Source organism: Sceloporus occidentalis, unplaced genomic scaffold (genome assembly GCF_023333645.1).
Source record: "Sceloporus occidentalis isolate IW3139 unplaced genomic scaffold, rSceOcc1.0.p SCAF_328, whole genome shotgun sequence".
NCBI lineage: Eukaryota > Metazoa > Chordata > Lepidosauria > Squamata > Phrynosomatidae > Sceloporus > Sceloporus occidentalis.
The window spans coordinates 184-124497 of NW_028317308.1; the positions used below are offsets into that span (position 1 = coordinate 184).

Below are 124314 nucleotides of genomic sequence, written 5' to 3' on the forward strand. Positions count from 1 at the left end.
CGGGCGTTCGATGCTCCACGGACACTTTGATGTTGTCTTATTTCCTATTTACCATTAGAAGACAGACGAAACCCCCCCCCCCCCCCCCATTGCTGAACAACTAAGCAACGAGGTCACGTGCTTTCCAAATGGAAACATTGGTAAATTGGTGTTTCTGTATTTAAAAAGCTACTAGATGCCACCTAGCGTCCATTGGAGAAATCGTGTTTTCCATTTGAAGAGAACGGAATTAAACGTCGAAGGAATTAGCGGACACATTGGGTTTATTAACAAAATAAAAGCAAGAAAGTCAGAGCAGTTGCGTCTCTGCCGCTTGACTTGATGTTTCAGGAAAAGCTTTGCTGGCTCCGTATAACGTAGAGGTAAATCGGTGAGATTTGAGTTATAGCGGGACCATTCACACGCCGTCCATAACAGTGGATTAAGGGCAACTCTTACTCTAGACCCCAATAAATCCTCAATATACTGAAATTATACCTTAAAACATTTCACTTGGGTAAAGAAACCTAAGCTGTATGGCTTCATTGGGTCCTTTAACAGAAGGCACTAAATGAAATTTAAAAAATAAAGGTATGCAGGAGAGCACCTTTAATATCTCACCTGAACATATTTGTGGAGTCCCGATACAAATCCTTATGATCCTAGAGGGGTGTGTGTGTGTGTGTGTGTGTGTGTGTGTGTGTGTGTATATATATCCATCCATTGCCAGGTCTTCGCCAATCCTTATTGTGTCTCTCTTAAACTACAAAGTGTTAGTGTATCGGTTTTATGAAGGCTTAGCCTAGAACAAAAAGGAGCCACCAGTTCTAGAGCTCAAGCCGATATTCCCTTCTGGAAGGATTTTATGTAACTGTTACAGGCGATATATAAAATCCTTCCAGAAGGGAATAACTATTACAAGGTGCCTAAACACCCCGACGATGGAAAGTGGACCAATCACCCCAAAAGCAAGTGTAACTTTATGACCGGTTTACAAAGGTTTACCATGGGTTTTACTTATTCAGGTTTGCAGCTCGGATCGCAGGCAAAGGAATTGTAACCGGCAGATATACGGGGGAAAGTTGTGCGCTGTAGTGACAATCGTCAGTGATAAGTATCGTAAATAGCAAGGGATGGGAAGGAACATTTGGAGAAGACGCAAACTAAACACTTTGCACCGGCAATCAAACATTTTAGGAAAAAGTATGTTGGTGAAAGGAGATGATTTCAAAACCGGATGATAAAAAGCCTGAATGATTCCCAAACTCTACGTGAAAATCACGAGGTGAACGTGGACTCTGTGACTGTATTGTCCAATTATTATCCGCTGCTCGCTACCACAACAGCGCGGTAGTTTTGTAAATTAAAAAACAATTATGGGTTTTAAATGGATTATAAGATTTTGAAGCCCGATACTTCCTAAATCCGGTATTTAACAGAAAACAGACAAACCATTTCAGAGCTAAAAGCAGCCAATTCACAGGGATTAGACACCAATCTACCCGATTAACTTCCACAGAAATAAGTGTCAGTGCGGATTAACAGAGAGCGCGGCCGGTGCGCAAACAACAAACAGCCTTCAGCAACAAGCATTACGTCTTTATTATTTATTTATTTTTAAATTACAAACTTTTAATGCCTTCTAATAAAACAAAATGAACAAAAAGTGTCAGCAAATCAAAAAACCAACAAACTACAGCACACAATAAAAGCACATTTGCCAATGAGAAAATATAACTGCAGAAGACAATGTTTACGGTGGTAAATATGGAAAAAAAAAAACCCACAAAGTGTATACATGAATATTCTTCATCATTGCAAGACAGAAATTTGACCAAATAAAGCCTTATATTCCTAAGAGGATTTTTATTAGTTTGTTAACCCCTTAAGCACAACAGGTTGTCCTTAAACCCATTAACAAAGCATTGTGAGCCCGTACATGCACTTGTGTTGTGAAAGTGTTAAATACACGTCTTTTCCAATGATAAAGTTTACCATTTCTGGCAGTTAATGTTTACACTCGTACGCACTCAAAACCGTGAACGGCAAACAGCAACCGGTACGATGGACAGAGGAACATCCAACAGGAGGTCTTCTTATCCCCAACTCCAAGCTTATTACCCTCTTTAAAAAATGGAACCACCGAGAACTACCATTTACCCGTCTGTTCTTCTCCATTTTATCCAAAAGGACACAAATATTCGGTATACAGTTACATTTCAGGTGTTTTGGAGCACATAGGGGGAAAAAAATGAAACATGGTAAGTTGATACTAAATATAATTTTATTACTGGTTTCTGAACGTTTTGATGCGCTAGGCAAGGTCTCGAGAGGAAATACGATATGAGATTAACGTTAACGGCTCAGGATTTTAAGTCGAGGAAGTAGAGCTCTGGAGGAACAGGAGACTTCTAGGACCTGCAACTACCATCTTACAGTTCACAAAAAAAACACAAAACAATCCAACCAATATTAGGGTTTATATTATGAGTATAGGAAGAAAAGCAGAAAATGCAGAACAAAAGCCCTTCCCCCACACGTGGGCTCAGCACAGAATACTCGAATGACATCAATCTGATCATCGAAGACTGGAATCGCTACAAAACGTGTAAATCTTACAGAAAAGTTCTATGGAAAGTGTAGACTAAATAAAGTTAAATATACAGTATGGTCATGCACAAATCTACATTTCAACAAATGCTGTGGAATGAAAGGTTATTTTTTCCAGACGGGTGAAAGTTTAATATCTGGAAGGGTCCATTTGTTTAGCGGATCTGCGGAGAAGCTTAGCAGGATAGCTCCATCGTCTGGGGAGCCTCGTTTATCGTAGCCGCGCCGGCGGTGGTTTCCAGCTGGGTGTTGCTGGTGTGAGACCGGCTGCGCGGGACGTCGGAGGAGCCACAGCTCGAAGACGAGTGGGTGCGAGAACGGACCAGTCTTGTCATACCGGCGCTGGGCACTACAATAACATTAAGACAAACGGCTTAAAAAAAGTCATTAAAATAAATTAAAGGGGGGGGGGGGTGGAACGTAAGCTTGAGGGCAACAACTCATTGTATACCTAGTTACAAAATAGAAAAGCATGCTCATAAGTGCTTTTATACATGCAAAGACTAGGCAAACTATGTCCTTCTGAAAAGATGCATGCAAATTTTTTTTTAATAAAAAAGGGATATCCGGTAAAATGACTTATGATTTAATTTACTATTAACTTTGAAATAGGCTTCCAGGTATCCGTGCATGGGTCTTACATTTACTAAATTCGTCGGTTATTCCCTGACGCTGCATCTTCAGGATTATAACAGCAGGACTCATTTTAGATTCCGATACCTTATCGGGTCTCTCGCCATCTCCCCGCTTTAACAGCGTAGCGCGACAGAGAGCTTCTCTCCGAAGCGTTTAGTATATTCCTGTCCTTTGTTTTATCCCCAACACCCACACCTCGTAACCAATTCCCCGTGTCGGTCTCTGAATAGCGGAGCTCGGTAGGTAGTGCTTTCAATGTTAGGTAAAGCCAGATAATGCCTTTTACTATCCCAAAAGAGCAGCACACATGCGATAGACTGAATGCAGAATAATAATAATGAACAATAACACATTCTAGAACCAGATGAGATACACGCCATAACAGAAATGTAACAGCTTTCCAATCTGCGAGGAACGTTTGATGATGAAGCAGGGAAAGATGTTAAAATAGGTGACATTGTACCCAAAGGAAGCATGGCGACAGTCACAGCATAATGTGCATGATAGACATGCAAACACAAACCGGATTCTAATGCTCGAGCGATTTCAAGCGTGCCGGGACAATTCTTTTGTGTTGTAGCTTTTAAATGTTTGTAATACCTTGGAAAAACGTATCATAGTATACAATGCTAATAAGCGGGGGGAGATTCCATGGATTTGTACATAGAATAATTTCAGGCGTAGGCCAAACGGTCTGCTCCGAGCACGAAGACTAAAGCAAGCACTCTATGGCCGTTAAGGAAATTAAATTTCTTAATACCTCCAGTGCCAACATTCTAGATCAATTCATTAAAAGCTTAGCGGTCTTCCATTTTGTACAACTCGTGACACCTATTCATTAGAGATCGCTATAAAAATACAAAAAAACAGACCCACAAACACTCGTGGTAAGAGCATGCATGGATTCCATGCCCAATGATGAATAAGGAGACATGAAGAAGAAAAGCCACAAGACGTTTCGCACACAAACAGGACGACGACACCAGCCATGGAAGTAGATGAACATACAGGGATATTTACACGACATATAATCACTGGACGACAGGTACCTGATTCAGCACTAAGGTGGCTGAGCTGAACATACGGGACTGAGAGCACAGAGGAACAAAGGGAGAGGACATACGTAAAAAACACAAGTTAGTGAGTATAGAGCGAAAGGTCTCCACGACGCGCTGCTGCGTTACCCATTTATATATTCAGTCATTTAAGGAAAACGTACTATACAGGTTTATATGATAGAAGAAAAGCAGGGGTAGCCAGAGATAACCTGCTTAATGATACAAAAAAATGGAATAAAATGTTTCACGTCACTCAAAGAGTAGGTTTTTTTTGAGAGGGCCGCAACCGGACAGTTTACTTACTGTATCCCATCCCTTGGACAAAATACTTGAGGGCTTCTGCCAGCTTTCCAGGCTACAGAAAACAGGGAACGTAATATGCATTTTATTAAAACGGTGCATTTATCAGCTTCATCTCAAAGGATCATTGAATTGATTTAATGCATAAATTTAGCAATGTAATAATTAACCTCGATTAACCTGATTTTCCAATAATTTAATGTATTACTTTATTAGCTAGTTAAATGGATTAATGTTTTCACTAATGTATTTATAACTTCTTTACTAAATGCATCATTTACGGATATTTGGCAAATATTTAATGTATTGATCAATACGTTAAATATTAAAAAAAATATTACACAACTTTTGTCGCATACAATTTGTTAGAAGATTCTTATTGCGTTTTGTAGCACCATATTCTGCAGTGCTGGTCAATAGGAGAAATATAAAAACAAAATATAGCATAACGCTATACATACCTGAACGGCTTGTGGTAATCCACCGCAATCTGCCATCTGGGGGGGGGAAATAAAACGGGCAAGATTTTATAGAAAGGATTTAAAAGATGTTTATATCTTCTTCTGATAAAATATGTAAGATGTTGGGTTATGGTAACTGGAAATTACCTTTAACAAAGTCGTTCTTGTGGGGTCTAGTCTGGAATTGCACTCAACCTGGAGATTAGAAGGAAAATGCACATTATATACACACAGTTTTGATCAGGTTTCGGAATAGTAAAGTTTCAGTTGGGTGATAATAAATAATCCTCCAAATGCCTTTTCCCCCTTTCCCCATCCTCCTGCTAAATGCTGCGCTCAGCTGAACACCTTGCCGTGTTCAGCTGAACACCGTCCAGAACGCGTTATACTTCCCTCAAGCGACGGCTCGGCGTACGCCGCATGCAGGGGTCTATTCAGACCGCAACGCGTACATAAAATCAATGGCAGCGCTTTCCTGCCAACAAATGACTGCTTAAAGCAGCCAACGCAGCGGCAAGCATAGTTACACCACGGAGGAGGACGGCAGCAGAATTCACATTAAACATACCTGCATAGTACTTTAATAAGCATTTTCTATAGTGGGGTGTCAGGGACATTATATCCCTTTAAAACAAGAGCGTTCTCTCAGTGAAGTGGCATTCAGCGGCAAAAGTAGTATTTTCCCCCCGGGGTATGGCAGGCTTGGCATTCTGTAGGCTGCTGCTGAACAATCACCGGTGAGCGACAGCAAAACTGCCTGCATAGGTCGCTCTTTATCAGCACAATAGTAGTTCTGATAATAGCGCTTACACAAAATAGAGTCTTACAAATTACACATAACAGTCTTCTTCTAAATGCACCCAGGGACGTATTTATCAAGGCAAACTAATCTACATTAGACACAGAAAAGTGTGCATTTTACAGACAAAAGCTCCTGTCCATTGTAAGTATTGTAACATACCACAGCATCGACGGCAGGGGAATTGTCACCGACTACCAATAAGGCCGGACATCTGGAACAAAAAAAAAAAAAAACAAAAAAAAAAAAAAAAAGATTTCAGATGAAAGTTAAAAAGCAGTAGAATTAGTATCACCTTATCCCCTAACTATTGCTGTAATATACCATCACATGCTGCTTTAACGATGCTTCTAAACATGACAAAAAAAAAACGTGGGCTGAAAAACCCAAAAGCTATGATTTTGGCCTCCCATCGAGGGAAGGTTAAGACTCACAAATCCATAGGTGTTTCAGCCATCATAAACCACAGCATAGTCTTTAAAAAGACTAATCAGGCATCGCACACCTCCCCATCATGCCTGTGACTTTGTATATGCAATGTTATGTATACTAGTATCGTTTACACCTCGGCGTACTGAAAACGAGCATACTTAAGAGTACTTCCTGTGTCACCGGAACCGAAGACTGGTCTCTCGATCTCCAGATCTTTGCGGCTGAGGAGGGAGAAGCATTTTCGGTTTTAGGCTCATGAATATAGAGTGCCTGGTGAACATTGCTATCACGGCTGAAAAGCCAAAAGGCCGATTGCAACAGATTCCCCAAAGTCCCAGCAAGCCCTTTAATGACAGCATCATCTTTGTGAACGTAACAATATACTTAGCATTTAAAAACATACATAGCCAAATAAGCCTTTAGAATGAACCCCAAAAAGCAACTTAACCTCAAGCAGCTAGGAAAGAGTTTGAAAAGGCAAGAAGGGATCTGCCTCCTAAAACCATTCTCCTTTCCAATAGCTCGTTATAGCGCTGATGCCAGTCTCCTTACCAACACAGGTTAATGGGACCAGAAAACAACACACATCACATGTGTAGTTAGGGCTGTGAGCATTCTCAAGCAGTACACAACACCGCTCTTTGCATCAGAACACTGGTGATCCCTTCAAGGTTTTAGTGAATAGTTGGATCTTTGTCAGGTTACAGGAAGAAAAGGAAAAAAAAAAAAAACCCCCAAAAAACACATACCTGTTGTACGAGTTCACAAACAGTTGTAGGTTTTCTTGGTTAATGTCTTGCGCAATATGCAGTCTGTATGTTTGGATCAAATCCAGATTGGACTGTAGTTCATCCTAAATAAACACACATTTCAATAGTACTTAGCCGAAGGTCTTTATTACAAGAATCAACACTTCACGCAACTCTTAAATTTAAGGCAGTTGTGAGATTAAAAGATAGATACCATTGTTTCTAGAATGCTTAAAAAAAAAACTCATTAGTCATTCAAAGCACCTTAAAATAAAGGAGAAAAAAAAATATCCGCCATCATCGGCCTGCGGGGTACTGCCGGCCCGTCACGATGCGAGGTGTGGAAGGCATGACCTAAAGATGTATTTTCAATCTGGCTTTGCTATACCCACATTTATTTATGCCTCGGTGGACACGAGAACATTTATAGAAAGTTAAGAACACCGAAAGCGAGCGGGAAAAGACCCCATAACACCACAAACTCAATTACTCACGTAGCCAAAGAGGTGCGTAAGCACAGTGTCCACTACATTGGTTGTCCAACCAGAGAGCTAGAAAAAGATACATACAGCAAGTTACTACTAGAACAGATCGGAACTTTTATTTGGTGATGGGTGCTTCAAAGTCTCTATATTATATATATATATATATATATATATATATATATATATATATATATATATATATATATATATATATAAATAATATATCTACATACATACTAAGTGAATGTATACTAATGGAGGGAAGTATTTGAGTAATGCATTGCACATGGTGCCAATGGTCTTAGTCGCTTTATCATCTATACATCTGCTGACAAACCATTTTAGCACAAAATATTCTTTAAATTGAGGCTATAACATTAATTGATTAAAATGTACCACGTTAAGGGTTATAAAAAGGTTTGTTTTTTTCTTCAGCAATTAGAAAATAAACCCAGCCCTAATTTTTGACTGCCCCCCCCCATTTGATAATTTTATGTGCATGATGTCATGCTTTGAAGATTGCATTACATCGTTCAATACGTCTTTAAATGTTATGGCTCTGTACAAATCCTCTGGATATGAAATGGTACCGTCTTCTACGACATGGTGTGCGAGGAAAAATATATTGAAGTAGTGTGTGAACAGAAATGTGGCGTCCCCGTAATTTATTTTCCAGCATCGTTACTCTCTGGTCATTATTTGTACCTGGAACACAAATCAAAAATCACACACTTTTTTTTTTTTACAATTAGTCATTTTCTGTTATTGTACCTTAGTGGCTGCCCAGTCGATCCATCCTTTGGAGCACGGATCAACATTGATTAGTACCAGACCCTCGACCAAGTCTGGATAATTCAGCTGGAAAAGGGGGAGGAAAAATAAGTCATTTTTTGGTAGCACTGTTCGCCGAAGGTCATGAAATGTCCTTGAGACGCTTTCGACAAGTATTGCGGGGATCTTTTCGTCGATGTCATTTGGAGACATTTGGGTTTATTTAGTTAATAGACTATTTTATATTCAGGAAGAGAACTCACTGCAAACTTGGACAGCACGTAGGCACCGGCTCCAACACCAATTCCAATGATGCTTTTTATGCTGAAACAGAGCAGAGCGTTTCATTGTAAATAAGCACAATTAGTCACGTTATTTGTGTGGATGCATGACATCGTTCCAACGTCTACATACTTAGGAGCAAGATATTTCTTTCCTTATTTTAATAGACGGTGAGCTTGTGTTTTGCGTATTCACAAGACGTAGAAGGTAACTGCGACTTCATCATTAAACATGGCAAGCGTATTATACAATTATACCCAAAGGCGCTACCGTGGGTTACGTTTATGAAGAACAATGGGTTGCAAACTAGGATGTGGTCTTCATAAAAGCCCCCCCCCCCAGACATCACAAAAAGTGCCCATTGAGACAAAAATCTGTTTCAGTTTAACTTACTGCAATTATACAACCAACTTCGTTTATGAATATTAAAAATAAGTCATGAATATGAACGCAAAACTAAATGAATGGATTCTACCTCCTGCACTTCTGTTACTGTCAAAGAACGTCAGTTTGAGCTGTTATTTCTGACATAACATAAGTTAGGGAGTAAAACCAGAAGGGCGAGTAAAATATACTATATTATGATTATGCTTTGCTGAGAGGGCAACAACCTCGGACAGCAGACATGATAGAGGTTAATACAGTGAGGGGATTTAAACCTAAACCTATCCTAAATTTGAAGATGAAAGCAAAGTCTTTACATCAGGAAAATGGGCAGACTAGATGGACTGAACGGTTCTTTTAAATACCGTAATTATTTAATTGAAGAAAAATAAATCTATACACTTATGCATGGCACTGGAGTTTACAAGCCATTAAAACCTTGACAGGTACGTACCTTAAATGTGTTAAAACGGCAGACATCATTTCTGCCAGTTCGTCCATCGTAGGATATTGATACCTGTATGATAAAAGGGAAAAAAAATGAACCGATGTATACACTTCCCTCTCCTATCACTCAAGAGCATCAAAGACGTTCTAACTTACCCAGATGGAAATGACGGGGCTCCCTCCTGCTGCCCGGGGGCATCGACATGGCACACCGCAAAATGCTGCGTGATTTCATGCATATCTTCAAAGTTAAAGAACGTATTGAAGCAAGATTTGTCTGGGTAGGGAAAGGGAGAGAACAAATATCTTATATCTGTGTATGGAATAGTCTGTACCTGTATCCCACAAATGCTACGATTACATCAATATAGGCTTGCCAAGAAATTTCCCAGCATAGGCTACCCAACAAGCTCTCCGTTACGGTGGCATAGCTTTGTGACGGCACAGAGCTTGGAGAGACTGGAAGAAGAAACAGCCAGCCACCGTTCCCCTGCCAGAGAAAGAGGCTTTCATCCAAAGGCTGAATTGTCAAACCCAGAGAGTTCCCAGCTATCAATGCAAGTAGAGATTTTATATAGAATTCAACACAAGATTATTCAAAAGTATAGACTTTTACAGGTTGCAGGGTTGTGGCAGACAGTTGGGTTGCCATTCAACTATAACCAGATATCGTGGGTCATATATTTTTTGCATTAGTCGACCGCTTTTAATATGTATTTCCCAGCATTCTCTATCATCACAAGATCGCGTATCAGACAGCTTTACCAGAAAGGGAACTACTTACGGTTCAGACCAATGTCGTGGTAAGTGAGAATCACCGGTCTGTTCCCCTTTGGGTTTCCACGCATAGTGATGTGCAGGACGCCATGTGCAGTTTCAATATTGTGTTCCTGTAGTAAGTTATAAAGTAAATGAAAAGATTTAAAAAAATATTACAGACACGCTAATCATTCACTAACAGGTGGGGCTCACGAACAAAACACTACACAAATACCTATACTACAAAACACAGGTGTGGACCTGTAAAATCTCTAGACTGAAATTCAATCCAAATAAATTATCCGTTTTTGCCCATTTACTTAAGGGCTAAAGAATAGCGCAGGCTGCCTTCTACATCTACAACAAGGCGCATCATCTACTCCATGAATAACCCCATGCAGACGTAGTAATGGGAATGGAACACCACGCAGTTACTTTACTATCCATAAGGAGCTCAGATATGCTATAGTTGAAGGCATTACATGTAGACCATAATACAACGGAAAACCCAACTGGCAGGGTACAAAGTATCTTAAATAAAATACCAAAAGAGGTGTATGGTGTATATACACCAATAGATTGCTGTATGTGAAACGCTGACCCCAACAGCACTCTCCACTGCGTGTCAACGTTTCAAACCGATATACAGTCGGTGACGCAGAATCACTGAAATATTTCAGTATTTGTGCACCACTGATTATATTTGTTAACAAAAACGGTCACCCAGTTCCGAATAAGATCTCCAGAATAATGATCTAAAGATTTATAAACCCCCCCCCCCAAAAAAAGACAACATCTTGCAGTCGGAACACACGCACAACAATCAAAAACAGAAAAACAAAAAACAAACAAAAACAAATTCTAAATATAAACGCGTTGTAAGATATTGTCTTCTAATAGGATGCTGTTAAGTTGGCAGGAATTCTGCAGATTACATTTATATATCGCCAGCAGATTCCACACGGAAAGAAACCTCGGTAATTGTCAGACAATAGATTAGAATTCTAAACTACAAAGAGAATGAAAAAAACACAATTTACCCAGGATATTAGAGAAAAAGTTATGCGATCGACAAACAAGGAATCCATTAAGAATAATCAACACCACAAAGAAAACCGACCATTGACTGCTAACAAAAACAAGGTAGTAAACAAGGTAGTAAACAAGCTAATCCGGATCAGTCTCACTAATGGGATTAGAAAGGGCGAGCGGTCAGAAGAAATAACAGATACATCAACTGTATGGAGCCTTAGAAACAGGCAAAAAAGGGTAAACAGGTCAACAGCATTTTAATAAAGGTGTCGCAATCACGGCTAATAGTCTCAAAGTAATATTTAAATATTACGTCAAAGGGCTTGTGGTTTTTTTAGCCATTATTTCCACTATTAATTTGATGAGTTACAGTTCCTAAAGCAGGTGGAAGAAGAGGCTCTGCGTAGGAAGCTATAACGTCCACGGATTAATAAATAAAGCGATAGATTATCTTTTCCAATTAGCAGGACTGCTTTCGCGAGAAATAAAAACATAAAAAACATTTAAGGATTATTTTCCCTTGTCATTGTCTGCCAGGGAGTCACATGCAATAAAGTAAACGATCATTACCTGCCCATCAAAGTCTTCAAAGCTTTGACCAGTACTCTAAAGAGAAATAAAAAAATAGAAAAAAAAGCATTTTATTTACGTTTAAAAACATGAAACGTTAAAAAAAATGGCAGATTACATAAAGATACAGAAGAATACTGCAGCTACAGCCATGTTAATAGTTAAAAAAAAAAAGGTTGGATCCGGCATCTGCTTCTGGTGTTATTTTTACGCTTCTTTTAATTTAATGGGTTGAAGAGACACCTTCTTGGCTCGTGTTCTTATGGCGCAGACGTCTTTGCACCGAACAATCAACTCGTTCTAAGTGATAATATATGCATTTAGCTATTTAAATTGCTTTTCAAAACCTGCCCCAGTTTCCATTATCGCTGCAGAAGTATCCGTGCTCAATGGGAAATTTAGAGAAGACCTTATGGTCGGGTTTTAAATCTTCAGTATAATCTTGTGCTAAAAAAAAGGCTCAGTCACCTCTGCAGCATGAATACAGAACATCCAGAACTACATATTAAAAGGCGAGTCACCTTTAGGAGAAGCTGCAGCCCTACAGCTGCAGTGCACAGCCTTCTCCACGGCCACATTTTGTTCACGTTACTTTGGCAGCAAAGCACTCGCACTCAAACCATTTCCGGCATAGTCACCACACTGAGCTAATGCTTTATGGCAATGCTAATGAAGTCCCTTCCTACGTAGACTTTCACTATCCTGGGTGTCTGACTGAGTGATTAATAAATTGTTGTATTGCTCCCCTGGGCAGAATGATAAGGAGTCAGGGGGCTTGTGTACTGGATTGGGCTATGATAAAAGAGCAAGAACACACATAAAAGGCCATTGTGTAGCTGCCTGAAAACAAAACAAAAAAAACAAAAAACCACTAAATAAATGGTGGGAATTCCCACCGAGAAATGTGAAAAACAGCAAGCAGCGCAGAGCTTTCATCAGCAGGTTCAGCCAGACACCATCTCTGCTGGGAGTCTGCCTTGGACACGAGGTACTGCCTGTACCGTTCTGTTCTGTTCTGTTCCCACCACATGCTGGCTCACTAAATAATCACCTCCGGAAAGGAATAAAGATCACAAACCAATACTAAACCCAGCCTTCAAAGTATTTTTACTCCGTTCCCAAAATATGTTTTTTTGTTTTTTTTTAGGGTCAAGAAAAGTATGGGATCAAAATTGAAAATAGACTATAAAATTGTATAGCTCGCAAACTAGGAGCGTTTAAGACATCTTCATATGAGATGATCTATTCTCACTTAAAATGCACGGTCCTATACGGCGGTATTACAGACGCCTGAATTATATTGCGTAGGCTCAAGCTGGCTTCAGTAGAGAACTTGCTGGCACCGAAGACTTGGACAAGGGTCAGCAAAGCCGAGGATCTCAGCAGCTCTGCATAGCAATCAGGCCGGGGGCTGCTCATCAAGTTACATCCTCGGCAACGAGCCTTACCTTATTGTTGAGAAGAGGCTTTATTTCCGTAAGTTGGACATCTTGCAGCTCGTCCATTTTTTAAAAGGCGGCGAATAACGCAGGGCTGGAATACTGTTACAGAGAAGAGAAGGAAAAGAAAAGTATAGAAAAGGCACTGTAAGTCACGAGATTCATTACAAGAGCCAGGACGCGTTAAAGATGCTGTTCCACCAGCACTGCTGAACTTAACACATCGGTAACTAAATGCTGTATTGGAAACACCGTCCTAGCGGCGTTCCCACAAAGAATTACATCAGGTACCAACGACAGACATCAGAGGAAAGCATATAATATCTGATTAAAGGGGGAAGTTCCACGGAAAAGGAGAATTGAACATAAAACACAGTAATTTCATTTTGTTCCCAATAAACTTTGTCAGGAGTTCCGCCATCTTTGCCCAATCTCTTTGTATCTTGTCATACATCACAGCCACTTGAAATGGAATTCCATGGGATGGCATACGGAGTGTGTGTGCGTGTGTGTGTGTGTGTGTGTGTGTGTGTGTGTGTGTGTGTGTGTCGGTCAAAGGGTATGGTATCCTCGTTAGTGCGTGTGTCTGTGCCTGTTAGCAGCAAAGGGCACAGGGTATGGTATCCTTACTCATTAGTACGAGCGTTTGATCCATAGTGCATATCACGAAGGTGTTAGACTATGCCCGATCCATGCGCAACATCCTAAACACAAAATAAGGATCACCAATTGGTTATTATCATACTAGAACCGTGCGCTGTACAGAACAGAGCGTATAGATTCACTTTGTAGCTTAATACTTAACTGTAAAAACCTATAGGGCACCAAATCCCCAAGGATGGGGGAGGAACGGACATTCATGAATAATTAGTATCACCTTCACCAGAAAGCCAAGGACAGTCATAGCAAAACGCAAAGTAACTCAATAAAAAACCCTCAAGAGACTAAAGAATGCATATTAACTACACATAAAACACGCTATACCCCCTATACGTTACTATACAGGATTATCAGCACTACGGGTGAAAGCCGGACAAGAAAACCGCAATAATTAAAGAATGAAAAATGAGATTTCCGCTTAATATAATACAGCCGTGGCGTTTACAAGCGGCGCGCTACCATATCTCCCGAGAAAGCGGCGACAGCACGAGCACCCTAAATTTGGTATCAAATAACGACAACACCTGGGGGAGAAGACTCTGGCATTTAAAGGGGTAAACGAGCATGGCTTTTTTTTTTTTTTTATGCAATATACATTTCATATACAAGACGCCCCACACGCCAAAAAAATGCACAGAACGAGCCGGCGAGTTCAACGATAGCCGAAGCCCCTTTTCGGTGAAATCAGAAGAGCCTTTTGTTGGGAAGATCGCTTGTTCAGGTATCCGGCGGCTGCCAGGTGTGTTTAACAGACTAGCATTGTAATGGCATCGCCAGGCTGCAAGCGGGCAAGCAGCCGCTAATGCGAAATGCCACAAAGCATATGATGCCAACGCCTGCGCGCTCGCAAAAAACAGGGAGCAGCACACTGATTAAGAAAAAAACCCGTGACTGCTCCTTTAAGGCTCACTACCTCTAGCAAATGATTAAGCAGCTTCTCATCGAATGAGTCAGGAGACTATAAGGTTAATGTTTTAACTCGCAGGTCTAGAGGTGCTGTATCTCACAGAGAGGTCATATAAAGTCAGCCGCCATCTTTATGTTCCACTTCTGCCATAAGGACTTCTACAATGTACAAACGGGGGGGGAGGGGCAAACGAAGATTCAGTGGGTGCATTCGTCAGCACAGGGGGCATATACCATGGATAAGGCATAAGGGGAACAATCCTAACACCTCTCCTATCACTCAAAAATATGAAAACAAATGATTAGATGTAAGCGTGTGCGGCGTCAACAGGAATAAAGGGGCAGAAAGCCAGAAGGGGGGAAAAAAAGAGCGAAAAACAAACAAACAAACAAAACCATAAGGTCAACAATAGATAAAAAAAACTTGCATGGGGGGGGGGTTTATATTTTTCTCTCTCCATTGTATTATATACTGAAATATTAATCCACATAAACATTAAGAGCAACCAGTCAATTGCCAGAAAACGGGAGGCGACCCACGCCGTATCATAACCGGTCGCTGTGAAGTCAGCGGCGATTACGTTCTGGCAGAACACCGAAATCACGGGACATCATTCAACAAAACGAAGCAACTCCATTCCTTCTGATAAGAGAAACATTTTAAGAGTGCCCTGTGCTCCATCTACGACACCCATGTAGCGAGATGTCAGACCAGAAGATCAACACAATCCTGACAATAAATAAGCACAGACAATAAGCCTCGGCTGTATTTTTCCCCTCTTATTTTTTTTATGGGAGTCCCGCACCACGAAACAATCTCTTAAACCAACATAGGCCTCCGGTTAAATGTGGCTATGAAAGCCGCTCGCAGGCAGCATAAGAGAGGAAGCTGCAGCGCGGGATCGGGGTGGAACCAACTGGCTTTTTCTAGCCGGCTGTTTGTGTAGAACATTCGACTACCGACTGAACGTCTGGATAAAAGTCACCGCACAGCGCCAGCATTTTATTTTAGGTAGATGCAGAAATGAAATCGCCCCTAATGGGTCACCGTGACGGCTCAGACGGGCAAGCAGCGCATTTCCCCCAAACCACTGAAAATGCCGTGGCTTCACAGAGCTTATTTCATTCAAAATATTTTGTGACCATCTATTCTAGCTGAAGCACCATTCCGCATCTGTTCTTGGTGGGCATCTTATTCTCTTTGTTTGGCATTTCACCCTTTGGGGGGGGGGGATCACCTCAAGTGTAAAGGTGAGCCCAGAATTTGAGAGAATATACTCTGCTTATTCGTGTACCCCCATTGTTTTAGTCCGTAACACTTTTACGTGGGTTTATCAAATTAGTATGAAACACAAGAATAAAGCACTACGAGCACTTTAATTATTCCTATCATCCCTAACGGCTGTCCTCCCGTAGCAGCGTCGTGAGTAGCGTAAAGGAAGAGGGCTTCGGAGCGGAGTCTTCCCAATAAGTATAACGTTGACGCTTTCTAGAAGGGTTTGGATGGACTGTCAGGCCCCCTGGTTCTGTCCCCGTCAGCTAGAAGGACCATCAGCCTGTTTAGTAGGCCATCGTACAAGCGTGGCAGATGCGGATCTTGGCAGGATTTAATCCCCTACGCTACCGTTATAATAAAAAGCAGCGGCAGCACACAAGCCCCCGACGCACACGAGCAGCAGACCGGATGCAGAAGCCACCGGGGAAGGTAAACGAGCAGCGATCATCCTCAGCGAGACGCTGCTCATTTTCCTGACAGATGGGGGGGGGGGGGGGGGGTCACGGGTCCAGGAAAAGGTGAGAGGAAAAAAAGTCACGGCTTTATGACTGATCTACAAAGTATGGATTTGGCAGCCTTATTGAGTTGAATATTGTGCGATACACAACACAGCATCACAATCAGCAGGTTATTGCGCAATTTATACTACCATCATCATCATTGGAGCCTCAGACATATCGCAGAAACATAATCCGTGCAACAATCTCATTCCTTTCTTTGCTTTTAAAGTTTGCTGCCCCCTATATTCTGAAAACTATGGTGACATTCTCCATGCCTAATTACACCTATATATAAATACACACACACATATATATATATACACCCCCCAAATATATAAATACACACACACATATATATATATACACCCCCCAAATATATAAATACACACTCACATATATATATATATATATATATATATATATATATATATATATATATATATATATACACACCCCCCAATATATAAATACACACATATATATATACACCCCCCAACATATATAAATACACACACACATATATATATATACACCCCCCAACATATAAATACACACACATATATATATACACCCCCCAATATATACACACTCACATATATATACACATATACACCCCCCCAATATATAAATACACACACACATATATACCGCCCAATATATAAATACATATATATATATATACATACACCCCCATATATATCCCGCCGCCACAAATCTATCAATCCGCTATCCCCTACTCTCAGTAGACATCGCCCCGATTTATACAGCATTTATTCTCTGCACCGACACGGGTTATCCGCCGGCTGTCACCGGGCCGGGAGCAGCAGGGATGATAACCTCACAGATCAGATAGAGATTGCGCAAACGCTGCGATCAATAACACAGCTTATCGCCTCGCCCGCACACAGCGATCACACACTATGTATACACATATATATAACGGCTGGACCCCCCACCACTAAATACCGCTTGCTCTTAGCAGACAGCGCATGTACACAAACACTGCGCGCACACACATCTCAATCTCGCATTGTAAATACGCACCATGCAAAGACTACACGCACCGGCAAGCCCGATTTCACTCCCACCCACCATGCCCGTGGCTCCACCCGGTACTGCGGGGCCCCAACAACAAACCCTCTTAGTAATAACACACCAATGCTCGCTCCGGATAGTTCGCGGGTGACACCTGCACCGATACGAGGCCTTATTGCGAGAAGCAGCGGTCAATGCGACGTATCCGTCTCCCGTGCGCACCGTTCTCAAGCACAGCGACCAAAAGCTGAGAGAACATGGAACCACAGAGAAACGCAGCGCCTCCCTCCCTGATTGCTTAAATTGAAAAGCAACGAGGACGCTTATTGGACACTCGTGACAGCTCGGCAGAGCTTAGAGAAGAAAGCGCCGATTGGCCGTTCGGACTCTCTAGTCATTTCCATGTGCTGGTACTGTCAAAAGGCGCATTATACTGTAGAGAAGGGAGAAGGGCAAGGCGTGCGTATGCAGCAGGGTGTGTGACTGGACGCTGACCTTACATTATCACACCGGGAAAAACAATGTCATGTGTTCTCGTTGCATGGGGCAATATGGCGCACTGCCATATTTACCAACATCCAGAAACACTTTGCAGCACAGCTATGTATTATGGACTTGAGCATTTGCCACACCCAGTCCGAAGCTCCACCCACTTTGCCCTCCATACATAATATAGCCCCGCCTAGTCATTATGGCGCAGATTATATCACCAAATTCCCACTGGCACCACCACACGTTGTGTAGATACATTTGCAGCGCAGCATCTATGTCAGACTGGTGGGTTTTATCACCATTACTGAGGTAATATTGAATAAGAAGGACATTAATAATATTAGAGATGCAGAGAATGAAAAAACAATAGTTATTATTATTATTTATTGTTTTATACAGTGCCATCATATTCCGTAGCGCTGTACAATGGGTGGACAGGACATAACTAGTAGTATGTAACATAACAAATTGACTAACGGAGACAACAGGTGAGGAGGGCACGGCTCAGACGAGCTTACTAGTTAATCAAGTTTCCGGAAACCCAGTCCTATATTCACATGTTGTGCTGGTCAGGGCCTGAGCCAGGGTTTTACATGAGCTTAATGGGGCATAAAGGACGATGGGGCCGTTAAGTAACCTTTGGCACTCTAAAGGTTGTGTACTACAATCCCCATTATGCACTGATGAGACTGGGCCAGTCTTCAGGGCCATGCTGAGGCAGCTGGATCTCCACAACCAACCCTGCTAATCGGGCGCCTGCTGAGCAGGGCTGCCTCAGCGTGGCCCTGAATTAATGTCGAACACCGAGATATGACATCATACCCTTGCGCTCTGCATCAATAGCTGGCGCATAGTGAAATGACAGACCTCACATTCCCACCACAGGATGGAGGATGATGGAAGATGAGAAAGGTAGGAATGGGGAGAAAGGGGTGCAATAGTTGTGTGTGTATGGGCAGTGTGTGTGTGCAGTGCGTGTGTGTGTGTGCAGTGCATGTGTGTATGGGCAGGTATGTGTAAGAGCAGTGTAGGTGTAGCTGGTGTATATGTGTGTAAAGGAAGGGGTGTGTGAGGACAGTGTATGTGTATATGTGTGTGTATGGGCAGGTGTGTGTGTAAAGGCAGTGTCTATGGGCAGTTGTGTGCTTAAGGCCAATGTATGTATATATGTATGTGTGTGTAAAGGCAGTGTGTGTGGGCAGTCATGTGTAATGGCAGTGTATGTGTGTGTTTATGGGCAGGCGTTTGTAAACGGCAGTGTGTATGGGCTGTCATGTGTAAGGGCAGTGTATGTGTATATGTGTGTTTATGGGCAGGTGTGTGTAAGGGCAGGGTATGTGTGTTTATGGGCAGGTATGTGTGAAGGCAATGTATAGGTGCAGTGTAAATTAAAAAAAACTCTGTAAAGAAAAAATAACAGGGCAGCACAATATTAAATTCTTGCCTCTGGCTGTTCACCAGGCTCTGTCTCTGCACTTGTAAACTATAAAGAAAAGCTTTCAAGAGATTCCCCTCTCTTTCCCAGGTCTGAAGCAATACCTGAGGTAGAGAGGAACTTAGTAAACTATTTTTTCCAATTTGTGAGGGAGAAGTTGTTCCTAAATCATAAATATGGTTGTTCCATTTTGATCTTCCAGTAAAATCAAAATCTGGCTCTCTGCTAGCTATTAACATTCTGCTAGCGATAAAAATCTGCTTAGCAAGATCTTGGCTAAAGGCTGAGCCTCCATCATGGACTGAGATAATCGATCAAATTCAGTACTAATGCGACATGGAAAGTTATTTCTTTTTAATGGCCTTGAATGTTGTTCTCTTTGACAATATTTGGCGCCCATGGCATCCATATGTAGAAACTACCAAAATGACTAGCTCAGGTCAGTTGCCTAAATGATTTGAACCTTTTTTGTCCAATTTCTCTCTGTCCCTTTTCTCCAGGGTATATACCTCTATGTCTTGAATGGTGTGCGTACTTTTGATAGCATAATATGTTGTCTAACAGTAACAGTTGGGTTTTCTTGATATATTCATAAGACGTATTGATGTCTTTGTAACTGAATTATATGCTCTTACGGTACTGTAGTCAATTTACGTATGCTCTTTGTATATTTAGTTTTTGTATATATTATACCTGAATGAATTATATAGAAATTATAATCAAGAAATCTAATATGAAATGTTTAGGATTTTAGGATAATACAATGATATCACTTTGATGTCACACTCAAAAGATCTAAAAGAGATTCCAAACATCTTATATTACATGTTTAAGATCTTCAAAGATAGTTTTTTAGATTTCATTATGATATCATAATGACAATAAAATGATAAAAGTAAGATAGCACAATCGAAAGATATTTTAAAGATTCCAAAAATCTAATATGACATGTTTAGTTTCTTTAAATATGTTTTGTTGATTCCATTATGATGTCATAATGTTAATGCAAAGACAGCACCATGATATCACAATGGAAAGAACCATTGTAATTTAAAGGATTATCTGGACACAATGATGCTGTGGTAATCATGTCATGATGAAGGCATATTGCCAAGTTGATATCATAATGAAACAACCAAAACAAGATTTGTAAAGATCTTTTACATCATATGAAAGATCTTTTAAGACGTTTTGAAAACGCCATGACAATGTAGTAATAATATCATGATGAAGTCATAAAAGATTAGAATAAGTCAAACATAGTATAATTTTTTTTAACATCTTTTAAGATGTTTTTAGGACCCTGTAATGATGTGGTAATAATAAGGATGTCATAATGAAAAGAGCAAGACAAAATGAATGATGCCATGATGAAAAGATAAAATTAGATTATAAAGATCACCATATTTAAGAATATGTTTTTAATTATGTCATTAAAGATAAAACAAGATTAAGAAAGATAATTTAAAGTATGCCCAAGATGTTTTCATGATCTCTTATTAGTTAAACTCACTACTGATAGTAACTTGCCAAAGGTTCCTTGATATGTGAAGGTCATGCGAATAGTCCTAATAAACACCCTGTAATCTCTAACCACATACTCAAAACCCCTGTTACCTACTCACTGGTCCACCATCTGGGTAGGACTCCCGCCGGTGCCATTAGGTTTGCGGTCCCTACCGATCGGGGAGCCCATCATCCGGTGGTCCCACGACACTCGAGGGATCCTCCTCCAGCCACTTCCACTGACGGGTCCAGCTCCTCTCCTGCTGCTTATCTGGCGCACCAAAATGGAGAATGGAGAACTATTCTTTTTTACATATTGTGATATAATATGATATGATGATGATGGCATCATCAGGGCACCCTTGAGTCATTAGGACATCATCAGGGGATCATCAAAACATTTACAAGATCTTTTATATGATGTAAAAATATTTTTTTGAATCTTCTTTTGAGCTTTCCTTTAGGAGATCACTATGATATAATGACTATGTCATTACAGAATAACTGAGGGGAGGTCATTAAAAACATTTTAACCCCTTCATTCCTGGGGTATTTACAACCAAAGGACCAAATATCTTTTTTGTCATTTTTACTATGTTTGTGAAAGCATGATTCCATTTTCCAAATTTAATGAACCCACACAAATGATACATCATTTTGTTCAGGAGTAGTAGTGCCTTCTATATTAAAATAATAAAATACATAAAACATATTAATTATTAGTGGCAATAGACAAAAATAATGCTAAACTAGAAAAAAAATCAAATTTTTGTAATCTTACTTACATTTTCTTCTATACTCTAAGCCCCACAGCTGAACAATGACCCAATTTATGTTCAGCAACATCTCCCGATTACAGTCATATCCCACATACATATTGTTTTATGTTCCAGAGGGCTACATCCAAGCTTTACACATTACCCTTTATTACATCTTCTTAATCCTATTGATTTAAGGGTAGTGAATATTAATGTATACATTTTTTTACTCATAGTGGAAGGGGCACTTTTTTAGAAAAAAAATAAATATTATTTAATGATAATGGGTTTTTTTTGTTTGTTTTTGTACTGTTCCCAGTGCAATGTGGCTTAAAATCCTTGTGGGGATCTCTCATACATTTTTTATGCTTTGTCTTGGTGACATCACTAGGCTTCCAATTTGACATTTATTTATTTATTTATTAAATTGTTTTCTCTTATTTATTTATTTTTTTGGAAGAGGAGAAATTATTTTTTCCATCTCCTCCTCCTGTTCTGTTTGTGCTGGTTACAATGCCAGCCAGCAGGGGGAGCAAGAGAGCCCAACATCAAAATCCCCATCAAACCATGTATTTTTAAACACTAGACACCCCAGGGTATTTTAAATGCTGGTATTTTAACACTTTCTGTGGCAAAATATTTTGGGTAGATACAGTGCCAATTGTTGGATGTGTTTGTGTGTGTCAGGGTTCTGCACAGTGTTGGATGTGTGTGTCAGGGTTCTGCACAGTATTGGATGTGTTTGTGTGAGTGATGGATGTGTCTGTGTGTGTCAGGGTTCAGCACAGTGTTGGATGTGTTTGTGTGAGTGTTGGATGTGTTTGTGTGTGTCACGTTTCTGCACAGTGTTGGGTGTGTTTGTGTGCACGGTGTGTTGGATGTGTTTGTGTGCACGGTGTGTTGGATGTGTTTGTGTGCACGGTGTGTTGGATGTGTTTGTGTGCACGGTGTGTTGGGTGTGTTTGTGTGCACGGTGTGTTTGTGTGCACGGTGTGTTGGGTGTGTTTGTGTGTTGGGTGTGTTTGTGTGCACGGTATGTTGGATGTGTTTGTGTGTTGGGTGTGTTTGTGTGCACGGTGTGTTGGGTGTGTTTGTGTGTTGGGTGTGTTTGTGTGCACGGTGTGTTGGGTGTGTTTGTGTGTTGGGTGTGTTTGTGTGCACGGTGCGTTGGGTGTGTTTGTGTGTTGGGTGTGTTTGTGTGCGCGGTGTGTTGGATGTGTTTGTGTGTTGGGTGTGTTTGTGTGCACGGTGTGTTGGATGTGTTTGTGTGCACGGTGTGTTGGGTGTGTTTGTGTGCGCGGTGTGTTGGATGTGTTTGTGTGTTGGGTGTGTTTGTGTGCATGGTGTGTTGGGTGTGTTTGTGTGTTGGGTGTGTTTGTGTGCACGGTGTGTTGGATGTGTCTGTGTGCACGGTGTGTTGTGTGTGAATGGCTTGTGACTGTAGCACAGATTGGTTTGTGTGCTCATGCATCTCCTCAGCATCCTGCAGCGTCACCGGCGCACTGCCGTCAGGATCCAACAAGCAGATGCCGTGGAGAGCGTTGCTAGGAAGACACCAGATCTCTGCCCCCTGCCGTCTCTCTCTCTTTATTCTCTCTTCTCCTTTCCGTCTCTCCCACCATTTCTAACGTCTCCTCTATTATTTCCTGTCTCCTCTCTATTCATCTGTCCCCTCCATTTCCTGTTACTGTATCTCCTCTAAAGCTCGGTCTTCCTCGTACACCCCCTTTTGTCTTCTTTTCCTGATATCTCTCCTCCCCATTCCCTCGCAAACACCCCCTTCTGTCTTTCTATCCTTTCTGCTGCCTCTCTTCTCTCCATAACTCGAGCATCCCCTCCCTGTCTCCGTCCTCTCTCACTGCTTTCTATACACACTCAGACCTGGTATGAGTGCAGGGTGACCGGGGGTATCTATGCGTGTGGGGGGTGACACCAATGGTTCAGCAGAACAGGATGGCCAGGACACCGTCCAGCTCCACACAGGAGATCCAGATGGATGTTTTAGAAGGACATAGTCTGCAGGTGAGAGCTTCCTCCTGTATTATATACATATAAACACATATATACATATACACACACATATATACATATATATATATATATATATATACAAATACATATAAACATACATATATATATATATATATATACACATACACACACACACATATATATATATATACACACATATACATATAAACAGATATATGCACATATACACATATAGACATGTATATACATTCATGCATGAGTGTCCATCTGCAATAAAGCATATATTCTACAAATATATAGAGAGAGATGGGGAACCAGGCGTTATGTATATATGGCTGCAGAGACCTACATTTATGTATATGATCTAGGATGGGTGGATTGAAGGATATGGGGAGATTGGCTATATTATTGGACTGTATGTACGGTTGGGGGGTGGGAAATATTTATAAAGAGCTGGAACCCTTTATAGCCTACGATAAATATACAAGTGGAGGAAGAAGAAGGCTTAAAGATGGCATTCGAACACAGCCTGGCTGTTGGAATATAATTCCTATCTGTATATGGGTTAAAAAAAAAAAGAAAAAAACAATGGTGAAAATGCAGCTTGAAGAGAGCTGCTAGGCAGGTAAACACAGGGATGTATGGAGGCTGGGAATGTATCAGGAAGATGGCTGTAGTGTAGTGGCGATGGGGTTAATTTAGGAGTAAGAGTCAGCCGGTCTGGTACTGTCCAAAACTGGTATAGTTTATAACGGGTGGGCGTAGGCGGGGGGATCACAGGGCCCTGAAAATGGCTCATAATGATCTTCACTTTTTTTGTTTCAGAAGTAAATATGATAAGTTGTCATGCCTTAAATTGTGAAAAACAAGGCAACGTAGGAAACTGTTACAAGAAGTTCTATAGCAAAATAGAATGAGTTGTAAGATATATATGGGGGGTGTAGAAGTCAGAGTTTGTTTTTCTTTCTAGATATGGTATGGAGGATTAGCAAGCACTATAGCAGGGGGTCAATATGGAGCAATAGGAGAAATGAAACTTATGTTTAACATGTGCCGTGATGATGAGCGGAGCACCTATATTACTGACTTGTCGTGACGATAAAATCAGGTAAACAAACACGAGAACCAAAAGCGATCAGGGTGCCCCCAGGTTATTCACATCGGCCGGGACAATCCTTTTGTCTTCTGACACCCCTGATGTGTTGGCAGCGCTTCGAAAACTAGAGTAGAGTCAACCTCATCCCTGAGAATCCACGGCCTTGCCATGATTCATATAAAGCAACACAGGGGTACATTATGGGCAGACTCGATCGCAGAAAGAATCTGATGGCAGATAAGAAGCAATCGTTCCGTAAGAACCCACCGTACTTCTCGGTTATTACGTTTTTAAACAAAAAGTAAAAAAATACCTTGCGTGTAGGAGAAAGTTAAAAGGAAATTCTTTGAATAATGCTTTGAATGATGATTTGGGTTTTGTCAGTCATTGTATGTGGATGGACTCAAACAAAATAGTGTAACAGTAACTCATGGGAGTACGGTTACTATGGCCATATGTTATAGTTTCATTCGAAGATGGAACCATATGGGGGTCTGACATTATAGATCAATACGGTGGTTTGTAAAGCGCATTATCACCATAGCAAACACTGGAATGATCCAATCAGCAGGAACATTTCATCGGTTGCTATGGTGTTAAGACCAGTTTGGCACCAGTCACGTTTACATACCCTCTGAATGGGGTGATATAAGCCTGTGTTTTGGGGGTGTTCCTGTGAAGGCCAAACACCTCCATGTAATCCATATTAGAATCAGACGTATTAATAAACAGTTTATTCCATAACACATAGTATTTTTGTAAACACAGATAACAGGAACGGGGCAGATAAGTCCTCCATTTTCTGGCCACTGGCGTGAAACCTTACTGTCTCTTTAAGATATTAACCCTCATTTTTTTCTGCATTTGTAACATTTTCAGGCCAAATATGCAAAGAGGAAAAGTCGGTTTAAGCGTTCGGATGGCAGCACGAGCTCAGACACCACCTCAAACAGCTTTGTGCGACAGGTAAGTCACGCTCATCGCTGCTTTACTCTTTGGCCCGGTATCTGAGGCGGATCGAGCAGGCCGTCCTAGGCCCCGGCCCTGGTTACCATGACGCCCAGCACCAGGGAAGAGATGCTCCTACGTCAGGAGATGGAAATGACAAACGTTAATTAACTGGCTGGGAAAGAGGGAGAGACTAGATGGCGAAGAATGAAAGGGAAAGAAGGAGAATGGAGAAGAATAAAGCAAATAAGCAGGAGGGGGCACGTAGAAAGAAAAAGATGGATATACTCAAAACATTAACCGTTTAGTTACAGGCTGCCCCCTGGCATTTCAGGAGTTAAGGAGTTATTGGAGGATAAGCGCGTTGCATGATGTAGTCGTCCATGTTTTTTTGTGTGGCGTCTCTGCTCTGCATGGACGTTACTCGGTGTAAAAGTATTTAGGGAACGGCTATTATGGTCACCAAATGGCAGTAAATAAAGTACTCGAAGCATTAATGCTACTAAAGGCTTGGGGTAATATCATTCCGACTCCTGTCACAAGGCTGTTTATTCATAGGTTGAAAAAAAATACCAGCTGTGTGATTGCCAACGTGAGTTTATTTGTGGTCCATCGGCTAATTTTTAACGGGCCCGCTAGTACAATTGTGATAAAGAGGTTAGCCGTGTTTGTGTTGCTCGTCTGCATTGCGAGCGCACTTCCCGGTGCGTCACTTTGTGTTTGTAGGTTCTCATGATACGCTGTGTTGGTGCGTTTTTAGGCATCTTTTCGGGTGTTTAAGCCTCTGTGGCCTGTGATTATATGTGTTTTTCTGCGTAGACAGCGTGGTTGTTGGCGCAGCTGCGTGTAGCCTGTGTAGCCGTTGCTCTATGTGCAGCATACGCTATTATGTGTGGTTGTAGGGTGGGTCATTGGGTGCTGTGCTTTATTTTTTCCTTGTGTGTTTTACCACGCTATTCTATTTATGGAGCAGGGAATGATCTCTGGCACTCTTACTGCAGCCTACTGGGACTCCCATGATTCTCAGCCAGGCTGTCTGAGCCTTTACAATATAGTAGTGAATAGCTGCTAGAGGTAGCTTACACCTGGGGTATATATATATATATATATATATATGTGTGTGTATACATACACACACGCACTGGGGTAGTGACAGATGGCTTGTAGTTGGGGTAGGTTAGGGTTGTCCTTCGGGACGGAGTCTCGAGCAGCTGTTCCCTGGTTGCTTGTTCTTGTCACGGTGTATTGTTGAATTTTTCAGGAGAGGCAGCATAGCCTTGTCTGCTCTCTACATGTGACGGTTGGGTTTCCTTTTGCGTGTTCCATTTCGGTGCCTTGCTTGTGCGATATTGTGCGCGGAATTCACATTGTGTTATTTACGTTGTGCTGGACATGGGTTGGCCAAAATCAATCACAGCACCTTTTAAGCACCATTAGTCCGTAGTCTGTAAGAGAATAAGCTTTTCATTTCCATTACACAGCAGTGCCTGATGTCAAAGTAAAACAGACAGTCGTTTCCCATCAGGCCACCTGACTGGAGACTTGATTTGGTTGCTATGTAGATAAGACAGCGTTCCAAACTTTATACAAATATCACATTTAATACGTAACCCCCTATGTTTCCTTTCTTGAACCCCGCTTCTAGCCAAAGCAGTGCTGTCAAACACAACTCATAGCTCATGGCTGCCTCCTGACGTTGGCTTCCATTGCATTTCCCATTCCAGCGGGTTTTGGTTACCGTCAGATGAAATGCTGCCTGATTGGCTGATACTGGGGAGTCTTTAACTATCAAAATTATCTCTTAATTATCTCCTAATTCTTCATATACTGCTGTCAGGAGGCAGTAATGAAATACACGAGGGGTTTTGTATTCTGATGCAAAGTTTGAAAACTGCTCTTGGTACTTGGTTGGGGGAAAATATATTTCCTAATAAAAACCAGTAGTTTGGATGTCTGGAATATGAAGCTCACTTCCAGATCGAGTGAGTCTGCAAATCTACCCGTTGGCACTGAGAGCTTTAGGAAAGCTTAAAACTATGGGGCAAACCTTGAGAGTTCCCAAGTATGGGGTGCTCACTAGCATTTTAGGCGCACTTGCTAGTGAGCACCCCAATAACTCAGTGATACTTCTGGGAGGTAAGCATCGAAGCAGTGTTACTACGGGACGGTAAGAGTGTCAGTAATCTGTTTATTCATGGCATGCTGATATACTATAATACCGTTTCATATTATTTTACTAGTTCTTATTTGCAATGTTTCTGTTGGTTTTGGGAAGATTTGTTGGTTTGTTGTCATCACCAATTATTAGGAAACTGAAAAATGAGGAGTCAGGGCACGCCAATGTATACCTGCCACCTACCCTGGGCTTGGTGACTGTGAGATCATGGGACCAGAGTCTCAGGGTTAACTTTATCCCGCTTCTCTTGGACATTGGCCATGCGGTATATTTTTGGGCATGTACACTCTCAGTGAAGAAGTCATTTGTAATGTATGATGTCATTGGTAAAAACACAGGGGAGAGAACTTATTTCAAAGAACTTTATCTTGTATTTCACAGCTTTTTTTATATTTAAGAAAGAAATTAGGTTTGGCATTAACAAAAGTTTTTTGCCATTGAAATTATGGGAGCTTTTCCATCACTCAGCCCCCACATCACCTCATTTGCCCCTTCAGCCACCCCAACTGCTGCCTTCAGCCTCATCATCTACCCTTTGACCCCCCATATATCCCCTCACCTCTAACTGCCCTGTCATCTTCCTCTTTGGCTACCTCAGCCCTCCAACTGACATCATCAGACATCTTACCCCCAAAACTGCCCTCTTTAGCTACCTTAGTCCCATCACCTCCATCAGCCCCCATCTTTCTCCTCTCTCACTAACTGCTCTCTTCAGCCACTTCAAACCCAACCACCCCTTCAACCACCTCAGCCCAACATCTACCCCCTTCAGCAACCCCATCATTCCCTTCACACTCACTTTCACCCTGTATATCCCTTAGCACTCCCCCATCTGCCCTCTTGCCCCTCAAATGCCCCCTTCAGCCACCTAAGCCCCCACTTCTCGACGCTCATCTGCCCACTTCAGCTCCTGACCTCAAACTGCCCTCTTCAGCTGCTTCAGCCCCAAGTGCCTCTGCAGAGGCCTTAGCCCAAAACTACCCTTGTCAACCACCTCAGCTGTAGTTTGGCTCTCGGAAACTACCCGACGGATTTGCGTGACCGTGGTTTCAATAATATTTCAATGACAATGTATATGGTTGTCAAGTAGATTGAAATTCTAAAATACAGCTTTGTTTATCTTTGGATGAGATGAGAGCCGACATCCCTATTCCACAATTCCTTTGTACCATTATACAATAATTTGACAGGGTAATAAGTATGTACACGTGACATGCCTGTCATGCTTTGATTCCATGGTATAAAAAGGTCACACTCTGTATCCTCCTTTTAGAAAAGTACGTGAATTATAATTATGTTACACATATACATCTCGGTGAATGCATACTTGCCTAGTGTCCCTTTTTTGGGGTCCAAATCCCTGATGTCCCTTTCTTCTAGGAGCTCTGAGTGGTGTGTGTGTGTGTGTATCAATGTTTTTTTAGTCCATAAAGTTACAATAACGTGTATAAAAACAGCAGACAATGTGTTTATAAATAAATTGCGTCCATAAATACAACATTCTTCTTTTGTGTTACTCAGTTACCAATGGGTGCAAGGTCACAAAAAGTCGTGTGTTCTAGCCACACACGCCAAACGAAATGTTGGATGCAAAGGTAGGGCAGATGATCCGGAGTCGGAATGAGCTGAGCCAGAAACCTGCCCTGATGGCAGATTCCGCATGCTGAGCCATGATCAAGCTGGGATAGACCTGCCCCATATTAGACCTGTAACGAACCTAATGGCAGACCGGCCCTGCAAACCCAGTCCTTGCCATGAGTTGAGCTTAGAGCCCCCACGATCCGTCCATCTATTGCCAGGAGGCCTTTCAGTGCTTTAATTATAAATTATATATTTGTTTATTATATAGGGACCTCCTTTCCATGTATATGTCCTGTTGTGGATCTTTATGGCTGCGTCTCAGAACATCTGACTGTGTATAAGTGAAATCAGTATTTTACCGTATAGAGCATTTGGATGTGTAATTTTGGGTATATGATAACACCTTGCACATGCTGGTAATAAATAATGTAAAAAATCATTAACAGCACATGTTATCAGTGTCAGTTTCAGAAGGCGTGCTCATGAAAAAAAACGACGCAAAGGATTTGAGCCCCCCCAATGTATTCCTCTATTATGGTCCTATGAGAAGCCCATTAAATGTAAAAATAGATTTTCTTTCTTTTCCAGGAGAATGTCTTCTTTGTAGCAGCCTTTGGAATGTTTTAATTAAGAACAAAGTGGATGATTTATTAGTTGCAAAGATACAAACACACAGCTCGCCGCAGCATAGAGCTGCATGAATCTGATGCGGTACGGTGGTCTCAGGTTATACACAATATTCCTCCTTACTTTCAGAAAATATCAACTATTATCTGTAGTCGATTACCAAAATATGCACCATATTTTTTAATGCAAAATAGCATTTCAAGTATGTGATAAATCTTTATCTCACTAAAATAAGTGTGGTTTATTCACTGCACTGGGTTTGCAGGCATGTTGAATATTTTAGCTGATAAAATTTTCCCGGGACCCGGAAAGTTTGACCCAGAGTTTGCCCGGTCGGTGAGCACTGCTTCTCCGGTTCTCCTGCTCCGAATCCTCTGGGTTGCGGGGTCTTGACGCGCCCTGCTTCCCACCCCTGACGTCAGCTGAAATGCCCCCTGACACGGCTTATTTCATTATAATAATTTAGTATTACCATCTCTGGCCACCAGGGTCAATAATCCTGCTTGTGTGAAGGTGATCATGTATTATTGTGTGCTTTATCTACCAGTGATATTTCATATATTTTGAATAGTGTATATACTACTGTATATACAATTTATATACAGATATAAATTACAATTGATATGCTTTGGGAGAAGTAAACAAGGTGAGTTGCCTTAAACGTGTAATTGGAAAGGCTGGAGAGTGTTACGTGTGATACTTGTGACTTAGTAGAGTGAGTGACTGCCATTGTGAGTGCACTTTATGCCTCTGATTCATAGATGAGTAGGTCGGTATTCTGTGATCACTGTACCTTAACATATAGATAAGCATGTGTATCCGGTGTCAGGAGTTGGTATGTGGTGTGTGTGTGTTGTGTGTGTGTGTGCATACAGTCTAATCGCTCACTCCCACTCAGTATCCCTGGATTAGCTATGTCCCCTTATAGCCCCGTGTCAGCCTCCATGCTCCTGTTTGTGTCTCTCCATGTCCCCTGAACACTGCTAAATATACCCTCCCAGGTTGCAAAGACTGCAGGATTTCTGTAACCTGAGCCTGAGGCTCCGGAGAAACCTCTCCGAGGAGTGGAGCAAAATGTCTGCTCCAGACCCTCTCACCAGGGTTGCCTCCATCATGGATCCTCCACCCAGAGTCCCGCGCACTGTCTTGGTGAGGCCTTTTTGTCTTTAATAAGTTGAATCCCTCTAGTTGCTTCCTTAACATCTCTCCCCCATAAGTTTGCTGTGTAGTTTTTGAATGCTTGTCTTTTTTCTCTACCTAGTGGTTGCCTAATACTCCTTCCCATCTACTAACTCTCAGAAACCATTTTCCTCTGTGTATTTCAGACCAGGGGCTCTTGCTGTTGTGATTCTGCATGTATAGTTGTCTGTGGGGATATATTTAGGATTTCCTTTTTTATACTTTGCTACTTGTGTGCTCAGTGGCGTGTTATGAATGGGGTATATATCAGGTTGGGGAGATTGTGCACTGGATGCTCACAACCATGTTAGTATCTCTCTATTACATGGACTGAGTTGTATCTCTGGCTTAGTGTCATACATTTAATAATCAAAATATCTAAAAATAATATATATTATTATTTTTATTATATTATAAAAATAATCAAGATGGTGGTGTGGCATGCTGGTGGCCACATAGAAACTCTTTTTATCCTGTTGGACAGGGATGTGGTATAATGATATTATATGACTGCAGAGAAATATGTTATTGCATGGTTAAGAGAACTCATTGTATAAACTGCTAGTACAGAGTAATGTACTTGCACACTACTGAAGCCTAGTTCACTTTACTTAGGAGCAGATAAGACCCACTTGGCCATTTTATTTTCACCCCTTGGAAAATAAGAAACATATACGATCCTTGGCTTGTCTTATGGCCATTGTATATAAAAATCCCTGCACTTTATTAACTTCAATGTCTGCTGGAAGTTTGGTTTCCGTATAAACAACCTATTTAGTGAAGTCCTTTTTATTTCATTACTTTTAAGCCTCCGACACGTGATTTTATGATAGGATGACTAGCATCTCCCCTCATTCTTATACCTTTACCTCATTCCTATGTACTTGTGTTGAATCCATTTATGTATTTTATTGCCACTGTAATATGTCTGTGCAACTCTCCCGCAAACTTCACAAGTTACGTTAAAGTAGTGTTTTGTTATAATTGTTATCCTTTAGGGGTTCACTTAGTGTAGATTATCTGTTTTACGTATGTATACTCTTCTGGAACTGGGGCATGTATAATTACACATACGTATTATCCACCGATCAAACATAACATTATGACCACTGACCGGGGTAGTGAATAACACGGATAATCTCGTTATCATGGCACCTGTCACTGGGTGGGATATATTAGGCAGCGAGTGAACATTTCATCCTCAAAGTTGATGTTCGAAGCAGGAAAAATGGGCAATCGTAAGGATCTGAGAGACTTTCATAAGGGCCAGATTGTGATGGCGAGACGACTGGGTCAGAGCATCTCCAAAACTGCAGCTCTTGTGGGGTGTTCCTGGTCTGCAGTATCTATCAAAAGTGGTCCAAGGAAGGAAAAGCTGTGACCCGGCCCAGGTCAAGGCTCATTGATACATGCAGGGGGAGAAGGCTGACCCCTGTGGTCATATCTAACAGGCGAGCTAATGTATGCATGTCTGCAACAGGTAGACATTCCTGGTGGAATCAGAAAAATTAAATCAGAATCATGCAGAAGCTGCGGTTTAATGTTGGTAGCTATAAAATTATACGCTGCGACAATAGACGAGAGATGCTTGGAGGTAATTATTTCTGGGCACTTAAAGGTAAGCAGGCAATGCAAAAAAAGTAAAACTGGGTGCAGGTTTTTATATCTAGGAAGAGAGAGCTGGTTCTGTCACTTTACTGATCTCTGGTCAGACCTTTCCTACAGTGTTGTGGACAGTCCTGGAGACTTCATCCCTAGAGGGATATTCTGGGTTCAGATGAGGGCAACTAAAATGGTGAATGGTTTGAAGGATGAGAATTATCAGGAAAGACTAAGGGATCTCAAAATGTATAGCTGGGGGAATGAAGAGAGGTCTAACAAAGTGCAGGAACACAAGGTCGTAATCTAAAGCTAGAGGGTTGCAGGCATAGACTTAATGTAAGGAAGTTTTATTTTACTGAAAGGTAGCAGATTCTGCAGTAGAATAGCCTCCTAGCAGAAGGTTAAAACATGGATATGGCTATCCTGAATTAAGGACCAAGGACTGATTAAGGTTTGAGTCTTTACAGCAGGAAACACTGTCTATATGAGCTGAATGGTTCTTATACGTTTTTATGTTTTCTTAAGGGTGATAAGTGTTACTTTAAGGATCCAAAATAAGGGGAATGTGTATCATCGTGAAGGAGAACTCAAGAAAGGGGCAAGAAGAGAGTTAATGGAATGATATCTTTATTTCAAGGCAGAATTGATCAATATTTTTATTAGTATTTTAAATTTTAAAAAATTGCCATAGATTGAGCATAATGCGCACATGCATTTTCTAATGTATGAGTAAAATGTGCGTGAGGAGAGGCAATATGCAAAACTGAAACATGGCATGCTCTAAGTTCCACTGATGTTGTTTCATTCCATCCCATCCCAATGGTTGACGGGCTTCCATAGGTTATGTTTTCTTCAGGCGGAGCAAAGAGATCTGTGCTTCTGTTTGATCTCAAATCTCTTACTCTCTCATGTAAAGCACATACAGTTTGAGTAATGATTCCATGACCACGCACTTTAAGACATGTCTTGGATAATTTTAAGCCGATCAAGGCAGGTTGAACCTGGTTCTCTACTGCATCGCGCAGTCCACTGCTTGTCATGAAGACAAGACTTTGTCCAGCTCCGTCTGAGTACATGTAACCATTCTGTAACACGTGACCCCCTGAGTTCTGCATAAGTTCTAAAGAAACTGTAACGTTTAGAAGAGATACAAATTAAGAACTGATCGAGAAGACCAGACCATGCATTAGTACAGGCCTCATTTTTTTCTCCTTGTATTTTGCCCGGACGAAGACCCGCAGTCCAGGGTTAAAAAACACACACGCATGCAGAACTTTTTCTGCAATAGAGTGGATTTTTCCACTACATTTAAATGGAAACCAAGCAAATTACAAATGTGAATAATACAAAAAGGTGAAGACCTCAGCCACTGAATAAAATTGTCTCTATCAGCCTCTGTGCCAAGCATCCAAGACCATGTACACATTGAGAGCAGTTTGTATGCTCTACTACATAATGTAACGTTCCTTCGGCTGTCTAGTCCTATTTAAGTCGAGGTGAAGGTGTGTTTCTTTTATTGTTCAACCTGGCAATTTAGGTAGGTCCCGAGGTTATAGATACTGTGTATCGCAGGTGGGATAATAGCAGGAAACGTTTCGCTGTGTTTAGCGTGTGTGAAGAGAGGCTGCATATTAGACGAGGGTTTCGCAGATGTAAATGAAGTTGAGTGTTACAGACAGACACGTGTCTTCATACATCACTGTCAGTTTTTACTAACTAGTTTTCCTGGTTTGCCCGCCACCTGTCTCTAGCCCTCCCCGGATCAAACTGTCAGCGCCGCTGTGACCTCAAAGGGGCTGGACCTGGCCGTCGGCAATGAGATCATTACTCGGGGAGGAAATCTGTGTGTAACTGTGTGTGTAACTGTGTGCCCACATTGTTCCTGTCATTGTGTACATTATACTCTGCGACAGTATCTAACTATCACCGTTAGAGTTGCTTAATATTCCGGAAGACTGTATGGAGCACTGACTGCGTGTGCGGCCGAGTGAGGAGCATATTGTTAATGTAATATGGTCCTGTACACATCGGGCACAGTGTGAGGGCGTAGTAACGCAGCATTCGCTGTCAGGAAGGGGTAGTTAAAGACAAGAAGTTATCAGGTACAAGCAGCGGTCTCTCCATCGCTGAATTTAATTGGAAATGTACGGTTATGACCTCGAACATGAGGTAAGTGCTGCCTGTGTGCTCAGCTCAAGAGGCACTTTCGTTGTCCAGTCACATAGACAATTCTGTGTACAAGTTTTGCCATTTTTCTGCCCCTTCTTGCTTAATCCAATGTGTCTGTTTCTATGCACCACTCATATTCTGTTATCACACATTCCCCACTCACTCTCATTCTCACATTATTTCCCATTGCCCTTTTTGGTTTTCTTTACTGTACGGTAAATTGTATGCACATTTAATCTCACCCTAGAAACTGCATTGTATAATCCAACCCTAGCATGCTTCCCCTATATAAAATATGATGCATACTTAGTGAATAAACCCCTTGTCTAATTTTCACCTGCCTTTCCTCATTTTTCCTATTTCAGCACACGGCCCCACAATCGGTGGCAGTTTTGCTACCTTATTCCCGCTAGCTATTTTTCTTTAACTAATTTTCTCTATAAATATCGCCCTCATTAATCCGCTATTCTCTTCCACCCGCTTTCTCTGTGCGGTGTTACTCCTGCAACCCCCTCTCTTGTGGTTTTGCTGGTACGTTCCATGCTTCAGACCCCCTGCTTCCAGAACAGCTGTTTTCCTTGAGTGTTGGCTATGTTAACCCTTCTCTAAACTTGTGAACAAGCCGTAATATCTCTCTGTGTTGTCTCCCCCAAGGGGTCGGCAGAGTCCTATACTAGCCGTCCATCGGATTCAGATGTATCCTTGGAGGAGGACCGGGAGGCTCTGAGGAAAGAAGCAGAACGTCATGCTCTTGCACAGCTTGAAAAGGCAAAGGTAAGAAGGTATCTTAAAACCCAAAAGGGTACAAAACCCAAAAGGGTACAAAACCCAAAAGGGTACATGACAGTTTAATATTGGAGAATACTGTGAAACATGTAAGTGGGTTCTTAGTACAACTGAGGACCTGCTGTATCACCTGCTTTGTATCCATATTATATTGTCATTGTAACTCGTGACAAGGGGCTGGTTCAGTAACAGTCCTGTTTCACTGTGGTATTTTATAGGAACATAACAAACTTTTTTGAAATCTTTGCAAAATACCTTTGGCCTAGAAAAGACATAACAGGATCATTTCTTGCCTTCAAACAGACAAAGCCTGTGGCCTTTGCAGTTCGGACAAATGTGGGATACAACCCATCCCAAGCCGATGATGCTCCAGTGCAGGGGATGTCTATCAACTTCGACCCCAAAGACTTTCTGCACATCAAGGAGGTAAAACGAGGAACCAGAAGGGATTGCTGAGGAAACCCAAAATATCTGTTCAAAAGCATAATGATAAAAAAGATACTATTTAGTAGGGCTGCAACTAACGATTATTTTAATAATCGATTAGTTGGCCGATTATTTTTTCGATTAATCGATTAATCGGATAAAAAAAACAATATGCAAATTTTTTGTTTATTTAAAATAATTTAATGAACTGGATGTTAAAAAACAACTTAAAATTTACATTAACATTCTTATTTTGTTATGATGTAATAAAAAAACAATATTTTCAAAGTACAAAAACCCAAACACAATATTTATGAAACAAAATAACCCCAAACATTCTGAAAAGAGGTGGACTATTACTGTTCAAGAAACTTTGCACCCAGCACTTTGCACCCGGCACTTTGCACCCAGCCCTGGCACTTTGCACCCAGCACTTTGCCCCACCCCTGGCACTTTGCACCCGGCACTTTGCCCCAGCCCTGGCACCTTGCACCCAGCACTTTGCACCCAGCACTTTGCACCCAGCCCTGGCACTTTGCACCCAGCCCTGGCACTTTGCACTGTGCCCCTGCACCCAGTCTCCAACTCTGCCCTGCACCCAGCCCTGCCCCCACATTCTGCCCTGCCCCCACACTCACACCCTGCACCCACTCTGCTCTGCACCCACACTCACACTTTGCCCTGCACCCAGTCTCCAACTCTGCCCTGCACCCCCACCCCCACTCTGCCCTGCACCCAGTCTCCTGCCCTGCCCCCACACTCACACCCTGCCCTGCATCCCCACCCCCACCCTGCCCTGCACTCAGTCTCCTACCCTGGCCTGCCCCCCCCACCCCCACTCTGCCCTGCATCCCCTGAAACCCCACCCCCACCCCCGCGAACCGCTCTGTGCGAACGGAGCCACTCGCACAGAGCGAACCGCAACTAAAAGAAGGCGCGTGTAGCGGAAGCGGGGAACGCTCGCGGAGGTAAGTAAAAGGAGCCGAGTGCTCCAACAACGAATCGATCACTCGATTAATCGATAACGGAAATCGTCGACAACGATTTCCGTTATCGATTATTATCGATTTTATCAATTCGTTGTTTCAGCCCAACTATTTAGTAAAAACAGAATGGGGAACACACAATGACATAACTACATTGTGTGCCACTCAATAAGAGGTGCCAACGTTACTGAGACATTCAGACCACCCTACTTTTTTACAATTTAACACCTCATTCTGTGATAAACATCATATTTGTCTTCCACCATATCCTTGGTCCCCCTTCTCGTGAAATTCCTTACTTTTATCATCATTTTCCCTGGCTCTCAGAAATATAACAACGACTGGTGGATTGGACGGGCTGTACGGGAGGGCTGTGAGGTTGGATTTATCCCGAGTCCTGTGAAGTTAGAGCACATGAGAATGCTTCAAGAGCAGAAGATGAGACAGAGCCGACTCACCTCCAGGTGACAGCACCTTCCTATAGTCTTGATTTTTTTTTAGTATTTATTATTGAGTATTATTTATTAAAGTTCCCTCCTAGTCCCCCGTTTTTCCTGAACCTTCTCTTTTTTTAAATGTTGTGGTTTCTAAAGCAATTCTGTTACATATTGCAGTAAATCCATTGGGAACTCAAACAGTTTAGGTGATGTGGTCAGTGGAACGCGCAGACCTACTCCACCGGCTACAGGTGAGACTATTACACCGCACCCCAAAACATGCACTTGCTAAACACCTTATCTTATATACACAAGACACACTGGCAAAGTCAAGAAACTGGTATCGTTGAATCCGAAAAGGTGATGCTAGTACGGAATAGGGTATTAATACAGAGTAATACAGACTTATACAGAGTAATTCTGGTGCTAAATGTGGGGCAACTGGCATGGACATTCTGTTGGTTTTCAAGCTGACTGCTCTAGATTTAAAACTTTGCCCTAGAATTGCATTTTTAAATATCTTTATTATACCCTTTTTTATTTTCTAATTTGTCCCTACATTGCATTCACATTTTTGTGGCTCTTTATTCTTTTTTATCTATCTTCTTTTTACCTCTTTAAATTATTTTACATTTTTCTTCCACTTGTTTAATCTCCCTTTTCTATCCTGTTTTATTATTTAGATTTTCTTGTCCCTCGTTCCTCCCTTTCATCAATTAATACCTTAAATAATTTTCATGTTACCCCTTCTATTCCTCTTTGCCCCATTCAAATCTGTTCTCATCTAAAGTTCAATTTTCACCTTTTTCAAAATGTTCTATATTCTGCACATGTAGCATCCCTCTTTCTTCATCAGTTATTACATCTCACATTGATCTCACGTTACCTTCCTCCGTATATATATTTACCATTCAGGGTCTTGCAATTGTCTCCTTCTCCTACCTATCTCCATCCCCTTGTGTATTTCAACTTCTTTATCTTGCCTTTCCATTTTCCATACCTTTATTTGTATTTTATATATCATTATTTTGTCTTTCTCTCTCACATTACCTTTGGTACCTACCTCCATTCCCCTTTTCCCTGTTCCTTACTTTCCCGTACCCCTCTTCTCCAGGTCCCTTGGAGTCCCCATTAGTTTATGATATAGATCACGTTGATTTAGAGTATGAGGAGACAGAACCTCAGGTTGCTCAGAGAACACCCCTGAGCAGTACGGGGAGTGTGACCACCCCACCATCTACCACCAAACGTGTCCCTTTCTTTAAGAAGGTAACCCCTTTACCCCAACTGTTTGACTAATACCTCTCACCCTGCAAGGTTTGCTGATTGTCCTATAAGCTCACATGTTGCTCTCTATATGGACTCATATCTATCTGATTTAGTAGTGCAAGCAAATTGTCAGATCTGCATGAAACAAAGCAATAACTGGGTGTTCCAGTTGATGAACAATTACACCGTATTTTCAATGTAGAAAGTCAGCAGAGTTCATAATTAAACCAGGCAGTTTCTCATCCACAACAAATACACATGCGCAAGACTAAATAAAAAATATGCTTTGCAATGGCCCATTTGTCTGTCCATTGAGTTTTGGGTTTGCAGAATTATACAGTGTAGGGGATATACGTTATGTGTGTATATATATATATATATATATATATATATATATATATAAACATTACAATTAAGGTATGAATGTCTAGTCTAGTCCCCCAAATAGTTATATTGTTTAATGCAGTCATTTCGATAGGAGCCAAGCTTCTATTGACTTTAGAGAATTGTACTTTACAGCCATAGAGAGAAAGATGAGAAGACAGAAGTCTCATTTTGTAAAGGAAAATATGAATAAGTAAAGAATCACTGCAATCATTTGCATGCATTAAACAATACAACTATTTGGGGGACTAGACTGTCCCTTTAACACAGCAGATTAAAATCTATCACATTCAATACATTTTAGTGTTAGGGATTTTCATTTAGATTTTTGTAAATATGTATATATTAATATAGCAGAGCAAGTGTTTTGTTGGATTTTACATACATGATGGCATGTATCTGAGCATGCATGTTTCGCTGACTATACCAATAACATGCATGGTTTGTTTTTTTCTATTTTTTTATTTCTCTCTTTTCACTCTGTCATTTCCTCATGTTATCCTCCCTTACTCAACACTTTTATCACTTCTTTTTCCCCAACGCATTTCACTTCCAATGCATTTCACCTTCTCTCATCTCCGCTCATCCATCGTTGTTCATCTCTCCCACAATTTCTTTCTTGATCCTCCACTGTATTGAGTCCACTGGGCTCCCTTTCTTCCATCTGTTTCATATGATATGAATATCTTATGTTTCCATCACACCCTTTCTCCATTCATCAAACACCACATACTTTCCTTTCTTTTAATGTGCTAGCCAAGCAGAGGCAGAAGTCAGTAAGTAATTATCTATCTATCTATCTATCTATCTATCTGTAGTGACTTTGTTTGGTATTCTGGTTTATTTCCTAAATATTGCATGTTGTGTTGTGAGGATGTATAGAAATGTTATGTGGGTATTGTGTTTCTATACAGTGTACACATTATATTGTGATGGGGTGATTGGGGGCATATAATAATAAATACTTTCTCTTGCAGACAGAGCACATCCCACCCTACGATGTGGTTCCCTCCATGAGGCCAATCATTTTAGTGGGGCCCTCCCTGAAAGGATATGAGGTGATATTAGAGGGGGACATTATCCCCAAAATAACCCCTATCTCTGTCCTCTTACACCACTGCTTCTCCCTCTTGCTCTATTTGGTTCATTTTTTTGTTTCAATCTGTTTTAAATACTGTTCTTACCGTGTTATTTTTCTACTAGACTTCTTTATACCATATTATTATTGTTATTTTAAAGAAAACATAAATTTTTCATTCCTTTCCACTGACCTTCTGTGTCCCTGTCTACTTTCCCGCGAGTCTGCTTCTTCTCTTGCATCTACTTGTTCTTGTGTCTTCATCCGCTTCTCTCCACGTCTTCTGTCTTCACCCACTTATCCTTGACCCAGGCCTTCCCTGCACTTCTGCAAAAGGGCGGTGCCTGTGGGCACACCCTCTCAACCGATTGGACAACATGATAGAGGCTGCCCCGTATTCTGATAGGCCAGAAAAAGGCAGACAGATTTGTGGAGAAAGATAAGTGTTTGTGCACCTCTCTTTCTCCTGGAATCTGTCTGCATTATTCTGGCCTATAGGAGAAGGTATGCCCAGAGGCCCCGCCCAGAAGTGTGCGGGAGAACTGGTTCACAGACAAGTGGGCAAAGTCAGAAGACAGGTGGAGAAGACAGAAGAACAAGAAGAGGCAAGAGAAGAAGAGTAGCTGCGGAAAGGAGACTGGGGCACAGAACTTGTCGGCAGAGAAGGTAGGGAGACATTGAGAATATCTAAACCTCGGTTGTAGGCCACACCCCTAATTAAAATATTTGAATTAGAGGAAAACAGTGTGATCTTTAATTCTCGCGTTTAATATGTTATTTCTCGTTTTAATTAGCTGTTTAGAATATTATCTATTATACTCAATGCTTATGTAATTACACCTTCCTTTTATACTCCTTTGCCCTCATTCCACCCCTCTTATCTCTCTTACCCTGCATTCTGATTCCCCCCTTATTTTGTCACTTTTTTCATTTAACGTCTGTCCCGCTTTATAGCTGTATTTTCCCTTTTCTTTTCTCTCATTCACACCCTGTAATTGCATTGTTTTCTAGCCTGTACACTTCTTTGCCCTCTCCACCCCCTTGATTGTATTTCTTCTTATTCTCTGTCCGCAGGTCACAGATATGATGCAAAAAGCTTTGTTTGATTTCCTAAAACATCGCTTTGATGGAAGGTATGAAACGTATTATCTATAAATGACAAAATAGATGTATGTAACTCTGCATACAAACTGAAATAGCTAACCATCCACGAAGAGGTGCAGATCCCTAAATATGGATCCACAAATTATGTTTAACAAAAAATATTTTTTTACCAAGATCCAATGCTACAGTGGCACTTGTAACACGATTTTATTGTGCATAATGCTTAGCTTTTTATGATTTTAATTTGAAAAACTGTTATTCTCATCACATAATATGATTCTCTGTGCTCAATCATGTGGTTTGTTTCTACAGAATTTCCATTACCCGGGTTACCGCAGACATCTCTCTAGCCAAACGCTCGGTGCTGAACAATCCAAGCAAACACAACATTATGGAACGATCCAACACACGTTCTAGTCTCGGTAAGACTCCACGACACAAGAGGGGTGAAATGGGTTAAAATGACTGGGCTATAGCCATGGTGAGACTACTTGTGGGACTAGAAAACCGTGGCAGCAAAACCATGAGTGGTCCTGACTGTGTGGCTTTGTGTTTCATTGTGTGTCAAGCTATTGTGAGAAGAGTAGTAATTGTTGTTTTATTAAGTCACATGGTCCTAATTTGATAGAGATCTCTGTTGGCAATAAGAAATGTGTATTTAATTTAAGCTGTTTTAACCATTGAACCAAGAATAGGCTCACCATGATAGTCTGGGCTGTTTCCCAAGATCCTCTCTTAGTGGGAATGCCCCTATTTGTATATACCTTGGTACCCTCTCCTGCCCTAAGTGCCCATCTTCTAAGAATATCTGGTGCCTAAACAATTGTATAATGATGGGGAACAATTGTATATTGTTCTTTATTGTCAAGCCCCCAGTTTCTCCATCAGGACATATTTTTTTTTTTTTTTTTTCTTCATCTGAGGAGGTCTAGAAAATATGTAAGGTTTGGGCAAAGTTAGATTTCCAGGGGGGAAAGGAATACATTTTGCTCTTTGTGTTTGCGTTTACTCATAGGCATCTTCAAGTACCTTCAACACAAGAAGGAAGTATGATTCTTTCATATTATTGTGAAACTTTTTCCCTCTCTTATTTTCTCTGTGATGTACTCTTATCTTCCTCAGCGGAGGTGCAGAGTGAGATTGAGCGCATATTTGAGCTGGCCCGGACTCTCCAGCTGGTTGCCCTGGATGCTGATACCATCAACCATCCAGCTCAGCTGTCCAAAACCTCACTGGCACCAATTATTGTCTATATTAAAATTACCTCTCCAAAGGTGAGTGGTGCATTGAATATAGAAATAAGAGTATTAAGGGGAACACATTATTATTATTATTATTATTATTATTAATATTATATTCCTCAATGTTTTTTTATTTTTTTATTATAATGAACAGTCCCATCTTCTGGCTTTCTAATAAGACCGGCTCCAAAATGATCTTCTCAATTTACTGTTAGATTCATCCTTCTATTCTGTAATTGCTGAAAAGTTCCTTTACCAAATGTTATACCTCTTGTTAACCCTTATGCATGCCTGTGATCTCTCTGTCCCAGGTATTACATAGACTTATAAAATCCAGAGGAAAGTCTCAAGCTAAGCATTTAAACGTGCAAATGGTGGCGGCAGATAAACTAGCTCAGTGTCCCCCGGTAAGTGTTTGCTTCACCAAGGGGCAAGATTTTCTGTTTTGTTATATATTCCTTTCTTGTTGTGACTTAAACTTCTTGTTACCTGCATTTCATATATTCTTGAAGAACACAAGATATTGGTTCTATTTATCTATTTGTCTTCTGTCTAAAAATTATTTGATCTGTGCTAAATGAATATGCGTTTGAACTTCCGGTAAATGTCAGCAGTGACACCTACCAGAAGGGGGTGCCCGATCGCCTGATCGGACATTCCTTGCATGATGGCCTACCGGCGCTCGCAGCAAGCGCTGTTACACACAATTACCAATGCTGGCTTCTACTGACATGGGAGAGCCATGGCTGTCCCTACCACTGCAACAAAGTCAAGACGTAACATGTACATGTTTTAAACGACATACAGGTACATCCTAGGGGGACTGAGGTGGTTAAATACGCAACAATAACTCAAATTAATTGTATTTCCTTTGATAAATACAATTTCTGGAAAATCCTATAGACAGATACAGCCGCCTCCGCTAATATTGGCCCCCGTGGTAAATATGAGCAAAAAAGGCCAGACAAAAATGGTTTACTGACCGCAAAATCAAGTTACTACCATGGCCATCCCCTGACCCCATAGAAAAGCCGTGAGGTGAACAGTAGAGGAGCGTCGACCTCGAAATGTGAAGGATCTGGAGAGATTCTCTATGGAGGAATGGAGTCAGATCCCTCGCCATGTATTGTCCAACCTCACCAGGCATTATAGGATAATGTTATCTCGGCAAAGGGAGGTGGCACAAAGTACTGACTAAAAGACTGCCAATAATTGTATAACGCATAAACTTAACATTTTAAACACTATACAGTATATGCACCTGCAAAAGCCACAATTGAAAATTATTATATTCTAGTCCCCGAAGGTCTTGCAAACGTAGCCTTACGATCATTAATGCTACCTTTGCCTTGAAAACGCCTTTTTTTTACTAAACACATTTCTAAGCACAGTACGAAACAAGCATTTGCTTATCAATGCAACAAACAGGAACGTGGGTATGCCCAGAATCTGCCAGCCCGTACGTCCACATTAACTGTTTCTGTCCACAGGAAATGTTTGACATCATCTTGGATGAAAACCAATTGGAAGACGCCTGTGAACACTTGGCTGAGTATCTGGAAGCTTACTGGAAGGCCACTCACCCACCCAGCATCAACCCACCCAACCCACTGCTCAACCGCACCTTAGCCACAGCAGCCCTGGCCTCCAGCCCTGCGCCCGTCTCCAACCTCCAGGTGCAAGTGCTCACCTCGCTTAAACAGAATATGGGCTTCTGGGGGGGTCCTGGGGAGTCGCAGATACCCCCTAGGGTGGATGAGCATACAGTGTAATTTGGTACGAGGAAGCTGCAGAGTGCAAACCTTTCCTCTTACAGAGGCCCGCAGGGCACCGAGCTCATATAATACCTTCTGATTTATTACACCCTCAATGGTTTCATGAAGTTATTATTATCCAGGCAGCAAAGGTGCTAATAGAAAGAACCTTGCACATTTTCATAGCGTGAAACTGCTTGGCAATGTGATATTTTGCAGACACTTACACCCTAAAGGGGGTTAAACGTGTGTGTGTGTCTGGGTACTTTGGTGAACCCCTTAATATATTTGCTGCTGGTGCCTTCTTTTTACCTTGGCCTCCCAGCCCCCCAAATATCTCCAAATACCTCCTGACATCAACGTCACCTATAATGAAACTTCGTTCTTGGGGTTGCCAGCTGTGCACAAGATACTGAGCTGGTAATAAACCGGGGGGAGATGCGCCTCTTAGTAACCCTTTTCTGCAGGAGGTGCGCTTTGCCCCAAAATGATAAATTATGTTTTCATTCTTTTGTGATAACTTTTAATCAATTTATTATTGGCTTAGATGATAGGTATCGAAACGTCCTTCTATAATAGATAATATAATAATTTAGCCGTGCTTTCCAAAGGTAGCATGCTTTTTTTTTTTTTTGCTTAGTTTAGTCTGATTTGATTCTGTTCTGGCACATTACTAAACTGAAGACTCGCGCAGAAGATGGAAGGCGTACAGTTCAGGGTTCTTTTGGTAAATGTTGTTTTAGCTTGGCTAACATTAAACAAGCTTGTGTTATGTTTACATGATTTTCATTAACTGGAAGTAAAGTACTGGCATTCAATTAATTGAATGGCGGAATCACTGACAAATTTGTACAGTGGATTTAGTCCTTCTATAATAGACAATAAAATAATTTAAATAAATTCAATAATTTTATTTAAGGCTTAAATAAAATTGTGCCAATTGTGCCTCAAAAAATGAAAACAATCCTTCTTGACTCCAAATGACAATCTGATAACTCACTGGATAAACGAGCTATACCTAATTTTATTCTTTATAGTCAAATATATTTCTCCAATTTTTTTTTTTTATTTTTTTTTGCTAAAAAGGCATCAAGCCCATAATTTAAAGGCATCTATCAAATTTGGCAGGATAGTGTATATCTATAAAACAATAATGAGTTGTGTTTAACATTATAAAGTGTGTTAGTACTAAGTAAGGACGGCGGGACATATGGCTGTATCCGATTATATGGCGCTGTGAAATATGGCGGCGCTATATTAATAATAATATTAAAGCACTGTCGACTAAACCAGTGTAAATGCTTGAAACTGTAATGGTTTAATCCATAATTGTGTGTAATTGCACATTGCATGCAAAACACAGTTGCTTCTATTCTGTGAAATTTGAATGGTTAAACCAAAAAAAGTTTAGAATGCAGGAAGTCTGCGCTAGTATTTAACCCGTTAAACTGAGATCTGTATATGTGCATGCATGTAACGTGTGCGCTTCTGTCTCTGCATGCTTTGTCTGTATTACTAACCAGGGTCCGTACTTGGTTCATGGAGAGCTGAGGACAGAAGGAGGTGACCGAATGGGTGCATATGAGGGGCATCTGCGAAAGGGCCAGATGGGCTCCCGTGTCCTCTCCCGTCATGACACGCTGGAGTCGGAGACGCAGGGCAGCCGAGACTCTGCCTATACAGAGCCAGGAGACTCCTGCATGGACATAGAAACGGACCCTTATGAAGACCCAGAACCCAAGAGCCAAGGGGGCAACAATTTCCAAGGAGGAGAGCGTGGCCGGCTCCAACGTCAAGGTTCTTGGGAGGAGCTGGGTCCAGATCAGGAGAACCTCCAGCAGAGGAAGAGGAGGGAATCCCCAAGGCCCCAGGGGAAGGGCAGAGAGCAGTACTGGCACGAGGGGGAGGGCAGAAACAGGGGCCAGCTGGACAGTTGGGGGAGGGATGTGTGCATTCGTTAACAGGCACTGCCATACTACCCCTGGAATTAAAGGAAGGAGGCATCATACACCGCGGTGGTCACAATCATGTAATGCACACCTTAGTCAACATACCATTTACATATGCCAAACATTTGTCACACAAGTATTCGCAAACCCTTTTATCACTTCATCCTCAACCTATATAAGTTCTACTACATTACTTCTATCACGTCTTTCTACAAGCGCCTCAATGCTAGTAAGTGTCTGACACAGCCCCGATACCGTACTGAGCATCATCAATGACCCTTCGGCTACCCACTGCATCAAAACGGACCTGATCGTGGCGCTGCAGCTTCCCTCCCACCTTCTTCCTATGTTAAAGTCCATCCAATCCTCCCCTGCGCTTGGTTACAAGATGCTAGACGTTTTCAGAATGATTCCTTCCTTGCACAAACATGGCCCACTGGCCGCGCGCTCCCTGACCAACCTCTGATACTTCCTCGCAGCACTGACTGCCTTCTCCAGGCTTTAAAGAGAAGGGAACTAACTGGTCTCCAACACAACGAAATCCTGGAGAACAGAAAACGCATAAACTGAATGTATTCGCCCCTCTATATCAGAGCGGCATTTAATGATAGACACTGAAGGACTGGCCACCGATCTGTAGCCGGGATGATAATGCCAGTCTGGTGTCCTGCCAGAGTGTAAAGAGTTAAAATTGGTTGATGTATACGTTGTGCCTGCCTATACCAATATTTCTGCCTGCTTTTTTATGCTTCTTAGTAATTTATGTTCATTATATGTACCCTCGGGGTAAAACCTTAATTCCTTTCAGCCTTTCGAATGCACAAGGCATTAGTTGTTTAATAATCTTTTTCCTTACTCATTTACAGTTCATTTCAGACGGGTTATCGGTGTTGGTTCACATATCCAATGTCTTGATGCCATTGATAATGTTTGGAAAAACTGCAGATAGTCTGCGTATTTAGTTGGTATATATGTTCTATAGAAAAATTGCAATGCGTAGATCGTATCACCACATTACATTACGAAAAACAGCAGAAATACAGCCCAACTGCATTAAAACCTTTTGGATTTAAGATCCAGAGAGACATTTTAGATGTCATGGAACTAAAGTATTCATAAAACTACAGCTTCGAAATGTTACCAATCTCTCCAGCCCCTGTATTTAATTATACGAACATCTATACATTTACACACGCTTCTTATATGGCATGGAATTGCTCGGGCAGAGTACGCAGAGCCATTCATATTTTCATCCATCTCAAAAGTCATGTATGATTACATCAGGCAATATACTAATTTGCCTAAACAAGCATTAAGACCATAAAAAAACAAGTATTGTATTAAAAAAAATGAAAATCAGATCAATAAAAAAGTAAAGAATATGATTTCAATAAAATGATTTCATTTATTGTAATTGGACTAAAATTCTGACTCACTACCCATTAATAGCGTCCACCTATCTGTGTGTATATATATATATATATATATTTATCTATCTATCTATCTATCTATATATATATATATATATATATATAACTGGGCACAGAGGACAACCACTGTCACTAAGAGTATTATGTTGTACAAAGCTGCATATTCTGCAGACTTTTCTTGCCAAAAGTGTTGATGTATTAACCAACCTGTTATGCCCCGAAGTATTATATCCCTATATATCGCGATGTCATTTACCACCTGTAGTGTTATCGAGTTTATCGTGATTTGTTACACCGATAATAACCTGCATTTATCATTCTTCACTGATTTACATTCTACTTGTCTGTTTTCAGAAGAATACACCTGAAAATGCCACAGTTTTGTAATGCCAGATACAGACTTTTCCAAACTTTTCCAAAGCAGAGAATTCACATCTTAAACTTTTTTTAATTGTTCCCTGACCTTGTGATGCGATAAATCGTCCTGTTTACTAGTTGCTCCTAGAACTTTATATACATGCGCAGCCTGCACAGGGAGAACATTGTCATCTCCTTCGAAAGTAATTCATCCAAGCTATTACTATAGTATCATTAAATATATAGAATCTTTCACGTGGTTCTTTATAACATTTATTTTACTCGTGCTACAACTAATTCAGGAAGCATAGCATAAATAATACTTTAGCTCACGGTAGCAACCATTGCTTTTTATATTCCGTCAAACAATTGTATATTGCATATTTTCATTTGGAAATCCTACCTCCAGAACGGATCAGGGATTAGGAAAGGTAGGTCATGCAGACATTGAGGGAGACTTTGTGAAAGGTGCCATACGGATAGTTTTGTGGCTTTTAAAGAATGGTGCAATATTTGGAACGTGTTTAGTTCCTTTAAAAGCTTGATAGGTTTATGTTTATTTTGACCTGATCAATGATTTAATATGGCCTGGGGGAGAAACCCATATTCTAACAAGCTGTTGTGTCACGGGAAATAAAATGTACATATTTTATAAAACTATGTGTTGCTAGGGCCGCCACAAAGTCTTTATGTTCTACGTAAGTGCCATGAACTATGTAAGATTGTGATTAGGACTCCAGGGACCATTACATAGGCTCCTATCCATTTAAGCCCCTGACCCCTTCTATTCTATGGGAAGGGATCTTACCCCGGGGGCGATGGTGCTGTCACTATAAGGTCCGTGTCTCTGATCTTTCCATCCTCACCTGAAACTCAGCAGGCCAACAAACCCCTGATCTTTCCCATCCCATGGCCTTGAGCATTAGGCAGTCGGTGATGCGCCATGATGTGTCGGCGCTGCGCCATGATGTGTCGGCGCTGCGCCATGATGTGTCGGCGATGGGCCATGATGTGTATATTGAATGTCCCATTGGATGAATAAACCACACTGGAGAAATAGTGCAGCAATCTAAATAGTTAATGTGTAGCCGGTTAAAGGCTTCCGCATGTATGCCTTCCTGAAACAGTCTATTTTGGTTTAAAGATCACATGAAAGAAAATGACCTTTCTGGGGTTTTTTGTGTGCGTGTGACGGGCCGTGGGGAGATTCACAGCAGCCGCCGACGCTTTGATATGTCGGTGTGAGGTTGGCAGAGATGGTAGTTTCGTGCCCATCTAGAAATAATACCCCGTAAAATTATAACATTTACCTGAGGCTTGTGCTCGTTTTACTCCATTACTCCAGCAGTGAGCAGTCCTAATTTACCCTAAATCATAAGAAAACAAAATACTTTAATTCTTGTAAAATAACAATAAGTGCCTGCTTGGATGTGAAGTCGTTATACGGCCTGCCACTGACTTGGTCTGTAATGTAATGCAGAATGTGTAACGTACACAATACTAGCAACAGCGGTCCAATCAGCAGGGCCGTTTCATTGGTTGCTATGGTAACAAGTCCACTTTTCAAACTTTGCACCAGAGTCACTTTCAAAGTATAGCATCCCTTGGCACAACGTGGCTACCAACCCATCATGGAAATCAAGTCTCTTGGTGCTGCACATGTTGGAAAGCAAAGTTAATATTTGTGTACGGAAGGGGAGACCAGCAGGGGTGGCCAGAGTTCTCCATAAACACCCCAAGCCTTAGCAAGGCGTGATTCGTACACCTAAAGCTTTACTTTATCTATCTGGTGAAATATCGATAAAATATACACATTTTATGAATGTAGGAGCTCTGCAGGCATCCAGATGTAAAAAGACATGTTTTATGTGTGCTGAGACTGACCCTGTGGGATTGTCCTAGAGGGGGGCTTTGCCAGGTGGAAGCCCACCCAAATACTTCTGCCCGGGGCGCCACTTGAGTATATTTTATGATGTGGAAAAGGCTTTTTTTATCCCATTTCCCTTTGTCATGAACATGCTGTATATCTGTATATTTCCAGAGAGCAGGTCTAGACGAGTAGCCCCGTACACGAAACACGTTTGGGAGAAACATGTAATACGTACTATCCGGACCCGTCCCAAAACACATTTACCGAAAGGAACAAATAAAAGAAGCACAGAAAGGATTCAGTCATTGTGTAAGATAAATACTGTTTTTGTTTGTTAAAAAAATGATTAAAAACACCATAATGGCTTCATGAAGAAATGCAAGCAAAACACTTAAAAAGGATTCATATAGTAGCCCAAAATCGTTAAATCAGAGCGGGTCAGGGGGCTGTGATTTGTGGATACAGAAATATATTATATGTTTGCTGTATTTCTTTATCTCGTGTATCTGTACTGCATTACTTTTATTGTTACTGTCTGGGCCCCGGTCGCATTTATCTTTGGTGACCCTGGTCGCAGTAATTCGCGCGGCTAAACATGCGGTGCCTGGACAGCAACAACGGTGCAAAACATGGTGAAAGGGCCGATATGTATAGGAGCTTGGAAGGTATGAATAAACTGTATATAGAGTATAGAACTTTTGTGTGACATTTTTCCCTTTTTAGCAAGTATGTTGCAGCTACAAATCAGTATTTAGTTCACTTCTGTCCTTACCTCTTGCCATTTGCTCGTATAACTTCATTGGCGACATCCCCTGAGCGGAAAGGGGTTTCTGGAGGTTCTTGGAAACGATCGGACTTCTTATCACCACAATAGTTTGAGGATCCAGTGCCAAGATCCTAGAAGAACATTGCTGGTTGTCGTAAATCCCGCAGATGCCGTCACAGAATCAAGCCGCCTAACTGCATGTAATGGGATCGCTGCATCACGCAACATGCAACGGATCACGCAATCTCTTTGTTTCTGCAAAGGACAAAAATGTGATACCGACCCTGACTGTAGAAAGGGTTAACAGACTATGTGCGAGGGCCGCTGAGCTTATGAATGCGTCTTCTGTGGCCCCCATTTAAAGTCTTCTCTCTTTTCAATGTGGTTACAAAATAAATACTATTTGAGATACCGGAAATCCTAACCCTCGTGTATTTTTTTTTAGGGTGTTTTATATGTTGTCGCATTTGGGGGTCACAGTTGGAGGGTAGCGCGTAAGACTGGTGCGTAAAACGCTGTATGGTCGGGGTTTAATGCCGCGTTTCTGCGCTGCAGGAGATTAACTGCGCCCGGATTAATAGTAACGTGGTTTCCGCTTGCCCTTTTAAGCCTATATCCGTCCCAAAAAGCCACGTGAAAATGTTTGATTTTTAAACGGAGCGTGACTCTGTCCCCACACAAACACCGCAGAAACTTTAAAACAGTCACACAGGGGCCAAAAATATATTTTATTTATTTATCACCAACAATTTAAACAGCGCCTCTTACAATACGTATACAATACACAGCATAAAAAGACCAGCTGATCCATCAGGCTTACAATCTATAAAGTGCGTGCCTCGCTGGGACGCTGGAGTGTCCCTTTAACTGAAGTCACACATGTACACAATACTGTGTATCGGTGTAGACAATGCTCTGCACTCCGGTAACCTCTCACAATCAGCTGATTCAGCAACAACGTAAATAAAAACACGTGGCAGAAAGCGCTTACGCGAGATGTCCTTCCCCGGCCGTTTCTCAGAATCTTTTTGTTTTGGCTCCACAATATTTACTAAAAATGTATCCTATATGTACTGCTACACAACACAGATCCGTGCGCCTCCCCCGTAACATCGCTACAAAATCCGCAGGCGCGCCGTAAATAAATCCAATGAAATCGAATTTGTGCATTTTGCATTGTGGATTTCACCTCCTGTTATCCCTCTTTAGCTATAAATAAAAGATCGAAGTCACAAAGCCCATAATTCTAATAAACGGTAACATCGACATCACATGTAATGCATAGGTGTGTATATAATATATATATATATATACCTCCTTCCTGTTACATCACCATGCATACTTATTACATCATCTAATCGTTAATGTGGAATGCGATTATGTGGTAATATTTTTGTTTGGAGACACAATGGAAAGCAATAAACATAGGCTTTAGTTCCTCTTATACTTGAACCTCCTTATATACAGGTATCAGGATAAGAGCCCCTTCTCTACTGACAACCAGGGGCTCCCAACTCCAAATGGCGGTGTTTGGTAATTAGTGGTATTTATCACACGCTGTCCCTATGGAGAGATCCTCGTACCCCAAATACACAGACCTCTCACCCCTCCTAATACACAGACATCAGGACACCTCTCACCCCTCCTAATACACAGACATCAGGACACCTCTCACCACTCCTAATACACAGACATCAGGACACCTCTCACCCCTCCTAATACACAGACATCAGGACACCTCTCACCCCTCCTAATACACAGACATCAGGACACAGACCTCTCACCCCTCCTAATACACAGACATCAGGACTCTCACCCCTCCTAATACACAGACATCAGGACACAGACCTCTCACCCCTCCTAATACACAGACATCAGGACTCTCACCCCTCCTAATACACAGACATCAGGACACAGACCTCTCACCCCTCCTAATACACAGACATCAGGACACAGACCCCTCACCCCTCCTAATACACAGACCCCTCACCCCTCCTAATACACAGACATAAGGACACCCCTCACCCCTCCTAATACACAGACATCAGGACACAGACCTCTCACCCCTCCTACATATCCAACATATCCACAGATACCTCGCCTGATTTCAGGGATACCCAAATAACTCCACCACCTAATTATAATCCATGGGACAGGAGATGACTACCTCTTACAGCACTCATTCTTACATAAATAGACTTGCATGTTCCTGGAGGAATTGTTCCTGGAGTTAGAACAGAGTGTTATTTATCATCGTTTCTCACTCGTGTCCGGCGCTTACGGCTTATTCTGCAACCACAGAACCGGTTAAACCACCACAAGAGCACCCGATTGGCAACTGCTTTTAAGGTTTAAATAACGCGTTGGTGGGAAACGTCAGTAATTACAACAGAATGGAGTCCATTTGGCTACTGGGGAAGAATAAATTGTACCCGCAAATCTCTGGTCTAATCTGTTGTGTTCACTGGTGATCCTATCATATGACATCATATATCATATAAGTGCTCACGGGCCCCAAATGATCCAAGGGGTCACTAGAGGACTAAGGGAGAAACCACGCTGATTTCTCATGTTATATCGCTGTGATGGATATATATAGTATGTATATATAATAATTGTATAATTATATGTATAATGTACACCCACTGGTCTCTTTGTTAGGGACACCTCGCTAGTACCGGGTTGGACCCCTTTTTGCCTTCATTCTTCGTGGCAGACGTTCTACAAGGTGCTGAAGAGATTCCTCAGAGATTTTGGTCCATACGGACGCAATGACATCACACAGTCGCTGCAGATTTGTCCACCACATTGCAATGGTGCTCTGTTGGATTGAGATCCGGTGACTGTGGAGCAGGGCCGGCCCAAGACTTAATGCCGCCTGGGGCAAAGTTTAAAATGACGCCCCCCCCCAGCCGACGCCGGGGGGGCGGCATTTTAAACTTCGCCGACGGCATTATCTACCCCCCTTTACCCCCCCCCCCCCTTTGTACTTACCTTTCATCAGTCCTGCGGCGAGTCTCCCTGCTCTGCCACGGTGCCGGCTTGTAATGCTGAGTGCCGGAAATTGACGTCACTTCCGTTACAAGCCGGCACCGAGACCAAACAGGGAGACTCGGCGCCGAAAGGGTAAGCGAAAACCACTCGCGCCCCTCTCTCTCCTCCGCTTAAAAAAAATTGCCCCACTCGGCTCCATTGTAGGGCCGGCTCTGCTGTGGAGGCCGTTGGAGTTCGGTGACCTCATCGTCATGAAACCAGTTTGAGATGATGTGAGCTGGAAGCAGCCATCAGAAGACGGGGACACTGCGGTCATAAAGGGATGGACGCGGTCAGCAACAATACTCAGGAAGCTGTCGCGTTTAAACGATGCTCAATTGGTACTAAGGGGTCCAAAGTGTGCCAAGAAAATGCCCCCCACGCCATTACACCACCAGGCTGACCCGCTGATAAGAGGCAGGATGGATCCCGGCTTTCATGTTATTTACACCAAGGTCTGACTCACCAGACCGGGCAACGTCCTTCCAGTCTTCCATTGTCCAGTTTTTTGGTGATTCTGTGTGAATTGTAGCCTCGGTTTCCTCCAATATTTATAATAATCATTCGTTTTACTCCAGTAACTTTTTGCTCTGATTGTTTGCGATCGGTGAATGCGTGACGTCCCGCGATCCGCCCGGCTGTCAAAACTTTCCAGAGAACGAGACGTTAAGACTGGAAACCAGTTTGAGGAAATGGTTTTCTCGGAGTTCTACCAGTTACTGTAAACGGAGGGGGGGGGGGGGGGCGCAAAGAAAGCTTTTTGCATAAGAAAAAGCCACTCGATGTTGTTTGGCAGGCAAATTATTACAGAAATTGGTTTATCTGCCGCATAAAAAATGACAACTCCTGGATCCTACGATCTGATGGCGGAGAAGACCCTTTCGGCCGACTAATCTGCTCATTTGGACCTTAATCATTCTTTGGTCTTTTCTTTGATTCAGGAGCCATGGGTGCTTAAATTCCCTCACTGTATAAGTCTCTACCACTTCTGCTGGGACTCTGCTCCACCTAAATACCACCACATCTAAAGTATGTAGGGTGCAATCTCTCACCCCCCCTGTCCCTGTAGAAGATCGGGGTGAACACGTAGTGAAAGTTCTCATCAGATTGTATTTTTATTTACATTTATTCATGAAATCGTTCCTCGATTCTCTTAAAAGGAAAGAGCTCTGCGGATCCGCCCCCGGGCCTGTTTGTGACGATCTGAATTCGAAATCATCGGCCCCTCCTTTATGACGTCATGCTCCATAGATGGGCGCTTCGGTTCTTACCCGATTTGCGACATCCTGAGGACTTCCCCGGAACACCCAGCTACCGGGAGGCGTGGAGTGTGTGACGTCACCGCGATTTAAATGCCTTGGAGAGATGCTGGATCCTATTGAGCGGGGCGAATCGCAACTTGTCGGGACTGCATCGCGCTATCGCGACCGGAACCTGGGAACCCTGTTGTATTGATTTTTTTCATCCGGATTTGAATAACAAATAACTGACAATGGGACAGCTATTCACTAAACTCATGAGCATCTTTGGCAATCGTGGTGAGTTCTAGAGGCCAATTGTTATGTGCTGATCGTTCTAAACTATTCTATAACTAGATATACTATTCTATATATACCGGTATATACTATGTGTAACTATTCTATATACTATGTGTAACTATATACTATTCTATATATACCATGTATAACTATATACTATGTATAACTATTCTATATACTATGTGTAACTAACTATATACTATTCTATATATACCATGTATAACTATATACTATGTATAACTATATACTATTCTATATACTTTGTATAACTTCTATATACGCTGTGTGGTTACTTTGTGGCGACTTTCAGGTTGTGAGGTTTGTTTACTAAACAAATAAATAACACAATAGTGTCTTAAAAGCAGGTGATGTTTTTGTTATAATAATAATTGAAGCTCCATCCTGGCTGTTGATGAGCGCTGGCTTCTAACCGGTGAGAGACTCTGCTCCCGCAGCTGTACATGAAGTCTTTGGGGAGTGTGAGTGTGAGGGTGAGTGTGAGTGTGATCGCTTGTTTTGCCCCGGCTGGGGGTAGACGATCTGCCCCGGATCTGGAGGCTGTTTCTGGACGCATTGTTCTGGGCGTCTCTGCGGCCGGCGCTTGGTGTTTTTGTGAGATTAGAGGCGCTGGGGTTTGAGACTCTACCCCCCTCTCTCCACCTCCCCCCCTCTCCACCTCTCCCCCCCCCTCTCTCCACCTCCCCTTCCCGATTTCTTTATTAAACTTCTTCAAGGGCTCATCAGGAACCCCGTGCAGCCATCAGCTGTGAAATGGGGACCAAAAGGGGCATATTCACTAAAAGAAGAGGAAAGTTTTTAGAGGGCGGTTGTGATTTAATATACGTTTATAGTAAGCTGCTTCTGCAGAAGCTTGACTCGCCCTCTGTAATTACAGCGAGTCATATGCTGTTCTAGATTGTAAGCTCTTTTGAGCAGGGACTTCCTTGCCTTTTGGTTTCTGTAAAGCCAAACTGTTATGATCTACCTGTCTCGTATACCTTTTGTACAGCTCAGCAGAATATGACGGCGCTATATATTTCCATATACACGCACACTATAATATTCCTCTAGGTTGTAAGCTTGCGAGCCGAGTCTCTCCACCGACTGTATCGGTTTGTCTTAGTCTGTCAATTCTTGTCTCGTCGGACCCCTTGAATTTATGTATTGTGTTAAGCGCTGCGTAAACTGTTGGCGCCATATAAATTGATGATAAGAATGTAAAAGTTGATGGTGCTTACACTCGTTTGATACAACAAGTTCTTCGCTTAGGGGCTATTGCTGTAAAAGTTCACACAACTACCGCGTTATCTTTATTTCGATCTGTCACCTCCGTGGTACTTGGTCTGCTAAACGTTCTCAGTCCTCCCCGACTTCCTGTTTTGTAAAACTTTGGTAGACTGCTTGTTGGGGTTAGACTGCTTTTTGGGGTTAGACTGCGTTTGGGGTTAGACTGCTTTTTGGGATTAGACTGCTTGTGGGGTTAGACTGCGTTTGGGGTTAGACTGCTTTTTGGGATTAGACTGCGTTTGGGGTTAGACTGCGTTTGGGGTTAGACTGCGTTTGGGGTTAGACTGCGTTTGGGGTAACACTGATTCTGTCCCTCTTTTTCCACAGAGCACAAGGTGATCATTGTAGGTTTAGATAATGCCGGGAAGACCACCATCCTGTACCAATTGTAAGTATCCTACTTTCGCACCCCACCCCCGGCAGATGGCCTGGGGGTATTAAGACAAAGGGTTTGACTTCGAAACAGGACAAAGGGACAGCGTAATTAACATATGACCATCAACAGGATGCAGGGGCAAAGGGTTGCTAAGTTTTCCAACCCTTGAATATTTGATAATCTTGTTATAGTATTGATGACTCCTTTTGTCTCTCAACTGAAAGCAAATCTTGGTAAAAAAGCAGGTTATGCTTTAGTGGGCCGTGCCGGACAGGCTATATGCCTCTGTTCTCTTAGCCCAGATAGCCTGGCTCCCTACCCTACGGCCTGTAGGGAAACAATAGAATGAGTCTACAATAGTCTGTCGCTGACTAATGGAAGGAAGGTGCTTCATTGTGCAAGCAGGACTTCATTTGCATTGCCATAAAGAATCCACTCGGTGTGGTTTGTGAGCAGGCAGGCGCATCCAAGATATCACATGGCCAACAATAATGGCGGCCTCCTCTCTCCATCTTAAAAAGTGGGGAAAATTAAGAAAAAAAATGCACATTTCATAATTTCACCGATCATTTCCAAACTAGGGAACCCAGTCATGTGTATTTTGGCAAATTCAATTACATTTTCCAGCTGCTGCCGTAAATGTAACTAACTTTGTTAATTCTATCCCATCCTTCAGCCTGATGAATGAGGTCGTCCACACGGCCCCGACCATCGGCAGTAACGTGGAGGAGATTGTGATTAGGAACACGCACTTCCTGATGTGGGACATCGGAGGACAGGAGACGATCCGAGCCACGTGGAACAGTTACTACTCCAACACGGATGTAAGCGTCGCACGGCGAACTGCACTCTGATTTCAGCGCAGCTCGTATCGCGCGTAATAATATATGAATATTACCACCTCCTCCTGGGTATTCCTATTCAACGGAAGAAAAATGTTTGTAATATTCTGAAACTAGAGGCGCAGAGGCTTGGCTGTAATGCCAGGAATTTTGGTTCCATAAAAGGGGTGATGGGAACACACATGGGGTAAGCATAGAGCCGTCCTGAATATAAGACTATGGCAAGGGCCGAATAATCGGTGGTTTTACAGCATGAAAAAGAATGGGCAGACTGGATGCGCCACGCGGCTCTTTCCGCCTTAAAGCCTGATATTATTTATATTGGAGTATTTGTGTGTGTATATGTGTATATATATATATATATATATATATGCGCGTGTGTGACAGCCGCTCTTTGCTTGCCGTCATTATCTGCAGTGAGCCCGAGCTGCCCCCCCTTTTCCTGGAACACTCGATACCGCGCATGCTCGGAGCTTCTCCCCATTCCTAGAATTCCACGCGCGCTCCGTGCCTGCAAGGACTCTCTCTTTCGTCATCAGAACAGCAAACGCTTCCGCGCGCTTACATTTTGTTTCCCGTTGCTGGGTTCCCGGTGGGATCGAACCTTTTCCGGATTCCGTGTATACTCGAGTAACCGGACCCCCCCCCCCCCCCATTGCTGACATACTACATGCAGATCCGCTGGGCTATCCCCGGATTCTGATACCCGGCTGTACCGTCCTGCGTATTCATATTAACTACTGGGGAAACAGCCCGTGGCGCTCTCTCGAATGTCTCTTCTGAGTGAAATCGATGGCAGTAAAACGCGAAACCTGCTCTGAGCTTTTCTTTATCAGCCACTCGCTGACTCTGTGACTTCTGTGACTCTTTCAGTTTCTTATATTGGTGATTGACAGCACGGACAGAGAGAGGCTTCCGGAAACAAGGGATGAGTTGTACAAGATGTTGGCACACGAGGTGAGTCTGAGTGTTGTAAGGGTCAGAACCCCCCCCCCATTTAATGATTAAAAGCGTGTATACAGGGTACATGCTCCCCAGGGAGGAACGTGTATAGAACCGTTCACGATTGCATGGAGTCCAAATAACACGGAACCGACAGATCCATAGAAGACGTAAACTTAGATCTTACGGTACCGCGGCACGATATATACAAAAGAATACAATATGCGTCATTCTATAAGCACAATAAACCTCCACCGAGTGAAAGCAAACGATCTGTGTTCGTTCAGGACTTGCAAGATGCAGCCGTGTTGATTTTCGCCAATAAGCAGGATGTGAAAGACTCGATGAGTGCCTCCGAGATCTCGTCTTCACTTGCACTCAGTGCCATCCGGGACAGAGCCTGGCACATTCAGGGTTGTTGTGCCCTGACCGGAGAGGGGTAAGTCTTAGTTCGGTGTACATTAACCATGCTGTATACAGATTAACCTTCTTTTGCATATTATATATATATATTAGGTGATTTCTATATTAAATGATTAGATTTTGTTCATAAGTTAAATTGTGAAATATGGTTGTTTGAGCATGAAATGCGATACTGTGTATAGTAACGTCCTTTACCATTTAAGTAAATAGGTTTTATTAAATTTTTTTTTATGTGATATTTTCGGCGACTTTCAGAGCTCAAACCACACTGAGCTGATACTTTGTGGCAATGCTAATGAAGTCCTCTGTGCTTTACTGAAATCCATCCTCCATAGCGTTTAGTCAAAATGGTGATTTAAGACTGAGCAATTCTACTTAAAACAAGGTCATGTGATAAGTTGTTGGCGCTTTTATCTCTGGCGCGAGATAACAGAGTTAGAAAACAAAGAAAGAAAAATACCAAACAATTTCTTATAATCTATTTGGTTTTATCGCCAGGTTACCAGCTGGATTGGATTGGATGAAATCTCGTGTGAGCGCCGAGTGACAGACATGCCTTTTTTTTTTAATTCTTTTTAAGAGAGTCGGAAAACTTAATTTTTTATTAAGTGACAAAAGTAGAAGCTGCAGCTTCTATCGTATTTTTTCGAATGAGTAATCTGTAAATTACTTGGACTTGCGCAGCCTTCAGCAGTTTGTCTGCTTCCCCCCGACATTTCTCTGTTATTTATAAATTGCTTTTATTGTTTTTGTAATGGAAGCGATATTTTTGATTTCTGTGTCCAAGGACTTCTTCACAGAACAGACAAAGGGTTTGGATAGTCTCTGGCTTTAACCCCTTAAGGACAATGGGCGGTCCCTAAACCCATTGAAAACAATGCATTTTGAGCCCGTACGGGCTTTGTCATTAAGGGGTAGTGTGCATTTGCGCTGTGTTCTTGGTATCTGAACGGTCAGCCTTGGTCCCCGGCTGTGCTCCTTCTCACCAACGTTCAAGGCATGCGTGCCGCTTTCTTCTGAAGTTGGATATTTTCTCTCTCTCTCCTTTCTCTCTCTCTTTTCTCTTTTCTCTTTTTTTTCTCTTTTTTTCTCTTTTCTCTTTTTTTTCTCTTTTTTTCTCTTTTCTCTTTTTTTTCTCTTTTTTTCTCTTTTCTCTTTTTTTCTCTCATTTGAATGGACAATCTCCACCGGCCCTTATTGCAATCGGAGCCAAAGCATTATATGCTGCTGTGTTTTTAAATTGGGGACCAGAACAAAAACTGTATTTCTCGATCTGCAGGGTTTGAAATCGGCAGCCAGTCAAACAAAGGTGCTAAAATGTATTAATGCCTTTACTCGTGCCGTGTGTATGTAACATGTATGATATGATGATATGAGAGATATCTCACACATAGCAGATGTCTCAATATCTGTTTCTTTTACAATAAGCTGAATTTCTAGAAGTTGGGGGGGGGGGGATTTTATATTTGTTTTAAAATGTATATCGTGTAATAATAGGGTTTGTTTGTTTGTTTTTTTTTTTTAATGATATTTTTGGACCTGTTGCTGATGGAGGCCTGCAAGAATCCCTTGGTTAGGAAGAGGTTACAAATGCTTACATTTTTATACTGTGTATATTTCCTTGATACATTTTGTATTTATATATTTTTTTTACTGTACAGCTCAAGTTTCCTTCTCCTAGAACGGTCAACTTATCCATAAAACATGATTGTAATCTGTTCAGTAATTATAACTGGATATTGTAGAGCATCGGTCTGGGAGATACTTAAATAGGGTCATAGTGTTTGTTTGTTTGTTTGTTTGTTTTATTAAAATGTGTTTTTGAGGTTGTACCATGGTCTACCGTTTCACAGATATAGAACATAATTGACCATAACTCAGACAACTTGTTCAGTCTCTAGATTTTGTGTGCTATACAAGCGCGTTAACTTCTGCGTTTTTGTGGTGGTTTTTGTTTTATACACAAACTTGACTTATTAAAACGTCGTGAAGGTGCGATGCCGGATGCAGGGAATTTGGGATGTACAATGAAACCTTTTGTTATTGCTCCACCTGGTGCTTTGGAATATTCCAAAATAAAACTGTATAGATGGAAATTAAAGTTCATATGAATGGTTCATTGGTGCGATTACCTCCTTGTGTCGGGGAGTGTGTGCAAGTGTCTTGTGCGTGATCCGTCCTGTGTCTAGATGTGTAAAGTGCTGATGAACAATAAACATCGCTCTGTTTTCATACTACCGGGGTAATATTAAATACTGCGATAAAGTGGGGTATCTCTCGCTCGTGTTTCTAGAGGTTCTACGTCCGGTTTACCGAATGCAGGTCGTCTGATTTGTACGTTGCGTGAGAGCGTTACCCGCTCCTGTCTGTGTTCTGGAGAAGTAGCTTCTACTCCCTCGATATGGGGGGTCGTTAGAGGACCAGCGTTTCAAACAGACGCCACAATGGGGAAGTTCATATAATCCGGTTTGTTTGTTTGAGGGGCTCCCCCTGTCTGTGTGTTTGTCAGACATATAATTGGGTGGCAGAGAGTATTTATCACTCTTGCCCTGCACTGACGTGCTCACCGCTGTGTGAGAATTTGACGGTATTTAGTAAGAATGTATGTGTATGTATGTGTATATATATATATATATATATATATATATATATATATATATATATATAGATATATACATACATATATCATGACCTACAATTATTGCAGTTTTCCCTAATTTTGTATGTGTGTATATATATATATATATATATTTATTTTTATTTTTATTTTTTTTCTCCCCAAACGAGTGAGGCTATTAAAGTGTATTGTTGAACCATGTAACTGCGTTGTTCTGTCTCTAGTTCGTGTGCCTGTAGCATAATGTTTGGTAGGTTGTGTGTCCTCTATCTCCCGTTGTACTGCACACTCAAAACAATAAAGATTGTATGAATACGGAACGGACAATCGTGGTCTTTTTTTAAATCCTGGTTCTCTTTCTCCCCTTCACCAGGAAAATACAATTTTAATAGGACATTTTATCTAAATAAAGCCAGATATTAAAATAGCAAGATAGTAAAATTAGTTAAACGAGACGCTATTGACTGAGCGAGTATGTGGTTTTTTGGTTTGTTTTTTTTGACTGGTTGTCAGGAGAAACCATCTTCTCTCTGATTAGAACATGGCTTAGGTTCGCCAAATTGCATCTGTATAATCCACAAGAATTCTAGAACAATGACCTTTGGACAGAGGAGACTGAAGTAGAGATGTTTGCCGATAGACTGTTTGGTGAAAACCAAACACAGCGTCTCAGAACAAACAGCTCATCGCAACTGTCAGGCACGGCGGTGGAGGGGTACGTAAATAAACCCCAAAGGGCTCGTATTGCTGCCGCAGGAACTGGGAACCGGGCCGTCATTAAGTGCGCCATGAACTTCTCTGTAAACCAAAGTATTCTAGAGTCAAATGTGAGGCCATCTGTCCAACAGCTAAAGCTTGGCCAAAAATTGAGTCATGCAACAGGACAATGGTCCCAAGTATACCAGCAAATCTACAATGAGTGGGCCAAAATTCCTCCACAAAGATGCGAGAGACGGATAAAGTCATACAGAAAACGATGAATTCAAGTTATTGCAGCTAAAGGTAGTTCTACAAGCTATAGAACCATAAGGTGTACTTAGTTTTTCACACATGGCTTCTCCAGTTTAGCTTTATTTTTGTTAAATAACACGGTGTAATACGTCATGTGTTGTTCATCTGAAGTTGTATGTACTTTATTCTAGATCTCCTAAGTAACAGGTGATTGTTATAATGTCCTGATATGTAAAACCACATAATTCAAAGAGGGCCTACTTCCTTTTTACACGAATATATATGATATATGAATCTGCTTATTGTTTAATATGTGAAGGACAGGCTTGAATTTGTTGTATAAAGATACAGCCATATACTAGTTTTATAAACATGCTAATCGAGACACAAAAACAGTAGGGGTGATGGGGTGACATTCACCAATATACCACCCACATACAAACAACCAATGGCTATTCAAGGACAAAGCTAACACAGTGTTTGACCAATAAACATCTTTATTTATAAATCTGTATTTACAGGCTATTTACAAAACATTAGGCGGGGGTGGATTTTTCACTCCGAGGGGGCCGTGCACTTCCAGTCTGAACTGTGACTGTAAACAAACTCTTTCCTGTGAAACAAAACATACGAGAGGGGGAGTTAGCGAGAGCCGAGTATACTGACACAGATTAAGGCTGCGTGTAAACAAGCACCTGCTGCACCAATGATTGCCCCCTGCCACCCAAGCTCACTCTTGATTGCCATGCCAGAAATGAGTACTTACTCTCGGAGGGGCATTTTGGAGCTGCAGACAAGTCCCTCGTCACATGGACATTGCTGGTTGATGCTGAAAGCCAGGCCACCTTCTGGAATAAAACATCTCTCCCCAGCAGGGATCTTACGTTTGCAAATCATCTCCCCGTGATGCCTGGCACAACACATTGACGGGGAGCAGTCCTCATCCTGCTGACAGCGGGACCCTGATGGAGGGGGAACAATTATGAGTAAAGGCTACAATTTCCATTTAAAAACCGCTCCTACCTCGCTATCCTATACGCTATGCTATACGCTATGCTATACGCTATCCTATACGCTATGCTATACACTATCCTATACACTATGCTATACACTATGCTATACACTATCCTATACACTATGCTATACACTATGCTATACACTATCCTGTACACTATGCTATACACTATCCTGTACACTATCCTATACACTATCCTATACACTATCCTATACACTATCCTGTACAAGCTCTCAGGCCGTGCACTAGTTATTATCTATTAGAAAAGCTAACGAAAAAGTGAGTAACACAAAACAAAAGGTTAAAAAATACTGGTATTAGGACATAGGTTGTTATATCAATTAGCGCAATTTACCTTCACGGCCTCCTGGGATGATCTGTTGGCATCTCCCGAACATACAGCCCAGACCACGGACACACTGAGAATCTTTGCGACAGAACTGGCCTTCGTGGCGGAGAGCTACGCACAGCCCAAAATGACGGTCGCAGAACAGACCTTTACCGCATGCCCGGTCATGGTCACACGTCACCTGAAGAATTCACGGAGAAAACGTATTAAACGGCAAAGTTCTATAATAATATTCATGGTTTTTGGAGATACAAACTAGCAATGCCTAGTTTATGAAAAATGTAAGTTATGAACGGATTCTGATCGTAAATGTTAATGCTGCAATTATTTATAAACTGAAGTCAGTCTAGCGATATAATAAGAATAATAATAATGATAATAATATAAAAAAAGAAGACCAACATAAATGGTCCAAAAGGTTTGTTACGTAACAAAAAAGTCTGCTTCACACATAGAATAAAAAATAATATTCATCACATACATATAACTAACATCATAATTACATCGAGAACATAAAATATGGATGCCAAAAACAACGTGTATCTACACTAAACGTCATTCCAAAGCATGTTTGGAAGCAAATGTTGAATTCTAGAACTCCCAGAAATTATAGAGTTTGTCAAAGCCTCAAAATGTAACTGAGCTTCGCCTTTCAGGTCCTGACACGTATAGTAATCTGATGGAATACTACATAACAAAAAAGTATCTTTACGACTTAATGAACGGAAATGGGAGACGGGCAGGAGCTTGCCTGGTTCAACACAGGAGAAAAATGGTGACAAAAATGTCAAACTAGAATGTAAAGAAATATTACTTTATGAAAGAATTTCTATGTATTTGTTATTTTCGCGAAACAGAAACCTAAGAATCTACTACGGTCTATTTTTTTTTTAAATAGTACATAGGGAAATCACTACTTCGTTAGAGAGAAACGTATCTAAAGACATCTTTGGCAGATCCAAACATAACGCCGTTCTGTACAATGAGCTGTGTGGGGGTTCGAGGGAGAACTTACCGTGGTCCCCTTGATTGTTGGCATCCTGGGGAGTCCGGCTGCGTCCTGCGGTTTGTTATAAGGCATTGATAGCATCCAGGCCCAAATGTGTCCATTGCCAAAGGGGAGGAATGAGAGAAGCAAGGAGAGCAGCAGCTTCATGGTGAAAAAAATGTGATATAGAGACTCAGGACAGCGACCCCTGCTATATATAATGAGAAGGGGTTCCTCCCCCAGATCATTCTGCACCCTGCTCACTGTTTGCCAACATAATGGGGCAATCAGTATTTATCAGCTTAAGTTAATCACTACCCCCCCCCCCTTCTCAGACCCAGAACAATTTCCCACCCTGCAGAGAAACAAACCCAATTACACCGGACCCTGCGGGGTATTCATTAGTGTCGCTCACACACATGCTAATAGGAATTTAAACCCGCTGCATTTATGTATGGAGTCATCGCAGGAGTTCCAATGAGATTCCACAGAGTGCTGCGTTTTCTGACATTCAAAGCTCCGTTTTTTTCACTTGCGTGTTAAAAAAAATAAATGAATGGCTTTTCCAATACAAGCTTACTTTTCGCAGTAATAATTCAGCTGCCAATATCATCAGAAAGAGTGGCACGCAAAGTGATACATTTATTAAACCAGACTGGGTAACATACGGCGTAGGATATCACGTCGCGAGACGCTAGCGCTTACGGGAGGCAAGTCAACCGGCGCACAGAGATTTAAGCCTTGGCATGCATGATGCTTTTTGTCATTTGGGGCTATTTGTTAGAAGATTATGAATAAAACGCCCAACCCATTCATCAGACTGCACGGTACGATGGGAGAGTGAAATGCGTTATCTATAGATTTAATAGAATTTACACAAGACCAGGGATTTGAACCATACTGAGCTCTAACAGATCCTAACCCAAATGCGCACACCCTACACGAACAACAATATACCCCGTAACCACACCACTGACACTCGGTTTATTATTTACATGCATGCTATCAGGTAAACACTGCCTAATATATATCTTACTTAGTAGGGATCCTCCAGACTCCTGTCTTTTACCCCCCTCAATAACCCAAGATTCTAAGGGACAGAGAGTATTTGGAAATCGGTGGCATGGATCAAAAGAGTGACATTTGCTTGGAAAGATGTGTGTTTGACGACAAAACATTATAGCAAGCCTAACAAAAATGTAGCATATTCTTAAGCCTTTTTAAAACATTTTCCACAGCACATTGTATAGAATATAATATTTTTCAGGGCCGCGTAGTTCATTGGATGCTGAGATTGATTGGCGAATGCCTCGCTAATAACATCCACACGGCTCCGCCAATCATACCCCTAAGCCGCAGTGCATGGCCCAGTAGGAGATCAATGACTGAATGAACATTTTTGAATCCACCTCAAACCCCCCCCCCCCCCGGCTATGACCGCAGTACACAACAAGGCTTTAAAACAACAAGGAGGTGCGTGACGCTATTATTACTGTATTCATAAAATACCCAATAATGCTCGAGGAGCCGCCACTTTACACCTGTATTCAGATCGCTCAATCGCTGGCATTTTGCTTTGTTTAGGCCACCTGATATTTGTTGAAACGGCACCGGCATGATGCGGAGCCCTGGCCAAACCACGCACAATCTCAGACCCCCTTCAAACTGGATAGATTTACAGCTTGAACCCTACTAGAAACTTCCTTACTGTTATTCACTATTTCGTTCTTGCCCCAAAATGGGCATAATTTATTACTTTTCTGTCCTAAACTCAATTACCTCTTGTATTTAAAGACTTGCTTGCACCTTTTAGCTGCTCATTATGTATTATTTTAAATCTTTCTAACCGGTATAATAACTGCTACACGGATCGGGAGAAGGGCGATACTTAAACTCAGGAAGCTAATGCGCCATACGATTCCCGGGAAATATCTCGATACTTTTATATCTGAATCTAAACGTTACTCAAAATGCAACAGGAACAATCGGGAGGAATCATCATATAACTAATGGGAAGTTGCACTTTTATTATAACGCTTATACGCGTGTTATACGTGTTATACGCACATTTTACATACATATAGTTTATTATGCTGATCACAGGGCTACTTTTTGTTACTTGCTGTGATTAGACAGACATATGTAGCATCGTGATACGGGTTCTCCCCGTGGGTTAAATTGTTTGCACGTGCCAATAGTTAACGGGGCCATGTCCATCTATAACGGAAACACTTGTCCGGTTTAAGGTGGTTGTACAGTGTGATTTATTAAACGTTAGGCTAAGTGTGCATACGCAGTAGTGGATGAACACACAGCCCCAGCAGCAGGTATCCAGGAAGCCGTTGTGTGTGCCATGAGCCACCCCCCAGCCTTGCCGGTAATTAGTGATTGAATCATTAATTGTGTGATCCATCTCGTCAGACCCTCCTGGAGACAAGATCCTGCTGGGCGGTGTGTGCAGAAGATAAATACCGAGCGGCCAGCTCTGCGGGGGATCGGGGCTAGTTTATAAGTGTTTGGTAAATATTCCGCTGAGCCATTAACCCACCCCGAAGCGGTATAAAAACTTCATGTCAGATTAGTTAATCCCCTGCTATAATATGAATGGTACACCAAATTTACATTTTATGGTGATCGGGAGTCAGACAAAACCAATTCCTCAGCCCATCAGGAAGGAAATGGATTTGGGACAAGTTTGCGGACTTTTTGCTTTACCTAATATTATTAAGACTAATAAAAGGCTGAGCCAATGACAACTAAAGTGCAGATCTAGAAACACAGAATTTGATGGCGGATTCCCATTCGGCCCTCCTCTGTATGTTATTCCTGCTGTTAGGACCTTAACTGGCCCTTGGTCTCGCCTCAGATTCAGGACGGCCATATGCCTATCCCGTGTTTAAATTCCCTCTACCAGTTCCACTTATCCACCAACCTCTCCAAAAAAATCTAAACCTCTGACCGTCTACTTTAAGATGATGACCTCTCGCCCCTCACATTTTCCCCTTGAAATAAACTTCCCTCCTGTACTTCGATATATCCCTCCTAACGTTTCTATCACATCCTCATATTCTCTCCTCCGAGATTTATTGAGATCTCTTCCTTCAAGCCATTGACCGTCTCAGTGGTCCATCCGCGAGCTCTCTCTAGAAGGTCTATGTCTATCTGCTCTATTAGAGACGTCTGTGGATGCATAGGCACCGCCATCATCCTGCGCAGCTATAGAACCATACATATTGACTTTTGAATTTCTCCTGAGGAAGCCGACATTGAAGTCGGCGAAACGCGTTGAGAGACTTTATAATCATCGATATTTGGACTTTATAAGGACTGGCTGAGTACCATTTCCACTTTTGTGAAGGACATCCTCACACTGCTTTTATGCATAACTCATTTGTTATGCCCATCCGTTTGTAAGTTTTTTACCTTAATTTATTAAAGAAACACCAATTTTTTCGTTTCCTATCTTCATCACAGAAATCCCAAGACAGAAAAGAGTCTGGTTTTTTGATGAGCAATCACTTTCAAGTACACTTGTGAGTGCAATTAATATTAAAATTTTAATTTTCTGTTAAAATTTATTACGCTACATTTGTTTTATTTTTCTCCCACATATCTATGCGCCCCGGTTTTTTGTCAATATACCGTTTCTAATAACACTTGTGAGGAGTGTTAATCTACGGGAGCAGCAAGATCTGTAGGGTATTGTATACTATTTATATATTTTTGTAGATTCACCCATTTGTGGAGGTGTTCCTATTTCGTTCTATATTGCAGCTATTGAACCACCTCTGGTGTTTGTTGGGGGGATCCAATGGCCGGTTGCTGCGTACCCCAAGGCGACCAAGCAGGTGACCCTCGTGCCCTGTGTTAAATAAATGTTCAATATTTCAAATAACGTTGATATTCCCAAAAACAATGTTCATTTAAATGTGTATTATTAAGGACTAACCAGGGAAAGTTTTTATCAATAAGTATGGCTAAGTTGTCACATTATTATGCACAGTTAAAGACGGACGAAATGCCAAGAAATCTCACCAATTTGACTATGTATAACGGCATGCCGCTCTGTTTGTCCATGGGATTTGGCTTTGTCTGGTTCGTCTCCCCTACCTGTTCCATAATGAGCCGTTAACGCAGTATTTGCTTTCCCAACCCCTTTCCTGGTTCACCTTCCATAGTCAAGTAAAAGTAATACCCACATCTTATTCTTAAGCAAAACACTGGCTGGGTGAATGAATGGGCAGCTAATTGTATTTATCTGCCACTTGGTGGAATGGAAGTCCAACGCAGGACCAGCGTGAAAACCATCAGTAATGCACACGCCGTACCGCGAATACTTATACTAAAGCCGTATTAATACACAAAATTATACTGCAAAAATCACCAAGTAATACTGGGTTTCAAGTGATTTTTGTTGCATTCTCCGTAATATCGGATGTTATTTTGAAGCCACGGCATGTCAGACTATTGTTTTTTTATTCCGTGGGTGAGCTAGGTCCAGAAGCATAAACAACCTACTGAAAACACCATAAGTGAAGAAATTCACAATATGAGCAGAATGGTACCTGGAACTCTCATGGTTTGACCCTGAACATCCCGGTCTATGAAGGGGGCCGCCTGGGGCCGACTGATTGAATTGGATTGTTTTGAACGCTTATTGGTCATTATAATTTTAGCAGCAACCCAGGAATCTGAATGTTTATGCCTTTTATGCGTTTTAGGTTCGTATTGTGTTGCGTATATTTGGAGCTCCTGCCACACAGGTGCCTCAGTAATGGCGTCCACTGATTGAGTTCCTTGATAAGCAATATAGCCAAAAAACATAGATAGGACCCGCCAAGCTCGGGGGGCTTTGATGTAGTGGCGGGCTAAGAAATATATGGCCAACTAGCGTGACGGAATATCTCAGACTTATGGCTTACATAGGTGTTTGGTGAATGGGTATGCGGGTTTTTTAATTTTCCCTCTGAATCCCCATAAAATTAGGTGAAGTGATGGAAAATCCCCTCCCAGTTTATCAATTCAGGTGTCCTGATTTCAGAAATACCTGATTTACATAGATTTTCCAGACTTTCCCAGCACTTATAGGAAATATACTAGAAGGTGTACATGTTTTGTAGACTTTTTCTGCTTATTGCTTAACGGGTTTGGGGGTTGTGAACGGGGGCAGGAGGGTTATACTGGGTAGATGTTGTGCTAGGGCAATGGGATGCAATGGGATGTAAGGTTTTTGTTTTTTTATCTGGATGGACCACTGGTGCTTTGCTCATAGGTGTAATTCCTGCTTCAGTACAGGTGGCATAATGCAGAGTATCTTTAACTCCAGACAAGTAATCATTTTTTTTAAAAGATACCACTTTTGTAACTTCACGGTAAGCAAACATTAGCAATTAACTACAATAGAATCTTTATTATGGACTATTAAAGGGTTAATATTTGAGTCTTAGCCAGCCAGCTCATTTAGAAAGTCTCTAAATATACAAATAGCCGTTATTCTGTTTATTCTGCGGACTCTGATGCGTTCTATATCATGCAAATCGTGATGCCGGCCGCATACTTAAAGGGGAATGGTCACTGCTTTTAGTAAGTAAATGAATTCGTGAAACCACTTATAGTTTATGCGTTTTGTTTGCCCATCGGTGTAATTGTTTTCGAAGCAATACGCATGGGAGCTGAGATTGGCAGCAGACTGTGGCAGAGCCAGCATGATCCACTCAATTTGCCCTCCACCTCCTCCTTATTGCGCCAACCAATGAAAACCAATCAGCAAACTTAACAGGGCGGAGATAAGTTAATGCATTTTAGCGTATAGAATTTTAAATCATAAGCGCATGTGCACTCGTTTATGTATGGAATCTTAGCTGCCATTGAAATAAATGAGAGATTAACAAATGTACCCACAGACCCAATTTAATGGACAATTTTCAATATAAGTTTATACTACCATGTGTGCCATGTGTGCATATATGACTAACATCAGCATTGTATATTAGTCCCTTATGCACGTATGTAGGCCCGGACTGGGACAAAAAATAGGCCCGGGCATTTAAGCCCGAGCAGCCCATATTTATTTATTTATTTATTGTTAAAGCCCACCCTTCATGTACAATCTTTGCATTTACTCATTCACACAAATCATTAACACATTCATTAATGCAGTCTCACAAATCATTCAAGCAATTCATCCACACATGAATTCATTAATTGTCATACGCATTCACACAATTCATCCACACATTTATTCATTCATTCTCATACACATTCACACTACCCCCTCTCCCCATCTTATCTGCCTCTTCTCACTATGTTCCCCCTTTTTACTATGTACCCCCTTTCACTATCTAACCCCCCTCTCCCTCTTCTCACTGCACCCCCTCTCCCTCACCCTACTTACCTTTTTGCCGGAGCAAGCACCAACTGCGACCGGGCCCGCGGCAGGGCCGGATTGACTTAGGGGCTGATGGAGCTGCCCAGTCAGGACCGGACTGACTGGGCCTATGCGGCTTCTACGCAGGGCCCCTTAAGCCCGCCGCAACTGCGACCGGGTCTGCCACTCTAAGGGGCCAGGAAGCCCCCACCAGGGCCGGCCTTAGGGGTCTGCGGCCGCACAGGGCTTAAATAAAAAAAAAAAACTTTATTTAACATGGAGGATGTTAAATAAAGTAAAAAAAAAAAACAACTCCCGATGTTTTAATTTAAACCCTGTGCGGCCGCAGACCCGTAAGGCCGGCCCTGGTGGGGGCTTCCCGACCCCTTAGAGTGGCGGACCCGGTCGCAGTTGCGGCGGGCTTAAGGGGCAGGTGCCCCTTATGCCCTGCGTTAATGCGGCCGTAGAGGCCGCATAGGCCCAGTCAGTCCGGTTCTGACTGGGCCTACTTTAAGGTAGGGGCCTGGAGCTGCAGCTCCATCAGCCCCTAAGTCAATCCGGCCCTGCCGCGGCCCGGCCCAATGGCCAGTCCGGGCCTGCATGTATGGTTAGGACTCCGGGAGTGGGACCGATGTGCAAGCAAAGTGTCATCCTGTTATTCAGGAACTTGGCCAACTTGCTTTGTATTATCGGTAGCTTCCAAAGGGGAGTTTGTGCAAAACACATATAGTTATAGTTTTAGCTGGAATAAGCCTTGTGTTCTATTCTTTTTAAGATTTTTTTCCAAATTGCATGAAATTATAAGCTTTTAGGTATTGTGTTGAACGGCTGCTTTCCACATGGCCGGGTTCGCAGGGTTTGAATAAAGGAGGTGACGCAATAGCGCGATGGTATTATGAAAATAAACATACGGCGGCACCTAAGGGAAAGAAGAGAGAGGGATTGGTGCCAATGTGGACTAAGTGGATTTTACACGCTGGCATTCCATATGAGATCAGTTAAAATTAAATAAACCTACAGCACAGAGAGACAGATTTAGCGAATTTCTCGATATGCAGATCATCATTTAATGAGTTCTTTACCGATAATTTTACAAAAAGCAGGGAGGCCTCGGGCTTGAGTTAAGTCCGTCTAGCCTAATTCTGTTCTGTCCTTAGACGTATGGAAATTGGGATACTGTAACTTGGCATGATAAATGAATTTGTCCTCGGGAGCTTACAATTTAGCAGCTAATAATAAGGTCATCTTTCGGGGTGGCATTTACACAGACAGCACTTTATAGAATATTAATTGCCAGAAGACAACTTCTACATCAATGACTGATTCCCTCTGGAAAGTAAGATGTGTTAAGCTTAGACTTCGGCTCCTCTGTGCTCCTGTTTGTAGACCTCCAGCTTATCGCAAGCAAATGTGAGAGACCTCCAAGTGACCCAAGGTGATAAATCCAGGCTTATCGTCTCATCATCGTGTCGCTGGTAGAACAGCATGGAGAACGTGAGGTTGGACTGGAAATGGTTGGGCATTCTGCTAGACTTGGCTTAAGTAGGAAATAATAAGACTGAGAAGAAATTAAAAGGGATAGAAAAAGGCTGGGGACAGAGAGAAGAAAAATGTATTTAGGGCAACAGAGGGAGGCACACATACTATTTGGATACATATCCAAGATTGGGATTAATAGAGAGGGGCAAATATTATTTTAATATATTGTAACATTACTTGTACTCTATCCTAACATTAAAAAGTTGGAAACTGTTTAACCGGATGCTATTATTAACTATAAAATCATTCATTTGAGGCTGTATTCTAATGCACTCTCTTTCCCACGTGCCGTGTTCAGTTACGGTGCACGCAGTATACCGTGTATACCGTGTCATGCAGGATTGTCAGGCTCCTTCCCTTCCTTCTCTATTTTGAATTGCATTTTTAGTAGTGGGCATAACGGAAACCTCCACAGAGCGCAATCTAGTGGGGCCGCCATGTGTCTCCCTCCAGGCGATGATATGGCAATAAAACTACACAGCAAGGCACAATGTGATGGGGATGCAATGCTCAAGGTATGACGCTTCACACATTTTTATGACCTCTAGTCACCAAAGGGTGCCACACCATTTGGAAGGGCTATCAGAGACATATGTGCATAGGTTTCTCAGATCTCTAATCACGTCTGCACTTGGCAGTAGTATAACCAGGGGCTGCCAGGCTGGAGAGGCACCGTGCCAAGGCCCCGCTGAAGATGTTCCAGCTATCCCAACGTGAGGCCACCAGAGCACTGCTGGCAAAATATGTTTTAGATCGAGACAACCGTGCACCACCCAAACAGACCCAAACCACGCACATCTGGCACCAAATGCCGCATCAACTTATTGGCTTCTCACCATCATCGTTACTCTTTGCTCAGTTCCAGGCAATAAGTAAACGGCAAACAAGGAAACCACGTCTGTCTAAAGAAGGAGATACAGGGGAAGAGAAAGGGAACAAAAAGTTGAGATCACAACAAATTCCCAGGCTTCTTGAATATTTTTCTTCTTGTAATGATACTGTACATTGTTGTGATTTGTAAATATGCGGAAAATGAAAAATATCTCGCGTCCTGCAGAAGAATGGCGAAGGGGCAGTAAACTTCCAGGCGACGCACGGCTGAGATTCAAGTAGTCTCCCCGTAACCTCAATTCCACCTCTGCCTTCCTTTGCTGGTGGAGAATATGACTTGGGATCTTCAGTAATCAATGCTTAATAATTTCCACCCAATGCATTAAGAGAAACACTAGCCAAATCCCATTATTCTTAAAACTAAAACTAGTTCTTTTTTTCCTCTGTGAATACTTTTTTCCCCCCAAAGAACGTGAGTTAGTAAGGAAGAAAACCAAAATGGCTTAACGTTAGCTTTACTGTAACTTACTTTGTAAAGGGAAAGTCTAAAAAAATGATTTAGTAATAAACAGACATTTTTGACAATTGTAAACACAGAACTGTTTAATGTAAATGTACAAATATCAGATACAAGTCCGGCGTAGTGCTAATTGGATGATAATCTGATCACCTCGATCAGGCTTTTGTCGCATGCTTAGCGCCCACTTAACTCTGCGTTATGTCCACCGGAGACAGGCAGTTCCATGTAACTAGTTAATTACCGTACACACGCTCAAGGAAGGTCTGCTTGCATAATCCAACAGTCACAGCAGGCAGCGAGACATCTCTCCGAACATCCTCTCCTGGGGGGTTAGGGGGGTGCGTAGAGACACACTGCATTTCTATATTAGATGTCCACCAGGATATAACTGGGGTAAGTAACACATCTGCTGAGTGAGCAGTGCGTTGGTTACTCCACTGGCACCTGGGGCACATATACTCCCAAGTAATTTAAGTATCACCTGCTCCACCACACACCTTGGTTAATAGAGGCCCAGAGGTAGTTTTTAAAATCTATGTGTTTGCACGCTTCTGCCTAGGGAAGGGCTGGTAGGAGGGCCGCCTGTCCTCTGCTCTGCGCTAATGTAAACATTTTGTGCCGTTACCTCAAGCTATTTTGTGTTCTAAGGACTTAAGGCAGTATTTACATCCGGACTGGATCCTTTCTGTGCTGCTTTAATAGGCTCTCTGTGCATTGTCTGTAAATGATGTGTAATAGAACATACTGAGCATGCTGACTGATTGATATGTATTGTCCTCTTTATTATTGTGCTACTAGGCCGTACTTGCCCCCTAGGCAGAATGCTGACACCCCTTCACTGCTTCACCAAGTTAACATAGAAATCACAATGGGCACAACCAGGTGACATGCTTGGCGGAGGGTCCTGTTCTATCCATCTCCAAGATAAAAAGGGAAGTAAACATTCACCTCCTAGGGATATTGATGCATAATAGTTCACTGCAAGAAACCAATAAACCAACCCTACTTTCTCAGCACATACAGTATACATGAATTATCAGGAATATTAACCCCTTAAGGACAATGGGCAGTGCATTTTGAGCCCGTGCATGTACAGGCTTTGTCATTAATGGGTTAAAGAAAATCTTACCCTACTGTTTTCAAGGCTTGTAATTTAATGAGTGACTGCTTGATAAATGCTATATTTAAAAGTACACACTTTCCACATCACATCAGTCCAATCACATCAGTGGCAAGGGTTTGCCCTTTATAATACATGCATAAATTACCGAGTTAAAATGTTCCAGGTCACCATAGTTCACATTTAGACTCATTGCTTACTGAATAAGTCCCAGGCCATATTGGATTTAACCAGTGGCATTAAAGAAGTGATAGTGATTGGTGTCATAACTAAAACCAACAGGCATTATGTCATTAAGTAATTACATGCCAAGTAATACCTTGGCAAAGCAATGCCCTAAGCAGGAACAAGAATCTGGTGAAAGATTTGACTTAAAAAAAAATCGGTATACAGTTTCAGTTATGTTAAAAATTGCTAAATTGAGCCAAAAATATCTATATCATTTGATTGTAGATATTATAGACTCCCTTTTTCTGTATATAGATAAAATGTGTTTTCTAAATATTTTGTACTCCTTGGTGCAGTACCCAGCTTCCGCCACTAGATGGTGCTATCACCTCCCCTCCCTCTACCTTCCTCGGCATTCAGGCTACAGTTGCTTTTGAGAAATTGCACTAAGCTGCCTCCATCTCACTCAGATGCACAGGGAGGAGAGAGCACAAAACCCCTCTCCCCTCCACAGCACTGTCCCAGCCCCCCTGCGGGAGGATGTTGAGGAGGGCGATCTGTTTTTAGGGGAGTAGAGGTGTTGTGAGGTGGCAGTAATGAGTATTCTCCCTCTAGCCATCTCTGTTAAGATGCTCTGGGTCTGTGTACTTCTTTGCTCTCTGTTAAGACCCTTACAAGGAACAGTGGAGAGCTGGGACCACTCACCTGTAACTGGTAAGTATCAACCTCTCCTCACCCCTTTACTAACTTTATACCTTACCCAGTCTCTTCGGGTGGCTTGCGACACATCAACTGTTTGTGTGTGGGTGTAAGTCTAATCTATTTATCTATCTATCTATCTATATATCTATCTATCTATCTATCTATCTATCCATCCATCTATATATCCATCTTTCTATCTATCTTTGCCTGTAAATGAGCTTGTGTATATAATTAATGTATAGCTATATCTATCTATCTATATATATATACGCATACACACATTGCATATTCCACTCCTCCCTCACCCTGTTGTTCTCTACTGGTGCGAAGAGATAACCCCTTAGCTGTGTAAAACTTCTCGGTAACCATAAGAAAGGGGGGCACTTTTATGATGAATGTTGTGACCAAAACACGGCATTAGTTGTTTTGTTGGTAATAGTCAGGATCCGGATGCCCTGATGTGTTGGCAGGTATACCATGCACTGGGTATTGGTTATGTGGCTCCTTTTTTCTCTCGCCGAGATGCTCTATCATTAGCTCCGGCTTGAGGGACCACTTACTGTACATTTGCTTGGAAAATCGGCTTATACCTACTTTCTTATGGTACTTATGTCTCTCTTTGCTCCCTTTCTCTTTCCAGTATTAAGCTTTCTTAAGTACGCTTCCCCTGCCCCGCAGGCGCTGTATTGCTTGCCAGCTCAACTTACATAGATGATAGTTAAGCTCCAATTGAAATCAATAGGAGTACAACTCACATACCTAAAAACCGAGCAGCACCAAATTGCCTGCTAAACGATCACTGCCTGCATTGACTGTTAACCCTGCAAGTCTGCCATCCTGTATTACAACGTTCGTGTGTAAGAGTTGTTCTGGCTTGTGCTACAGCGCATGCACATGGAACAGTTATCATTAGGACTGCAGGAAGCAATAGGATCTTCTGAGACCCCCTTAAAAAAGCTGGAGTTGGCTGGTGGCGTGATATTGTTATGGATCCCTCTTTGCACTTCCATGGTAAAAAAAACACGTTGACACTTTGCTGTCATGTGTCAGTTCATATGATGGCGGTTATCTACTGTACCTGTAAAAGGCACAAACTAATGGCTTAAGTAAAAAAAAACATTACCTAGATGATGCACGGAAAAACAAATATATATAGACATTGACGGTTGTACAGCATAACACCTATCACTATATACTGAGGCACACATTGACGGTGGTACAGCGTAATCCCTATCACTATATACTAAGCCAAACATTGATGTGGTGTAGGCCTACCACTTCATTGTCTGGCTTAGGGATGCACCGAAACGAATTCTGGACTGAAACTGAAAATGCAGCATTTACCTGGCCGAAACCGAATATGACCCCCCCCACACACCTAAAAAAATTCTAACACTTCTATTTAAAGTAAGTAACACACCAAAATAGGACAAAACAATTAAATAACAATATTAATATATAACAGCAATCACATTCCTATCATGCCCAGGCATACCCAGATTCCAGGATGTACTCGCAGACTTGGCATGCTAGAAGTATGATTGCCCTATCTACCCCTTCTCACTCCCTTCTCCCTATCTACCCCCTATCCCCGTCTCACTCCCTTCTCCCTATCTACCCCCTCCTAACTATCTACCCTCTCCCTCTTTGAAGTTCACTTACCTTTCAGGAGTCCTGCGGTGGGGGTGCAAGAAGAGTCTCCCAGCTCTGCCACTGTATGGAACAGTATAGAGTGATGGGAGTTATGATGTACTTTAGAGCATAATTATATAATGAAAAATACATTGGAAAAGGTACAGCATAACACCCATCACTCTCACACACTTACCAATCCACACATACACCAGTCCACACATACACCAATCCACACATATATTCTAATCCACACACATACCAATCCACACACACACACACCAATCCACACACACACACACACCAATCCACACACACACACACACACACACCAATCCACACATATATTCTAATCCACACATACCAATCCACACATATACCAATCCACTGTCACTCTCAATGAATGCTTTCCTACCTTTCCTCCTTACAGCTCCTTTTTCCTCCTCTTCTTCAGTTCTTCTTCCGGGTCAGAGGGCACGGACGGCGGTGGGCGCGGCTTCAGTGTTGTGCGCCGGGATCTGACAACAAACCCCGGCGCACAGCAGCTCCGGCTCCCTTGAGTGATTTTAAGCCGGGTTCAAGGGAGATCTGTTAAAAACCTCAGATACCGCTCCCTTGCGAGCCTGCTCCTTCAGCGGCGGACATTACTGTCCGTCTCTGGAGGGGTGCCGGCAAGTTGGCACCCCCCTGATGAGCGGCACCCGGTGCGGACCGCCCCCCGCTAGGTACGCTACTGGCATCATCTAAAGGTGATTGGGTTGTTCACCAGCACACACGTTAGTTTTAGCCAAAAAGTTTGTTGTAAGAGCAAAAACTATGGCTTTTTTTTAATTTTTTTTTTTAGAAATGTGATCACCACAAAGCTTTTTTTTTTTGTTTACTCAGTGACAGGTCTGCTTAGATTTTGTTTAAAACTTTAGATATTTCCTGACCGACATGAGGGCTCAATAAAGTCCAAACAATAGTTCCTTTGTTGGAAACTCTTCCTTCCTCTCCTTGCTATGCCTTTTTTCCTCCTCGCCACTGTATCATCTAAAATTCTATTACTCATTCCTTCTTTCTCTTGGTGACTGCACCTTCCACGCTTTTCTGTGCCAGCCTTCACTTTTCTGGTTTTAGGTACATTTTGTTCCTCTTTAGGCAAGAAGATTAGACCGCACAATAGGTACACAAGTTCACAGTAACTATTTAATAAATACATTTAATTACCTAACTAAACCATTGCGTAAAATAAAGGAGCTGGCGATGGTGGAAAATGGTCAGGTTATGTAGAAGAAAGGTTCCTGAGATATAAGGGGAAGGAGATGAGATAGGGCAGTGTGAGCAAATGTCAATGATCTTGCCCCTTTGTTAGAAGGAGCATGACAGGCAGTAGAAAGAAATTTGGCATAAATTAGATCAAGCCGTGTCTTTTATGGCATTTGTTAAATTTAGGAGTATACGGCCTGACCTGGCAGAAAAGAGGAGAAGACACAAGCAAAGTGCGGGCAGGCAGAGGAGGTATATGGTACCTGTACATTACTTTATTGCAATGCTATACTGTGCATAACATCAGTGACTATATAATACATTAATTATCTGTGCACGAAATCTCCTATTGTGAGGAGCAGAAACAGACATAAAAAAGGTCCTCTACTTTAGAACATTTGCTTGAGGTTTGATCTCTCTCTTTAAATGCAGGGGGAGGGAAATAAATCATCCTCTCTATTACCTGCTTTAGTGTCTTCCCAGCCTCCTGCTCCGTACCCCTGCCTTACCCAGTGGTTCTATACGAGTATCTTCAGTCTACAACCTTCCGCCTTGTGATCAGTTATATTCTAAATCCTTCCAAATGTCTCATTTAAGCGCTGCGTAAACTGTTGGCGCTATATAAATAAAAGATAATAATAAAATAATAATAAGGGTATGTCACAACCAGGATGTACATTGCATTCAGTGAAATGCCTTGGGAGTGTTGAAGTTTAAACGTCCTGTAAAGTAGAACCTTGTGAACGTCATCAATTAAAAATGTTAAGCTTACTATGTGGCAAATTCATTATAAACTGAAGCTCTGTCTGAGACAGAAAGAGTAAATGTGGAGGTACCTAAGCCGATTTAATCAAAACACTTCGGAGTCAGCCATCCTGGGACTAAAGAAAGAACTAATTCCACTCACTCGGTGTAATATTTATAGCAACAACAATTAGCGATGGATGATTGATGGAATCTTCACACCTAATTACTCAGCGGCTCCGAGGAGAACGCAAGCTAATGGAAGGCAGCCTTTTTTTTTATAAATCAAGTATCTTTAGTTCAGTGTCAGGCCTGTGTGAGGTGTCTGGCGCTTATTTTAGCAATTCTAACAATGTAAAGCAGAATATTCTAAAATAAACATGAATAATATGGGCAACCAAGACAAGTCGGCCACCCTCCATCTTGATGCATAGAAGAGAGGACCATAGAGATAATATGTATACTTGGGTATCAATCTCCCCAGAAATCTGCTCAAATTGTATGATCTAAATGTTATTAACATAATCACAACGGTGGTTGGAAAAATACAAACCTGGTCCACGGTTAATGAAACTTTTATGGAGAGGCACTAAAATTATTTCCATTCCCAAAGTTCTATACCAGTTCCAAATTCTACGGATACTGCTGAAGCCCAGCGATAACAAATACATTCATACTCAACGAAATCATTTTATTTGGCAGGAGAAAGCTTAATTCCACAACAATCCAAGCCCACACACGGACCTAGTGGTCCTACTGAACACACTATGTAGTTATCTGAGAAATCTCACTATACCCTCCAGCTCCAGTTATATCACCCTAGTATTGACTCGACTATTGGGACAGGACTGGAATAATGAACACGCTATCACACAATACGGAAATAGCATGTTGGCAGACTTTTATGTGTCTTCAAATACCTTCCTCTATTGATCAAGAAACTAGATGGTTTATAAAACTTGAGAAAAAAGCACATTGTGAAGATGCTTGTGGGTGCCATGAGTGTCAGGACACAGAGCCTGATTGAACTCGTTGTTTTGGGCATTCTCACATATTGAACAATTTTGGCACTCAGTGGATGATTTTGCCGTAAAATTTGCCACTTTCCACTAAGGCCAGAAACCACACTGCTTGGGCTTCTGTTCTTCTCCGTTAGCTCCTTAAAACATAAAACAAACATTATTGCCGCTTCAACCGGGAAGGTCATTTTAAGATACTGGATTTACAGCATGCCTCCTACCATATGGGATTTTTAACATAATATCAACCATATGGACTGGGTCTCGGCTACACATATAAAGACCAAGTGTGGAAGCCATATATTAGTACACTATATAATTCCCTAAAACCTCAAATTCAGAATACCTCCCACCATACCACCTTTCTGAAACAATGCAAACTCTTGGGGATAACTGACCAATATTAGCAGAACATGCAGATATATGGGACGCAGAGAGGTGAGGGGGGGGGGGGTGATGTGGCCAGCAGGGGAAACAAAGTTGTTAACTTCACCACATTTTTTATACCCGTGAATTGATAGCTGCATTAAGGGACTAGAAGCCCCAGTCTGCCAATGATCACCCCTGCATACTTAGCACATCACTTTATATCAAGATAACATTTTTCATGTTAAACATAAATAATCGCATTGAATAATCTCCTTTTATATGACATCAGCACCAAATACATTGCTCGGAATAGGGGGGTTCCACCCCAAATGTTTCAATCGTTTTAAGTTTGGTATACATTAACCCTTTACAGGTTATGACTCCATGAAGACGAAACGATGGGACATCCAGTTTGTGAGGCTGCAACGCGACGTTAGCCAAGGCTTAAATGGGACCGGAACGCACATCAGCCAGGATATGGGAGGTGACAGTCTGTCTATTGACACTTTGCCGGATAACCAGTCACAGGTCATAGTAAGTATCGTGAGTGGTGGGAGATGTCCTTGACGGCTTGATGCCTGAAGTGGAAATTTTAAGTTTTTACTTAATTCTGTGGGATCAAAGCTTATTCTGCATTAAAGATATTGTGACGGGGCCCTCCATCACTGGGACCACCTCCTAATGATTGAGTTTAGGTGTTTCAGCCACAACGCTTTCTAACAAGATCTGCAAATATACGCAAAAGATACTAGAAGGGCAGCACAACCCTTTTGCCCTAAAACTAAATCTGTCACAGATAAAACTAAATCTGCCTCGACATCAAGGCATTACAGCGAATGTAGGTCGCTTTCTGCACCCGTTTAAAGCCATGGTGGTGCTGGCACGCCAATTGTGACTAGCTGGATGTTAGTGCATGACGTGCTCAGACCGTCAATTGTCATTAAGGGGTTACTGATTCAGGAAGCTTTGCTAAGCAAAAAAGTAATGAATGTTATGAATGTCCTGTTTATATTTTGTTAGCTTGCGTACATGTATTATACATGTATTTATCATAAACGCTAACAAGTGTGAATAACTAATAATCATGATTCTAATGAAGTTAAGTCAAAGGGTAGCACAGCGTGTGCATCTAGTACTAGGGTTCTATCTTGGTCTGTGTAAACCAGACCAATACAATGTATATTGTTGCCTGGTAGCTTGTTGGATGTATTCACTCACACAGGGGAATCGATTAACTGCAAGATGGATCTCATTAACAGATCCATAAATGGCTTATGGTAGAGGTTGCTTCATAATAAGTTAACCCTTTAAATGTGCTGCATACCTCTATGGTATTAATGTGGTTGCAAAACACTTGACCTTGCATGAACTGATTACTAGTGTTTTAATATTTTGTGATCATACAGTAAAAGTTACTGATAGCCGATTTCTTCACAGGAGGACAGTTACATTTACTATACGTCAAGAGTGTTTGGTCCATCAGAACTGCAAAGTCAGGAGCTGTGGGTGGATTTAATGCAGCAAAAAGGCAGCAGAGCCAGAGTTCACAGCATCCTCTCCAACACGCACAGGCAAGCCTCGGTGAGACATCTTCTGGACTGTAACTTAAACACTTCCCAGACTGATACTAATAATCAGGAGACACTTAAACTTCTATTAATCAACTAGAAACTGTTTAATGCAAAAGACAGCGAGGACGTAGTCCAACCACTCAGTTAACAAGTTCATATGATTGCAGGCACCAGATCTTAAATGATTCCCTACACATTTCATCTATGAGCCATGTCTGCGCATCGTAATGTCTATATATGACCTTTTCTCTGCTTTTTCTACTAATTTACATTTTCAGTACAATATGCTTGCCGCTCTGTAACATTTTCTAGTTTCCTAGCATTTGACTTTCTGCCTGACATTAGTTTGTTTATATGTAACAATATGTTGTCTCCCTTATCAACTCCCTTAACGGACCCTAATTTTTTTTCCTACCATACATTGACGTTCCCCTTTCTGTTACTTACACGGCTTTTTCTCTCCTCACCTCTTCTTCTCTTGGCACTGTACATTTCCATTTTTTCTTTATCCCCTTAAATGTCAATCTTACTTGTCTGCTATCTTCCTTGCTCTCCTTTCTACTTGTTTACCCATCTATTCTTCTTCACTTACAGAGGGTTATTCTGTCCTTTGACTTCCCATTCTATGGACATTCATTACGTCACATCACGATCGCCACTGGAGGTGAGTGATAACCCCTGAAATTCTTTAAAGGTATTATATGTGTCTGTCAGACACAGAGATTAGAGATGTCATGTCACTGTCCCCCACAGGTTTCATCTTCATGGGAGATGTCCTCCATCGCATGCTAACAGCTACACAGTACGTGGCACCACTGATGGCTAATTTCAACCCCAGTTACACCACAAACGCAACAATAAGCTACAGAGACAATGGTATATGCCCCTTAGTTTTGGTCAAACTAAGTTATCTGTCAAAGTTAAGAATTACTTTAATACTGTGTACATATTGTGTGCATAAAGCCACGCATACTGGCCTCACTCCTGTTTGTCCATTAGGCACTTCTTTTGTGGTACAGTGGGACAACGTCCCTCTGCATGAAAAAGAGGACGCCGGAGGCTTCACTTTTCAGGCTGCACTACACAAAGATGGACGTATTGTGTTTGGTTACAAAGAGGTGAGTAGCCTTTACACTAATCCTCAATACTTCAACCTTTGCCTGAAAATGACTAACGGCCTATCTAACCATCCCACACACATCCCATTCCATTCGCCACAATAATGGGCAGCCAACCTTTAAGTCAGCGTTTCATTAAAGTGAATTCCTGCGCTTCCTCCCTGGCGCCATGAACTATGAGAGGTGTTCAGACAGCTGTACGTTACTCCCCTGGCCCCCTCTCTCTGGCGGTGTCCTATGCCCAGAGCTCCCTCGTACCAGGAGTTTCTAACCTCCTGAAATTAGGAGCCTGTCATTCAGGTCTCATGAAGATTTATAACTCTGGCATATTGTAAGCTTTTAGGGAAAAGATAAAAGAAATTTAATGTGAAAGCAGACTGATACCCACCATACCATAAAAATGAACATGAATTATGAAGTACAGCCCAGATTCAGAGAATTATAAATGATTGCAATATTACGGAAAACGCAACACCCGTATCCTTACATCACACGCAAGTAAGGGTCTGAAATGCAATTATTTTATTTACTGATATCGTCATCAACATCATAATCTGCATTAGCATTATAGTAACAAAACACAGCCATAGTATTCATTTTGGTCTTCATTATGGTCTTCTGCCAGGCAGCGGGTTGCATTCAGCATAGCAAAGGAACAATAGCTCATGTTTTTATATGAACTATATTAGTCACTATAACCTAATATTATTTGAATGACTAATTATTTAATCAAATAATCTGCAATCATACACGCTCTATAACCGTGTCTATAGTATTCCTCAAAGAAGCTGTGTTTATGTTAGACAAAATGAAAACTTGTCTTCTAAAACAGATACCTCTGCCAGTTCAGGACATCAGCCCTGCTCAGCACCCTGTGAAAGCAGGCCTTTCAGATGCCTTTCTGGTTCTCAATCCGTCCTTGGATGTGCCAGGTGATGATCAGGATCTCATGCATGTGAAGGGGTGCACTATGATGTAACACATCCATGAGGTGGCATTTAGATAAGGGTAACGGAATAATACTACATATCTACAAGTGCATTCCGGAGAACCATATGGAGTCTTTAAATTATTGTACACATGCATTTAAAAGGTCAGCATCTAATTAGCACACATTCTGTAGGAATAACGTTTTTTCCAATTGGAGTTTCCAATATTAATATAATAGATGTGCAAAGGACAGGAGCCAAATTTCTTTTCTGCTGGTGCGTAACTTTTTTTGCAGCGTTTGATAAAGGTTTCATTGAACACATCTCATTTTAGTTCCTAAGAAGATGTAATTTATACATACACGATTGTCCAGGCTTAACTGACCATGTATAGAAAAAAGGTAATTAGAATACAAAATGGGAAACCTAGGGAGTATTCATTTCTGATTAGTACAAACATAATTGATCGATTTAGTATTGATATATACATTTACAAGATCCTTAATGTCTTGCAGAATCTCGAAGACGCACCATCTATGAGTATCACAGGGTGCAGTTTGATCTCTCAAAAATCCGGAGCCAGACAGTTGTGGAATTTACCCCCTTGCCAAGTAATATAAAATCTTACATGATCTGTCCCCCCCCCACAGTCTTATGCTTTATGTCCTGTTAAATTATATTAACGAACTGTTCCAATATTTAAAGTCAGGACTTAGTCTACCTCATGCATTGTCTAACCGTTTAGTGTCTAGTAGACATATTTTCAATGGATTATCTGAGTAGAAGGAGCACCCCTACTCTTTTTACTTCATTACTTCATGCTTTGCGTGTCCTTCTAAGAATTATGTGTGGTTCTTATATTTATTTGATTATACCAGTCATTTATTTAGGAGCCCTTTGTAGGTTGTTTCTATTCACTTATTTGTCTGCCTAAGTACTATATATAAAATGACCAAGCCATTGTAATGTGTCACCAACATTGAAGACTATTTAATATAAATGTGTCTGTAAAACCTTTTGCAGGAATTGTAAACATAAGGGACACAGTATCATGCATATAATAACTGTGTGGTCCCTTTACATTTTCACGGTGTTCCCCTTGCAAAAGCATTTGGAAATTTCTGTGATTCAAACCATCGCTTGTAGGCCACTGATTGGCTGCTTCAATGTAATATTTTAATTGTTTTCGTTTTCGTATAAGTACTCAAACAGTACATTCATTTGCATTCTTCTATACCGGGGTGTCCCTTTAAAATACTAGCGTGTTTGTTTTTAAAACACAAGTCATGTATCAGGGGATAGTTACTTAGTGTCACCTTGTATTTTTGCTGCTAGTATCTTTTCCTGTACAGAAGGTATATAGAGGTATGCCACAAGTATGAAGTACTGTATTTTAAGTCAGCACTCCTCTGTGGCTAGTGGTATTAATCCTATTAATGGGCATTGCATGCCACTCCAAAAAGTTCTTTAGCCCTATACTTTATTTCACATGCAGATTTGCTGACACACTAGGTACTAAAGTGAATGAATGAGTGGTTGCATATGAACAATGATCGAGACTAACAGGTGTGTCCTCCCCTACAGCCTGTCTGCAGCTGTCTAGTTGTGACCAGTGCATGGCCTCTGTCCTGACGTTCAACTGCAGCTGGTGTCACGTCCTACAAAGGTTAGCAACGTGTCCTCTGGCTGAAAAGGATTCAACATCTGAAAACATTGCATTGAACTAATGCATTTGTTGCAACCAGGGGTGTAATTTGGGTAGGCGCTGCCCTAGGCCCCTTTACCACTTACTTCAGGGCCTCCATGTTGAGTATCCGGATCTGACTGTGATCTCCCCAACTGGCTCATTACATAGCTGGTACTAGGCTGTTCGGCAGTGCTGGGATACTGTAACTGATTAGAGTATACGGTTCTTTGTGAATTCGCCTTGACCTCCTGCAGACACGCTGCTTCCACTGATGGACCTTTAAACACGGAAAGACGTTTTACTGTTTTGTGGAATATATAATACATATGATAACAAAGTGCTACATAAGAGTGTATTTGCCTTTGCTGGCAGATGTTCCAGTGGCTTTGATCGCTACCGGCAGGACTGGCTGACATACGGCTGTGCAGAAGAGGTGAGATCTGGTCAGGGTGTACCATAAGCAGATAGTGTGTGTGAGCAGAGCTGCTATGATTCTGCTCAACAATCTCGCCTTCTCCGTTTCCGCACTTGAGGTAAAACATGTTGTTATTTGTTTCTCTCTCTACTTACCACCCAAACCAAGTCCCAAAGCCCATCCTGTGAAGAGTTTGTGGATTCTTATTCTCCATCTGATCCCTCCTTCACACCAACATCAACAGAACAGGAACCATGGACAGTAACCACCTCTGTGCTGTCAGAAGGCCTCACTACAGAAGGTAGGTTAGTGCAAACGTAGAGAAACCGTGCCACTGATTAAAGCATCAAAATACAACACATTGCTAAATTTAAAAAGACATGGAGTGTCTTTTCTCCCTTTGACTAAGGTGTTCACCACTCATTGACAAAGACGCTACCTGCCACCTAAATTAGACTGATGTTAGACATGATGAGCATTTTTCTTATTATTTTTGTTAATTGTGCACCCTATTCTTTTGCAGATGATACAAAATTGACTCAATATGCAAGAGATGGTGAGTCCATGGGGATTATTCTCGTAAATGGAATGACTCTTGCCAAAAATTCTTACACAATATTGTCTGTTCCAGAGATGCAGGAGGAGCTAACCAGACAAAAAAAGAAGTCACTAGTGCATTTCGGGACAATCGTAGGAATTGTGCTGGCGGTGCTGCTAATCACCATCATAATACTGACAGCAATTTATATAAACCGACGCTCAGGGAAACAGGGAAGATGCTGCTGTGTGCAGGTGAGACATGGTGCTGTATATTTATATGCATGCTGAGTTACATTTAATGATATCACATAGATAGTCAGTGCAGAATGTATAACAAACCAGGTTTGGAATATCAGTGTACAATTTAGGAACCAGACATATGGAAATAGGGGCCAGTTGTCTTTCTCATTCCATATAATACACAGGAAATGCCCTGGGATATGTACTATTCTCACCAGACCAATATCCACTATATTTTGAGTATTTATCACTTGTCTGTCTGAATGGTAGGTTGGCTACCCTTAATATGCTAACCATGGATATTAGGTGGCAGTACTGCTGGGGATACTAGCATAACGCTCATGTGTAATGTACAATGGGTATAAGAATTGAGTTTAAATAATGTTGATCATTCACAAATGTAAGCGATACAAGCAGCATAATCTAGGGCTCACGTGTCTAGGACCTGAAACATCCTGCGGACCAGATGATGATTCCTTAATGCATATAAAATAAGGACTTCTTTGCATTTAGACACTCAACTTGTAGCGCAAAAGGATGTGGGTGGATATGTTTGCATACAAGGTGCAACCAGTCAAAATGGCAAACACCCTTCCTATAGGGGGCATGACATGTTGTATGCTATAGATAACATACAGGATGATACATAAATATCCCCTTTTGATTGCAGTATCGTCCCCATCAGTGGGCCATGAAGTTGAACAATCATGGCAATCCTGGAATGTACAAGGAGGTGGACCCCACACCAGCACTTGAGAAAGATGGCTTCATGGAGACAGAACCATAAAAGAACTTCAGCAACTTGGGTGGTGTGGAGGGGGGGCAGGTTCCCTCTCTAGAAATTTAAATATATCCCCAACAACAGTAACTCAATGGAAAGGTAATATAGGATCAAAACCCTATGACCATTTTCAAAGCATCTTACATTACGAAACTTTTAATTTTAGAAAGGTGCACCAATGCTTCAGGGATCTGTAAAGAACAGACCATGGTACCAGACACTTGCAATACTGTGTACCCCTGTATAGATCAATGCATGTAAGAGAGATCTAATAAAATAAGGCATCTTAAAAAGATGAAACAACTGTACCACATAACCCCAAATCTGCAGTGCATCACTTCAGTATTGGGGGCTATCAGGCAATAGAAGCCCTTCTAATTTTTATTACAGATCTGCATCACAATCATTCCCAATGGCAGAATATTGCACAGCATAAAAAAATGGATCATTCACCATGCCATTAAATTACTTTATGGTGTAACAGTTTTAAACAAATCCAGCAGAACACATAATCTACATGTGATAGACAAGGAGAGCACAGGCCTTGCCAGAGACCTGCGTTGTAAGTCATTCCTGGCGATCTTCTATGTACTAACAGTCCATATGACACTTAAACCCTCTCTACTGAACACTACGCCACACAGCTGCCCGCGGGTCATACTATATTATTAGGCAGTAAATTTGAGAGGATCCTGTGAAAAGAAACTACAGCACAGCAGGCATCCAAATAATAGCTTATATGACATATATTTTAACCGATCTAGAGACTGCCCTATTGAGCCCTGTCTCTTGAAACATCTACGTTGTGTTAAAACACAGCACTTCCCAACTTTTCTGCCTGATGGGAAAATCATTGCCTCTCAGAGTGTTACCTCCATATTTGAGGGTAATAAGCTTGCGTCCTACTCCATCATACACTGGTTCGGATTCACGTCAATGTATTGTATCTGGCAGCATCACATAAATCTCCTCCTCTGCATCCTTCACAGGGTAGAATTATAGAATTGCTATGTTTTCTCTATGTTTTGCATGTTTAGCCATTTCTAAGAACTATTTATCAGTAACTGCATGCATTATATTTTGGTTACACTCTGGAACCAGCTCTTCCCGTGACTGTTTTTATACTATGAGCAGTAAGTATCATAGGAGAGCTGGAAATAGGCACATAAACATTTCAGGGAACAACCGTTATTTGCTTGGCGTTATGCCAGCCGATCTGACAACCTGCACGTTATTATCTATAACTGTCTGTCTATCCGTATGTCTATCCCTCTCTTTTTACCAGAAATGTACTGCTCTAGATATTGCATGTCATATTAATGCATCTGGATTTCCTTAGTTTCTCCGAAAGTGATTCATATAAGGAGTTGCACAAGTAAATGAGGTAGTATAAATGGGTTAAGCCACAATACACCCAAGTTCCTCTCAATAACCCAATGCTTCTGTATCTGTATTTCACTCTTACAAACAACTGTGCCATTTCCAGCTATTTTATTTAGGGGGGGACATAGGGAGCCACATACAGAAATTGGTGGCATTATAAACCACCCTTGGGTCATTAAAGAATGAAGCTGCGAGTGGGAAAAGCACTGGGGTACTACTCTCCGTACTTCTGAAGTCCGTGGCAGAGCTGCATTGTAAACCCCCTTCTCTTCTCTCCCCTTATACTACCTTTTCTCGTTCTCATTAAATATGTCTCCTGCCTTCCACATTTTTGAACTCCCACATTTTTGAGCTTTTAATTTAATATCTAGGGACTGATACCACTATCTGGATGGCTGGACACTAAAGCAGATCTATCACTTTTCCCAATTCATACTTCTCACCATTGTATTCACTAAAAAACCTATATGTAGGGTAAGTAAAAGGGAGAGAACAGATAATGCTGGCTCTGTCACAGGCTGATTGTAAACTTAATTTCCCTGTCCCACGTGGCCCTTCCTGCATAAGTCTACCTCCCGCAGCAAACATTAAAGCAGGTTTCATACAGCTTCTCGCTGACAGCCCAGCCCATGCATGGGACAGGAGGTACTCAGTAGCAGCAAATGGGGCTCTAGGACCCTAGAGAGTGTCTAGAGGTGTCACAGTTGGTTTGCCCTTTCCCTTATCAAATGCTCTCAAAGATGGTCAATGTGGTTGAGGTCCTTTGACTCCAGTAGGAAAGCCGTGCAAACCCGTAGCATACTCAGCTGATGCTTTTCCGCGAATACACAAGTACATTTCTCCTCCTGTTATCCACCACATGCACTACAGGCAAACCAACGGTATATTTTCTCTCGCTTCGATCTGAGGGACACTGTAATGTGTTTAAAAACGAAGGCACTTTAAACGTGTTTTTTACATGACAAATCATTATGAAATGTAGAAAAAAAAGCTACTTCTGTTACCGCCACTTCTAAATAATGCAGCATTTCCCCAAATGTGCATGTGATATGATCACTGGTGAAGTTACTAAGCTTTGGTGTACTAACTCCAAATTAAACCTTTGAGATCCTGTGGGCCAGCAATGGGGCAGAGGTCTTGCTATAGGGTGGCTGATGCTCCAGTTCTGGGCGAGCCCTGAGTCAAGGGGATCAGGAACATGGAATACAAAATTAAACTTTCAACATTCCAAGCACTGCTTTATGCTCAAACCCTTCCCAGAACTATTTGCTTAATCGTGTAACATTTCCTCAGTTATAATTTTTGCCAGGAACACTTGCCATGTGATATAAAGGCGGGCCCTGATAGGTTGTTGCCTTAGGAACTGCAAAAAAAAGTCTATGTGTTTTTATGTGATTAAACCTTATGTTTGATACCTACCAAAAAGAGCAATGAATGTTTTGTCTAACTGGAACTACACCTTTAACTATCACATTATTTGGCTTTTGTGGTGCAAATTCTGTATTCCGGCATGCAGACTGTGAAATATTCACAAAATTCACCAGAAGGAGAGTTCTAAAAGTCTCAAATGGCTTTAAATAGGAATAACATTCCGAGTGTAATACAATGGATATGATTAAATGACTTTTAAAGACTTCAGGCATTTAGGGAAATAACAGACAAGATGCGCCAAGTTATTCTCATTTTGTTTTTCCTCTTAATCGTTTTATAAAATCAGGGTTAATGCGAGAAGGTCCTGCCCCTAACCAGTCACTGCCAGCAGTTCTATCATATCCCCATGCCAAATAATGCTCTCAATAACAAGGAATCCTAATTAATTTTAAAGTGGGTCAGAACAGGCAGTTTTTTTCTTCCTTTGCAACTGGCCTAGATCACAGCCCGACTTTCTCTCCGAGTTATGTTTTGGAAATCTTGACAGTGAAGTGGTGCCGGCTTCGGCTGTGGAAGTGGGTGACGTGCTCGGTGTGGGTGGAGGGAAGGGCAGCTTGTTACATCTCACTGCTTATGTTATTTGAAATCTGGTAACACAGAGCCATCTACAATTTGTGGGAAGTGGGCGCTGATGTTGCCCACTCATTCCGGGTACTCTGGAGCCGCTTTTGAAAACGCAATGTGAGTTTGATTGAAAAAGTGCAGCTTACGGTCCCATCCGTGCTGTGGGTATTTCTTCCATTGCACTGGGGAGGGAGACATCTCTACAAACTATGCAAAACAGAACGGTCACCGCCGACTACGGGGAAATGGCTGAAGTCTCTACTAATGCTTTGAAAATGAAAATTATTATTTGAGATGTGTGTAGAGGCAGCTGGCACAGTCACAACATTTACTGTGTATAAATTACACAAGGGTGCTGACACAATGACTTCTAAATGAGGAAAGTAATTGTGCATTATTCACCCCCCCCCTTTCTATCCTACGCCAGCCAGCACTACAGAGAATGTATTAAAGTGCACTCCAAGCATGACAACATTTTAAAAGCTCTTGTTGCATAGTGCAATTCTATAATCCCATCGCCCTGCTGTCTGTGAATTATTCTCTTGGGGCCCCTTTTCTGACAATATCAATAAAAAATAACTATTATACGCGAATCTTTCTTTATTAATTAATAGCTCTTGGCAAGAACAAGGTCTCTGGAATCGGTGCGGGACAAAATGTTCTTATTTGCATGCCAGTACCCAGAATCCTTTTCTCTTGACACACCTGTGGAAGGGTTTAGTGGAAGCTGCATGTGGCCAGCAGATGTGGCTCACACTTGCAGAGAAGCAACGGAGAACGAGTGTGCAGAAAGTGTACGTTCTGTTCCGTCTTGCTGGGGGGTGAACAACACCGTCACAATGTGTATGAGTTGTCGCACTTTCAAGATTCTAAACAACTCCATTACAAGCCATGCAACGTCTTCAAAGAAACAATAAAAGGCCCACTGTATTTACTTTACCTGTTATTTTATTGCGCATGTTTAATTTGTCTGCTCTACGAATTATACCTGAAACCGGGGAAGTATTAATTCGTCATTACAAAGTGGGGTCTATTCCAAATCAAATCTAATTCCACATTAAATATTAATAAAAATAAAATGTAAGACTGTATGCCGCCTGCTTCCTCTTTTTTTTCAGTGGTTAATATTTTTCAATGACAAGTGTTATTAATGTATGGATGGGATCCTGAAAAAAAACAGGACAGACTGGATGGACCTACTGGTTCTTAGTTGATCTCAAATTCTATGTTTTGATGCTACCAGCCATATGAATGTATTCTCAACCATCACACATACCCTTTCAAATTAACCTCTTAAGGACAGAGCTGTTTTATTTGTTGTACCCCTTGTGACAATGGCTGTTTTAAGATTTCTGCTGTGCTCGTGCTTAGCTGTAATTTTCTTCCCTCTCATTTACTGAACCCACACAAATTATGTTGTTGTTTTCAGGACCTAAGAGAGTTCATACGGGGACTCTGCGTTTTTTTGGTGTTGCTGAAGCCTTCGATGCATCAACACCTACTGAGCGAAGAAAGCAATTGTTGATTGCTTTCTACGCTCGTTTAAACCCATAAGGTGCCAGGCACGTCAACTGTTGTAAAGAGGATGTATTTCTGTGATGTGCCTGGCACAACAATTGTCATCAAGAGGATGGGATTGTAGTCACAGTTGTAAGGCCCTGTAAAGAAATACATTGTTATCCCTAACCGAATACCTAAAAACAAGCAACCCAATAAAACTATTTATTGGTGTTGACACATTATAAGCAGTATATATATATATATATATATATATATATATATATATATATAAATATATATATATATATTAGAAACCCACCTTATTTTTACACCATAAGGCAGACATCCTAATTTCTCATTCTTAAGATCATCCATTGTTTTTTTTTCTCTCCTACTGTTAAATAGGTTATGGTTCTTGGTTCGTTCGGGCAACCTTGTTAAGGCTAAAAGTGAAATAAATGGTTATTCTTAAGAATGTGACAGCAACAGAAAGCACAAGTGATAGGTAATTGTAATAATAAATAGAATTAGTTTTTTAAACTTAATATTAATACTTAATATTGATGCTTTGATCATTGCTCCAAATGTAGCACTTTTCCTAACCCCTTTGTGACACAGGAAGTAATAGTATGTCACAAAATTCTGGCAGTTGGCTTCGGAGGACATACTATTACGCCCTGTTGCTATCAGCATTGGCAGGGCTAAATTAATGCAGATGCATTGGAGATTAGGCTATCAATTGACAGCCTGATCTCCCCCTTTCTAGTTGGGGCCCCAAGCTCAGCTTTTTAATGTGAGAGTACCTAAATATGATTTAAATACCCGAATTTATAGATATAGAGACCCAATGTGGTCTGTAGAGACCCCAAACAAGTCTTAAGCCAGGTTTTCGAGGCAGAGAGATGGCTACATGCTCGGTGACAGGCAAGGCAGTCAGCAGGAGTATGAAAAAAGGGAGAAACAGATGTGGCACAGGGAAAACCCCTCTAGTGATGTCATCATGACATCACAAGGGTTTCCTCGGTTTAAAAAAAGGTCAATGAGGTCAGCAAATACCCCATATGGCACCCCTAGTTATAGTGGTAAAATATAAAAAAAAATACAAAATTAAAAATTATTTCATATTAGGTAGGAAGCCCAATGGATCATGAAGCATCTTTACAAACCACGACGCGCTATTGGTCCAAACTCCCGATGGGTTCGATCAATCATTGGAACAAGCTATTGGCAAACCTACAAGTCCGTCAAGAAATTTCGCAATGCCATTGGTTAGATGGCGACACGGGGTCGCGTGCTGCAAGTACAGTGCTCGAGCGGGAAATATGTGCGCGAGACTGTGCCAGAGAAAGCGCGGTCTACTGAGGCGTCTCTGTTTACACGGACAGCTATTGGCAGGATTCCTGAAGCGCAGCGCCTCGTATCTCCCTGACGGCGGCCAGTGAGCCTCGGATGGCGGTGTTCGGGACGTAATTTCTAGTCACACTGCAACATACATCGTACAACTAGGTGAACTGCGATATTAGGGACTGTATGGCACCAGTGAGGCGCAAAAATAGCCTTACAGCTCACAGCCGTGAATTACAATTATCTTCTATTAAATAACCACGAGTTCCTTACAAAGCATGGCTTTTAACATTCTTCAGTTCCACCATATTGTAAAATATAACCCTGGTGACTGGTTTATGTGCAGCTTTAATACAGAATGACAAATTGGCCAACTTCAAATGATATTTTCCACACAAACACCTCTGATAGTAACTCACTGTTGTTGTTTTTTTACCACATAAGACACCTAACGGCCCTGATGGAAATGAATTACAGAAAAGCTAAAAGACACTAAACGTAGCAAACTGGGCTGTGCAGGCTGCCTGGTTTGGCACCGCGGGGCAGAAATGAACCAGGCCTAAAACTTTATATCTCCATAAGTCAGGGCAGACATGTCAGGGGAGACATGAATCAAAACTATTACTTTAGATATTTAGACTAGTGAGGGGACTTGTAATATATAGAAAGCGCATACCAACAACAATCACTGTGTAAATGTTAACATTATTATTTTTATTTCCATGAATATATTTATTTTCTATAACCTATTAGACTTATCACAAAAAGTGGGTAGTCAGTTAGGCAAAGGGAACCTCGACAAGTGGTATATTTAATGCTAAGTGTATACCTCACCGCTGTTATACAATATCGCCTTCTTGATCCTAAAAAAAAGTTAAGCTTTCTTTTAAAAATTACAAAAATATGTTTTAGTACAATTTAATAATCATCTCATAATTTATATGTAGTTTCACTTTTAATGAATATTTCTATTAATAGTATTTATTCTTGCAAATTAACAGGGGGTTGAGATGGCAGCACCATTAAACAGAAACTTCACCCTCATACCAAATCTGAAATTCAGACGTAGCAATCGGCGCTTAAGATTGACTTATGAAAGCAAAGAGTCTGTCGATGCTTCCACTTTAGGTCACTTCCACTCATTGCCTCTGGAGATCTTCCACAAAATACTAGAGTACCTTACAGGTATGGACTTGTTTAATATATTATAAACAATGCTACTTGTAATATTAAGTAAGGACAATTATGAAGGCAGGGGAAGTCCAAAGTGACTCACCTCAGTGAATAATGAAATAGGCAACAAAAAAGAGAAGCCAAGCACACTTAGCTTCTGGTGAGAAGGCAAAAAGCACTACATTTATTATAAATATAGAGCAGCAGCATGAATGACTGGCACACACACCTTTCAGGGTAGCCCCTTTGCCCACAATGGATTCACACTGACAAAGGGTGGTTAACCCAAATCATTTGTGTGCCGTTTTGGTTTAGACATTTTGTGAAAGAAAATTTGCTTTTTCAAACAGTAAAGAATCATATTGTTTTATATACTTTTATAGTATTTTTAGTCATTTAAAAAACAATGATAATCTAATCTTTAATATCAATCAGGCTCTTTACCACTTGATTACAATTTAGAATGATCTGCTTGTCCCATTGTGGTGACTGTATGTATACTGTACATATACAGTATATGTGTGTGTGGTGCTGTCTTTACTCTTCTGCCTGTTTATATCTCTTTCCGTGGTTGCTAATTGCTGTGTTGTTTTTGGTCTGTTTCTTCTGCCCAGGCATTGCTGTTAGCGCCATAAAGGAAGAAGGCTTCTATGGACAAAAGAGTCAGAAGTTTTTTCTTTGTCTCCAATGTGTTTACATTATGGGCATATAAGATTCCTAATGAAAAATCCCTTTACAATCTTACCTTTTGTGAAACTGACTATGTTTACTTTAATGTATGTATCTATATGTTTCAGTAAATGATATCAGCATATTGAGCATGGTTTCAAAAAACATGAGCAGACATCTTATTGACTACATTTCCTCACCAAATGGAAACCGTCATCTTTTGTTTCAAGACTTCCACATTTCTGAGTTTCCTGAGGAAAAGAGAAGGACATCAATATATCAGCACTACAAATCTTTAGGTAAAGTTAAATTAGAAGTATATTAATAAAAAAAGAGAAATGCATTTAAGAATGATATTCTGTAGTTCCAATTCAATGCTTATTTACCAGTCACCCAATGTTCAATCAATTTCAAAGGGGAAATACATTTGCAATTTCAATGATAGGTAGAGATAAACATTTCCAGGGAACCTAAGGACAGATTTCTAAATCCATTATCCACTGTGATTCCAATTTTGGAGTAAAACACAGGCAAAGAGATTTGAAAATGTTTTATCCTCACTGGTTTGATTTTTTTTCTCTTCAAGTATATAAAACATAAACACGAGTCCACAATCACCATAGTATGCTCTAGATTTAGGGGTTCAACTACGTTTTTAAGCATATGATGAGATGTAACTGGGTTGTATTATTAGAACTCTCTTATTTTTTAACAAAACAAATTAAGTGCATTCTTTTTCTATATCTCTTAAAGGCTTAATTTTAGTTGTTAGAATGCCGTATTGTAACATTTGTTACATAATCTTTGGCAACCCTGACAGCATGCTGAAAAGATTTAAAGGCCCTCTTGTGTTTGAAAACAAATACTTTTGTATTGTAGAAGTCACTACCAAAGTTGTATGTTGCATTCTTTTACTTTAGGATGCATCTCTGCTACATGTTTTAGAGAAGAGCTTATTTTTCATGCAGGAGACACACACTTAACATAGGGTTTATATGCCATATTTATACCTAGGAAAAAACAATCTGGGTATAAAATACAATTTCCACATAAATACCATCCTTTCTATTGATAGCCTGGACTTTCCCCTGTTGGCATAAGCCAACGTGATCAGGCACTCCTTTCTGGTAGGTGGCAGTGACATAATATATACCAGGAGCTGAAAATTCATACCTGATGTACAATGTGTGTGAAAACAGATTTGGTACCTCTATAAAGCTGGTCAATTAAATGGTGGTATTTTAACACTTTCCATGCTAGGATTTTTGGGAATATACAGCGTCAATTTTAGGAGTTGCTCATAAAAATAAACATTGTTTATTATTATTCTTATTTTTACATTTCCTTGTAGCTTGATGGTTCCCCTTATGGTGCCATAGTGATATATAATGTCTTGCCAAAATAAATTCATATATATGTATATACATATATGCTTGCATGTGTGTTATGTTATCTTTTTCTGGAAGGTGAAAACAACACTGCCCCACACCAGGGGTAGGCACCAAATGGTGGTCTCCAGCTTGGTTTCATGCAGAAAATTGGGCACTTGGGCCAAATAATTTATGGGTACTTGTGAATTATTTTGTACAAGCGATATCCACAAACTTTTGTTATTTATTTTCTTCCTTACGCAGTAAACATTACAGACATACAGCAGATTTAAAATAGGAAATCCATTTTTGTAACTTGTCATCTTTTATTCAGATGTAGCCACAGCTCAAAATCCATATGGTTTGAAAACAGATGAAGTGGAGATGTTTGATTTAGAGATGTATTACTTTGCATCCTCTCTAGAGCCTAACCATGTTTCACATTAATGAAGCTTATGACGTCCTTTCACTGTGCTTGTGGTTTCACAGAAGAATTCAGAAAAGCTTTGTTTTCCGAAATGTCTTGGATAAACAATGTTTTACTAACATATCTTGAGGTTTCCAACCTGCCTTCAATGGGCTGAATATTGCTCACAGCTGTACGGTTTGAAGAAAAAGCAGGATCATAGTTCTGGCTTTTTTTCTCTAAAGCTTTGCATGTCATGTGGCTTGTGGGAGAATTTTTGTAAACAACATAAAATGGAAAAGTAACCTCCCTTCTAGCTTTCTAATAAAGCATTGCCTTCCGCTGACGAACAGAGGAGGGCAGGAGTATGGCATGCAGTGACTGCAGAGGAGGGAATGATACTGTGAGATCAAGTCCTTGAGATTTGCTTAATGAATCTCTGGAAATAATTATGCTCTGTTGATTTTAGTAGAAAACAATCACTATATACTTGCTTTAATATTACTAACAAAACAAGGGCTTGTGCATGGGCACACATTTGTGGGTGGCAGGGTCCAGTACAAATGCAGTGTATAATTTGGAGCTATATGTTATAGCAGAATCACTATTCGACATATACATAGAACATTTTACTTAAGGAACAAAAAGAAACTTGTCTAGTTGTTAGAACAAACGTGGCTGTGTTCTTTTAGAGAGCATATTGTGCACAGTCAATTCCATAAAATGTTATGACTGGCAGAGAGCTTAACAGCATACCGTAGACCCCTGCCACATGTACCAATTTCACAAATGCACAGTGACTTGAGGATACAGTCTTGTACATCTGCACCAAGTTACATATTGTCACAATTACTAGTCGGATGAGCCTAAAAGTTGAGGAGGCCGGGTAATATCATAAAGATCATAAGGGATGATCCAAACTCAAAATCCAGATGGTCAGACAATACAGAAATAACAAACTTTCTCTGAAACAAGATAAAGCTGCAACTGAGCAAAGAGGAAGGGTAGGTCATGTTATATAGGGAATGCCCTAATTAACAGGATCAGGTGGTAGAATGAGGATTAAGATGCGTAAACAGAAAAACGGTGGCAGCGCTTATTTTGCCGTTCCTCAAAATAAGCAAGGAGGCTGACAGTGTGTCACTCCACCAGCAGAGCGTAACCCTGCAGCGGGGTGCACAGGGGAAACATTTGCAATAACTAGCAATGAGTCTTACATTGCTATAGAGGATTTTTGGCCACTCTTCTTGGCAGATTTGTTTTTAATTCAGCCACATTGGAGCGGTTTTGAGGATGAACTGCCTTTAAGGTCATGCCACAGCATCTCAATCTGATTCAAGTCAGGACTTTGACTAGCCCTCTACAAAGCCTTCGATGCGCTCTTGGCTATTGGCTCTCACCATGGTTCGCTGGAGCCCTGTGCCTTAGAATTGGCTTTGTAACACTTCAATTTCTTTAGATAGCCGCATCATCTTTTGCTTTTTGAGACCTTTTTAGCCGACTTCACTTTGCACATTCCTCAAGGCTGGCAGTAATCATGCCTGGGTGTGTGTAGTGAAATTGAACCCAGATATCAATTACATTTGGTTAATTGGCTGAAATTACTTTGTCACATAGGGCCATGTGGGTTGCATAGTTTTTATTTTATTTTAAGGGCTGAGTTTTTAAAATTTGGACCAAGGCTGTTTTAATGGTTCTGTTTGTGTTCGCTGTAGTTTTCTTTCTCATTTACTGCACCCACACGTGTTGGGCAGCATCTTCTGAGTTTACCTGATATTACCTATGCGTAGGAGTGTCTGGACAGACTCTCTGGGAACTCTTTTACTTTTTACTGGGCGCCGCCATCTTGTGAGAGGCATGATGCTTCTCACTATGGCACTTGGGATTGCTCTCAGGAGAGATTGCACAGGGCCCTTGATTGTTTGTGTTGCTGAAAGCTTCAATATTGAGGCATTTCAACAACACCGACTTGGCTTAGGAGGCGCTTCCTAAGTTCTTCTTAAGAAGCTGGCTGTCACCATATTAAGTCGATATGTCGAATGTCACCGCTTCTGAGAGCAATCGCATGGGGCCCCTGCAACTTTTTTATTTTTGCTGAATGCCTCAATATAGTTGATTGCTTTCTATGCTTGTGTAACTCCATGCCATAACATCAATGGTCCTCAACTGAATGTTTTTCTGTGACATGCCTGGCACATCATTGGTTATTAAAAACTGCATTTTATGTTTACTCTGGTTACCTTTGTCTAATATTAAAATTAACCGAAACATGTGTGACTAATATGCATCAAAATAAAAGAAATTGGGAAGTGCCAATTACTTTTCACAGCACTGTCTTTTTTTACTGTGCGTCATTTTTGTCCCATTATTTTTTTAATAGTATGTGCACTTTACTGTAGCTTGTAGAATCATTATAGTACAGAGGTTGTTTTTAACCTTCTTATTCAAATAGTTAAAAATCATGGTTGATAAAAATATTAAATGTTACTAAATATATATTACAACCTTTCAAGTATTAATAATGCAGTATGTTTATCTTGTAAAGATAGAATTTCCCTTTGTCCTCCAAAACATGCATTTCTGCTTCCATTGAGGTTCCAAAAGGCATGGCTTTTAGCCAACAAAAACAGAAAACAAATTGAAATGGGTTTGGATAATTTCCCATTTATATATATATATATATATATTTATAAAGGCTTTGGAACAGGAACTGTTTTGTCACTTATTTTGGTATTGTTATTTTTTGTGTTTATTCCTGGACATCGACCAATTATATTACCTGTTGGACTTTTTCACTCGTTTTGTAACAGAGGCAATTGGCTTATCCTGCGCTACCGAGCTTGGTAACACAGAGGATAATATATTGGGTCATAAGCAGGTGGGCTGCCATCCAACTTGAAGGAGCTGTCAGTTTTGCCCTGAAGAATGGGAAAATAAGCCAGTGGCTAGCTGTACCAAGCTTATAGACACGTACCCCAGCTGTAATTAATGCAAAACGTGGCACTACAAAGTATTGACTTTGGGGGGTGAAAAGTTATGCACTTTTCTGTTTTTTTTTTTGTCTTAATTTGTCTTCAACTTTTCTGGGTTTTTTGTCTTAATTCCTGTTTGTTTCACAATAAAAAATACTTTTCATCTTCAAAGTGGTGTAAATATATATGTATGATATATATGTATACACACACATCAGTAGCTTCCTCGTCAATTTTATTCAAACTGAAAGCAATCCAAAAAAGTAACCAAATAGAGTAAGATGAGTCATTGAAATGTGATTGATTTTACTATGTAGGTAACCACCTGAAAAAACTAGTTTGCTGGGTTCCCTAATGCTGACTTCTGTTTTGTTTTTTTCACAGGGTTATTATTTAAGAGGTGCACTTTGCTTCTACCTACCAAAGAGAGACTGAAATATATTCACAAGATATTGTCTGGCGTAAGCAATAATTTTACTTAGAACCACAAATGAATGTTATTACTTACTGTATTATTTTAAATATTTGAATTAAACACGGAGATGGCTTACTATGATTTTAATTTGGTTAATGTTTAAAGATTCAATATTGTTTTCAATTTTAACAGCTTTACACGCTTTATAAATAAATGTTAAATAAGCGGTTCTTAAGCAATCATATGCACTTTAATGCTAATAACCATATATTTTTGCATCCAAATTGCATCTGTTTTCACCAGGAGTTTTTGGTTTCTAACAGGTAAACTTGTGCAAACTTGTTACATGTTGACTGAGTAAAGGGGGCAATGGGCTGTCCCTGTTGTTAATGTTATTTTTCACCAATATTGCTTCCATGTAATTTACCCAACATGTTGATAGCAGTTTTTAAATGTCTTAAACGATCGAATAGCTCTGCAAGCCAAAAGGCCAAATAAAATATTCCATCAGCTCACAGTGTTTCCATAGCAGCTACGTACTTGTAGCTGATTGATGCCCAGAAGTATAAGAACCAATGTGGCTAAAGTAATTGTTATTCAGTGATTTAACCTGATAACAATGTTGTTACAGGTCTCCTGTTTTAAACTATGTGGATGCACTTCCCCTGTGCGGTGCCTGGGTTTATACTGCTATGGTGCGCTCCTAAAGGTCGGTCTGTCATTACTGAAAAAAAGTTTATTGCTTTTAAAGTAGGTTGCTTTTAAGTTGGTTTATGCAAAAGATTTATTCACAAATTAATGACTATTTATAACTTCAGAATACAATGTGTTATCTATGCATACACACAATTACCATAGTAATCATGTTTTTTTTAAAGATGGGGGAGTTCTCTATGTGCTATTTTGGACAGTCTGATGTAATTCCATCAAACAACTTTTGATTGGTGGGATACAGTTGTTCCCATAATTTGCAAAAATCACAATACCTTTTTCCTAAGCTTTGATGGGATCTGTACCTTAACATGTTCACCACTTTCCAGTTTTAGCTATTACTGGACTTATTGATTCTACAACTGGACTACTGGTATAGATGACTATTTTGAGCTGCAGACCTCGGCCCATTCTGGTCTTGGCAAATCCTTTGACCACTGCTAGGAGATTGGCAGTGTCCCTGACCACTGCAGACTTTTGGACACCTCCCTTTCACTTCATGTACTGGAATGACATTAGATTATTGCTCAATTTCAGTGGTCATCTGCGGCTTCTTCCTAAAATAGGGTTTTGAAACAAGAACCTCAATCAAGCAAACGTTTCAGGATTTTTTTTGTAACATACGATTTAACTAATTAGCTTTCTGTATCACTTAACAGTACTTAAACGTTCTCCCAAAAGTCTTGTGTGTCTGCTATCTAGAATTTCACTTTTCTGTCCTGGAGTAAATGCAGACAATGGAGTTTTGCATTCCTCCAGCAGTGTTTTGTCTTCCTGACACTAGCTGACAGGCAAATCTGCAGAAAATGATTTAGATATTCACTTGCTTTTAGCTGTCCATTGAAAATGCTGTATTTTAAACACTTAATAATCGGTTCCAAAGAGAACTTTGTTAGTTTAATTGGATTTAACTGCATAAAGATGTTGTTGTTGTTGTTAAAATAGATATATAAGGCCATCCATAATACTGCTCCTCCATACATTTCATTAGCAAATACTCTCCTACTCGATCCCTACGTTCCTCCCATGGGCTAAGGCTCTCCTCCTCACTCATCACCTCTTCCTTTTCCCGTCTACAAGATTTCACTCGAGCTGCCCCATATCTCTGGAATCTTCTCCCCCCGAACCTTCAGCTTTCACCCCCCCTCCCGACATTCAAGAAACATCTAAAAACCCACTTCTTCAGAGAAGCCGCACCATCTTAGCTGCTAGAACTTCCTTGTCATCGATACAACCACCACACTACCTCTCACCCTTTCTCTATGCCTTATGTTTGTCACCCCATTTCCCTCTAGATTGTAAGCTTGCAAGCAGGGCTCTCTCCACCAAATGTATCGGTTTGTCTTAGTCTGTCAATTCTTGTCTTGTCATATCCCTTGAATTTATGTATTGTATTAAGCGCTGCGTAAACTGTTGGCGCTATATAACCAAAGGATAATAATAATAATAAAAGAGATGATTAGGCTTGACTTAAGTCCCCTCTAAATGTAATATTAAGCTCTGCCACTTTTAAATATCGAGTGACCAGAGCCTTTAATGGGGGAAATATGTAAAAAATCAATACTTCAGCATTTCCTCTTAAAAGGGAAGTTTCTTTGAAATTAGCACATCAAAAATGACCTACAGGAAGACAGCTAAGGAAAACTGACACATTTTACATCTTGTAGCATATGTACTAAATATACAATTATGTTTTGTAAATAGACCAACACATCGTTTGTCAAAAAAGGTTTCCTTTTTGTGCTTGGCAGCATTCAGATCCCATGATTCCCATCAGGATCCACCCATCCTCTTCTTACTTATTTTCTCATCTTTACTTCAGACTGTAGAAGGAGAATGGGTAGGATTGGAGCCTTTTGTTACAACTCTTACTTTGAATTCAAAGTACAAAAATGCATACTGTATCATATAACATGTTTATTGGTTTTATTTAATGGAAATTGGAAGCAAATCCACATTCTCGTGATCTAATTTACCCTGGCTGAAAACAGAGTCCATAGAAATAAGAACTCTTATATACTTAAAAAGTTAAGGTTCCTTTAATCTGCGTTCCATCTTCTTGTGCCCATCAACACTGGAAAGCTTGTCTGGATGTTTGTTTTCAAGCATGAAAAACCACCGCTTAAGAAAAAGCACTGTTCTGCCACACAGTGGACATATTGGAAATAATCTCTCATTTAACAAAATATTTAACCCCTTGATGACAATTGCCGGTCCGGGCACGTCACCGAAAATCGTGACGATTATGACAATTGACGTGCCAGGACCGGCACGTCTTTAAACGGGTGAAAAAATCGATCCGTGATCGATTTTTTCACTCAAACGGTGTTGCTCTAATGCCTCGACATCGAGGCATTGAGCAACACCAAAAAAAACATTCCCGGCCCCCCCCGATCGCTCCTAGGAGCAAATAAAAAAACATGTTTGAAAGACTGCACGTCTTTCAAACATGGCGGCGCCCGCCGCCGAAAAACGGGTTTAGGAAGCGATCGCGAGTCGCTTCCTTTGCTTAGCTGGTGTTGCTAAGATGCCTCAGTATCGAGGCATCTTTGCAACACCTGTTTAGCAAAGGAAGCGACTCGCGATCGCTTCCTAAATGCTCAACTTACCTTCCCGGTGCCGGCGTCTTCGAAACACATGCGGTGTTTCAAGATGGCGGCGCCCATCAAGCCGGGGGCGGAGCCTGCTGTCATCATCGGGGGGGGGTGTTGCTGGATGTCATGGACATCCAGTGAATAACACCCCTAGTGGTCAGATCACTCATAAGAGTGATCATGATCTGATAAATCAAAGGCAATGTTTTCTAAACATTGCCTTTGATCAGTATTGGATCTGCCTCCCTCCTTCACTTGCTTCTAGTGAGGGAGAGAGACAGATCAGTGTGTTTTTAGGTATTCTCAATAATATATATTATTATTGATCCAAAGGCTCTTATAAGAGCCACCCATTTAATATTAACCCCTTCATTGCCATTGATCACTGCATAAACAGTGATCTTGCATAGTGGCAATTGTTTTTGGGGTTCTTTTTTTTACATTTTTTTTTACTTTTTATTTTTTTTTGTACTTTTTTTTAGGGTTTTTTTAATTTTTTTTATTAGAGCCATTAACCCTTTCCTTCCCTACTATTTTTGCTGCAATTGTTGCCATGCAGCGGTATACGGCTGAAGAGGCATGTTCCAAATTTGGCCCTTTTGCCCCCAAACAATCTGACAAACCCATGCATGTGGGGTATCAATGTACTCAGGAGATGTTGCTGAACACATATCGTGTTGTGTGACAGCAACAACATACCAGGAGCTGTAATTTTACACCTGAAGTACAAAGTATGTTTAAAAAACAGCAAAAACAATTACTATCACAAACTTTGACAAGGGTTGGTGGTAGGATTAGTGCATGGAAAGGGTTAAACTATCAGCATCTAAAATACCCTGGGGTGTCTAGTTTTCAAAAATATATGGTTTGGTGGGGTAAATTTAATTTGCTGGCTTCAAAGATGCCCCAAATACCACATGGAGACAGAATTACCAGATTCAGAGAAAAATGGTTTTGAAATAGCAAAACGCTACTTGTACTTATTGCCCCATAACGTGTAGAAGAAAGCAAAAAAACATAAAAACATTGGGTATTTCTAAACTCGGGACAAATAGTAGAATCTATTTAGCAGGTTTTGTCAGTAGTTTTTTATGATGAATAAAAGATTTTTCAAATAAAAGTGAGAAATTTTTTTTTTTTTTCAATTTTTCGTCATATTTTATTATTTTTATTATAGAAAATTACATCATATATAAAAAATTATGGTGTCTGAAGAAAGCCCTTCTTGTCCTGAAAAAAACTATATATAACTTGTGTGGGTTTAGTAAATGGGTTAAGAGAAAATTACAGCTAAACACAAACACCGCAGAAACGATAAAACAGCCATTGTCACGAAGGGTACAAAAAATAGAATCAGCCTTTGTCACGAAGGGGTTAAATAATTTAGCTTTTGTAGAAAAAATAATGAGGTTGTAACAAATATTATTATTGAATGTTAAAATAACAATCAATCAACAACAGTGTAATCATTTGTAGGTTTTGCTCTTGTTCTTGTTACTAATGTTTATTTTAGTAATTTTTATTCTACGGAAGGATTTAATCTTATTGTTTTGAATAGCTTTTTCCCGAATGCCTGAAATTCATAGAGTAAGATGTAGACTTCCATAAGCTTTCAAGACCTCAAAGGGCCCTTATTCAAATAAAGCCTTTACATTTTATGCTACGATACTTAGTCAAATAAAATGTATCATAGACTTTATTCAACTGTCTTCTCTGTTACCAATAAAACAATATCTGATTTTGTTCATTTTGATTTATCAACACTACCATGTTTGTGCACTTGTTACTTGTTGACTTCTTATACATGCACTTTTTCTGATGTAGATGCTGACAGCTGGATGGGATGAACTGGAGTGTCACAGAGTTTACAATTTTATCTGCGATTTGACTTACTTGCCGCGTAAGGTGCAGAGTCTAGTGAACAGTAAACCAGGTAAAATCTTACGACAGAGCAGGTTTTTATAAGGCAATAATTGTAATCATTTTTATCACTGATCTTTTATGTCACTGCACAATTTTAAAAAAGTATTAAAACACAAAAATATAGATATTCATTTAGTATTCCCTACATGCTTTCATTTCTGTCATGCACATTAGGCCCTTGCTGGCAATCCAAGCAAGGGCCCAGTGGGCCCAGCGCCCGCTGGCACCACTTTTACAGTCTTCCAATGTATAGCCACCTGCTGGATGCACAGAAAAGAGTAGCATTTGGCAACACATATTCAGCAAACTCCCAAAAAGTGATAAAGTGCGCTCAGTGCAAATCTAATATAAAAACCAACACAGAACCTGATGCAAAATGTATCCCCAGGCTCAATCAATCTTGTAACAAATATCTTACAAAAAGAAAAGAAACAAAAACAACCGTGCAATACAATTCAGATAAAATAAATCACAAAGGAGAAGGTAATGCAAGCTCTTCAAAATGTATATCCCGGATCTCCAGGGGCCTTCAGGCATGCAATGGTAGCTGCTCAATAGAAGGAAGACGGCATTCTTGGTATAAAATCTAACATTTATAAAATCCAAAAGTAAAATTTGTGAATATAAAATAAATATTGCCGCATTTTGGTACGCCACACGTTTAGCTTGTTTAGAGCTTCGTCCTGGCGTTCTTTTCGTCTGCAGTGCCAGTTTTATTTTCTAGTATGTCCCTGACGCTCCTGATAGGTTCAAACCACGTTACTGCAGGCCCCGCAAAATGGGTTTTCATGGCCGAGCAGCTGCACGCAGGCCTCGTCTTAAGTATAAAGCTGCCACTGGACTCTGAAACAAGGGAAACGTGTTCTATGGAGTGACGGATCTCGCTTCTGGGTTTGGCGGATGCCAGGAGAACTTTACCTGCCTGACTGCATTATGCCAACTGTAAAGTTTGGTGGAGGAGGGATAACGGTATGGGGCTGTTTTTCAGGGGCTGGGCCCCTTACTTCCACACACAAGGTCTTAATTGGCTCCACAGAGGTTTCATTTAAGCTGTTTATATGTTTGGCAAGATTACTTGGTTGGAGATCTATTTATCTGCCTTAGACAATATGCACTACCTACACAAAACTACACGAATAATTAAGTTGAACCCTTTCAGCCCCTAATGATGTGTCATGTGAGCATTCTTAGTCAATGTGAAACCCTACAGAATAACGTAGAAAAATATTAAAACAGGAAACTTGGTAAGAATTCATCATCTTAATTAAACCTCAGAACAATCGCAGTACTGTGGGTAATTCGTAATTAATGTCCAGTCTTGGTGTTGGTTATGAAAGTTCACAATAACTAAATCTAATAACTTTTGTGGTTAGGGAAGCAATCACAAGTTGATGACTAACATAATCAAACACAATACTACTTGATACAAAATGCCATATTATATGTCGCCAAGTAAAAAGCATGAAAGCTTTGTCAGCTTCACAGACTAGCTGATAAGCTTGGTTATCCCTACACTTTGTTCCAGGCATTCCTCGTCTGTCCTCGTCGGCTCTGCCCTTCCTGAGGTGAGCTGCTCTGTCAGTGTTGACAACTTTAAACATCGACATTTCTTTTATGTTGGACTACTTTACGGCTTTCCAACCTGACTAAATTCCTCACTCCCTCACCCTCTGTAGATGTTTTTTTTTTGGCATATGTACGTCTGTCATCTCATTTTCCATATGAATTGTTCGATATTGATGCCATCTCTGGCAAGTGGACTAAAAACATTAGATGAATTTGCCAAACTGTATCTTATGGTTAAATGAATGAATATGGAACTTTACAGGCATTAAAAAATCACATTATTTTTGCACAATTTAATGTATTTATGCCGTTTCTGTAAACATTATTGTGACTTTTTTGGGGCCATAGAACATTGTGATACAGTCATACCCAGCATATATTCAGAGTTTCAAGGAAAGAGAGAAGGATTTGGGCCCCAAATTGGGATTGTCTTTAGGTGAAAAAACAACTAATGTAATGTGTAATGTGATACATCAGAGGTCCCAACGTTTATCATAAAAACATTGCAAATAAATGTACTGATTAGCGGTTTTCATCTTGGAAAACATGAGACGAGAGCAAAAGGGTTCACAGGGAGCAAAATAGAATTAAAAAATGTTCTCAACAATGAGAAGTGTGTAAACATACAGTGTAAATGTACCCAAAATAGACACACCCTGGAAATGTTTTTTGTAAATATTTGTGTGCCAGGAAACAATTTCTGAATTCTGCAAATAGTTTTAAAATTCAGCAAGCTGCTCAGAGGATGCTGAGTCTGTTCCCTAAGGTGTAGCTGGTATTTATTAATGTTTAGTGAGTATCCAAATTGGTGTGTGAACTACGATTGTGTAAACGGAGTAAGTATTGTATGCTAGAGAGTGATCTGTATGCCAGGATACACTTTGTGAATTATGAAACTCTCAAGAATTAAGGATGGGCTAGATGTGTGAATTGCAAAATGCTGAAAAGGTGAATATAATAATACTGTTTATTAATATACTAGCTTACCGCAGTCTCACTTGTAATATTTTTTCATCGCCATTTTTAGGCTCTGCATGTAAGCTGGAACTGCGTGTACGCCTTTATTGCCGAAATGTTCTACTGGATCACTGGACCCAACGTAGTGACTCTGCTTTTTGGTTGACACGATTACTTAAACCATGGCCTTTTGTGAATCAGGCACGTCTGCTATACATTATCTTTGGACCAGTATCTGCCATAGATGGTAAGCAGGACCACAGTTATCTTCATGCCCATACATGTGTACCAATGAATTATATAAAAAAAATTAAAAGTATTTCTAATGAAGAAGGCTGGCTATTTATTAGGGACTGTTTCTCTCAAGGGCGAGAGACACGGTTGCAAACTAGCAAGTAGAAATAGCCAAGACACGTATTCACTACTGCCAGCTCACGTTTAAGTATACTTGACTTTATCAGTTATAAGTATGTGAGTTAAACAACAATAGCAATTCAGGAATGTATTAACCAGAGTTGCTTGCAAGTTGGAACTTTGCTGGATATTTGCCCAAACACAGCATGTTGAACTGCAATTTAAAAAAACCTGTATTATAATAAAAATAGGTAAAAAATAATACATACAATTTAGGCACTATGCTTCCACAAAGGGTTAATATTAGTTTTTTTACCCCCACATTCTATTGGACACAGGATGGGACAAGGGGTGCAGGTATGGGTGGGCATAGAGTCTCCCCCATGGAAACATTAAGAGGGCAGGAGAAGGAGAAAACACAGGAGTAAATTATGTGAATTGCAGTCAAGGGCATAAGCGAAATTCCCAAAGAGAACACATATATTAATGAATATGTGAGGTACCTTGCACTTTCTAACACTTCTAAAGGGGATCTCTTGTAATTGAGTGGACCTATTCCATATTTTTTCTGTATTGTCTGTTCCATCCATCTTTTTCCTATTACATTTCTTAGGTCACGTATCATGGCTAAATATGACTGAGGGAATGGCTGATGAGACTAATCTGAAAGGACTTGCTGATGCTCTTAAGTTATTGTATGACATAGAAGCCAAAGAGTGGACTACAGATGATGTCATTAGTTTAGTGGATGAACTATCAGGTACATCCTATATAACCCTTAAATCTAAAATTGCAACTGGTGATTACCCAAAGCTGTAACAATTATTTGAATAATAATTTCATGTTGGTTACAATGCTCCTTGATACTTTTACATTTGATAACAGTGCTGTAGTCCATAAATTAGCAGCTGCCACTTGTTTATCATTGGCTTTTTTTTATCATGAGTGTCATGTATTAAAATAAAATGTAATTAAAAGTATCTTATGTTGCCTGAATTAGAATGAACTACACTGTTTTGGGAATGTGCTTACAAAAACCTACAGTGCATCATCAGTTTGATTTTCAATGTATTGTTCCTTGTTTTCGAAATGAAAGGAACTCAAAGGGACACTCCGGCCATCATATGCGCTTATAATGCACATGACAGCTGTGTTGTCCATTTAAATTTTCATGTTGTCTGTTTGGCAAATGCATTCTGCAGAATCCCCCATTTTCATATGATCCTTTCAACATTCTCCCAGTTCAATGCCGTGCAGCAGATGTGTTTGGCTAAACACATCTCCCTGCTTCTGATACACTTACCTGCCGTCAGCTCCAGCGCTGGCTCAGGGAAAGATGTGGCTCTGGTCAGACTTCAGTGCCATGTGTAGGAAGTGCTGCATTCAATGGAAGTGACAGGAATAGTCGGACCATGAAGGAGGAGAACGAGGGCTGCTGCAGTTGCAAGGCAGCTTCTTCTGTGTCGGATAAGAGCTTTAGTATGCACTCTTTTATTTTAATTGGGGTGTCAGATACCTTAGCTTGTGCCCTTAAATTTGGTTAAAAAAAGACTAAATCTATACCAGCAGAGGGTGCAGTAGACTGTTAATTTTAGCCAGACAGTTAATGATTGTTCTGTCGTAATTTTGCGTATTTTGCTCAAACCGTCAAGGACGGATGCTAGTGTTGTACTCATCATTTCTGAGTGTTCTTCTTAGGGAAAAAACCTTGAAAGTAAAATGTGTACTTAGATATGTCAATAGGCACAAAGCAGTTGTTTGGGGTGCTGCTGTGATCACCAATATGCACAAACAGCAAGACAAGGAAACAGCACACACCTCTCTGAAGCATAACTATTGGGACTCCTATACACCATATGGCCATACATTGTTACCCCACCACCATATCAAATTACCTGAACCTATCTACTGTGAACATGACTATATTGCTTACCATAGAGCTGAATCTGTGACACTCCCCTACTTTTAAAACAGCTGAGGGTCTCCTGCAATGTAAAGTCCTCTCTGGTGGACCAGTGGTGTATAATTAGATCAAAGACCTCAGGTCTGGAGGGTGACAGCTTGGGCCTTGTAAGCAGCCCATATTTACTATTGTGGTCTGGTTGTTTTGGGGCTAAAAGGCCACATTTTGGGAGGTAAGGCAGAATATAGCATTGGGGACTCTGATCTTTCAGAGGGACATAGGAGTCATTATTTCTGATGACTTAAAGGTAAGCAGACAATGCACTAAAGCATAGGAAAAATCATTCAGGGTGTTGTAAACTGAATATGCAACCCAAAATGTATAGCATTAGCAGCGGGAAGAGGGAGCTGGTTCTGCCACTTTACAAATCTCTGGTAAGTCCTCACCTATAGTGTTGTGTACAGTCCTGGAGACCCCATATGCAGAAGGATATCGACACATTGGAGAGAGTTCAGAGGATGTTTATAAGATAAAAAACTATCAGGAAAGACTAAGGCATCTTAATATGTATAACTTAGAGGAAAGAAGAGAGAGGGGAGATGTGAGACAGTAGTAGGTAAATGGAATAATGCCCCGGCAGAAGTGGTGGAGGTGAAATGCACTTATTATTTAACCTTAGGATGCATTTACAGTTACATCCGTGCCACAGTACTATTAAACTACTACTGATCAGTGTTAGTCAGTGCAATGCATACTGTGTTTTGTGTTTTAATAAAATAGAAAATAGGGAGCAAAAAATAAAAAAAGAAGTGCATGAGGTATGTAATGTACCATAATTTTAAATTACAATTCTGAATCATATTATTATTATCTTTTATTTATATAGCGACAACAATCTACGCAGTGTGCATCTCTATCATGATTTCTTAAGAATAGGAAAAGTGACGGAAATGTGTTAACCTCTTTGATTCTAATGTAGCATTCTACCCAACGTCTTGTTAGCATATTTACTTGAGTGTTTTCAACTATTTTCTTCAATTTAAATATCTTACATGTACACTTTTATTTCTGTTGAGCAGTCATTCCCCATGAATGGCTATCAGAGAACAAAGCACGTCTCCTCATCCTGAGTGGAAACAGCATCTGTTTCATCTACATGGCCAGCAAAGCAGTGAATGGGAGGTCAATGGATCTGGGGAGACTGGTGGTCTTCCTTGCCCTGGTAAGTGTTCATGTGAATAGAATCCCTATTTTCACTTAACTAATTTCTGACACTTCGAAGATAAACATTATTTTAATTAGTCTGCCTTTATGTTTTACAATCAAACAATACATAAAATATTAAAGAGTCATACTTACTTAAGTACAATGCTGAAAGTTAAGAGGAAATGGTTGGCATTCTTTTAAAAATAGCAATTTTGGTGCGAAGCACTAAATGTTAAGCATCTAACTGGGACCAGGGGCGTAACGAAATACCACAGGGCCCTGTTGTGAAAATTGTCCCGAGGCTGCGTCACAGGCCTCGACAGCAAATAGCACGGCACATGCACGGAATAGGAGACAAAGCACAAGAGTGCGCAAAACGTCATCCGTTAGCGCTACTACGCTAACGAATGGCACTAAAAGGACACCAAGCAAAGCCATCATTGTTTGGTTATACCAGCTCCCCTTTGGTTGTGTCCTGCCTGTCATATTTTACTGTATTTGTTTGGTTTAGTGAAATCTTGTTAGCTCTTCTTTTATTATTGCTTTCTGCCTTTAAAAATGTGAATTGATGTGTATTGATTTAGTTTTTATGAGAAGTCAGTTAGTTTACATTACATCTGTCGATAATGAGCATGACAAATTGCCAATAAACATTAACCCATGTGCTTTAGTCTAAATTCTTTGAGAAGCACACCTGTATCTAAATTTCATAGTAAATGTAAAAAAAACAATGTTAGTTGTCTGAAAGCAGTTTAAATTGGGATATCATTTTGGTTGTTGGATTTCCCCGTTTTAGAAGCCATGGCAGTATAACCCGTGTGCTGTGTCTCTATGTGACAGGTGTGTGAAAAAGACCTGTACTGCATGGACTGGGCAGTGAAAATGATGCGCAGGATATGCAAGCTGTTTGGCGCTCACTCCGAGAGGAGCAACTTCCTGCAAAATGTGGAGAATGCCTTTGCCCGCATTGTCATGGAGATGCTACAGTCTGTCATTTCAGGTGAGATCTTATTTCAGATATTTTTTAGAAATCAGGCAAAACACAAACTAGAAAATAATTAATTCTCATGTAAACATTGATAAAGCTACACAGAAAACTGTGTGCCTTCTTTGTTTTAATTTACATTATTGAGAAATATGGTTGTTGACAGGATCTTATCATTGTAAAGTAAATTGTCATCTTAAAATACTAGTTCACAAAGAAAAACAATAGGCATAAAATGAAAGAACATTTTTTAAACATTTTAGCAATACTTCTAACTGTCACATGCTCCATATTCACCGCCTGTGAATTTTAATGCAAAAGTTAATACCAAATATTAAAAAATTAATTAAGAAGGTTCAGCTTGTGCTGTCTACATATACATCTGTACTTCACGCTGCAGAATATGTTCTAGTATGTTCTAAGCACTAAGATGGTTAATGTAATGTAATATCTTAGGAATTACCATAGCACTTAATGATCTACTGACGTCATGATTTTTGTAAACCATGTTAAAGACCCCATAATTAATTAGATTATTATTATTATTATTATATTACAGCGGGTCTGTAATACCAACCAGTAATCACTTGTTAGAATTGTTTTTAAAGTATTAAGATTCACACAAAAAAGTTTAAAAAACAAATGCAAAATATAGTAGGTGATACATTTCATAAAATTGCCCAATCATGACTGATTGTTTTTAAAGCAGAAAATGAGTGTTGTGCTTTGGACTCGGTTTCCATCCATGTGTCTTCTGCTGTTCCAGCATCTGCTGGCCGCATGTGGAAGATAAATCAAATGAGACCTCTGTTTTTGTCCTGCAGGAGGACGTAATGAAGAGGACAGCAGCTTCTTGAACCTTTTCCATCTGGTCAATGCTCAAGCCAATTTCCACAAGGAGATTTTATACCTTACCCTTAACAGCCCTTCTGCCTGACAGCATTTATCAGTAGAAAACCGTGAGTTGTTTACATCTCTTGACAGAGCAGTGTTTGTGTGCCAGCGCTTAGACATTCACTGGATTATACACTTCGGCGGTAGGCCGTGTTATGTTGCTGAAATATTGACTCTCCATGACATAATTCTGCAGCAGTAAGCACATTTTAACAGGAGACTCCAAAGAGCTACATGTGGTTTCAATGTGTGTCCGCTTATATGCCGTCTCTCTTACATCTATGCTTGACATTAATCAAACTCTTTCTGTGACAAGGCTATAGTGACTCTAACATTATAATACTAACTGTACATACGGTGTTCTGTACATAGGATGTTCACATCATTTAGCAGTTAGAGGAAAGGCTGTCAGCATAGTATTACAAGAGACATTTATTAAGTAGTTGCCTGTTTATCTCACATGTGTAACTTCATTCCCTTCTCCATCAAAAAAACAAAACAAATCTCAGTCAAGAGCCTCTCAGACATGGTATAAAAGGCCCAGGGCTACATAGTTAAACAGAATAAGTTATTTTACCTGAGCATTCATTGGGTAGTTGTTAGTTAATATTTTCCTCTAATGTCAGCTATCAGTCCTGCACAGCTATACATTAAGCGCATTTCCATGAAATAAGCATGATTATATTTTGTTTAATTTATATATTTTGGGATGAGTGTGATATTATGTGGCATATATTTATTTGCATGCTGTTATTTATGTCCTGTCAACACACATTTACAGTAAATTATCGTATATTTAACTAGTAACTTGTGCTTCTGTGCTTTTACTTAGATTGGGATTTCAGAGAATCTTTTTAGTAAGGAAAAACTTTACTAAAAGATTTAGTTCAATGTGCAAGAACAGTTCATATATAAGAGTTTTCTTGGTCAGAAAACCCCTGGAATATTTATTGATTTATAAAGGGCCGTCATATTCTGCAGCGGTGTACAATGGGTAAACAATGGGTAAACATGACATAACAAATAACAATAAACATGAAGGTGTAAGTGCACATGCCCCAATACACAACTTTATATATATACTTGCATATAATGTGGTTTAGACCTCTCTTTTAAAGGTGGGGCCCTTAAAGTCTTTATGTATAGCTGCACATGTATCGTGTTTAGAGAGGGCCAGCAGAAACATATGTAACATTACTATCAAGCTACAAGTTTTAATGGGCACTCGTTATATAGTGTCTCTATAATGAAAGGAGCAAAGCGATTTCATGATACAAAATTTTATTAAATATGCAGGTTTTTCTTCTCGTAAAACAGACCCTTATGTTTAACTTGTCTTGCTAAATATAACATACAATATGTGAAATCATAACACCCGAAGGTCTGTCGGTGGCTGGTCAATTTTTGTAATAGCTAAAAAAAAAAAAAAAGTATTTGGTGCACGACTGCTTCGTATAGATGTTTTTCTTGAGATAGATATTATTTTCTGATACCCAGCATCTTGCAGACTCCTCTTCATGCCACATCTGTCCGTTCTGCAATTCACAATGCACTTTGTAGGCCGCTCTGGAACAGAACGGGCCAGTCTCTGGGCAGGGAGCGACTGGCGATACTGGTGCATCCTTTCAGCTAGAAATAAATATGTGAAAAAAGAAAAAATGTCATCTGAAAAAACGACATTATCCCCCCATCACAAATCACTATGACTTCCATTTCCCTGTCTTCTGTAGAGAAAATATTTACCAGGATACACCTTTGTCTTCTCTTCTCTGACTTGCTGCTCATCATATATCTTAGTAGATTTTATATTTTTTAATAATTAGTCGAGACAGCAGGAGCGAAGTGGATTCGTTTAAGACAGTTTTGAATTATAATGAGAGAGAAAATTAAAATTTGTGGAACTCACTTTGAGCCAAATAATAATCCTTTGTCCATCATTAAGATATGGGTGCCACGGCTATAATGCCAGCGCGGAACCCATGATCCCAGCTGTTAAAGGTAGGCCAGTTCTACCTTATGCACATACGAGCAGTGTATACCACTCAATACACTGCTAACATTTCATTAAATCACTAATTAATTAAACCAGACTGGTTAATAATATTTAGAAGTCACAGTTGTGTGGATTAACACGGCTGAACTGCCAACTTTATTTTATTTATTTTTTTAAATTAAAACCAAACTTGTTCTTTCTGTATTTGGGCATCACTTAAAATTCTACTGTTTAACCCCAATTCATGCAACAAGCATCTACTGAGACACAGCTCACCGAGGATGCTGAAAACCCCTAGGGCACTGATTTCAGGTGCTGCTGATGAGCTTTTGTAAAGTGCTACCCGCTGCTATGTATATACAGGCATTACATGTTGTGGTCTGTTAATTTTTCCATCTCGGATACCGCGGGTCATCAATATGTGATATGTGTACGTTCTAAAAACATTGGCAAGTGTGGCAACCCTAGCACTACTGAGTCTCAGCACTTCTAGATTGTAAGCTCATTTGAGCAGGGCCCTCTTCTTTCTGTAATTCCCGATTGTTAATGTTGCACATTGTTATGCCTGTTAAACATTGTACAGTAGGATGGAATATGATGTTATATGCATAATTCTGCACATTCTCAGAGCGTTATCCCCTGCAGGGAGCTTGAATTTAGTGGCTGTTTACGAGACATTTTGTAAAGCTGCATTCGTTTTAGGTTTAACAAATGGCTAATACTGTACTAATATCGTTTCAGAAGATTATTTTGTTTTATCGCTACATTTTTAACAAAACTGTATCCCTCTCAGTGGTAAACAATGAAACATCATCCACAACACCCCACAGCCATCTGCCACAAAAAAACACATTCAGCCGGAATGACAGGAACTTAACACAAGACAAAAGGGTCTATGAACTACCCGTCATTGCCTTCAGTGCTGCTGCTTCCGGTGCATCGCTAATTATTTTCCTTTTCTACAGATGCGCTGCACAATGTGATACTTCATATAAGTTGAATTGCATCACATATGCTTGGCCTTTCAACTACTAAATAAATAAAATGTCCTATGCATTGCTTTGCTTTATACAGACGGAATGCACAGGACATCTTATTTATCTAGTAGTTCAATTAAAAGGCCAAACATATTATGTGATGCAGTTCAGCTCATATGAAGTATCACATTGAAGATTTACAAGCTGACAATAGAGATAACGTGGTGCTGCCATAGCGATTGGATGGGGCTTTGTGAGATTTCTAATACCCGCACAAACCTTGCCTTTTCCAAACCGCAGTTAGCCGACACAAAAAGGATGACTCACCTGCAAGAAAGTGTTGAGACCTCTGTAGGCCCAGCATAGCCCCTCAGAGAATGTAGATGATGTAGGAAAGGACAACCAGGCCAATAATAGCAAAAAACATCAGGATGAAAATGTCTAGCATCTTTGAGGTGTTGGGATGCAGAGCCGGTGATGGGAGGCTGGGTGGAGAGCAGCAGCTACAGACTGAACAGGGGAGTCAGCAGGCAGCTGCTTTTCTGTCTTTGGCCTCCGAGGCTCCTCCTCGTATTCCCTTCACTGTCTCCTGTAGGAGCCGTCTGTGGAAGCTGCAGCTTTTCACTTCATTCCATTTTCCTTTCATATCCTATTGGACGTGATTATTGTGGTAGATCAGATTCCTACACTTTCTCATATTTAACCTATATACTGTATCCCTACAGAATTGTGTTGAAAATTGTTTTAAATTCAGTGCTTGGAGTAATACAGATTTTGTGACTGGTCCAGGCCCCAGCTAGCCTATCTCAGTGCTTGGTTAGAGATGTTTGTGATAGACCCACACAAATTCCACATTAATATATAATATAGATATATATATATATATACACACACACACAGTTGTGGCCAAAAGTTTTTAGAATGACAAGTATTGGTCTTCACAAAGTTTTGCTTCTTCAGTGTTTTAAGATATTTTTGTCAGATGTTACTAAATTATACCGAGATATAATTGCAAGCATTTCATAAGCGTCAAAGGCTTTTATTGCCAATTACATTGTTTATGCAAAGAGTCAATATTTTGCCCCCTCTTTTTTAAGACCTCTGCAATCTGCCCTGGCATGCTGTCAATTAACTTCTGGGCAACATCCTGACTGACGGCAGCCCATTCTTGCATAATCAATGCTTGGAGGTTTTTTTGTGGGTTTTTGTTTGTCCACAAGTTCTCAATTGGGTTAAGGTCTGGGGAGTTTCCTGGCCACAGACCCCAAAATTTTGATGTTTTGTTCCCCGAGCCATTTAGTTATCACTTCTGCCTCATGGCAAGGTGGTCCATCATGCAGGAAGAGGTATTGTTAGTCACCAAACTGTTCTTGGATGGTTAGGAGAAGGATGTGTTGGTACCAGTCTTTATTCATGGCTGTGTAATTCTTGGGTAAAATTGGGAGTGAGCCCACTGCCTTGGCTGAGAAGCAACCTCACACATGGATGGTCTCAGGATGCGTTACTGTTGGCACGACACAGGACTAATGGTAGCGCTCACCTTGTCTTCTCCGGATAAACTTTTTTTCCGGATGCCCCAAACAGTCAAAAAGGGGATTCATCAGAGAAAATGACTTTACCCCCAGTCTTCAGCAGTCTAATCAGAGATCTCCAGGCTTGTCCACAGCAACACTCCCACCTGTGCTAAGGAGAGAATCACTAACATGATGTCAGCTGGTCCATGAAATGGAGTGGAAATGTTCTTTTAGGTTTCAGTTTATTTTCATGGCAAAGAGGGAATTTGCAATTGATTGCAAATCATCTGATCACTCTTCATAACATTCTGAGGCAGCAGACTTAAATTAATATTTGTGTCATTCTCAAAACTTTTGAGAATAACACGCCCAATCAACTTATATATCGTTTTTGTCTTCCAAAAAGAAAAAAGCTGACAAGCGCTCTATTGGGTTAAAGGCCACAGCCAGACCGAGTCCCCAATCTTCTTCTTCACTCTGGCATATAGGGGTTAAAAGGCATATCATGGGGCACTCTGCCTCCAGAAAAGCCTTAAGCCCCCCATATAACACCTCCCCGACTTACCACTGCTTCTGATGTCTGGTGGGGGCAGTGGGTGGAGGCCGGCATTCATGAAGTTAAAGGGGCGAGTGTTCACACACCACGCCGCCCAATGGTCGTGCCTCAGCTCTTCGTCCCACCCCTTGAGGCACTGCCATTGGGCGGCGCAGTGTGCGCACCGGCCCCTTAACTTCATTAGGCGCCGGGAGGAGGGGGCCTAGGTGCCGCTTTTAATACTGCTCGCAGCTGCTCAGGGGCTGTTTTGAAGGTTGGTCTCCCGCGGCCGGCCCACCAGGAACTTTCCCAGTCCGGCCCTGTTTTTGGCCCATTTGCACATTTCTACTTTTAGTTTTCTTCCCAGTTAGGGTTTTTAAATGTTGTTGAAATATACGTTATTCAAGCATATTGTGGATCAGCAGAGCAACCAAAGGCAGGTTCCCGCAATTCCCAACAGTTTTACCTCAAGAATCCTGTTTTAACCCCTTCAATCCCAGGCGTTTTTGGTACCTCAAAGCCCAGAGCAATTTTGCCATATGTCGGTTTAGTGATTATTCTCCTTTCCTGTGGATAGTGTACCCATGTAAACTATATATTGTTTTTTTCAAGGACAGATAGAGCTTTCTTTTGATACCATAGTTGGATGATTAGCTGAAAATTTAGAATGAGAAATTTAGTAAAAACTAGAGAAAATTAGAAAAAAAAAAACGATTCCCTCCAAGTTTATCAATTCAGGTGTCCTGATTTCAGAAATACCTAATTTATATAGATTTTCCATATTTTACCAGCACCAGGGACCATACTATAAGGTGTACATTTTTTGTATAATCTTTATGCCTATGCCTTTGGGGGTTTGGGGGTTGTGAACGGGGGCAGGAGGGTTATACTGGGTAGATGTTATGCTAGGGCAATGGGATGTAAGGTTTTTTTTTGTTGTTTTTTTTACACAAAAATGGTTAGAGGTCCTCTTAGGGACCTCCTGAACATGCCAGTGATGTCACAATGACATCACAGCTCACATTATTATTTTTTTTAGTATTTATATTATTTGAATTATTTTTTTACTATTATTTTTTTTAATGAATAGACTTTTTTTTCTGCTTTTCTGTTTCAGGACGGGAGGGGGAGTGAGAGAGATGGTTTCTCACTCCCCTCCCCGCGATCCCACTGCACCGATCACACTGTGATCTCTATGCAGGTCCTCACAGACCTGCACAGAGATCGCAGCGTCTGTGCCTCATCGGAGGACAGGATATCCCCCGCAGGGGATATCCTGTCCTCCAATGACCTTCCGGGTTACGTCAGCAGTGACGCAACCCGGAAGGGAATGCCTGATCGGGCATTTGAAACTGCCCGATCGCGCGAATGGGCGGTTTGAAATGTAACAGCTTACCGGCTTTCATGCCAGAAGCTGTTACAGCAGATCGGACAGCAGAAAGCCGGCAATGCCGGCTTCTGCTGTCAGTGGGGAGTCCAGGCTGTCAAACGACAGCCTGGTCTCCCGTGCAGCGGCACGGATATGTCCCTGACGCTGCAAGAAAGGCTGGACGTACCGGGACGTCCAAAGGGGTTTCTTAATAGGCGTTTTTTGTACGTCCCGGTACGTCTATAGGGGATTGAAGGGGTTAATCTTCTATATATACGACCCCCCACAATAACGTTTATCACTAAAAAGGGACACCTTAAACTGTGATCTTATGCATAATGGCAACCGATGTAATGCTCCCAGTTACTGGAATATGTCTTTGGTTGCCATGTAACTAGTTTTTGCAGCAGAATCACTTTTATTGCGTAATTCCAGATGCCTCCAAAAACGTGGCTTATGTGCTTCTGGATGCTCTTCATGCAAATGCTACAGCACTAAACAGTCAGAATCAGGTTCGATACAGTTAAACCGTGACGTGAAATTACTTCTAAAATGAAAACCGGACATCATAGATAAAAATGATAATTTTATTTTAAATTTGAATAAACCGAGAAAGCTTTTTCGTGGTTGCAGCATGATTGATTTTTTTCTTTAATATAATTTGTTGATTATAGGCCCAAGCAGTTTGATACAGAGGCTTTTGAGCTGGACAATAATGAAAGTAAAAGAAAATAAAGCTCAACTTAAAGGTGAATGGAAGGTTGTTGAGTAGATCGATTAGACAGCAAGGCAGCGGAAGGAGGACGCATTTTGTGTCCCCATCCCTTCTCCACAAGAGCGAAAGTGCATTTATTGAGGAATTGAAGGATAAAAGATGAAGACTTTGGTCGAGTCGGATGGCTTGGGAGTGGGCTTAAATTAAACCTGTAACTGCAGAAAGGAATTAGGAATTTACTTGGTCCTACAAACAAAATGACTAAACAGGACTCCCTCTCAGTATCGCCAATGTGCTGACATAAAGATACTGCGAGCAAGGAATGTATGAAGTATTTTTAGAGCTCTAAGAAACCCCTACCCATGGTTTATACTTTGTTCCAGTTTTATTGTACAGTAATTGTGCTTTAAGATGTGCCAAAGGGAATATTGCAGACTTGTGCTTGTTTACCTCTAGGTTTTTACCTTCCCGCTGTTGCATTTAACAGCTCGGTGAGACACCATCAGTTCTGTAAACTGTGGGGAATGTTTAAAGAAAACCTACAACATACATTGAAATGTTTAGTTGATCTGTAGCTTCCCCTTTAGCGTCAACCCTCTAATCTGTTCTACCTTTTATTAAACGTTCTCATTGGTTTTACCCCCCCAAAAATACCCATTTACACCACACTACAAACTGTGATAGATCCCGATTCACATAAACACCTTAATAAAAAAATAAAGTTTAAACTAAGGTATATAACATGAACGACATAATTACATGTAAACAGGGAGCCAGATTTGGAGACAGTGTTCCTCGCTTGACTGGCAACACATCAATGCTCTTTTTCCTGTAAAATTCAGAATGTTCAGTGGAATGTTCTGACTGCCCAATGGGGAAAAACACCAGTAATTCACCCCAGAAAGCCAGGAGGGATGCCAGATATTTGTTTTGGCACTACTGAAATAAATGGGAAGGTGAAGAGTGCGCTGTACAGAAGCAGCATCATTTGTATTAGCACCATGATGCTCTCCACCTGTTTAGTGGACTACAAACCTCATGATGCCTAGCCAGAAAATGTCTAACAGCTGCCCAACCCTGCTCTACACCACACCAAAGAGACGCCCCAGGGACACCAGGGCAAACGAAACAATTCTGCCTTTAAAAGAAAAAAGCTAAATGTTACGGACCGTTGAACCGACCACAGTATATAAAAGTGAGCCAACTCTAGAAGTAAAAATTAAAAAATACATAATAAAACTGTTAATGTGCCACGTATTGGTTCAGCTTCTACTCAGACCTGTCCCTTTTAAATCCTTGAAGTCTACAGTAGCTTTCCAAATATAACAGAATGGGGAATAGAATGCCAAGGAGAAAACAAGCCATTAAGGGAAAACTATTACAATTCAATTTTTCAAGCAGGTGACTAATAAACTAGTATTTTTATTCTTTATACATTGCTGGTATTAAGCAGAATGGCACCGTTCTGTCGAAGGATTACTAATTTTGCGATATGCTTTTGCCTACGGCAGTAGAAGTGGATTTAAGAATTGAGCATCTACTCAAATCCACGTGTTCTTAGCAGGCTTTAAATGTATATTCATTATAATCTGGTTAAAAGGGGGGAGGTAAGGCCCACAAACTTGGAATCAAATTCAAACACCATTTTTGTCTTTAAGGACAAAAAAGCCACACTACCAAGTATCTCAGTTTCAGCGAACTCTTAACCCTTTCTATTCCAGGGAGGCCTGTAGCATCTGTCTGTTAATTGTAACTGATTAAGCTGCCGCCATGTTCCCCTCAGAGACTGATCAACGTTCATGTAGCTATGATAAGAATGAACATAGCAAGAAAAAGTCAGCAGGAAGAGGAAAGGGTTGTTCTAAGGTATCACAGCTCTGTTGCCCCTTCATAAATGATGTGGGAAAATTTCACATTGTCTGCTAGCAAGTGAATAACTAAAGGCAGATGAAAGCTTGTTACATATGGGAACATTACCTGCTATGAATGAACCACCGTAGAACTGATTTGGGGTGTTGCTTG

At 40.9% G+C, this 124314-nt stretch overlaps 6 protein-coding genes across 7 annotated transcripts; 4 read left to right on the forward strand and 2 right to left on the reverse strand.

Moving 5' to 3' along the window:
- Window positions 1–2765: 2765 nt before the first annotated feature.
- LOC149274481 (protein NDRG3-like) lies at window positions 2766–13259 on the reverse strand. 2 transcript variants are annotated; one of them, XM_089505407.1, is made up of 15 exons: window positions 13203–13259; window positions 11755–11790; window positions 10178–10283; window positions 9550–9670; window positions 9401–9463; window positions 8544–8604; window positions 8281–8367; window positions 7519–7575; window positions 7025–7128; window positions 6434–6496; window positions 6006–6057; window positions 5192–5239; window positions 5045–5080; window positions 4587–4638; window positions 2766–2938 (listed from the first exon to the last, which is right to left on the reverse strand). In XM_089505407.1, the coding sequence occupies exons 1-15, from the start codon at window positions 13257–13259 to the stop codon at window positions 2766–2768; spliced, it is 1116 nt and encodes a 371-aa protein (XP_089361533.1). The 2 variants fall into 2 exon arrangements, with proteins under 2 accessions (XP_089361533.1, XP_089361534.1); XM_089505408.1 differs by lacking the exon at window positions 11755–11790.
- A 10437-nt stretch (window positions 13260–23696) lies between these two features.
- LOC149274482 (voltage-dependent L-type calcium channel subunit beta-1-like) lies at window positions 23697–46557 on the forward strand. The gene is made up of 14 exons (XM_089505406.1): window positions 23697–23783; window positions 25729–25815; window positions 35786–35905; window positions 36221–36343; window positions 37657–37793; window positions 37944–38017; window positions 40176–40195; window positions 40397–40477; window positions 41572–41630; window positions 41914–42023; window positions 42724–42875; window positions 43154–43249; window positions 44333–44518; window positions 46120–46557. The coding sequence occupies exons 1-14, from the start codon at window positions 23697–23699 to the stop codon at window positions 46555–46557; spliced, it is 1770 nt and encodes a 589-aa protein (XP_089361532.1).
- Window positions 46558–55493: 8936 nt separating this feature from the next.
- Window positions 55494–59956, forward strand: LOC149274483 (ADP-ribosylation factor-like protein 5C). Its single transcript, XM_089505419.1, has 6 exons — window positions 55494–55539; window positions 57154–57214; window positions 57879–58026; window positions 58918–59001; window positions 59274–59425; window positions 59908–59956. Exons 1-6 carry the CDS (start codon window positions 55494–55496, stop codon window positions 59954–59956), a joined length of 540 nt encoding a protein of 179 aa, XP_089361545.1.
- A 3576-nt stretch (window positions 59957–63532) lies between these two features.
- LOC149274484 (dickkopf-related protein 3-like) lies at window positions 63533–65422 on the reverse strand. The gene is made up of 4 exons (XM_089505415.1): window positions 65357–65422; window positions 64348–64522; window positions 63744–63939; window positions 63533–63590 (listed from the first exon to the last, which is right to left on the reverse strand). The coding sequence occupies exons 1-4, from the start codon at window positions 65420–65422 to the stop codon at window positions 63533–63535; spliced, it is 495 nt and encodes a 164-aa protein (XP_089361541.1).
- Window positions 65423–81632: 16210 nt separating this feature from the next.
- LOC149274485 (plexin domain-containing protein 1-like) lies at window positions 81633–88875 on the forward strand. The gene is made up of 14 exons (XM_089505430.1): window positions 81633–81657; window positions 81962–82122; window positions 83026–83169; window positions 83754–83823; window positions 83913–84035; window positions 84159–84277; window positions 85110–85209; window positions 85722–85817; window positions 86791–86872; window positions 87266–87326; window positions 87477–87609; window positions 87832–87864; window positions 87940–88100; window positions 88759–88875. Exons 1-14 carry the CDS (start codon window positions 81633–81635, stop codon window positions 88873–88875), a joined length of 1425 nt encoding a protein of 474 aa, XP_089361556.1.
- Window positions 88876–96101: 7226 nt separating this feature from the next.
- On the forward strand, window positions 96102–115232 carry LOC149274486 (F-box only protein 47-like). The gene is made up of 10 exons (XM_089505424.1): window positions 96102–96276; window positions 97062–97232; window positions 102066–102142; window positions 102728–102805; window positions 107226–107334; window positions 109918–110094; window positions 110815–110961; window positions 113184–113326; window positions 114151–114310; window positions 115120–115232. Exons 1-10 carry the CDS (start codon window positions 96102–96104, stop codon window positions 115230–115232), a joined length of 1350 nt encoding a protein of 449 aa, XP_089361550.1.
- Window positions 115233–124314: the final 9082 nt, after the last annotated feature.

Coding starts and splice junctions, on each gene's coding strand:
- LOC149274486 (XM_089505424.1), top strand. CDS start 96,102: ATGGCAGCACCATTAAACAGAAACTTCACCCTCATACCAAATCTGAAA. Junction 102,806..107,225: donor GCTATGGTGCGCTCCTAAAG/GTCGGTCTGTCA, acceptor TTTCTGATGTAG/ATGCTGACAGCTGGATGGGA. Junction 107,335..109,917: donor TCTAGTGAACAGTAAACCAG/GTAAAATCTTAC, acceptor CGCCATTTTTAG/GCTCTGCATGTAAGCTGGAA.
- LOC149274485 (XM_089505430.1), top strand. CDS start 81,633: ATGCAGATATATGGGACGCAGAGAG. Junction 87,610..87,831: donor AGAAGGCCTCACTACAGAAG/GTAGGTTAGTGC, acceptor ATTCTTTTGCAG/ATGATACAAAATTGACTCAA. Junction 88,101..88,758: donor GAAGATGCTGCTGTGTGCAG/GTGAGACATGGT, acceptor TTTTGATTGCAG/TATCGTCCCCATCAGTGGGC.
- LOC149274481 (XM_089505407.1), bottom strand. CDS start 13,259: ATGGACGAGCTGCAAGATGTCCAACTTACGGAAATAAAGCCTCTTCTC. Junction 8,605..9,400: donor GCCGTTTTAACACATTTAAG/GTACGTACCTGT, acceptor GCTCTGTTTCAG/CATAAAAAGCATCATTGGAA. Junction 7,129..7,518: donor TTACGCACCTCTTTGGCTAC/GTGAGTAATTGA, acceptor GTGTTTATTTAG/GATGAACTACAGTCCAATCT.
- LOC149274482 (XM_089505406.1), top strand. CDS start 23,697: ATGGTTCAGCAGAACAGGATGGCCAGGACACCGTCCAGCTCCACACAG. Junction 42,024..42,723: donor CAACACACGTTCTAGTCTCG/GTAAGACTCCAC, acceptor TATCTTCCTCAG/CGGAGGTGCAGAGTGAGATT. Junction 43,250..44,332: donor AACTAGCTCAGTGTCCCCCG/GTAAGTGTTTGC, acceptor TTCTGTCCACAG/GAAATGTTTGACATCATCTT.
- LOC149274484 (XM_089505415.1), bottom strand. CDS start 65,422: ATGCCTTATAACAAACCGCAGGACGCAGCCGGACTCCCCAGGATGCCA. Junction 64,523..65,356: donor CAACAATCAAGGGGACCACG/GTAAGTTCTCCC, acceptor TGAATTCTTCAG/GTGACGTGTGACCATGACCG. Junction 63,940..64,347: donor CATCCCAGGAGGCCGTGAAG/GTAAATTGCGCT, acceptor CCCCTCCATCAG/GGTCCCGCTGTCAGCAGGAT.
- LOC149274483 (XM_089505419.1), top strand. CDS start 55,494: ATGGGACAGCTATTCACTAAACTCATGAGCATCTTTGGCAATCGTG. Junction 55,540..57,153: donor GAGCATCTTTGGCAATCGTG/GTGAGTTCTAGA, acceptor CTTTTTCCACAG/AGCACAAGGTGATCATTGTA. Junction 59,426..59,907: donor TGTGCCCTGACCGGAGAGGG/GTAAGTCTTAGT, acceptor TTTTATCGCCAG/GTTACCAGCTGGATTGGATT.